Source organism: Pseudopipra pipra, chromosome 4 (genome assembly GCF_036250125.1).
Source record: "Pseudopipra pipra isolate bDixPip1 chromosome 4, bDixPip1.hap1, whole genome shotgun sequence".
NCBI classification, from domain to species: Eukaryota; Metazoa; Chordata; class Aves; order Passeriformes; family Pipridae; genus Pseudopipra; species Pseudopipra pipra.
The window spans coordinates 9640964-9785142 of record NC_087552.1 but is presented as its reverse complement, the minus strand read 5'-3'; the positions used below and the strand labels follow the sequence as shown (position 1 = coordinate 9785142).

Sequence of the window (144179 nt, the reverse complement as noted above, 5' to 3'; positions counted from 1 at the left end):
GATGTACAGTAAGCTGTATTTTGGTATAAATCCAAACTTTATAAGAGCCAGAACAACCGTACATTCAGATGCATGGTCATTCCTTAATGAATGAGCATGGAAATTCCATAGTGTCTAGACATAACTGCAAAATTTGCATTGCATTGAAGCAAAATGAACATCACATCAAATTAAGTTTCTGGATATATTTCTTGTACTGCATGTTCACAACACGGGCTTAACCTATAATCACTGGTTTAATGCATAATAATTTTGCTTGTCCTTTGCCCTCCTGAAAACATCTTTAAATACTCGCAAGACCATATATTTCCTGTCACATTTTGCTTTAATCATCACTAATAGTAATAAAAACATCATATTAATAGTTAAAAATAAGTTAAAGCTACAAAGACTGTTTCAGAGGAAAGGACAAGGAAGGGATAGATATGAAGATTTGGGGTCTTTGACAATAGGAAAGGATAATTAGAGATTATTAACATACTCCAATTTTCCTCCCCTCCAGTGAAATTCTTGTAGAAATAGGTCAACTGAGATTGATTTTTCAGTGGCTTTGAGCTGTTTTCACACCACATCCCCATCTTTTTGAAGGGCAGAAATACAATCTAAGTCCTAAAAAAGTATTTATAGAGGGCAGAGTAAAGTAGATTTTTCAGAGATACACACCTAAGCAAAGTAATCTATCAGCTCAACTCCAGCACTGCATCTGCAGCACCAGCTCAAGGAAGGTTGAAGTCTCATCATGAGTTGGGTGCAATATCCAATCTTCTAGAAAATATCTCTGCATATAAATAAATTTATTTCTACTACTTCATCCTCGGAAATTTTCTTAAAGACTTTCAGAAAATTTGCTTTAAGTCAGATGAATTATGAGATAAACTATGAGATGCAAGGACTAAAGGAGAGGTGCAGGTAGACAATTTAGGCCTAAAGAATTAGGCTATTTAGGTCAGAATAACCAACTGCACATATACAGGGTGAAAAACAAGAGTTTGGGACAATTTCTCTTCAGGAAATTACCTGTGGGCTATAATGGATTACATGTGAGACATGATACAGTGAAAAAGGCAAAATGTTTTCTGTAGCTCCATCTAAAGAGTCTTCAGAACATATGAAGTTATTTCTTTCTGCTTTTCTCAGCTCAATACTGCATTTGGTTTAGGACACTGCATTTAAAGACTGATACAAAGAAATTGGAAAGAGTCCAAGAAAAGCACTGGAAATAAGCACAAGTCTAGAAAATAAGATCTCTCTTATAGACTACATAAACTGGAGTTATTCATAACAAGAGGGAAGTGCAATAGGGAAGATACTGATACTCAAAAATATAAAAAGATCACAAAGGGAAGGACTATATTACGTTTTCAGTGACTATAGTGAATGGTTCAAGAACTGAGAAAGTTAAGAAGATTCAAATTAGACAATGAATTAGAAAAAAAAAACTAAACAAATTCTAATTTTAAAAAGAGGTTTCAGTCGTCTAAGAATAGAAGAGATTTAATTGGAAGTTAAATTAAAAATTTCAAGAGTGTTGGATTATGATCTATAACGTGTTGCATGTGTGCTACTAACATTGCTTTGGGTTCAGAATCAAGATTAGGTTGCCTTTTGAGGTCAATGTGCAGTTCCACTTCCTTGTGTTTCAAGAGCTTAATAAAAACAAGGTAACATCCCATGGGAGATAAATTCCACTCCCACTTCAAAACAATCTATTCCTAAGTAAGATAAACTACGTGCAACTGATTTTATTTTCTCTGTAACTGCCTTGAAGAGAGCAAATAAAACATATTCCCAATTTCTAAGCAAAGAGGATAAAATAACTTCTTTGTGTGAGTTTCAACACTCTGAATATTTTTAATCAGAACATGAGATGTATTACAATTTATAACAAGACAGCTCTGCCTGAAATTATGACTACCACTTAAATGCTTGCCACAGTAATTTGCCACACTAAAATTGATACAGCAAAAAGGAAAAGGCAAACAAGCAGAAGATAGAATAAATGTTTTAAAAACCTTCAGACATGGTAGAAAAAAGGATAGGAGGATTACAGAGAGGGTTTGGAAACTATCCTCTGGGAGCACTGCAGTTACAATTTTCTTTCACATAGTTACTGTCATATGCTAGTGCTTGAAGGGCGCAGCCAAACCAAAGACAATGAACCTTTCACCTGATTAAGGACAAAAGATCAAAGTAGTAATAATTAAAATCAGGGCCCTAATACTTATACAATTCATCTCATTTGGACTAATCAAAGTGGCAGAATTAAACACTTGTTTCTGCAGTATCAATGATTAGGTGCATATATAAAGTAATTCTCAAAGTTCTAGTATAAATGTAGACTACTGACAGAGTAACAAAGATGAGATAAACAAATAGGCTTGAAAGATCCATGTAATGCTTGAGCTTGGAAAGATATATACTTCAAGACTACTTTAAATAGTAATGATTGATTTGTTCATTACAACTTTATATGACTGGCTGTAAATTTATTAACAGAATGTTAATAAAAATTACATGTCAAAATCTTTTTGACTTGCATTTCCAAATGTTGTTGTATGCAAATATCTCCATTGCAACATAGTTTGTTGTTGACTATTTTTTGTTGTATTTGTTGAAAATTTAAGTACTAATAACTAACATTTCTTTCCAGTACCAATGGTAGACTACTTAAGAATTCCGTGCATTATTCATGCATTCCATTTTGTTCTAAATTATATTTTGGTTAGAAAGTTATTCTTAGCTCATTTTTTCTTTCATTAATATAAAGGCAGATATGATATGAAGTAACTTGCAGTATTTCTGCTAGAACATCTTGTTCATGTGCTTTAATCTTTTGTGCTTAATAGCCTCATCAGACTGAAGTACTCAAACCACTGTTCTAAATATTGTGTTCTCAGCAGTAGCTGTCAAACTTGGATTTAGTTGCACTAGAGTTAGGTAGAGTTTTGCGCTGGTACCTGCAGTTTACCTTCCCATAATTTTTGGTGCCAAAAATATACTCTCAGATTTCAGATGAAAGCGAGATTGATGTTTCTTGATGAAACCAAAAAGCTCAAACATTACTTTTCCCAGTAGCTGGCTTTAAAATCATCACAAAATCAGAGGGGGGGATAAAAACCTGCAGAGTGAATAATTTTACACAGTGTTACACAAAGCATTTTGGTTTTCAACACTAAAGTCAAGCTTGAAGAGGAGAGTCTAGAGGCAGATAGATATTTCAGGAGCTTTGGTTGGGAATATTTAAATGCCACCTTGTTTGTAGAAAATACTGTGAGTGAGCACCTTAGGACACTGGCTGTGCTTCCCCATAGTAAGCACCATGAGTAAGCACTATCTCTTGGCAAGAGATGTAAATTTTAAGAATCATAAGCCAGTCTGCCTTGAAGCAGGGAAGGGAAGGGAGAAAGGTGGCACTATTGGTTTTGATATATTTGGTTTATAAAAACCTTTGCTTCCCTTGAGTCCTAAATTGAGGAAACTTCTGAGAGCACTGGAAATTCTACCTGCTCATGTGAGAGCCTGAGTTTTTGATTGAAACCCTTCTACAGTGTAAATCACAAACAGGCCACAATGAAAAACTATCACCTACTCCAAACCATAGAAAAACACTATTTTATTTTTTTTACCACAGTTATGCACTGCTCATTTTACTTTAAAAACTATCTTTGTTTTTTCAAACTCTATTTCTAATTTAAACACTATAATGATAATGGTTCTTGTCAAAGAATATTTATTCTACAACTTGGAATCTTCTCTACATGATCTGACTTCAGAGCACTTTATTATCTTTAAAAGGCATCAGAAAATGTCTATGAATTAACTTTTATTCCACTTCTTTTACTAGATGAACTTTCCTTGAAGGAGACTTACAGAACAGGGACTTTCCCAGTCCAGAGCAAGGATAAGTAGAAGTAAGTTGGGGATGACGAAGTGTTATTTGATAGGTTTGTACTTCATCATCTCTATCTCTCTGATTGTTTAAACTTACTCAGCAATGCCATTTGCAGTGAACCACAACCAATATGCTTTGCCCTAATTAATTCTGTCATAATCTTACACACTAGTAGATGGCATTTTGTAACTTCCAGTATTTTGACGTAGTGTATTGTAATGAATATAACTTTTAATATGTGATTTCCAGGGTAATGAACACTATTGACTTCAGTGCCTCTTCTGGTTGAACTTGTCAGTAAGAAGATGTAAACTATGAGAATACAACTCATCCTACGAAATGTTAAACTAACCAGGTCCACTGTCTATAAAGGACTGACTTAACACAAGATGCACATTAAAATACACTCTCAGCATGTAGGTTGTAAAGTACAATCCATAGATGATTTATAGCTGGTTTATTTAGTGTTAGACTAGAAAATACTGTGTATTCTAACAGAAACATTGAGATGTTTGAACTTGGTGTCATTTTGTAAATCATCTCAAACGTCTCTGAGAACAGAATGATGCTGTTGTTTCATCCTCTGTTGAAGCATAGCCAAGAAGGAATTTGTCATCTGCAAATCAGCAGACAGCAAAAATATAATTTAGACATGGAGGTGAAAAAACTATTGCCTCTGTTTGAATAAGCAAGGTAAAAAAGATAGGAAAATAATACTTAAACCAAAATTCGCTGAAGAAAAGAGTTAACTTTCAGCACTTTCTGAAAAGAACTATGAGGTTTCAACATATCATTTCTCATCTGTGTGTGAGTTCCTGATTGATTCTAAATAATTCTGTCACTGCTTCCCAAAATTACACATTCTACTTCACAGCACAAGAAATTAATGTAGCCTCTGAAAATATAGAAATAATTCAATTTTAATCTTGTAGTGATGCTTCCAAACCATAAGGATTTCTTTTCTCTTTAAACTCAATAGAACAAATTTCTTTCTCTGTTCCTTAGAAAGAAAACCAGGTTGGAGTCTTGTGTATATATCTAATAGCACAGGCCTACTGTGGTTTCTTGAAGGCATACAATAGATTTTGGGAAATACGGATGAAATACAAGAATAACAGTAAGAAAATAGTGCTTGAATGCAGATTCCCCAAAGGAATGTCATATAACATTAAAACTGATGTGCTCCTGTGTGATAGCTAAGGGAAAAAAAGATTAAGGAAAGTAGTACATGGTATGATTCTGATTAATTCATATTGGCTTTCTGGGAGATTCAAAGGCACACAAAAATGCTAAATATGATGACATTAAAGACTTTAATGAATTCAGGTGGAAAAAAAAAAACCTCAAAGGTTTTTTAAAAGTCCTACCAAATAGAAGTATATTCCCAGCAAAGAATTTGGAAATCTGCCATGGTAGATACGGGTTAGTAAGTCCGAAATTTATTCAGGACGCAAAGCTAAGCACCTTGCAAGTCAATATGTTAATCCTGAATTCAGTCTTCCCTTTAACAGTCACCTGGGGTGAAGTTCCTGTAAAACTGATATGATAGGAATTGAACAGTTAGACTGAATAATACTGGGTTTTACCTACTGCAAGTCTGGAGGTATAGAGACTGACATACATTGGGGGCCACTAATCTTGTGGTATAGATATTATTCTCTATGGGGGGCAAGAAAAAAAGGAAAGTATGATCTCTCTTGCACTTAATGACTCAGAGTTTGCTGCCAAGTCAACAAATTACTAAAAAAAAGTTCTCTAAAAGATGGTAAATTACAAACAGCTTGACACACAGGTAGCTAGAAATGAATTTAAAAAGTAACAGTAGCAGTAATGGTGAAATTAAGTTCTTTTCATGTGCATATTTGTCTTGTCAATAAGAATAATAATTATATTTTTTTCACATAGAAGCTATTTTTCACCAATTACCAGAGTACTCTTTCAAGCACACAAAACTGCTTAACCCTGCCTTTGGCTTGGTCAATAAGAGTAACTTTGAATTATATGTATCCCATGAAGCCTCAAAATAATTTCCTTTTACAGACAGCCATAAAGACCATAATTGCATGAGTTGAGTATCATGTTTGGAAAACACTCACAGGATGATTTATTTCACAATGAATTGGTTTTGAATTTCTTTTCCTTCTCACCTAAGGATTCCCTTGGGAATCTCAGACTGAGCTTTGGACATGCAAATACTTAAAATTTTTGAGGCAGGAGACATTGCTTTACAGATGCTGCTAGCTGTGGTACTGCCCAGGCTGTCCAGGTTATTTCAGTTCTTTCTGTGCACACTAAGATTTGATTTTTTATGCAACTCATAGAAGGTATTAGCAATATCACCAATGTAGCAATAGCCAGAGTTCAAAAAATAATGGATTCAAACACTTTACAGAAAAAATCTCAGAAATGAAAAGAATTATATAGTCGAGGCTGTCAGAACACACAAAGTTTGAAGACTGACAGAAGTTACCAAAACCCATTTTCACGAAAAGTCTGTAACATAATGATATATTACATAGTAGCAGAAGAGATGCGAGACAGAGAATGCTGGTACCCCAATGTGAGACCAAACTGAAATAATTACATGTTTCCCCAATAAGAGTTATAGGGCAAAGCAATGCATTACAAAGCAATACACAGCCCTGGGAAAACACTGGCCAGGAAATAAATCTAAAAAAATCTAATTACTTGTTCTAAGCCTGTAGCACATCCCGCTAAGTAGTGACAAACATCATAAGGGCACTATCAAATTGAAAGTCCTATAATATACAATTTATCTTCATTAACACATATCTATTATTTTGTAACACATATCTAGTCTTTTGTTCACTATGTATCCCTTTCACATTTCCCAGTGTTTCAGCAGCGTTGGGGTTTTCAATGTTATACTGGAGTATTTAATTTACTGGATTTTTAATGCTATGCATGACAGAAGTAAATTGTTACAGAAGCCAATTTTAAAACAATTCAGTGATGACCCACTCTACTATGGTGAACTGTGTAAATCTTATTCTTGAGCTTAATTTCTTTCTGTTTATATTATAGTAACACTTTTTCTAGCTGAGGTTTTAACAGTTAGATTTTTTAAAAATTAATAATTACTTCTGGTGACTCATCAACAGCCTGGTTTTGTGCCCTCTCTTTCTAGTGCTCCTTCTCACAGCTGAAGAAGCTCTAAAAGTATATTGTTTTTTCCTTTATTCTCTTCTCATGAAACAAGCACAATCAAAGATTTACACAGAAAGTATTAGTTCTTATGCACGGGTTGTATTTCATGGAGTTGCACGTTAGCATGGTCAGAAATATTTCATTTGTACTTCATGGGGCTACTGCATCTCCCTAGGAGCTGTGTGCTTCCCAAACAGAACGTGATGAAGTATTATTATGTTTCCTCATCTGGAAACTGACAACTTTTCCTACCACTGAAATGTTCTCTGTGCATTACAAATCCCTCCAAGAACCACAGGAAGGAAAGAACAAGTGTACAGGTCAAAAAGGCATGCTTTAGGAAACTTGGAAAGAATGAGTAATGTCATAAACAAAATAGGTTTACAACTGCCTCTGAGAACTACTTCATCAAATCGTCCTCCTCAGGGAAATAACAAAATTAACTACTGTTCTGGACTCAAAAAAATCACCAAAGTCCCTTTAAGAAATAGTTTTCCCAAACGTTTGTGGGGTTTTTTTTTCCTGCGAAAGTTCCAGAGTGTCAAGAAAATACACATTTCCATTCATCAAAGGAACAATAAAATATTTTTGCAAAAACGTGCTCTTTCCTCCCGTTAAATGTTAACATCTATTGAGAGGCTTCAATTGAGATGCAAATTTTAATAGATTTTTATATTAATTCGGGTCCAAAAACTACAAAATGAACATCCTGGGGAACTCCTATAGCATGTAAACCAGATTACATACAGTAAAATACACATTCTTATTCTTTTGACAGGCAATTTTCTTCATGGCATGACTTCTGCAGACCCTTGCGAATAGCTGCTTGCTTTGGGGGATGAAAATATGCCTCCAGCAGGTTGCAATAGTTAATCTAGTTACAAGAACAAGCTGAGGTTCATTTTGCTCTAACTTTTGTATTGTTTTGTTCTTTTAACAAAACTCATGCTCTGGAATTTCATTATGTTGTACAGGAGAGAGCTGAAGTATTACCTGGATTAAAATCATAAATACAGATGTTCTGGCTTCACCACAGTAGTGCCTTGTGCACATATTAAACAATTTCTATCTCAAATACATTTTCTAAGGTCTTACAAATTAACTCCCGGCCCTGTAAGACCTTCTTGATTGGTCAGTTAAGAAGATCAGTATATCTTCAAAAGGTGTAGGGATATATTTGGCTGATATAAATAAGTAGCAGGATGGAGTCTGACTGGGCAAAACAAATGACATAAATGCTTTTTGCACACTTTGCAGATGGGAAGCCACGGACCCTAAACATTAAGATAATATTAACAAATATTAACCTTTTTTTTTCTTTGAACTGTGATGAACTGTTTGACCTCATCTCTGCTCAAGACAATTCTCTCACACTGATCGTTAAAGAGGTCCAGTTAAACTTCACGAGGAAGACTGTGAGTAAAATTAAGCACTGTTCCCCTGGGATAAGCACAGTTTGCTCAAGGTCATATGAAATTATTAACAAAGGTGGCATTTTGAGACTTCTAGTTAAGATCTAGTGCTCTAAGCATGAGCTCTTCTTTTATTTAAATAGCATTTTCATCCACAGATACTCGTGACTACACCAATGGGTCTGAAATGTACTACAGATGCTGAAATTCCTTATTGTTAATATGGAATCCTGTCATGCAAATGAGAAAGAGCAAGAAATCACCAAGAGTGTGTAAGGCACAGATACCTTTTCATAATTGCTATGGCTGGGACAGGAAGCTACCTGTCTTGAATTCTCATGAATCTATAAAGATTCCTTATCCTAGACAGAATTATCAAGATTATGAGGGCAAGGATTAGGATACAACAGTTAGACAGTCAGCCAAAAAGAAAACTCCTCTGTGCTCATCCCTATTGGATTTCCTGAAAAGGACCTACAGTGCTTCATGTAATCTTTGCAGGTTTTTATTTCAAGAGCTTTATTGGAAGTTTGATGATAGCTGAACTTATAACCCTCATTACTAGGAAAAAATATTACAAATTCTGGGAGGAGTGAAACTATTTACTGGAGTTGCAATTGTCAGAATGTTCATAAAACACCATCATCCAGCTATTCCATGAAAATGAATTCTTGTTCTTCAGGATATTCTTTTAATACTTTTACCCTTCAGGACTGTTCTTCTGTTAAATTTGAACACAGTACACGGGAATAATGCCCTGTGAAATCAAAATCCAAATGAGAAAGAGAAGCTTGTTAGCTGACCTGATACAGTGGATGCAGTCACAACTTAACAAATGGGATCTACAATGTGTGGTAAACAAGGAATACTTCTGAACAAGTTCTTTCTAATACTTTCTTAGTGTTAGGAGAATGAGGAAGGACTCTCAGAATATTTTATTTTTTGTCATATCCAAGGTAACCTAAGATTATGAATCAAATAGAAACTGTTAAAGTCTAGAACTAAAGCTCTTCTTTGTGCTACACCCTCCAATAACTGGGCAGAACTGGCAATTTCTGCAGCTCCATTTTGGGGTAATTTTTAATATCTAAATTCAAGACCGCAGTGTGTGCAGATGTTTCATGGAACGTAAGATCTGTCAAGTTAATATTCTGATTGTGTTCTGAAGATGAGATTTTCTTTGTGAAGCTACGTATTTTGTCTTGTTTTGCATTCAGCATATCCATAACTGAACCAAATAAAGTCATAATACTACTATTTCCTAATACTAAACATCTCACAAACTCGAGTTTTCCTTATCAGGAAAATAATGGCCTCAACACTTGAAACTCCATAAGCCAAAATCACAAGATAAAAAGTTAATATTGTATTTTGCTAATTATGACCCAGGTCCTCAGTTTCATGATGACTCATGTATTGGACTAAGCTGTGAATCAATGTTATCAAATTCAAAAGCACCTTTAAAAGCACACACGTGGGTGTGACAGATGGTGAATAAAGCTTTATTTTCTTGGCACTCTCCTGGCATTAAAGCAGATGGAGACATTTGCAAATAGTGGATGGTAAATCCTTGGAAGGTCAGGCATTCTCACCACTTCTATGTTGCTCAGAATCTGCAGGTGTACCAGTATTTCAAACACATATTTGGGGGTTAGCTTTCAACTTGCAACACTGTATCTAAATTTCCATATATAATCTTTACCTATTTCCTTTCTTTTCCAATACAGACCACTGGTGTCAGGCAAACTTTCCAGCTCTGTTTTGCAGTGTGGTTACTACAGGACAGAGAAGCAGAGCTGATTGCCTGGGGTCTTTGAAAGACCAATGTAACACAGCTAAACTATCTATCAAATGCATTTTTTCTGCTTATATTTCCATACTTTATCAGAACTTAGTCAGCTCAAAGTCAGGTTTCTGAATTGATATTGCCATAAAAAAAAAGAGTATTTTCATTGCATACAGATTTTATTAGGCCCAGACCTGAAGTGCTTTTCTTCTTAATTCTCTCACAACTTCTCTTTCTTCCTATCTTTCAGGATCTTTTAACACAACAGCAAGAAAAACAGTGCCTTTCAGTGTGGGAAGAACAGATAGCTGACATTCCATTGTAATTTTAGCCCAAGATCAGTTTGGTAAAACTTTTGTTTTAAGGAGCTTTATCTAGCCTTTCTTGCCACACTTAGTTCCAGATGAGTCAGACTCTTCTCTATATCCCATTTCTTAAAGTTGACTAAGACACTTCCAAGAACAGAAATAAGTATTCTCTGTTGGCTCATTTGGCCTAATTACTGCCTTCTTGATCAAATCCACAGATAAGAGCAGTTTAAGCTGTCCACACCAATTATAAACGACATAAAGCCTAACTTGAGCAGTCTCATCTAGTGGAAGGTGTTCCTGCCCAGCACAGGGGGTTTGGAATTAGATGATCTTTAAGGTCCCTTCCAACCCAAACCATTCTATGATTCACAAATAAAAAAATACATAATCATAAATTAAATTAAGCAACCCCAATGGATGATAATCCTCACTGGTTTTGGATTCCCCACACAGAATTTCATGTATCTCTTTAAATTTTCTCTTTAGTAGTTTAGACTCAATTTCTCTGCTAGCAAAACTCAATCTCTTGAATGTACAGTAGAGTTGTATTTGTAGAGTAGAGTTCCTGTTCTTTTGCCTAATGCTGGGAATGTACAGAAAGGAAAGGAGATAATTCTCTCCTCCTGCTTGGGAAGAAACTATTCCATACCACCACCTACCAGCTGAACGAGTCTGGGTGAAAATGTCAAAGCATTTACGGAATGCAACTTTCATTGATGAATTTTTTCCTGCTGTTCAGCAGAATCCTGGGAATATATGTGCTAGGCTATTTGTAAAATAGATTACTTTCAGACCTGTATGAATAGGAACATTGTGAGACCTTCAGATGTTTTGCTGCAATATTGTAGTTGATACAGAGTATATATACTTAAAGCAAAAATTGGATGAGCTTATGATTTCCAGAATTGATTTCTTGATGGGTTTTCAGCTAGGGTGGAAACTTTCCTGGAGAATATAGTTAACGATATCTTATACATCTAACAGTCCACTCATCAAAACTATTTATCTCCAATTTAGAGAGAAGGATGTTGTTGGGCACCATGTCAAAGTCTGTACAGATGTCCAGATAAATGACATCTGTTACCCTTCTCCTGTCCACTAGTGTAGTCACCCCATCACAGAAGGCTACTGGGTTGGTCAGGCAGGACTTGTGAATTTTTGCTGGCTGTTCCAAATCACCTCCCTGTCTTCCATCTGCCTTAGCAGAGCTTCTAGGTGGATCTGCTCCATGATCTTCCAGGCACAGAGGTGAGGCTGGCAGGTAATTTCCAGGGTCCTCCTTTTGACCCTTTTTAAAGATGGGTACAGTGTTTCGCCTTTTCCAAACACCTGGGACTTCTCCTGATAGCCATGAATTTTCAAACATCTTGGAGAGTGTTCTTGGCAACTACAATAGGACTCAGGGATGCACCTCATCAGGTCCCATAGACTCCGTTTCCTCAGGTGGCCACAAACCTATCTCCTCTAACAGTGTGAGGGACTTTGCTCCCCCAGTCCCCATCCTGCTGTCCATCCACTCAGGAACTGTGGGAAGAGAGGTTGCCGTTGAAGACTGAGGTACCTCAGCCTTCTCCTCACCCATTTTTACCTGTTTTCCAATGCTGTTTATCACAGGACTGGATACACCTTCTTTGACCTTCTTTTTCTGGTTAACATACCTGTAGAAGCTGATGCATGATCTACCTTAGCATTCATGGAATTAAAATACCTCCTTAGGTCATTATTACTACACTTAAAGTGGCTTGTTCATATACTTCCTTCTGCATTTCAGGACGTTTGTGGGTTTTTTCCATTTTGAAAAATTAAGATTAAATAATAAGGGAATTTTTGCTTTTAATTTCAACATTCCCCATGATATTTATCTGAAGAGTTTTTATCACGCATCCAGATGTATATACAGTGAGTTTAAAATTAGAGTCAAGACTTTTAGAAAATAAATACCTAAAATCAGCTTCCTAAATTCTATTTCAGCATTGAAGTAAATGGTCTTGTTATCAAACTCCTATCTCTTGGCTTGACAGATCCTACTAAAAAAACTCAATCCTTTGCAATACAGTCTTGTGTTTTTTAGTGGAATTTATGAATCTCCAGAAGATAAAATCTGAGAATGAACCATTTATCTTTGCACATTTTGGTCTCAATTAGTTTTGAAAATGTTTTAAGTCTGACCTAGCTATAACCTAAAAGCATATTCCAGCAGTATTAGATTATGTTTTAAACATATCCATATGCCACATGTAACACAAAAGCAGAATCTGACAACTTATTCTTTTCAAGGAATGTTTTATTTTCTCTTCATCTGTATGAACAGTCTGAAGGAAAGAGATAAAACATGTGAGAAAATAATCACAGAATGAGAAAAAAATCCATTCCAACCAGAAATTAAACATTACTTTTTACAGTCACATTTTTTAAGAAGAGAAGAATATCTTCTTTAAATAAAAGACTTCCCTACAAAAAACAAAACAACAAAAAAAAAAAAACCACAACCAACCAACCAACAAAAAAACCCCAAACCAAACCAAACAACCCTTCAATTTACATATATTTTCAGTAAAAAATAACCATTTTTACATTATTTTACATATTTTTGGTACTGTAAACATTTTTCTTCATACCTTTTAGAAAATGCAACTGAAAAATGCTTTGGAGAAAAATCACTTTTTTTTTTCTACCAAAAGTATGAGTTCCAGTTCTTTTCTAGTCTAGACAGTGGAAGCAATAATTTTTTATGTTAAATTGATACTTATTTCTTCACTGAGCAACTCTCATTAGATAATGTAATGTTACTCCATTTTTCTAAAATACTCTTTCTTCATTGAAACTTGGCATTGACATTTCAAAACATATATTGATGTCACTTTCCATTCACTAACATTTCAGATATCATCTTAAGCTGGTTTGCAGATAAAATGACTGATATATTTTTGTCTCAGAGAAAACAAACCTCCTGTTTAATACTAATAAAAATGAAATTATATAAACTTAAAAGGAAAAATATATATATATATAGGGTATTTTCCCAAAAGTGCAGTCTAGTTTCACTGACATTGTCTTTTTTTTTCCTTTACAAATTGTATGTTTAAAACAGCTTAAAGGCATAGCACTCCTCAGAATATAATTTTATTACTAGATAATATTGGTTATACCCAGACTTTGTGTTCTTATAGATTCACAAAATGTAAACATATTTTTTTATGTTTTGACTTCTTTTTACCTCCATGTTGATATTTACTTGACCATAGCAAATTGTACTGTTCTCATCATTTGAGCAAGCATTGTAAGTAGCTTTGAGGAACTGATGTGACTGTCCACACATTGAGTGCCTTGAATTTCCTGCAAACCTCGTGGGTCAGAGACCTCCCTAATACCCACAAGACTGTTTGGCACGTGCAGGGCAGGAGCTGCATCTGTGGATATAGTTTTATATGGCTGATCTGTGAACTCCTGTAACAATCATGCACTGACAGAAATAGCTACAAGTTTGCAGGTCAGTGAATGACACTGTGGATTTCATGCTTTTTAGTATAGAGCAACACAGACAAATTCAGCTACTCACTCAAAATTCTTGCAAAAACATAATTTCTGAAATAAAAATCAGCTTAAAACACAGATGGTACAGTAGGATACGTGCATAATAAGCTGACGGAACTTTGTAAAATACCATCCTTTCAATGCAATCTGCAACTGCTGAACAAAGTAATTCCTTAACTTGGGAAAGCTGTTCATTATCAAAAAAGGTTCAGGTCAAAGGATGTAAAAACAAGGAGGATTAATCCAATGTAAAATCCATTAATGATATTTGTGGGGAGCAAACAAATAGTATCAGCATTAGACATTAATAACCATTGTTTCAAAATAAAACAAAGCAATGCTTCTAACTCTAAAACAGATCTTGGATTCACCAGGTTCTCAGCTGGTATTGTTGTTGTAACTAAAGATTGAAAAAAATGAGGAAAACAAGAGTTAAGAGATTGGTTTATTAACCATTATATGACTTGAATATCTTATTTTTAATTTTGGAAGAGTCAGAAGTAGATGTCAAGTCTTTAGTAAAAGATAAGAGTTAGATCTGAGATTAGTGTTCAGGTTTAGAAAGACTGGAATTGTGCATCTTGAACCATTTTAAATCCTATCAGGTTTGTGAGCAAAGCTGACAGCTGACATCAGGAGATAAAAGTGCCTTAGTTTTAATTTTTAGTTTAGTTCTTACTCCACCACCACAATGAAGGCTGGGTTTGGAATTGGAATCTGAGAAAGCAAAGGATGAAATTAGTGCTGTAGTTAGCAAAAACTATAGAAAAGAACTGCAAGCTGGTATAAGCAGTTCTGAGTACCCAATTTTTCATTTCCAGACTTCAACAGGTTCCTAATCTTGGGAAAAGTTTACCAATCAAATTGCAATGAGTTTGTAAGGCAATATACCTGAAGAAAATGTTATAGATTAATTTTTCCAGGACTGCAATGATAAACAGATTGCTACCATCAGGAGGCTCAGAAATCCGAATTTAGGAGCATCAGTCTCATTTCAAGCACAGGATAATGGTTTCTCTTCAAAATTAAGTTAAGGATACTTCATGAAGGCAAGGATGCTAAAACTTCAATTTGACAAGCCAACAGAAGTCAACTCCTGACAGGAGTGAAGAAATTTTAGGGCACTGGGGAACATGTGCTCATCTTGGCAACATGGGGCAGCTGTACAAAGGCACAGATAGAACTACTTTCACTGGCTTTCATATTTCTGCCCAGTCTTCTCAACCCACGATTGTTAAATGGCCCGAAAGGACTGTACATACTGGTTGTGCAGCTTGGGAAGATTTAGTTCCATCACTACTGCTGTTCTGATTATATCTGTGGTGATTTGGGGACAATTTCAGTTAATCTTAAGCAGGACTGTTCTCATCATTGAGAAGCAACTGGTCAAAATCTCAAACTGCTGGAAGATGCCTTTGGGTAGGATCCTTTATTGCCTCTTTTTATTGCTTGCAATTCCAAGCATCAGAGTGGACTAAGTTTGAGGCTGGATTTACAACAAGAGATTTCTCTGTGAGTGCCATTTGCCCTCTTACCTCCTTAAGCACCTATTTTGTTTGCTTCCTCAGTAATTCTTCCCTACAACACTGAAGGGGTCAGTAAAATAGAGGGAGTGAGGAGACTGAAAGGGTATACTACATTTGTTTTGACTTTCTAGGCCACAACGATAAATACAGAACCATTTATTTTTGTGGGTACAGGAGTTCCATTTTCCCTCAGTAGATCTAAGATTTTATAAACCCGAAAGGCTACAACAAAAGTCACAGTGGAATAGACTCCTACTCATTCACTGCATTAAAAAACAAAAACAAAAAAAACCCAGAACAAACAAGCAAAAAACCCAAACAAAAAACAACCAACCAACCAACAAAAAAAACCACCAAAAAAACCCCCACAAAACCCATGGTTTTTTAACCATAAAGAAATAAAGTGTTAACCCAGAATACACCTTGTTTCGTGAGTTTGTTATTAACAGCATTATTAAGAATTATTATTGCTTTTTACCAATCTGAAAAAGTAATACAATCTTAACTGTGAACTGTTGGAATACCATACTGAATACAACAACAGCCAGATAGGTAAGCTGTGATATCACACAGAAAGGTGTGATAAATCCATTAGCAGCTGTTAAGCACAATGATCTGGAATGCAATTCCTCAGGAAATTGTTAATACCATTGATTGCACTTGGGAGGAAAGGATCATTCTACTCTGCTCCACTTCTTCAATATTTGTCTGTCAGACGCTGTTGAAGAGGCTAAGATATTAGGAGACATGAGCCTACATTCTAAAACAGTATGTTTGCTTTGGTCTTAAAGCTCAAGATTTGAGCCTGAGATGCCTCATAACCAGTAAACTTTCTGGAACATGTAGGATACTGATAAAAAATGGAGATGATGGTGAGAAAATGTGGAAATACAATAAGTGTTTGACTCTTCAAGCCATGCTAAAGAAAAGAATGATACTGGAAACCCTTAGACTCAAACAAGGATGAGAAAAATAATTGGATATGCTGACACCTACATGATTCTGCCCCTCTACTCCCCTCTGGTGAGACCCCACCTGCAGTGCTGCATCCAGCAATGGGGTCCCTAGCACAGGAAGGACATGGACATGGTGGAGCAAGTCCAGAGGAAGCCACCAAGTTGATTAGAGGGATAGAGCACCTCTCCTACAAGGAAAAGCTGAGAGAATTAGGTTTTTTCATCCTGGAAAAGAGAAGGCTTCAAGGTGACCTAATTGAGGCCTTTCAGTGCCTGAAAAGCCTACAAGAAAGAAAAAGAGACACCTTTTACAAGAGTATGTAGAGACATGACAAGCAGGAATGGCTTCAAACTGAGAGTAGGTTTAGATTAGATAGTAGGAAAAAATTCTTTACTGTGAAGATGGTGAAACACTGGAACAGGTTGCTTAGAGAAGCTGTGGATCCCCCATCCCTGGAAGGATTTAAGGCCAGATTGGATGGAGCTCTGAGAAACCTGATCTAATGGAAGATGTCTCTGTCCATGGCAGGGGGTTGGAACTAGATCTTTAAGGTGCCTTCCAACCCAGGCCACTCTATGATTCTGTGATGATTCTATCAGCACTATACAGTATTGCCAAAGCTTAGACTAATTTGAATTTAGAACAGATTAGCAGATATATGCCCAAAGCAGCTTTGAAGCAAAAGTCATTAGTCAAATATAAATGTAAGTATGATTCCTTGGAAGTTAAATTTAGGGGTTATGTTATGCAACATATCAATCATTAAGAAATTTAAAAATTATGGATTATGCGCTCAAAAATGGTAGCATGGTAAATGATGTTGAAAACAGGCATTATAAAGAATGATCTCAAGACGTTCAGAGAGAGGTAAAAAATGTATTTCACTGCTTCTTGTAAAAATGTTCAGAGATGTCAGTCTGCTCAGTTCATCAAAGAAAATTTGAAAGGGGACTTGACAGCAGTAGATGAGCACTTCCAAAGAGAGAAAATATGGGCTTCTACAGGTCTCTAGCACAAAGAGGCTTAATATAATTCCATAGCTGGAACCCAAAACCAGAAAAATTCAAACAATGTATTAGGAAAAACCTACCAAGAAAAGTAATTTATTTTCTACATCTTGATATCTTCAAATGAAAACTAGACAGTTATCTAAAAAATACACTTTGATCAAATACAAGCTATTCTATGAAATGCCTGAATACACTAGTGAAAGAACTGTTTTCAATATACAAAAGATCAAAATATACATTCACAGGTCAAGCTTAGTCTTATATTTTATACACCTAGTTTCAGCAACTATGTATATGTAACACTAAACACTGTTCTTTTATTTCATTTTCTTTGTCATGAAATGTTTTCCTAGTCACGCTAATTCTTGTTCTTGGAAACATTTACAAAGAGAGACCCCCTATAGTGATATTTATGTTCTTTCTAGTGTTCTGATATACCATTTCTTACTGTTAATAAGCCTGAAAACTATATATAACTGTTTTACACTTCAACTTACTCAATTTACCTGAGACTCTCTTTTTTTCTTCTGCCAAATATGTATTCTGCAACTTTGTTATTTGTGTTCAAGAATATAACTTGAATGTTTCTTTTACAGTTTTCTGTGTAAGAAATTCAGTTTTTGTTGTTCAGTTTGGTACTTCTATTCCTTTCCACCCTCACAAAGAGTTACAGCATGTTCAAATCATTATAATTCTTTTTCCATGACTTACATTTCACCCTATAATTCTGTTTCAAATTATATGATGTGTAAAATACATACTCAACAAAATGTGTGAATATTCTCAGCTCTATTACAAACCAATCTAACTTCTTTGGTATTTCTTTCTCAATACCAAATGTATTATGCTCAAAAATTCCTTGGGATTTTTACAATACTATGACTCTGAGCAAGGCAACAATTTTCCCCTCTTACCCACACTTCTTTTTTCAAAGGTGAATGCATAAAGTTCTACACAGTTCTGGAGCTGTGGACCATCTGACTTTCACATTTACTATGAAAAAGCCTGATCTGTGTCTATGAAAGCTTGACAATTTTAGGTTGGTGAACTCCAATTACTTTCTTTTTATTTCTTTTAATCTTAAAGAATACCTTTATATTTCATGCTGACACCACGGAATAGCAACAATAAAAGCTCACTCACATTTCTGGTCAGTCAACCATCTTTCTTCAACTGCTTTCTGGGCAGTGCCACTACTGACTGCCAGTTCAGCAGTAGGCATGTACCATACCTGGGAACTACTGGTGAAAAGAGTTGAAGTCTCTGTCAATACAACAGAAAATTGTGATTTAACAGAACTACATCATAGTCCAAAATAGCATTATTGAACTGTTCTTTGTTCACCCTGCCTTGGATATTAATAGAGGCATCCAGGTAGGTTAGAAGCCTTAGAGAGCTGTGGTAGACTTTTTGAGTATTACTCTGCATCAGTACATAAATTAAGCAACTTAACCATAAACTTTGACTTGCTTGCTTTTGTGCTATCCAGATGTTTCCACTTATCCAGGATGGAGATAATCTATTTGGAGAAGCACGGTGCAATGTTTATTGAACAAATGCTGTATAAACTTGACTTCATCAAATACTTGATTTTAGAGTTGATACTTACAAAGAACAAAAATTATCAACCGTAATCACAGATTCTTGTGACCCTGCACTCATGAAATGCAGCTCATTATGAGTGGTCCCTTGAAGTCAACAAGACTATTGGTGGAGCAAATTGACAGCAAATCACAGTAAAAGTACCAGGCTTAGGAACCATAGAATATGCTGAGTTGGAAGGGACCCATCAAGATCATCAAGTCCAGCTCCTGGCCCTGCACAGGACATATTTGACAACCGACAAGTGTTCTGTATGCTAATAGAGGAATTCTGTATGTGCTGTGTAACAGGGAGCTTCAGAAAAAAGATGCCAGAGACAGCTGAGCCTGTGAGGTTTTACTCTGTTTCACTGCAGTCTGAACTATGCCTCTGCAGGTGATTTGGGAGACTTTTGTTCCTCAGTGTCTCCATCCATATAGTCTCCACATTGTCTACATAATGCTTAACCACTTGCTTCTCAGACATGTATGCCTAAATATTTAATACTTCTGTTAATACCGGTGTTGCTATAATATAACTTCTGTAATGACTGAAATGTGCTGAATAAAACAAGCAAATAAATTTTAACTTATGATTTGATGAAACTCCTACTTTTTGTTCTTCATATTCATATTAATAGTGACATATTTTTCCTATATTTAAGATTAATTTTATGAAATTTATTTACTCTGTGCCTTCTGATTCAAAATATGAAATTTTCCATTTTTTCTGTGCTTCAGTCACAGAGGTCAAAATTGTACTATCAATTTTGTAGAAAACAAACTCTAAGGTAGTAGTATTCATGTAAGACACATTAATATCATCAAAGCTTAGAATATCCTGAGCTGGAAGGGAACCACAAGGACTATCAAAGTCCAACTCCTGGACTTCCACAGAATACCCTGATAATCATATCATGTGCCTGAGAGCATTGTCCAAACTCTTCTTAAACTCTGTCAGGCTCAGTGCTGTGAGCACTTCCCTGGGGAGCTGTTCCAGTGCCCAACCACCCTCTAGGTGAAGAACCTTTTTCTAATCTCCAACCTAAACCTCCCCTGACACAATTTCAGGCCATTCCTTCGGGTCCTATCCCTGGTCACCACAGAGCAGAGATCAGTGCCTGCCCCTCCTCTTCCCCTCACAAGGAAGTTGTACCTGCAGTGAGGTCTCCCCTCAGTCTCCTCTCCCCCAGGCTGAACAGACCAAGTGCCCTCAGCCGCTCCTCACACGACTTTCCCTCAAGGTTCTTCGTCATCCTCCTTTGGACACTGTCTATGAGCTTAATGTCTTTTTTATATTGTGGTGCCCAAAACTGCCACAATGTTCAAGGTGAGGCTGCCCCAGTGCAGAGCAGAGTGGGACAATCCCCTCCCTCGACCGGCTGGTGATGCTTTGCCTGATGCCCCCCAGGACACGGTTGGCCCTCCTGGCTGCCAGGGCACTGCTGACTCGTATTCAACCTGCCAATGACCAGGACCCCCAGGTCCCCTTCTGCAGTGCTGCTCTTCAACCTCTCTCTCCCCAGTCTATACACACAGCCAGGGTTGCCCCATCCAAGACAGAGAATCCAGCACTTCCCCTTGTTAAACTTCACACATTTGGTGATTGCCCATCTTTCTAATTTGTCAAGGTCTGTCTGTGGCGCCTCTCTGCCCTCGAAGGGACTCAACAACTTCTCCCACTTTTGGACTTTCTTCAAGTCCTGTGTCCAAGCCATTTATAAAGATGTTAAGAGAACTGGGCCAAGGATGAAGTCCTGCGGCACCTCACTAGTGACCAGTAAGACTTACTTCTACATCTGAATGGCTGAAATCAAACTGCATAAATACCAGTGAAGAACAGGTAAAAGCAGTAGGATAAAGAAATTTGAATATCAAGATAAGTTTAAAATTAAATTAAAACCTGTGAAATTCAGGTAGTCCTTATTTAGCTGACACATATGTATAAAGATTAACACATCTACTCCAGTACATATATACTATATACAGTAGGAAAAAGTCAATCTTTACCAGGATTAGAGCCAACATTACCCAAATTACAACCATATTTTTCTCTTACAGCACAGTAAAAATTTTAGATTTATCCTAACTTAGACTATTATGTGGATTGTGCTGCCATTTAACAAATGAAGGTCCACATGTAAATATTAAATTAGTTAAAAACCAGCTACAGAAAACTCACTAATCACCAGAGCTGAGCAGCCAAAAATTCTTCAAACTTGAAGCTATTTTTTACATTTATGGTGGAGATACAAGAAGCATGTTATATATTGGACAAGGACATTGTTTTAATTCTGTTTTCTATGTATAGTATGGTAAAACCAAGCCACTGCATTAAAAGGTTACTGTGCAGTGAACAGCTTCTTCTTCATCAATTGTAAATATCTAATTTACTATCCTAAGATTAGAAAGTAGATTTTCCTAACTCATATTACTAAATCTGATGTTCACAAAACCATTATAAAGATCACTATGTTACCTTAATATCCTACAGTGGTCACAATTTTAGGGAAAGAAAGAAGATTAAAGAAGGATTTTGTGCCCATTCTCTATATAGCCAAATCCCTAAACTAATGATTAGTCATAAAAGCTGGAGTCCATTAGCTAAACATCATAATAAGGGACTACCATCTTGATTATATAATAGAACTTTAGCATTTTAGATTGATGAACGCTCACTCTTTGCTAACTTTTGGTGCTCTTCCAACAGCATTAATTTTAAAACTGTAAAATAACATGAGTTTCTGGAACCTCTTTCTAATTCTAAAGTCAGTATTGGAACTTGCTATGGTGTTTCTGCTGAAATAGCAACAGATTTTTAAAAAACAAATACATTTAAGAGTTTCCAGACTATTATTAAAGTACTGTCACAATTGGAAGACAGAAATAAAGTTCATTTGAAAATCTCTTTGTGTATTATTAACATTACCTTTAAACAGAAGGAAAATGTTGTGAGACAGTGGAAGGGTTGCTGCCCATTGGTACATAAATTTGTGCCTCCACTCCACAGAGATCTAAAGTGATTGCTGCTTTTCCCTGTTTTCTAAGAGGAACTACAACAACACGTGGACATATCTGAAGTCCTTATTCATTCATTGTTTAGCTGAAACAATTTCCAAACTTCATTCATATGTGCAAAAGCATCATGCGATTCATTTCTTCGGATCCATCAGGATAAGCTACTTGCAAGACTAACCAGGCATGTGGCAGTATTACCAAAAGGTGAAGGAGCTCAAGGTTTAGCGTGCCACTACCATCAAACCACTGAGATAATTCTAGTAAATGGTGTTTATTTGATTACTTACTGTGGCAGGCTGGTAATTTTACAAAATACCTTTGCATCCATATTCCTTTCACTCAGTTCCTTAGAATCACCAGGATCATTTTTACAAAGAAAACACACACAAACAAGGTCTGTTTCTTTCTTGCTTATTAGTTCTTGTCATTATTCTTCCTTTAAGGTGGTGAATTTGATTTTACATAAATAGGAAAACCATTACCAGAAGTAATTAGAACCGTAGGATGGTATAATAAGCAACAAATGATTTCAAGCAAAATACAACAGACAGATGGGTAAACAAGTGATGTATTTCCCTAGATACTTTCCCAAATTAAAAAAAATAAATAAAAAAAATCATTAGCAAATGTTTTTGCAAGTATTTTTCAAGCTTTCCTAATTTTTCCACAGGCAAATTTAATACAAATGTAATACGAGATTTCAGCTATTCACACTGAAGTTACATGACACGGTAATTTAAAGACAGCTAAATCAAACTGTTGTCTTTGTTCTCTTTTGTGTGGATTGAGCTCTGGGTTAGGCCAGCAATCAGAAGTTGGTGGCAGAGCAATACACTGAGTGCTAAAATCTTTGTGAACCCAGTCAGGATAATTTTTTTAAAAGCAGTACACTCTGTCACCAGGTGATGGAAAGTCTTTCCTCATCTATGCAAACACTGATGATAAGAGGATGAAGAGGAAAGATTTAGGGCATGAAAAATAAATCTCTTTGCTTCCTCTTGCAGAAATTAATAACAATAACACCCCCTCCAAATTACAAATCAAATTTGAAATAATATATGCAGGATTTTCTATGGCATCAGTTCTGTCTCACAGAACATCTTAAAAAGCTCTTCATTTTCAATCTAATGTAGTAGATAGGAATGCAGATACATTTTATTGTTTTTAATTAAAATACAAAACATATTGCACAACATGTGCTCATAATTTATTCACTTAAGAAGTAATATCTTTCAAATATGTGACTGAAATCTGTACAAGCAAAGAAAATGAGTCATATGGAAGAGTCACATGTAACTAAGAATTGGTAACCAAGAACAGGTACCAAAGCTTTCTCTTGTTTACTACTTGAAAGATCCAAACAACAGTTTCTGACAGTTTTAGCACATCATTTGCACCAGCAGCATCAAATCTCTGCCTCATTTTAATTTAACACAATATTAAACAAAACTGAACAGTAGAAAGTACAATTTTGGTTGAAAAGTATATCTACAAGAATTTTCAAAACTTTTACAAGAATGTAGCAAAAACTTTGGTAATCAAACTGTTACAGAATGGGACTTCTTCTTAATTTTAATATTCTTTTTTTTTTTAATTGCTTTGTATTTCCCATGGAAAAACCCAGATTGTTGAATTCTCTTTGCTGTGCTCTGTCAGACTACATTTCTTGTCTTCAAACAATGAGATCCTAAAGGATTTTGCATGAATAGAGGTTAGAATTATAGGTTACTATTTTGTCTGAGGGATGCAGAGAAAGCGATAATGGGCGGTGAATAATGGTGACTAAAGGAAAGCATACAACCTGGGTAGAACCTAAATCACAAGTGTTATTTGTGATTTTAAATACTGAGCCCATAATTAAAAGGACCATAAAAATCAGCAAACATTGTGGATGTATGCAAACACAGCTGAGACTGAAGTTTCTAACACTAGGATGGTACTGGCAGTGTAAAATTCTGGAACATCCAATGAACTTAAAAGAGTGTAAATTTAGAAGAAGCAACAAAAAACCCTATAGTGATAATCAGAAATGTTATTTGGAGAAAAAATATAGAAATTACTTTTTTTTTTTTTAAGCTATTTAAAATTAGCAATGAGCTGGAGAATATGTTAAAGAGAAAACCGTGTGCTGAGAAGTAATTGAGGAAGGATACATTGACAGGGTGACAGATCAGTTTGTTTCTAATATCTGTGATTTCTAAAGCACAGTCAATATCCTGCAGGAATATACCACTAATGTTTTGCAGAATATATATTGTTAGAAGACAATACATACATTGCACTATGTGTACTTCATCTTTTTTCTTTTTTCAATGACCAACTGAACTTTATGAATGGCTGATGAAGTCTGCAGTCAATTCCAAAGCTGGCTTCTACTGTGCCCTACAATTTTTCAGTTCTTGAATGGATTTTACTAATATCTATTTTGGAAGCTTTGCAACTCCACTTCTCCTAACCAATAAAAACATTTCAAGGACTGTTATGAGTCTTGTAACATTTTAAAACAAGCCAGAAACATGCATATTTACATTGCCTAATGAATAAATTTCTGATATTTTACATCTTTCTGGGTCAAGGCAGGGCACCACAAAGGTTAAAAAAACACAAGCCCTGACCCTAATTAATGTTGCTGTGGGCAGTAAGAATAGAACACATAGTTGCAGATCATTTTTTCACTACTTCAGAACATACAGAAATGGGTAGAGACTCATGATGATTTGCTAGATCAGCATCAGAATCATTTAGCTGTAAAATCTCTCATTGGACTTATACACAACTCTGAACACAAAAAGTCTCCCTTAATTTAAAACCATATTGGAAGAATTTTGGAGAAGAATAGCCCCTGTGCCATGGAGACAATATTCCATGCTTCCATGGGTAAAAGGAGAGGCTTCAGTCCTAAAAATCAGTTTCAACTCCAGCAAAGATGAACAGAAGGGGCGTAATCAACACAGGAATTCACAGTAAGCACAAGGTGAGCATAGCAGCCATCTGCTTCTCCTGTCACACCACTGATATTATCACAAACAACAAAGCCAAAACCATCATAGTGGGATGGTTTTTGGCTGCCTGTAAAGTATGATTAGGAAATATGATGATTGCCTTGAGCAGATTACAAAGACGCTGTCATTCTTGCCCACTCATCTGGTTTGGGTTAGCCCCTTGAACGCAGATATCATGATAGGTTTCTTAATGATTGGGTTCATATGGAATTATTGATCACAAATTGACAAACCTCTATTGCATCATTTCAACAGACTTGTTCATGAGCTTTACAAATACAAAAATACAAGGCATTTTTTTGCTGAATTCTTGTGTGTCCTCATATACTGCATGTACAAGTCTCTCCTGGAAAGCCAAAGCTTTGATACTGAATAGGCAGTACTCTATAATAACAAGGCAGCAAAAAGGACATCTTGACAACATATAGCACTAAGGTGATACCCCATATCAAAAACAGGATCAATTCTCTACTAACAAAGGCTAATGAAAAAAACTACTTTATGAGATAAATAAAATTGTAAGTTTACACTGTATCTAACATCCTATTTTAGAAATATATGCTGAAAACCACCTGTCAACATTAGCGGTTTAGTGAAGTGTACATACGTACAGAGGAAAAACATTTCATCCATCTTTTGGTCCTATGGCACAACAAATCTAAATAACAGCTTGAACAACAACAGTTTCAGTTAAATATTGAAATATACTTTTGGTATTAATATTCACTTTCATGCCAAAATCACTTTCAGCCTTTTCATATAAATTAATGATCTAAATTGTGAAATCTATTTAGTAATACAGTAAACATTTATCTAGAAATATTCCTTTATAAATTAAGCATACAGTCACAGGCACTGCAACTTTATCACAAGCCTCACACTATTCAACTTTTTTCTTTCTCAATAATTCATGATACTGGAGTTCTGAATGTACATGAAAAATTCAAGTTTCAGTTAAAAGCAAAGAAATGAGTTTCATAAGCAAGGAGAAAAGTACTAAATCCAACATTAAAAAGCAAATACCATATTTTCCTACGTGCTGATCAAATCTCATGCTCCCTTACTGACAAGGCAACAATCATTTATGAGTTTAACATCAATGGAGAGAATGTGGTAGCATATCCACAGAAACAGAGCAGCACCTTATCACAATTAAAAAAGAATTTAAAAAAATTAAAAAACCTAAACAAAAAAACCAACACACACAACAGTTTTTTGATGGAGATACATCACTTGAACACTTAATTTTCAAGAGTGTAATTTCCTGAATTTTAGAAATTTACTACTGTAGGCATTGATGTAAGATGTAGCCAAACAGAGATTCTAATCAGATTTGAAACTTCCTGAATTTTACTCATACTATTATCTCCATTTGGTTTCCTACAGCTGCTCTGAAGAGGAGTAAAGAGCTGCTTAGATTGGAGACTGAAACATTTTCAGCAGGTGGAAGTAGAGAGCAGAAAAAAACCCAGGCTTGCTTGTACACAAAGCAGACAATTTTGAGGGTGATGTCTTTTTGAAAGTCTATGTCAGGTTTTGTAAAACCATTAACAAAAGCTGAAGAATGATTTACCACGGTTTTATTATAAAAAGTCTGTGAAAGATCTGAGAACTACGCTTTTCATGAAAACTGCTCTCTCCAGTAGGACAGCCCCTAATTAGATGTCCATCTCATGTTTTCTTGCTTGTCTCTGAAAAAGCACTACTTACAGTGCAAATTATTACCCACCAATACCAGTATTTCACATTGTGGTAAGCCCCCCTACATGGCTTTAGTAATGAGTATTTTAGCTAAATTCTGACTCAGTCCTGTGGCAATTGGGAGCCAGTGCCTTAGAGCACTACAGAAAGTCACCTTGCTGGAGGAGGACAAACCGCCTCAAGACTGATGACATATAAAGCACATGATACAGTGCTTTATTAAATATATGTGTTACATATGCCTTCTGCTTCTTCTTTACGTTGTCACTAAAGTGGCATTATATTTCCTATATATCTTTCTGTACTGTCTCTCTTGGCTGACCTGCTACTTGAATTAATTGTTTTGCTGGCAGTAAATGTCATTTCTTAGTCATTCTTCAAAGCCAAGTCAGATAAAATTTTTGAAGTTAATCAAACCACTTTTGAATATTAATAATTCCCTTTATTCCAACAGAGACTTGTTTCTTTTTTAGCATCCAAGGAAAAATACTGAAAAATATTTGCATCTGCAAATGCAAATATATATAATAGGTTGAAATCAATCCTACAATGTGTATGCATGGAGCATTGCACAAAGCACAATTCACCCTACTTTTAACTGCTTTCTTTTGTTAATAGACCTAGGTATTTATAACAATTCTATGAGCTCAGCAAAGAGAGGATACAAAAGATTCGGTAATTCCAATATTAAAGCTATTGATTAATTTCAAACTACAGGACTCAGTCCTGTACTGTCTTGATTAAAAATATTAGGTACAGATTCCAAGTTAAAAAGATACACTCAACCCAAACATTCTGATCCAGATTAGTGTTACTTTGCAATTTCATTAAAACTTCATTGAAATAATGCAAATGGAACAGCCAAAACAATACAATAAATAAACCCATTTTTTTAAATCTAGTCTCTATCTCCATTGACTGAGTCAATTTAGAATATTAAAACTAAAAAAAAAAATTAAAATTAAAAATTAAATAAATATGTCTATGCTTCATTTCTTTAGTTCAGAAAAGCAAACTAGCAGTTAATCAGATAATCTAATCACTTCTGTCCACAAAAATGGGATGCCAATAGAAGCAAACTGGAACCACAGGGTTTTTGCACCCTTATAGTACAGATGTGTAGAGAGGTAAGGAAAGCTAATTCACTCCTCTACCTTAAAAGCAGCAGAGTAATGCCCTCACAAGCTTTTTCTTGTGAAATACAGACCATGTAATAAAGACAAAGTAATTCTCCTCAGCCTCAGAAGTCTTCATACATCTCCAACGTCCAGCATGGCCCCAAAGGTTACAAAAAGAAAAGAAGTCCAGGGTGAGGCCCTCTTTCATACAGTGAGAAATAAATATTCCTTTTTTATACATAAAAAAATATACATAATTCAAACTTGTAATTTTTTCCAGTCAAGTTATATATATATATATCAAAACAAAGTTCACATTGTGCAAGACAGGCTGAGCCTACAATCATGTGTTGTGCCCTGATAAGCAAAAGGCAGAAAATACCTTGGAGATGGGGTAGGGGAAACATATATCTTTTTCTCTCCAGACTTTTTGAAAAGCTCAGTTGGTTACAGCACAGTGCTAATAATGCCAAGGTTGTGGGTTTGATCCCTGTGGGGGCCATTCACTTATGAGTTGGACTCAATGATCCTTGTGGGTCCCTTCCAACTCTGAATATTCTGAGATTCTGTGAAAATTTGAAGCATGTGTGTAGAGGCATGTCTGCACAGCTCAACAACAGAATCCTGAATGTGTTCCTTTGCTGAATATTTCCTGCTGTACTAGTGGAAAATCCCTCCTGTGGAAGCAGTTTCCATTGCAAGGCTGTTTGGCAGGGCAGCCATGCAGCGCAGCCTCCAGGAGCTGCTGTCAAGTTGGAAGTGACACTGTGTGCCTCTACCCTCAGGGCAAGTCAAAGTAGCAGCAACTTTCATCTCTGCTAGCATACAATTCTGCCTCCAGGGCAGGCTTCTATCTTTATAGCAGATATTTTTTTCACATGAGCCCCACAGCTCGGCATCCAAAGCCCAGCAAGATCTACAGCCTGGTGTGACACAGCTCTGGATCCAGCAACAAACCCAGACCATGCTGTGCCTCCAGGTAGGAGCTCCGACCACCCTTTTATTTGTTGCAACGATTTGACTTCTGTTTCCATCACAGAGCTTTGTCTGAAATGGAAGACCTAATTCCACACTGATGAGCTGCCCTGGCAGACACGATGTGCTTGCTGCAGCAGGCTGAGGCACCAGGGTGGGTGTGGGAGGCCCCACTGGTGGCCTGGAGGTCCTGTAAGCCCCAGAGCAGAACTGTCAGCACTGCCATCTTCTGGGACACTATCCTCTGGCTGTTTTGTCAGTGTCAGCAGCTCCTTCCTTGCAGAAGCTGCACAAAACCAGCAGCTGCAATTCCAGTTTGGAAGCACACTGGCAAATGACACTTGGTGTACCTGCGGGGCAGATACTGCTCTGGAAGCAGATGTATTTTGCATCACAGGAATGACCCAACTCCCTTATTTTGGCAGCATATCAAAGTCCCACCCTGGGTCACTAGCATTGCGATTTCTGCTTTTCAAGGTAAAACTCTCACTGCTAGGCAATTGGCACTGCAGGTACACTACAACACTGGGAGGGAAATTTGGAGGCAGTGTTGCAGTGCTTCCCTAGAAAGAGAGAGTGAGACTCCTTTGGTGAGATGGTTAGTGAAACTAATCCATAAAAATCTATAAGACTGGTCATATGAACTTAACCTCACTGGAGGGAAGGACTTCAATGAGCACCACAACTTATTTCTGCTAGAAATGTCTCTTAAAAAGAGCCTCACAAACAAGAAACAGAGCTGCTTCTGTGGAACGTGTGGAACCCTTCCCAGATCTCATGTTGCATTACTTAAAACATTATATTTTCCATGCATGGCTTAAATTAAATATAATCCTTTCTTTGCCAAAATATGATCTTTTTCTTTTTTAAACCTCCGATAGATTCTTCCATCTTTATTCAAAATAAGCAAATTTTTTCATCATATTAATTAAACCACACCATCTGAGTCAACTACATATGTAGAGACATCTATTTGCCTATAAAAATTATTTTTATAAATACATTTATTTATATACTTACATTTAAAGTAGAAACTTGTAGCACCCCCACAGATAAGACACTACTCAAAATAGTTGAAACTATGGTTACTCATGACCGGTTTTAGTGCATTACAAGTGTTAGAGCTGTTAACGTTTCACTGGATGATCTGCTGTTTCAAAACCACAAGGAGATGATCTAACTCAATTATAACCCACAGCTGACCTGTGAAGCTGTATTAGCTGAACTTACAAGAGAACCACAGGTACCACAAAATAACTCGGTACACACGAGTCTGATTTTCATGGTTCATATCTCATGTTTCACTGGTCATGGAGAGAACTCTAAAAAGAGATTCTGACAGGCTAAGTACAGTCAGTATGTAAGATTAATAGAGCAAACAAAAACAAAATAATGCTTTTCTGCTTGCAAGTACAACAGAGAAGTTTATTCTTTTAGAAAATCTTTTTACCACATCACAGCATATCCTTTTTGATGGAAACAAACACTTTTCCTCCAAGATGTACTGCTCTTCTCAAACCACCTAAGGTGCTATATATATTACTGTCATATAGTTTGCAAAGCTTTCATCAGACAGTCTATGTCAGTTTGTAATTTATAGAGAAATTGAAATGACTTTTAAGTACTGTGTGTAAACAAGAAAAAAAAACTACCAAATGCCCAAGAAAATCCTTCGATTTGTTTTTCACCCATCCTATTCCTCATACAGTCCTGGAAAGCAGTGAAAGATGGAGAAAGAAGGAACTAGATCACATGTAATTCTGAATATTTTACAGTGGTGTTAATTAAAGGTGTTACATTGTGTAGTTCTCAGCAATCCAATGCTGCAATCACACGACCGTATATACACACAGAAGCAAACATCTGGTGTAAACTATCACTGAAAAGTTGTAATAATATTAGAAACAAAAGCTAATGAGCAGTGGACCTTTTGAAGGCATTCCAAGACAACACAAAATGGAATGTTACCCTACTGGCTAGTGATTTCAGCAGCAGCTACTCTACATCTAGCTTGAAATTACTGACTGCCAGGTCTTTGCTATATATTTATAGTACATTTATATGTGTATGAACATTTCTATATTATACAAACATTTGTAATTTTTACCCATCATTGCTATACTTTCCCCTATGAATCTGCTAAGAGGAGATTTTATTTATGTAGTGACAAAAGTGCTCCATGAGATGTGGGGGCAAAATCTACCACCACAATACAAACGTGTGTATTATCGCTGTGAATGCTCGGGTGGGCTTCTGCTCCACAAAGACTGTGCACTTTGTTTGAGCACGTGTAAAATTGTGCTCAAATGCCCTCAAACATTCACATTAACCTGAGGGGGTTTAGCCTATAGGCTTTTAAGATAAAAACTCAAATCCCACAACCTTATCTAGGTGTAATAACACTGCACTACAACTTTTTGGCTGGCATCTGTAAAAGTGCTATTTTACACAGTGCTTATGGATTTCAGTGAGAGCAATGCCTGTTCAGTGCTTGTGAACATGAGACCACATGAATTTATCACTGCATGACAAGAATTCAACCCACCTTAATCTGGTGCAAAAAGACCAATAAAATAGGCTTAATTTAATCAAGTGCTACAAGACTATTCCTCTGCAGTTTCCTGAGAACAGTCTTTTCATCACTGACACCAGAAATACTTTTCAGCAGGAAAAACTCTTGAATTATTTTTATTCTTTTCATTGTGATTTAGCAAGAATCTGAATTTTTAATAGCAAGTTACCCAAATCCTACATTTAAGGGAACATTTTATTCATCATTTCATATATGTGAAAGAACAGCTCCTGAACAGAAGAGAAAAAACTAGATTTTTAGATATCTTCATAGAATTATTGCTGATGGGACAAGATTATTATTAAGAGAAGACTTACTTTAAAAGCAGATAGAGTGTATTTTAAAAATTGGCGTACTGGAAGGCTTGAATCTCACACAAAACAACATGGTGCTTACAGATGTCATCCCTGTGCAGTTACCATTGTAAAACTAGAAACTAAATATTCAAAGCAGAAAAAATATGTTCCTCTCTACTCAAAGCTCTTAGTAGGGTCATAAATATTTTGAAAGTGATTATACATTTGCTAAGATAGTCTGTTTATTTAAAGCCATTCAGGAAGAGAATAGCTGCCCATGGATATTAAGATTTATCTCACCTGGTTTTAGACTGTTGTACTAAAGACATTCATTTTTCAGCTAATCACCCTGAGTGCTCTCTAAAATTGCTGAGGATAAACAGACATTTTTTGTGATGTATGTGGTCTGCTTCATAAATCTACCTCATGATGAGATAAGCTATATGTTAATAGTGCTTATTTTTCTCCCTTTGTTGAAAAAATTATTATAACAAGCTACTAGTCTAATTCAAAGAAAAGAAATGTCTACAGTTTGGTGGGATGTAACCTGTGAAAAATGTAAACTCAACTTAAATTCAGTAATATTGTCAATATCCTACAGTAGGCCTTCCTCATATATCTGACCTTGGTGCCACAGCCTAATTATGATAAAGAGGACAGAAGAAATAATCTGGTTAAAATTTAAATGGGGGTTTAGACTTGAGGTTTGATGAAGCAAAAAAATAAGCAAAATTCTAAATAATTTTAAATAAATGCTAAAAATGTAATTTTATTCTAGGAATTTGGCTTAGCACTTTGGGAATTCAAATACTTGCTAGGCTAGATCAATTTTCAAATGAAACCCGCTGTTTTAAAAGGAGAAGTCAAATGTATTTCTTTGCTTATACTGAACTGAAATGATCACCGTTTCTCATACAAACCATTTATTTAAATGCACTTAAAATGCTTTCCTTTTATGGGATAAAAAAGTTGCCAGATATTTGAATTTGCAAAAATTAAAAATTCTTGTTCTGTTCAATGTTTACTTGTACTTCACAGATATGCTTCACATAGATTCATAGTATTTGCTTAAAAATCAAGAAATATTGCCAGAAAGCCTTACATTATCTATGAAAGGAAAAACCTGTGGATAGTTCAAAGTGTACTTTCCTTGGTCCAAGTAGTTTCCTAAAAAAATCTAGAATAAAAGGCTATATTCTCATACTGATTAAAAATAAATTGCCATTTTTAAAGACAAGTTTATCCTGATTAAAATAATATAGGTTACGTGCAATCAAAATTTACATTTAAATGCAGTTAATCAATGAAATATGAGACAATTCAAGTTCAATAATACTGAGAATGAAATATTCTAACTCAATAGTTTAATTAAAGTCACACTTGCATTGACTGTGCTTTAATCTTTGTTCTTTTACATTTACTGAAATGTCAGCAAAAGGATAATGGAAGACTCAAAAAATTAAAAATACAGTAAAATAAAAGAAAAATAAATTGATGTACTAACCCAAAATTAATATATATGCAGAGGTTCTGTGTTTTACTTCCTGAAATGAGAAGATGACTAGATTTCCATTGTTCCATTGTCTCAAACAGCCTCCCATATGAAAAACTGTGGTACAAGCATGATGATATGAACCACTGAGTACACTCTGAAGCACCTATAGAGTCCTGAGCTTCTAATAAGGCTAGAGAACTGGAAAAAGAAGGTTTTTTGTAAAGTAATTCTAGTACTTGAATAAACTTACAACTTTGCAGACAATTCCAATCAACTCTTTAAGACTTTTGCCACATTTTTCATGCAGACTCTTCAACGGCTTTTACCAACATAAAATTGAAGCTAGCTTTGTATCAAGGGAAATACAATAAATGATAGTATTCATCTACAAGACCACAGAAGGCAGCAATGAAAAAAATATTGTTAACCTGAGGAAAAAATCTAGAATTAATCAGGGAATGATTAATATGGGAGGTCTAGAAATACGTATTCAGACTTCATCAAACTGAAAAACCTGTGCTGAACTGACAAGGTAGACTTAGAAAAATAGGAATTTTAACCGAAGACCAGAGTTGTCATCACAGATTAGAGGGAAACACAAGCATCTCAAAGAGCAGTGGAAAGGACTGGTTTACACATTGTGGGTGGGTGGATGAGCAGATCAACAATTAAAGGTGCTTAGGTATCTCAGTAATACTCAGCATTGCTGTACAATGCACTGAGAAATAGCATAGTGAGTAGCAATCACTAAAAGAAAAAAATAATTTAAAATTTACTATAAACTTAAAGTAACCTATCATTACTGAAACCTTAATCTTTATAAAGGAGAGCTCCATGAACCATAACAAATGTAAGCCATTATTAAATGCCTTGAAATTAAGTGTGATTGTTCCTTCCTGAGGGCTAACCAAATTCTTTTCAGATTCCTGTTGTATCTGCATCACTGGGGAAAGGGAAAAGTGATTTAGAACAAATTCCAAGTCAGTTTCCCTTTCATTTTAGTGCTTTGAGTTTAATAGGAAGATTATGCAAGTCTCACTGCCTTTTCCTTCCATCTCATGTCAGTCGGAGTGGAAGAGTTTGCATTATTCAAGGTCAATTAAGCCATGCAAATGCATTCTAAATGATTTTACAGTAGTAATAATAACTCCTCAGAAGAACGTGATGAATTTGTTAAAAAAAATTAACTTATGGTAAAAAATACCAGAGGTGTTTGAGAATTATATTCTCTGCTCAAAATAACCAAATAGATGTATGAGTATAATAACCTTGAACTGTTAGTGGTACAGGTTTTAGGTACAAATTCCCCAGAAACTTGAGCCATAACACTAGCCTTGGAGCTACAGTGATGCAAGTCATAAAAAAATGTCTCACATTCTGCTCCTTGCATTTCAGAAAAAATTGTGTGTTTATTTAGTTAGCAAATTATAGCAATTTTTTAACTTGAAATCAAGTTTTCAAAAACATGCCTTGACAACATTCAGGCCTGAATGTAAATTATGGAAAAACTGAGATAAATAATTTATTAGTTTTTAAACTCCTAAAATTATGTATTTTGATAAGCATTGCTAGTAATATAAACTACACTTGAAAATCCTTATCTCCATGAAGATGTCTTTGCTAATACAAATGTACCTTTACATCATGAGAAAACGTTCCAAGTCAACACAATTTTTTAAACCCAACAAAATGACACTTCCTGTACAGCTTAGTCCAAGCCTCTCTCCAAAGACAGACAAGTACATTGGTCAAAGTTCACTTCTGCAGCAAACAGTCTCTGAATAGCATGACCCAGCACAGTAAGGGCCATGTCTGCAGCACTGAAATCAAGCTCCTGAATATAAACTCAGTTGTGCTGTGTCCATATCTAATGAACAAGCACAGCAGTTACTTAGCAGTTACACTTGCAGTCACACTGACATGGATTCTCATCCCAAGGATCACAATTGTTGGAAAAGGCAAGGAAACAATCTCAATCTGCTTTTTTGCTGTATCTGACAATATGAACATACCTAGTCCCTTTCAGAACAAAAAGGTTGTAGAGTTAGGCTTAAAACCACTAAAGATGGTTTAAATAATGGGTTTGATCTTCCCTTGACCTGGCCAAATTATAACACGTGGAATTGCCAGTCTGAGACCAGTTGATCATATACTTCTGCCTGTTCCATTCCAGTGCACACCAGGAGTAAATAAAGCAACACAGGACAGACTGAAGAGAAGGGACCATGCAAAATACATTATTCTCATCCAGAAGAGAAACACCTTCCAGGTGAAAAAACAGCCAATTGCATGACCAGCTGGCTCTACTCCATATCAGCACAAAACCGCATTTGAGAAAGAGCAGTGGAAGCAGTCAGGGTCTTCTTTCAGGTGGGAGGCAGCAAGTAGTAACCTTATCTCAACCATGCCTACCAGAGCATGGAGGGGATAGCAATGCAATGGGAACCACTCCTGAAAAATACAAGTGTTTACATTAACATTTTTTTTTAATAAAGTTTATAAACAGTGACTATTTCTCTTCACCAAACACATTGCATTGTAGAACTGAAACCTGAAAAACTATTTAAGCAAGAATCGTATTCAGCTCAATCCTTTTAATAAAAACACAACTTTGAAAGCCATTTCTTGGGAAACGAGGGTTAGGAATTTGGAGGTGAGGGGTAGGGAGTTTTTTTAGTGGAATTTATTGCACTTTTCTTTGAAAAATATAGTAGAAAGATAAAATGAAAGCCAATCATTTTATATTGCTGAGATTTAAATGGAACCTTCCATGCTAATTTGATATTTTACAAATAACACTTGGAAATTACACTTCTTCTCAACACTCATTGTATTTAGCCCATGTCCCCTTTAATAGAGAGCTAACAATATTTACCACATATTTATGTTAAAATCACAGATTTGAGGATTCATTCACAATTCTCTCTTTTATGTAATTATGATTGTGAAAAACGCAGATGCCTCATTGAATGTGCACACTTAAAATGCTGCAATTGTATTCACATCTGGACAATATTTAAAGCCATATAATACATATAAATAGAGTCCTCAAGCCACTCTGAAATGCCTAACACCTGGCAAATGAGATAGCAACTCATAGTAGTTTAAACACTGTATTTTAATTCACTTTTCTGAGACAGTCAGGCTATGTAATTACTAACTCATAAAGTTGAAAATATGACTGAATAAAACATTCCCCTTCAGATATATCTGACAGAGTGCACAGGTAATGTTTAAACACTTGTACTTGATGTCTTATGTCTTAACATATGCTTCCTTCATCTTCTTGATTACTCTTTTCAGTTTCTTTTTCATGCCCTTTCTCATTTTGATGCCATTTGCCTGGCCAATTACCTGGCATCCCCTCATTCTTTTTGATTACTCTTCCACTCCCCATTATGTTTTCCTCACTTTGCTTCATTTTGTTCTGACAATTTCATCCTGTACTTTCCACATTCCTTTGAGCATGCTTGATGGAAAATGAGTGCTTTTATTCTGTATTACCACCTGAGTCTGAATTGTGGTTGCATCTAATGAAAGAAGCCAGGCCTCCTTGTCATTTGGAGTGTCATTGACTGTGTCAGATAATCCCATGCTGTGACCACAAGAAACAGATAAAGAGGAAGTTTTGTGCATCTCTTCCAGACTGAAGTAAGAGGAATAGGAATGAGAACTCGTTCTTGCTGTTTTTTCACAGTCTCGGTGGCACCTCTATATAGTTCCTCCTGCTACTTACAATTTTTCATGTAACTAAGCAAAATATAAGATACAAATATCACTAAAGGCAGCAGGGCTGCGTAGAGGAGGGAAATCTAAAGAAAAATATTGTCTGCAGCTTGATATATAGAATCTTTAATGGGTGTTTACGTTGTAAGAGGAGTAAAAATGGATGATGTTTTAAACAATGTTTCAAATGTGATTCCAATTTAGCTCATTAAAGGTGAATGAATAACCAAATTAATAATTTATACGAGGAAAGATATAAAATATTCATCACATTATGGTATTTCTACATTATTGTGTGCCACATACAACACAATCAGAGTGCTGGTGAGAATGCTACATTCCAGGAGCCCTATGGAGCCACTGTTCATTCCTCACAGTGCTGTAAGACAGGTACTGCAGAGTCCACACTTCCAAACTAGTCACTGAATGATTTTTTTTTTTCCTAAGGGGAAAGCTTTAACAAAACTGTGGCTGTAGGAAAAATGCCAGGTGTTCAAAAATGAAACATTTCAGTCAAAGTCAACTTTGGCACAACATCCACCGGGAAAGAAGACAAATTGTATTAATAATTTAGGAACTTGACTTGAGACATCAAAACAGGTACTTGGTTATCACACATTGGTGTGTCTGAGGATTTTTTTAATGCTTGTCTCATCTTATTTCTCTTCTATATCTCTCTTCTCTACCAATGAAAACCAACAACTATGCATACTCTCACGCACACACTTATTAAGCCTTTTTTCTTAGTCCTTAAGAAAGATGGGAGAAGAACTTCAAAAGTTGGAAAGTTCCACTGTATAGAAGACTGTTTTCCACATAGCTTCTCACACTGCTGTAGTTAAAGAGGTCCTATTGTTGCTTAGGGCTGAGGCCTGTCTTGGCAGTAGAGAAATAATGCTGTAATTCCTAGAATAAACAAACTGCACAGCACTGTAGTATTTGTCCAGCATATGGAAAACCTTCCAGAATTCTTTCACTTTTAGAATGTTGCCCCAGTGGCTATCCACTGCTAAAAGCTGGACTGGCTTAACAAGAAAACTGCACAATCTAAGTCTATATGCATGAAATTGTTCCATCATTCCTGCAGGTAAAAAGGGTTGCTTCTAACCATGAAGTATTGAAATCACATAGGGTACTGGGACAATGCTTCTGGCAGCAGTCTTTCAAACAAAGGATTCTACCTCTAGCATTCTCTTGCTTGGGTCAGGGATAATATCTGCTACACATATAATTCTTTCTCTGCATATGTTTTACAATAAGCAGTTGCTAGGTGTCTGTCAGTTCAGGTGAAATACATGTATATGTATGTTAAGTAGTAGCTATTCTGTTTGTTTCTCTCACTATTCTAAGTGGCATATTCTAATAAAGTGGTTTGTAAAAGCTTTACCCTAAAAGATCAGTGTTATTCCACAATGTGGATTATCGCCCATTAAAATAATGAAATCAATCACCAAAACTACAGTGGAGTTTCTGTCTGTATTTGTATGTGTGCATGATAGTTATACAAGAAAGCACCCATTTATAAAAATGGGCCATTTGGGTGATTAAGCAGATGTGCTCTTTACCCTATATCAGGACAAATTTCTGAAATGAACAGTCATCTGCTTCTGCAGATGGAGAGCTCTGAGGGAGGATTAGCGCTTTCCCATTGCTCTTTGTAAACAACCCCAGCCCCAGAGAAGCACAGAATTATCTCCAGTGACTAACTTACTATAAAATGAATGTGTCTGAGCACACAGTATGGTATGTGCAGCCTGTATGGTATGTGCAGGCACAGAGAAAGAATTTCAATGAATTTTACACACACACACAATAGAAACTTTCCATTATTGTACTTAGCAAGAAGCAACAAATGCAGTTTAATGGTCTTAAAGTAAACTAATTGTCATTTATTTTCCCACCTGTAAAAAGAAGAAAACCCCATACAATTACTCTAATGAGTTCTGTGATACTGAGAAATAATTTAGTTCTTTAAATGATGGCTACTGAGCCGGGGAAAGTCACCAAGGTAGGAGGAAATACAGTACAAATAAGAAAAGATTAGTAGTCTGCCAGTTTACTGTTTGACCACTAGGCACAACTGACACTAGTTTGTATTACAAATAACCACAGAGCCACAAGTGGTAAGATATCAATTATAATAAGTTTGACCAAAACCAGAAAGTAATTTTTAAATCTCATACAATAAATATAATGATGCTCTCATTTGAAGAATGAAGATAGTATGTAAAGAACAAGCTGCCAAAACAACTGAATAAAACCATTATACCACTTTTTGGGACGAATTTATGTGAATTTGCCTAATGAAATCAGTATTGCATACTTCAGAGTAAAAGATAAGGATTAAGGAAGACTACATTTAATCCTCAAGGAGTATAGAACATTCTTACTGCAAATTGTAGTGCTGGCTTCATTCCTCTCACCGTGGATGCTCTGCAACCAGCTGGTTTGAAAATTGAAAACACTCAAAACTAGTGTTGGAGACCCTGTGCTAGGATACACATGCAGAAGTCTAGGGCTAATGGCTTTCTGGAAGCCCTGGGGAATATGTTAGCATTTCTACAGCTGACAAAACAACTGCAGAGCAACAATTGTAAAAATCAAAATAACTGCCAAAGATTTTATCAAACTAACTTGCCAAATTTATTGCAAAGCTGCTAATTAGTACACAATGAGAGGATGGTACAATATATTTTGTATCTTAATATTGAGAAATTAATGAAGCAACCAGAACAAATACTACAAAAGAGCTAAACAAATCAAACCAGGCACCAGAATCTTATCTCTATTATTTAAATTCAATACTTAAAAACCTTTTGCTTGAGCAAACTTTCCTTGTTTACAAGTTTTTCCCTGAAGAGGTTTATTTCTTCAAAATAATAAAATAAACACAACCAAATGGTAACTAATATTATTAAAATAGAGTCAAGCATAAATTTGGAAAGCCTTCTAAAAAGTCTAATAAAAAGAATATGACCCACTACAGTTAATGTTTATTCAGCAGCATCAGATTTATGACTACTAACACTGTACATTAAAGCAAATACAACAGGTAAATTTTACAAACTAGACATTTAAAGTGATAGAGTAAATTAAAATTAATTAATTTAGACAAGATTCAGAACTACATACATAAACAAAAATTTTCACAAGCTTGTACAATGCAGCTGAGTGCCACAAAACTGTCAGCCGGGAAAACACTCTGAGCAAGAAGTTCCAGCATTTTGAACCTACTTGATTTATAAACCAGCTGTTGCTCTCTTTAGGAAAGGCATTGTAAATAGAGTGTTCTTGTTTTGAAGGAAAAAGCCCGAACTGACAAAACTAATGAGAAAATGCATTTTTCCTGTACAAAAAGCAGGGAGAAAAATCAATACAAATAATCCTTCCCCAGAATCCTTTAACCAGTGGGAGGACTTGCAGGTCCATTTGGGTGCCAAATGTGAGGCAAAAGGGGAAAGGTGCTATCAGAAGCTACAGACATACAAACAGATGTCTGACAGGTCTGAAGGCAGACTCCTGAGTCTTGCTGCTAAGTACACTCTTATTTTTTTCTGCCAACACAAAGAGAGGTACTGGGGACATTGTGAAGTGTAACATTTTCTGAGATCGTATACAAAACTAGTGAGAAGATGCTGTAAGCAACTACTGAGCAATTTTACTTGTAGTTTGAATCGCTTTTAATCAAAAACTTCACAGCAGAACAATTCTTTGACAGAACACAGTCAGAAATATACATGCAGGTGTTCTGTTTTAAATGCTTTCTGTATTTAAAAATACGCTTTCTTAATATGCTACCTTGCGCTTTGTGTTATGTTTACTTAGAAATCTGTGATAAAAATCATGGTGCTTTCACTCAAACTATGAATTAAGTAACCACTACATGTTCTGAAAATGCTATCATAACAGCAAGGTCTGTAACAAAACCCACAAGACCACATTTACTATGCAGTAGTGGGAACAGCATCTCCACAGATGTATATCTCTGCTCTCCTCCCTTACCTGTCCCTGGATGTCTATTCTGATCTGTATATGCAAATCAATTACCTTTTATCTAAATTTTCTCTTACTTTTTGGGGCAGCCTTTAGGTAGGCCTTGTATAAACCCAGAACTAACTAGGGAGAAATAAAGCTTCAGTACAGATTAGATGCATGCAAATAAATCTGATTTTTAAGATTATCTATTCCTCCCAGCAGAGTAAGGTCTAGAGATCTCTGTCACATTCCAGATCCACACCACTACACCTTTCCACCAACAGACCTGGTCACCTAGGATGAGACGAGGGAGATCCTCCACCATGTATTTTATTGAACAGAAAGGAAACATGGACCTACTCAGCACTTGGTTGGGGAAAAAAGTTAGTAAGTAATTTTTACCTAGTCACTAGTTTTTGATAGCCTTTTTGCAAACCGACATGAAACTGCCACATGTTCAAAAGAGCTCTCTTAATATTTTTTTTCCCCATCAATAATTGTCTGGTTTCATCCTCTGATGGTTCCAGTCACTTCAAGTAGAATTTACACAAGGGTTAAATTTGGCCTCATGTATCCTGTGGCTTGCAGTGAGAATGACCCACCTTTTCTGGCATTTGCTGTATTGTACAGAGAAGCAAGACTTTCTGCTCTTTTGGGAGTCCTTTGAACTTGTATAAAGTAGCTATTCCCAAGTGATTACTTCCTTTCTCAATTGATGTAACAAAAGCTCATCACACAAAAAAAGAGTCCCACAGTCATTTTTCTTTTGAACACAGAGGCAATGCTGAAAACATAAATTCACATGTGCAAAAGCTCTCATCTCTGGCTCCTTTCTGATACCTATTAGCTCCACAGGAAAGTAAGGGAAAGAAGCAAATTAAAGCTTCCTGCATCATCAGGTTGAATCACTCTTTTCCCTTTTAGTCTTGCAAGGATGCCACTGATAGCTAGAGAAAAGGAAGATCTTACCTGTAGTTCTTCAAATTATTACAGTTTAATGTTAAGTATAGAAGGAAGTCTAAAAGGGGAAAAAATTCCCCTTACTAGTAAGTGCAAGTCACTGCTTTTTTCTGCCTTTCTGTACCACCTCAGATAGGAAAGCAAATGTCTTTCAGCCTTCTTGTCCTTTCTTTTTCCATATAGGAATCACTTTTGTTCTCTGATGGTGATGATTTCTGTAAATTCATGTCCAGCAATATAAGCAGAATACCTACCAAAAATATAGTTGAGTAGGTAGAGGTTTCTTTAATAAAAACTGTATCTAAGTATGACCTATATTGAATAGGGAAGTCTACCATCTGCCAGTGTCTCCATTTCTATGCATGCTACTCAGTGGAAAACTTTAGAATACATCAGATATTTAAAACAAAACAAAACAAAACGAAAAAACCCAGCCTCTTTCTACAGTAAAAGTAACTGTAAGGGAACCCCAAAATTAATCCAGAAAGCTTCACAGGCCTTTATTATTATTAGTATGTCATCAGTCTGGCTTCTGGTTGGATTAGAGCCACCTCCTGCCTTCAGGTCCTCACTACTAGTGCTACTTGAGCATTTTAGGTATTCCTTTATCCGTCAAATTCACAAGTAATCCCTGAAATTATGACTGCCTTCAATGAGCTCATGCTGACAGATCCAGCTTCCTCTGGTTTATTCTTAGTCCTCAAACCCCAGTTTACATCTCTTTCTACTTAGTGGCCCATTATGAGAAGATGGAGAATGGTCCAAATTGTAGCCCCACAGGCTGTGCAGGTAGGACACTTCCACAGCTAATGGACGTGGTGGATCCCTTCTCCCTCACAGTTGGGAAATTCTATAAACTGACTTTCCACTTCTTGAGCAAGTTTTCTAATCAACAGGCTGTTTTGTAAGAGTTAGGAAAACCTCCCTATTGCCTTATTACATTTCAGGTCGAACTCAGTGCTATTTGTCAGTGTTCTTTTCAGCTTGAGGATCACAAGGCCTAATGGATTTGCTCTTTCAGAAGATTTAAAGAGGTTTAAACTTTAGAAATTACAGTTTAAGTGCCTGTTGCACTGATGACCTTATGCATCTATCAGCTAGAGCTCTAAATTTTTGGAGCTTGTGGGGCAATACAGCTTTATTTACCAACTATATAGATAGTTCCAGAGGAGAACACCTTCGACTGCAGTAGGATGAAAGAAAGCAAGTCATCTCAAACTCAACTAATTCTTGATTATTTATCACAGAGGCCATCAGAAGAAATACTCCTGCATCTACTCATAAGAATGTACTTTCTTAAGAATGTACTTACATCTACTTTCCATGATAACAGAAGAATACATTAGATTATTTCCTTCTTGAAATGTAAACATCTCTATGTTTGAAAATTTGGGATGGATAAATATTAAAAAAAAATCTCAGACACAATTTTACCTATAATTTATCCATAATTTTATCAATTAATTAATTTGGCAAAATGCTAACATATACATCATGGATGTGACTTAACAGCTTGTTTTCCACCTTGGCAGGAAAAGATGGATTTGTACTATCCAGATGAACTGAAAAAGTTAAAGCAGTATCCAGCAGATATCCTTCAGTTTAATACAATTATCCAGGTGTTAAAGGAAGCTGCAGATTTGTGATTCAAGACGAGACTGTCAACAGGAAATAATAATAGGAAAAAAAAAAGGCATTTGCAGTGCTAATAAATACAGGGATACATTCCAAGCATTCTGGACATTTTAACCATATCCTGATAGGCATGGTAAAATAAGGCAAGATACAAAATCGAATTATCAAAAGTGCTGTCAACTCTATTTTTCTCATCAGTACAGGAAAAGCTAAGATGCTAAAAGCATTCTTCTAACAGTCAGCTACACACCTGCCTTTGAGATGTCAGCTTAGTATTGGTAATTTTATCAATTGTCATCCTCTGTCTAAACTGCCTGTAGGGAAGAAGGTGACTGAGAAGTTTATGTTAAACAGCTGTTATGCCATCTGGCATCTCTGACTTCCACGACCCTTTTCAATCTGGCTTCCAGCCTAGGTAAGGTACAAAGTCTACACTGGCTTAATTGGTCTATGATCTACTCTTGGCAAAAACAGAGGTCAAGTTTCCACGCTGATTATTGTAGATTTGTCAGCAACCTGTTAACGTGAATCGTTAAGTTTTGTTGACTCATCTGTGGACACTGGCAAGGATGGCCAGAAATCAGTGCAATGACCTCTCCTCTCCGGGAGGTCTCAGAGGGTGATGTCCGACAATTGCTCCTCTGCCCAGAGGGTTCTCATAAACAGGTTGGTTTTTCATCATTCCACTCTGTTGCCTTTCTTCTTCAATGTTTACATGAAGCTGCTCAGGGACAGAGCAAGACCATTTGGGCCTGTCATTTCATCAGTACACACACAACATTTACCTTTGCTAATTGTGCTTTTCCATCTGATGCAGATGGTCAGGCTGACTCATCGACTAGTTTGGAGACAGGGGCAGGCAGACTGGCTAAATTCTGTTTTCACTACCTATTTATTTTTAAGAAAGCTTTTAAAGACTGGGAAAAAGCAGAAGGTAAGGCTTGGCTTGGAATATGCTAAGTCACAGCTGTAGGTTTAAAATTTAAAAGAATTATTTGACTCAGTTACATAGAAAGGCCACTCTCAAAAGAGCAAGAGAGCCACTAACTACACTGTTTGAAATGAGGAGAAAATAAAAAAATTTCTTAGTCCACAAGGAATACTTCAATCCCGAAAATGTTAATTTAGCTATTTATCCTAGACTTTTTCCTACAATTCTAAAATACATACACTGTATTAGGGTCAAAGCAGTAGTATATCTTCTTCTATTTGTTAATATCTTTAGTTTGCAAACCAAGAGTTTCATACTGGAGGCTGCTTATGAGGTATTAAATAAAGCAGTAGACAGTGCTGGAAAAGCATAACTGCTAGTGATTACTTGCTAATAAAAAGAATACTAATTATTTATGAGAAGTTCAGGCAATTATTCAATTATTCAATTATTTCAAGTTAAATTATCAATAGTTCATTACTGAATCAAAAAATATACCTATTTTTTTCACTAACCTCTTTGCTGAAATAAAGCTTTTACTGCATCAATCTATTAGACTTCCTTCACAGATCTTGGAAATTACTTTGCAGCACCTCATAAAGCATATGGAGTAAACCAGCAATCTCTGAGCTGTATTATGTTTGTCAGTCACGGCTTTCCAATGAAATTTGCCACTTGTTTTGGAGAACTGTTCCACACATACCACCTTAGGAGCTAAGCAATATTTAAACTTAACAGCCTTAACATTAATAGAAATTTCATATTGAAATTGGGCACCCAGAGGCAGAGCTTTACCCAGAAGCAGAGCTTTACATAAATACAATCTACAGAGCAAAAACTATTTTAAAAATAATAAGCAAGCACACTGCAGATCAGCAGATAGCATGCCCCAAAACAACTATCACCATAAAAAGAATACATTTCATAGAAATAGATTTTTAGACTGTGCCCAAGACCAAACATTTGCCTGTTTGGTATTTTACCCACACACTAAATCACATGCATTAATTTATACATTATTCTATTTGATCCAGTGTTCTCATTTCTTCTCCAAAGCCCTTCCTGCCCTGCCCCTCATTGCAGAAGGCCTAAATTATCAGTGGTTATGAAGTGCCAAAGGATACTGAAGAAGAAAAGGGCAGAGACCTCAGGATGATGTGAGAGAAGGTAAAACACAGAGTGTTTCCTGGCCCTCATAACTGCAGAATAGACTGGAAACTGCCCAACCTCTCCTCTCTAGCTGTCCATCCTCATCGTGAGCTCCTGCTTGAGGTTTTAATACTAATTCAAGTATTTCTAGCAGCAACTAAAACCAAAAAAAAATATCTTCCTTCTGTGAGATGTGGAGAACAAAAGTCAAGAAAACAGTTGAGGACTCAAAACTTTTCCCTGATCAGACAAGAGACAGAAGAGTGTGCTTCCCTGCTCTGCCCCAACCAACCCGTTTTATGGGAGGGAAACTGAAAGGGAAAGCATAAGAAGCTTCTAATAAGAAAGCTCACAGTCTATAGGAGGAAAACATTTTTAATTAACGTGAACATCAACATTGTTCTTGCTCCTTGAACAATACTGGCCAGAGGAATACCATTTGGCTACTCCTGTTTCTTGGGAAATGAAACATTAATGTCACCTGAGCAACATCATATCCTTCAGAATCCCTGAACCACTTGAGTATCAACATTTTTTTCATACATTTGACCTCATAAATGATCAGTAGAGGTATTCAAATTTGAAAGCATGACTGCAAGCATGAAGTAAGATTTGGGTAAAGCAAGATCATTATCAACATATAAAATATATTCCATTCTCTTGCAAAAAATTCTGTATGTGGGTATCTAGCAGAGGTAAGATGTATCTGAGGGTATATCTGTGTGTTGCACATAATACAAAAGTATTTCTAAACTTAAGATTTCATTAAAATTATCAATAATTCAAAAGGTAAGCTATTAAAAGAATATGAAAAAAATGGGTAAAACAAAGCAGTACATGAATATGAAAAATCATATTAATTTAAGATTAATGTAAAAGATTTCCAAACATGGAAGAACAGACATGAGAGGCATCAGCTTTCTCCTGTTACTGATTCTATGCATTAATCATGAAGACATGATAAAAGCCTTTTAGTGACCAAGATACCACCTTAGAGAAAAGTGATTCTAGAAGATAAAGATTTCCTTTTTCCTCCTGGTGTCACTACAGGGCTGAGTTAAGGTTGAGTGTCTCGAGTCTCTGCTTCTGTAATTTAAATCCACTTAAAATCTTCTTTCTGAAATACATTGCAAATGTAAAAAAAATAATAAATTGTATCCTTGCCTATAAATTTTTAATAAATACCGTTGCATAAGATTGTGTTTTTGAAAGGTGTTATTTTAGATTTTTTATGGTGAGGGACAACAAATACACCTTCCCCTCTCTTCTACCCCAAATTCCATATTTTCCACTTTGCTGGTATGTCTTTACATGAAAGAAGAATAATTTACTCACTTGAAAGCCCATTAGTTAGTACATGAGTTTATTGCTCCTTTAGAGAACTCCATTGCCCTAGGTATGCACAGAAAGCTTCAGTTTTCTATAGCACTTTTAACAGAAGAAATCTCCACTTACATATTTTGCTTCTAAATTGACAAAGTGGTGTAAAATGTCCTGTAGAAGTCATGAGGAGAAAATGTATCAACTCCAGTTTTGAAAGCAGATAAGTGCTTGGATGGAACTTCAGTTCAACATCTTTATAATGAAAAAAACTTATACTCCCACCTATTTATTTGACAGTAGGCAGTTTTTAACATTTACAGTTACCTTAAGCAACTCACTAATGGAACTTCAAAGCCTTCAGAAAGAAATTAAAGTAGGTTTCTAAGTCTCTGGCTATACAACAAATATGAGAAATACAGCAAATTACAGTGATAGTTTGAATAATATTAGTATTTAGTTAAACATGTACTGCATAAATTAATTATTTCAGAGTTCTAATTAAAAACTATTAAAAATTTAAAAACCTTTATTTTTCTCTGGAAAATTTAACATTTCCATCCTACTATGAATATTCAAGCTTTTATCAGTCCCTACCAAGAGAGGTGAATATTGCAGTGTGGAAATCCACTGTTCACCAGAATAAATAGTCAGCTCTCCCACTGCTGCAAAGCTGAGTTTCAGAAGTCTCATCTACAACACAAAATCATAAAATATCTATATTTCCAAAAGATTTTCAACACCTAGCAACACAAAGTTAACTCAATTACAATAGTTATTACAGAAGTTGATGTCATTTGTTTTTTTTAAAGTACTGACATTTACTGCCAAATACCATCCTTTACTGAAGATAGACATAAGGCCACACATTAGTCTCCTCTTTGCACACAGAAGCAAATGTTGCTGCTACCTGAGTAACAAAACTAATGGATTAGTATGTAAACAGAATACAAGAAAAAGTATTTCCCAAGGAAAAAACAGTCGGAAAGGAGGCCTTCAACGGTGATTCTATTGATTCTATTACATTGAACATTTTTTATATATATGTTTATATTGATAGTATTTAATTCTTAATTAACTGTACTGATAAAAATAGTTGTCTGTATTTTAATTAAGACTTAGTTTTTTTTAACTGTGGTTTTAACTTTTTTTTAGTTATGATTTTCTCCCAGAAATTTGTCTCCATGATTCATTATTTTAATAGAAATAATTGCTCAGACAGAACTCACTGCTGGTTTAAATTTTGTTTTTCTCATCTGAATTATAGGAAACTCAGACAAAGTATAGAAGGGCAAAAAAATTTTGGCCTGATGATGTTGTTTTCTACAGCATGGATAAACAGAATAAGCAGTAATGTAGCAGTTCTGAGTATCAAGAAACTGAAAAAAGGTTACTATTTTCTATCCAAAAACTTTTATTTCTGAAAGTCTTTAATGTATAAGCAACAACAACAAAGAAGTATGATAATTTATTTTCACTTATTTTCAAAGAGGGTTTTTTTTTTTGTTCTTGTTGTTATTTTTTTCCTTCTGATTAGTGCATAGAGGGCTAAGCATTACTGGTCAGTGAGTTAATATGTCTAAGATTATATGAATTAGAGACTTTTGTTAGTGAAATATTTTTCAGTTTTAAAAACTGTTATTGCCCAAATGCCCCAGGTCTCTCTATCATACTCCATCACTCACATAAAAATCATACTGGCAATCATATTGTAGGTTACATTTATATGGAAAATACTTCTAAGTACATACTTTGAACACATTAGCATTTCAAGTGATCAAAGAACAGCAAGAGTTTCAACTTTTAAGCCTGAGAGTGTTAGCAATAACACTCTTTATCATTTAGGAAACTGATATTTTAAAGTGGTTTTAAAATTAAATTATTGCAGTAAATGTAATGCCATATCAGTCAGGAAATCAGTCAGAACCTCAGCCCTTGTACTACCATAAAATGACTAGCTATCAACCCTAGCATCATAAAGACAGCCAGCAATGGTGTGCTTGTCTTAATCCCATTTATATGGCTCTGTTGGGCATGACTGGCAATGTCCATCTCTATATAAAACAGAATTGTCAGAAAGACACAGAACTGTTTTACTCTTGTATTGGACATGGTCCAGGCCTATAAAAAAAAATAACATTTTGTGTCATACTGACTTCACAACACATTTTTGTCTTGCATAGTGTTGACCTACTTGGATGGGTGACAACTGCATCTACCAATGCCCAGTGGATATTAATGCTTCTACTGCTAAAGTGCAAAGAATGGTTGAAACTAATTTCTCGTAATATTAAAGACTAAAGCATTGTTTAAAGAAAAGAGAGGAAGAAAATCCCCTTAAATGAAAATTATGCAAAGTATACATTAAACAGCATGGATTCCCCAAACTGCAACTCCTTTCCATGAGAGAGACCTGACATCACAAGGTTAAAAAAAATAAAAAAATCAAGTCCTCGGCTTACAAAGCATCTGTAAAACGTCTCTCAAATATATGCACAGAAAGTGAGAACTAAAAACAGAGCTAATCTAAATATTTATTTAAATACAGTTTGGGTTTTCATTGTCCTCTAGCTATACCTATATAAAGTTTTTCAACTCTGTTTAGTCTGCAACATTGTGAGGGGAAAAAAAAGGAAAGAGACTTTTAGTTATTTTATGTTAATCAATACTGAGTCAAAGCAAACATCTAACTTCATCACAGTCTGTTTCTGAACTCAGTGGCTCATGAAGCCAAGTTCAGAAGTGACTTACACGGGCATCAGAACCTCTGTACACTGAGTACACAGTACACACAAAGAACAATAGAAAATGCTGATAGTGTGGCACTATGTTTGGCTTTAAGGGTTAGTTTGGGAAGTGAAATATGCTCCAGTGACCAGAAATGCCACTGCAACCTCAGGGAGTTCTGATTCCTGATCCTGAATGAGTAGTGTATTTATAAACATATAAAAATCCCTGTGAGGATTTAAACTTTGGAGTAATAAAGCACTGCTGTAAAACATGTTGTTGTGTCAAAACATCACTACTTGCTCTTCAGAAAAAACATTTTTACATTCTTTGGAAGTTCTTTAAGAGCCACTCTGAACAGTTCAGTAACTTAGATGTTTGAGAAAATATCTGTTTGCCTCTTCAAGTAATCCAAAGACCTGCAAGCTCCTATAGATGAGACTGTCTTATCATTTGATGGTAACAAAACATGAGTTGCTCAGTATAAGCAGAAATTCTAACATCCACCTTCCATAAAAATGATAAAAACCTAACTAGAACATTAAAGGCAAAATGGTTATAATGATTAATTCTGGAATCTTTTAAAAGATGGTAGCCTAAATATTTTTAATAGTCGATACCAAAAATCCAGTTGCCTGGGAACAGAGTTATCCTAAGTGATCTCAGTATTCCATTTTATGAGAGTTATCATGTTGTTCAAACACAAGCATAAAAACAATGCGCTCCCATAAACACAGAAGAAACACAGACTTAATATTTCCTTTACTATATGCTGCTTTACAAACATTACCCTAAAATTCAAGTCCTCTTCTGAAAACTGGGGGTTTTTCCTGATCCACCATAATATTAATACTGCTCTTAATCCATATATTGTTCATCAACATGAGGTATTTCCACTTACAAAAAGTAACCTATTCTACATCAGGACTTAATATTACAGAACAAGTAAGAGTTCACATCAAATATTTGAGCTGGAAAGTTGGCTTAAGTTTTGCTTCTCCAGTGCAGAATTATTTTAAAGTTGTGGGCTTATGTGACAAAAAATTAAGACCAAAAAAAAAAAGGAAGTAAAACCTGTATGACACCTTTTTTCTTTTAATATGGAGTGTTTTTCTATTCCTCAAACTATCCTTCACTGCTCATATATAAAATTTGGACTAGCCGTCATTAAGATTCCAATTTCCAGACTATAAATTTAAAAATCTCTTTGAGAGATATGGAGCCCTTGTTTAATTCAAGATTTTTTGTTAAGAGATGGTGAGTTCATGCAATTTTCAGGGGTGACCCTAAAGTGTTTGTCCAGTAACATCTCTGACAACTGATTTAACAAAGCTCTACTGTAAGAAAATAATTCCTTCTCAGACTTGGCAGAGAAGGCATAAAAATGGATTACACAGGGAAAGAACACTGGGCTATTTTTCCTATATTAAAATAACCCTTTGCTTGTCACCAGTAATATTTCTTATTTTAAGCACAGTCAGTGCAGCAGGCATTTTTCAAGTCACCCCAGTCCTCATACCTGTAAGATATCATGAGTGGAGGGGTAGGAGGAAGGGCAATTTCTCTGGCTTCCAAGTTAGCCAAGAAATAAAAAAGCCAATGAGTAACTGTCTTTTCTAATTATGAAATAGCCAGATAATTCATTGTGGGAATGCAATGCAACAGAAATACTTTATGGTGTACATTTTCATATTTTATGAGTAATATACATATGAGGAACATTAAGATCAGAAGCATAACGATATTGCCCTCTATGCTATTTTTTTCCATACAGCTGTCATCCTCTCCTGGGACACTAGTAGCAGTTAAAAAGGAGTGAGAAGCTGCCTTTAAAACAATTTTTGTGTCTGCACTGAGTTCATCAGTGGCAAAAGCTGGAGAATGTTGAATGTAAAAGCTCACCTACCTGTTAAGGTCTGCAGTTTATGTGAGTAATAAATAGAATCATAGAATCATTAAGGTTGGAAAAGAACTCCAAGTTCATCTAGTCCAACTGCTAACCCAACACTCCTGTGTTCACCACTAAAGCATGTCCCCAGGTGTTAAATCTACCCCGTTTTTTAACACTTCCAGAGATGGTGATTCCACCACTTCCCTGGGCAGCCTGTTCCAGTGAGTTATTCTTTTCTTCCTTGAAAGTATCTGAAATAGTGGTAAGAGGAAAAAAAAAATCTTAAAAAATGTTTGTATCTTTAAAGCAGTCAAAAGACTTTCACTAGCTGTGAATTAGAAAGGGGGGAATAGTATCTAAATCAACAGTGAGTAGATTTAATAGTGCTAAATAAACTAGTAGTGGTCATGTAGTAGCACTTTTAGATGCACATCCAGTGTCATTGGCTTTGCTCTTGTCTATTGTACAAAATCACGAATTAGCTAGCCAGAACCAAGATAATCTAAGATTGAAATATCTAGAGGGTTCCTAAATATCTCACAGGTCTGCAGTATCCCATAAAACAGATTTCTCCATCAGATACTATTTCTGGCAATGTGTCATAAAGCTATTATTTTTAATACATTATTACACCTATCAGGGTACTCCAGATCCCACAACAGATCAATAGGTCATACAAGTGTAAATTACTGTAATCAGATAACAACAGTACAATCACACAAAAATATTCTTCAGATTCCCTAACAGTGGACAATTTTTAAGACTGATTGGGCATTAAAAAAGCTGATATTGTATAAAAGTATAACTTGCTACAGTTCAGGAAAACTTGGGAGTTACCAGGGGCAATTATTTTGGCAGAAGAAGAAAAGACAACCTGGAGTTGCAAATGGAAAAAAATAGATATTATTCCAATGGAAAAATTATAAAAGTTACCCAAGACTCAGAAAACTTAAGCAGAAAAAAATATTACAAAATTAGCAAGCCGTTTATCAATATTTTCCAGTTATTATGTAAATTAATCCATAACACCCCAGTGAAAATATTTTTTCAATGCACAACTTGCCAGAACAAATTAAAATTTCATTAATGCTTTGGGATTTTGCCATGGAAATATTAACTAAACAGCTTTACATTTGTGGCACAAGCATGAGATATTTAGGCCAATGAGCTATAGAATGACAGGGCAATAAACACTATTTTATCAGTTATTTGTGTTCTACATATTTGTTAAAAGAGACATGGATAAAGAAACGTTATTTTTGAGGAACATTTCCCTGTGTTTTACCTGCTCACTGCACAGGTACCTTCCTCCTCCACATCTCTTCTATGCTACCTCTCCATCTTAACTGCACTGACAAGACTTCCCCAGCTCCACTTTACTTTTTAAGCACCCTCCTAAGTTCTCTTTAAAATGTCAAAATTTCCTTTTCTCTCTTATTTTCTTCTTTTCTGCTTTTGTCATAACTTTTCATCTTTGCAGTGTTTAAAGGGATTCTATCCTATGATCTAATGGGATACACACGTTTTTATGCTTGAACTTCTTGCCCTTGTGTTACTTCACTTGGTTATGACTGTGACAAGTCCCATAGAAAGGGGGAACAGGTAAGACACACTTTTTTGGTTTTGAATATACTGCTTTAGCCTTTGTGGTTTAAAGAGCTAATATTTTTTTTTTCTTTTAAGCTCACACAAATGACATCAGATTTTGTTTCAAACAGCTGAATGTGATTCTCAAGCACAACCAACTTATTACCATGAAAACCAGGCATTTATGTGCTACACTTCTGTGTACACTCTATTTATCAATCACATGTCTTCACATGGTTTCAGGTCTCAGATTTGACTTCGACTTCTGGCTGTAGACTTGCAAAATTATTTCATATATCAACTTTCAACTAGTAAACTGAAATTATGTGAATTCTCTGGAGTTTCTTCCACCACTTTTAAAACAGAGCTGCAGGATTAATGCTTGTCACGGTTCTAAAGCCAGTTTCCCAAAACTTTTTTGGAATTGCATTCTGTACTTATTTTCCTTAGCAAGCTATGATTTATTGGCCAATTTCAACCCAGTTTGAGAGAAGAATAGAAATATCTAAAAGATAAAGTTTCTACATGCCCTCTGAAAAATCAGTAGAAGCCTGAAAAACTGATATAGGGAAAATACACACACGTTAAGTGTTTCCAACATGGAAAGGCAAGTGTGACTTCAACACTTAGATGTGTCTTCTAAGTGGCCAACACCAACACAGATACTTGCCAACCAGGCAAATTACATACCCATAATAAGGACACAAGGACACAAGGACAAGCCAAAACTACTGGCTAAAAAAGGAATAGTTAGGCAACTGGAAGTATCGTGGAGTTTTGGACTTCAAAGGGAATAAAGGAAAAGCTGGAGCAAGGGGTTAAGGAAAATAGGCTTTCATTTATGCACTTCACATTCTCTACCACTTAATGCAATGTCTCATGTTGACTATTAAACCTAATGCTAGTGAGTGGCAACTTCCGCAAACCTCGCATTTTAAAGCTCCAGAGCAGTAATATAGGAGGCAGGATATTTCTGGCATCAGCAGTGTTCTAAGGCTACAAAAGCTTATAATATGATGATCATTTCAAATACTCGCTGGGCTACTGAGGTGTGACCTAAACTATCCTATGATTCTAAGACAATTGTACAGTGAAAGCAAAAATGGTTTTACCACAAATCTCAGGCTTCAGTCAGGGCTCAGATTTTCTACCTACTGAAATTTAAATATGGATCACATACAGTCAAGTTCAAACTAGAATAGAAGGAGGGAAATAAAAGTCTTCTTTCTTTTTAGTTGCATGTAATCCTACCATTCTTTGTGTTTTGTAGTGGTCCCCATCTGAGAAAACCAAATAAAATGTATTAAAGCAGATTTCTCTATTGCCCTACATTACAGATAAAGCAACATGAAAGAAAAAATTTATGTCTGTGTCAAAAGCACTATAGAAAACCCGTGTATTCTTATATTAGAAGGAAATTCCCCAGTTGTGGATGAAAATGGCAAGATCTCCAAGGGTAAACATTATTTTCACTTACAGAAGGTCACAAATTTTGTTTTAAGAAATGTGGTGGTAAAAATATTACTGTTTAAGACTAAGAGGTCTAGCTAGGAAGTTACCTTTGCTAAAAGAACTTTCCTTTTGAAAGGAAAGCTAAGAGCTTGTGATTGTAACTCCCCACTTCTGAGCTAAGATAACACTGGGTGTGCTACCTTTGAGACATCTGTTGAACCTGTCCTAAACCATTCACTGAGGCTTTTAAAGTGCTTTGTAAGTTACTTCAAAGTTTTCCTTGTTATTAATGTTTTCCTAACTTGTTCTGAATTTTAGGCCTTCCTTCTAAATGTGCTAGGTGACTTCCATTCATGTAGAGTCCTATGGACCATGATCATTTTCAAATACTATGAATTGAGATATTTTTTTAAGGTAACTCTACAGCCAGTCTACAACAAATATCATCACATTATCCCGATTTAGATTTAGTTTATTTAAATATTCCAGACCTATATTTCCATTGCCCTAATAGCTAACAGAAATTGCTCTGTGATAATGCTGGTGACCACATGATCACCAATAATTTAAAAACTAGAAAACAAAATTATTAAGCATTTCAGCCTCATTTATTTCACTCACTCTTCCCTTATTCATGTGGTTAGGCACTGGAATCATACTTCCCTTTAGCTTCCCCCATTTTCAAATGTGATTTTACAGTATTCCCAGAAACTTTAATAGTCCTTATCTTGTCCAAACATTCTTATGTTATTATTTTATATCCATTCCTAACAATACCTACTTCCATGTTCCTCTACAATTCTGTTTTGATTTTCAGCTCACTGTAAGGCCCTGGTAAATACATGTTTGGTACCTTGCTCTTCTTTTCAACACCAAAGAGGCCATTACTGTGCATTTAGGTTGCTCCCTTTCCAAAACTGTCATCTGACCCTGGGTTCTTTTACTCCAAGTGAGATGTTTTCTTCAGGGAATTCCTCATATACAGACTAATAGATACTAACTTCAATTAATAATACTAACTTCATAGAGGGTTTTTCTAATCCAAATTTTTAAGGTTCTAAAGGTTTTATTTCTCTAGATATGCTTCATTGGCTCTCACAATCACTTTCACCCTAACTACTAAGATGTTCGATTGCAACTAGTTCCTCAGAAGTAGGTTTTAAAAGTGCTTCATCCCCAGTTTTACTTCCAAAAGAAGAAATGCTCACTTTCTTCATGGGAAAGTTACTTAACTCTGTGATACTGAAGTCCTGTTTGTGTATTCAAAGAGCTTGCTACAGCAACAAAGTGTACCCAAGGAAAAGTCACACCATTGAACACACTGCAAAACTCTTCACATACATTTATCAATCAGTACCTGTTGACTGGTGAAGTCCCTTTTCTAAAAACCAGAGCTATTCAAATCAAAATCCAAGATGTGATAAGAAAACAAAGACCAAAAGTACTTGAAGTAATAAGATGATTATTTCTCACAACATAAGGTGAGAAAAGAAAACAGAAATTACAGCACTGACATAAGACAGCATCTGCACTTTTCTTAGCACAGTCTGTCCCTAAGCAGTTCTTTAGCAATGTGGAACTATAACAGGGTCTGGGTGAACAAAAAAAAGGGTGATAATTAAGTAATTAAGCAGCATCTTGCTCTTCAGCCTGCAATCTGCTTGATGTATTCAGTGAGACTAACACATTACCTCCTGTGACATACAGGATCTCACTACAACTTCCAGTAGCGTTGACAGTGGAGCGCTCAGGTAGCTCCATATGCAGAAAGTGAAGCAATATTAATTGTAAAGCATGACTGGGACATAACTGCAGAACCAACTACCTGTACCTGATGCAAACAAAGCAACAATAAAGAACTTATTTAATTCTTTCCTTGTAATCTCCTTTAGGCAGTTCAAATAAAACCCCTAATTTTCAAATTTTTCCCCACATACTGTGGAAAAAACTACAAACACTGTTTTCAACACAAGCAGGACACTGACACTCAAATTATGAATTAAGAGTTTACTACTTCGATGACCTCATTCTCAGGTTTTCTGCATGCAATCCACTCCTGAGAGAATGTTCTGGGCCTGACTGTGTAATTTACACCCAGGCAAAGTGTAAATGATAAACCTCTAGTACTGTTTCACACAGAGATAATTACAATCTAACACTGTTTTGCATCCACTGTGAATAGGTGTAAATAACTCAAGAAGATATGATCTTATGGGAAACACAGTGAATAACTTCTTTTTTCCACAACTGTTTAGTTCTTTCAGTATTGAGAGGTTAAACAGACTGCATAACATCACGCTAAAAAAAATCATATTTATCATCAAGATCAACTGTAAAAATGCTAAAGGAAGCTTTTATCTATAGTTATCAATGTCTTTGTATATTTACCTATAGGGATTTTATTTGTTTCATTAATAATACTCTAAGAAGAATGACGATAGTAACACCTCCCAATCAAACACTGTCACTTTTTTTCAAATTTTTTGCCTAGTGATTAATTCATTCTATACACAAAAAGAAATCATAGAATGGTTTGGGTTGGAAGCAATCTCAAAGATCATCTACTTCCAATCCCCTGCCATGGGCAGGGACACCTTAAAATTCTCTTGCTCATTTCTTTGCTTGGTCAACGTGAAGAAAGTTGTGTTTGTTTTTAACAGGGATAGTGAAGCTTTTTTTAGCACTCTCCATCCTGCTGCAGACCTCCCTTTCTTTGAAGAGCTTTGAAGATGCAGCCAGTTGTCCTTCTGGCAGTGAGGTGCCCCCAGGAGGGCTGTACCTCCTGCTTTGTGTTGCTGGTCCTCTCCCCTCACACTTCCACACACAACTGTTCATCACCTCACCCCAGCTGAGCAATTAAGGGGTTCATTACATGAGTACAGCACCACTTGATGGCAGTACCCTCCTAATCCAGACAAGGTCTTTGAATACAACTCCCTGTAAAACAGGAGTTCTGCCCATGCAGAACTGGGCCTAAACAGATGGGTTTGTCTGCTGAAGCATTTTATTTGCATTTTGACCATGTGTCAGGGTTTCACCCCAGCCCCACACAGCCGCTCACTCAGTCACTCCCCCACCAGCAACAACAGCAAGAGTATCAGAAGGACAAAAGGTAGAAAACCTGTGGGTTAAACAGGTTTAAAAGGTAAAGTAGCACACAGAAGCAAAGCAAAACAAGGAATTCTTTCACTACTTCCCATGGGCAGGTAGGTGTTCAGTCATCCCCAGGAGAGAAGGGCCCCATCACACACAACGGTGACTTGGGAAGACAAACGCCATCACTCCAAATTTCCTTCCCTTCCTCCTTCTTCCTCACATTTTGTATATTGAACGTGATGTCATATGGTCAGGAATTATCCTTTTGGTCAATTTAATTCTGTTGGGAAATATGACACAGAATAAGTTTTTTGAGATGTTTGTTCTCAAATTATTGCCCATGAGAGAATATTCTTCCAGTTTGCCAACAAAACCACAAGAACAAAGAACACTCCAAAAGTCAATGAAGTACTTTGATGATGACAACCTCCTGAAGGGACACTGCAAAGAAATTCTGGATTTGTAAAAGCAGCTGGAGGAAGTATGTAATAAACTTACTAAAACTAATCTATCCTTAGTACTGATAGCTTTGTGGAAACCTGTTTTAAACCAAAACTAGTTTGATTTATTCCCCCCACTTTATATACTGAGCATGATGTCACCTCATATGAAATACAACATACCATATTCTTACCGTTTGCCAGTAAAACCACAAGAATGAAGAACACTTTGAAAATCAATGAAGTTCTTGATGATGATGACCCCCTTTGGTCAGCTAGAGTCACCTGTCACAGCTCTGTTCCCTCCCAACTTCCCGTGCATCTCCAGTCTCCTCACCAACATGGTTATACAAAAGACCCTGGTTCTGTGTAAGCCCTGTTCAGCAATAACAAAAACATCTCTCTATTATAAATCTTGTGCTTAGCTCAAACCCAAAATGCTGCCCCATACCAGCCACCAGTCAAAACCAGCACAACTGGTTTTTGAGAAGGATACATTTGCAGATCTTAACTTCCAAATAGCTGAGTTACCACCAGAAGGCACCATGATCACTGTGCATTTGTGGGAGCTTCAGATTGCCAGGTCTATGCACCCCATTTCTAGCACAGGCAGGATCAAGAGTCCTGAGATACCATCAGCTCCAGGGTGCAGTCAAGATCCTGCCTTGGGCAATTAAATTAGAAGAATAAAAAAGGAAGGATTACTCCTCTCAGCAAGCAGCAACAGGATAAAAATTAAGTACATAAAATACTAAGAAAACTAATGTGCTATTCAACAACTGGAAACAAAAGATTGATAATCACTGTGGCTCAAACAAGCAGCTTCCACAAAGACAAACCCAGCTCAACTCTTTTTCCAAATCCCACCAGCAGCACAGCTGAGCAGGGGTATTTATTTCTGAGTTAATGGGACAGCAGCTGAGGAAAAAGGCAGATTCAGAAGAATGAAGTAAATTCACCAATACAATTTTGCTTTATGGGGGTGGGAACCTGGTCATGACAAATGCAGAGATTAATCTAGTTTGGAAAGGACTTCTGGATGTCCCTTGGTTCAGCCCTCTGCTCAAAGCACCATCACTTCAAGCTGAGTGAGCATTAGGCTGGGATACCAGGGGAATACCAATCGCAGGACCACGCTGTGACTTTTCTCCAGGCTCTGAGTGAAATTCTGGCACCATCCACCATCTCTGAAGAAGCAGGTGAAGGAACTGTCCACCCTTTCTTCTCACTTCATGTTGTCCAAGTGTGTGGTAGCAGTTTTAGCTCACATACTTGAGTAATACTTGTCAAATCATCTAAACTAGTATCCAATGATCTCTAATTAGGACTGGACACACACTGTGTGATCTGTAGTATGACTGGTGCAAGAATCCTTTTATAATGGTATTTCTTGAGCAATTAAAACTGTGTTTTGGGACTGATAACTTCAAAAACAGTGACTGAAAAGTCTTAGAGAAAGCAGCTTTCTTTGCACATAGTTTTCACATTAAACCATTCACTAAAACAGCTGGGGTAAGCAGGGGGAAAGTATAAGCACAGGCAAGGGCAATTTAGCATATTGTTTTACTCACTGTAAACACATGAGGGTTTTTTTGAGATATTTACTTAGATGTAATTATTCTAATCTTGTATTGAGAAAGCATGTGGAGGAAGTGTTTTTTCCATCAAATGATCAAGAAAGATAATCCAAAGTGCTCTACATCCAGTGTCGCAATTAATTCGCTTAAGCTCTAGCTTTATTCATGTTAAAAGCACTGTGTAATTCTGTGAACTATACCTCATGCTGCTGTAGGTATTATTTTGTATATCACTGCTGGAGCATAATAAAGCATTGGTTCAGTTAAGTGCAATTCTGAGAACGATACTAACACAGTTAATGCTTTCTTTTCATTTAGATAAATTGTATTGACCACAATGCTGTCTTTCAAAAGGCAGCGCACCTACAAAAGTCTGTTGTGATTACTAAGTTATGAAATAAAGAATGATGCAACACGACAGAGCAGCATTTGGAACATGCTTTTAAAAACATATGCAGTAAAAGTCAAAACATGCCTAGAGCAAAATTTTACCACAATGTTTATTAATTAGAAAAGTGAGGTCTGATATGTGATTTGGGTATACATGCCATGTGTCTTTCAATATGTCACAGCAGACAGAACATTTTATAACCAATGCACTCACCCCTGTGTACATTACTAGAGAATGATAAATGTGTTTAATCAAACTGATCAACCTTTACAACACTAGTAACATCATGAGATGTGCATGTAAATGGATACATACACAGATATGTTCCTTTAGGAGGTCAGTTTGTGTTTTCAGATGCTGCACATATAGCTGAACATTAAACTCCTTTTCAAACATTAAATTTCATTTGGAACAAGTGCGCCACTCTGTTTTAAATTGTTGACCTTAAATAGCCGATCATTAAAGTGTCAGCCATTTGTCTGAAAATACTAAAATGGATGCTGGATGGCTTCCAGAATCTCAAAGAATTATGTGTCGATGTAAAATGGATTATATATTTTTTTCAATTATGAGTCCAGTCTGCCAGTTTCATTATTTCTCTTCTTGCTGTGCACCCAAGACATACATTATGCTTTGGAAACCTAAAGGTCAGCTTTAGGTGGTGCCAATTACACAGATAACTCACAGTGCTGTGTCTGCCCATTTGTTCTGTTATTTCTGCTGGCAATGTTGAAAATGAGTAACACTTACTGCTCTGTCCAGCGTTGAGTTTCTGATTCACTCTGACAGGATACCATTAGCAGTTATTCAGACTTTGGCTGGATACTAAATTTCATTATATTATCTTTTAAGGTAATACTGAATAATGCTGAACAATTTTGTTCAATATTACATGCAACTCAATTTCCTCTGATATGAATGCAAGTCAACAGTGTGCAAGAAGCCTCAACAAGACATACAGTTCTGTTCTGCAGTAAGGATACTTATACAGGAAAAAAATCCATTTCAAAATAGTAATTAACAGTTGACTGTGTTATTTAATCAACTAAGAGAATCAACACTATTAGAGATATCTATAAAGATTTTCCTTTGTTGATTGGGGGAGGGGGGAGGGTTCAAGCTCCTTAAGCACTATATCCAATTGAAAACATTCAATAAACAGAAAAAAATTTGGTCATATAATCAAAGCAAAAACATCCTAACATATACAGAACTTATATGCACTGCAAGTGAAAACAATTGTTACAATATCCAATATCCTAAATATCCTATTGCATCAAAAAGCAACTGTTTCACAACGTAACATTACAAAGCAAGAACCTTAATCTCTGCACTGTCAGGAGGCTTTGCAGTTACAGAAGAAAAAGGGTGGAGGGCTTTAAGGAGAAAAAAAGAAAAGAATGGTCTTTGTAACTTTTGGCATCCTCCTAAGGTTAGCTTGTAACAATAGGAACCGACTGTAAACATGTACATACATATTTAAATACAACGAATTTCAAAAGGCCCAATCTGCCTCTGAGTACTGACATATTTTTTAAAGAATTTAAAAGACTGTAGTTTAGAAGTAAGATGCAGGATCAAAAAAAAAGCCAGGAAAGTACTTTAGGCACTGAGGTACACAGTATAATAACAAGGCTTGGAAATTGGTGTCAATTTCAACCCCCTAAAACCCCAAATAATTTTCTTGCTAGCTTGTTGATAATTTTGGGAAAAAAAATAAAAAGAAAAAAAGGATGCTTCTCTGTTACCTGTAGTAGCATTTACTTATCAGTCATCAAAAATATCCCGGGTTCACATAAATTAACATAAATTAGATAGATTTCTGGAGTACTCCTGACTTTCAGATCATGTAAAAGACAATTTTTGAAGAGTAACTAAACCTGTTCATATAAACAACAACTAATAATATCATGCCTATCTAAAGTTGTGAATGCATTGCCTCAAAACAATTACTTTCTTTTAAGCAAGGAACACAAACGTCTCTTAATAAGAAACAGGTTTAATGAAAGAACTGGTACAGCACACAAATCTTTTTAGTCTCTGTCCATATGCACTGCCTTTGCAACACATTAAATTGGGGGCATTTGTACTAATTTATATGCATGCATAAGTGTTTCCATCCTCCCAAATGTACAGAGACTGTTGATCAGCTGTTAACACCAATAATAAGACTCCAGCAACGCACTATCAGGTTATTCGCTATTAAAGTTTGTAAGAATCAAAAAGCCCATGCAACTACCTGACTATTTTTCAGCTCTTTTAATTCTAATAAATCCAAAAAGACAGGTTTACAGTCAACTACACTTTTAATCTCCCAACTTCTGTCCCAATGGCTAAACACCAACATAATTCTGACATCCAAATAAGAGTAATTTCCAAGTGGAGTTAACAACAGTCAAGTGTATCTGAAGCTTCACAACAAATGCACTTTCATCAGGATGTTTACTTCACTACAGGTTATCAGGAATGATTTGTGAACAACAGTTGGCAGGAAATTCTGTAAACAAGAGTTAACTTTACAGACTTGTGATTAGGGGAGATGTGTGAACAAGGTGCAGAAAAGCCAGCTAGAGGCCCCAGAGCTTGCAGTCATATGATGAAATTAAGCAATTTTACAAGGAGTGCTTATTTATACTGACACTTGGCAAGAAAAGTCTGGATTGGTGACATGCAGTGAGAGAGCACGTGTTTCATTATGGTGTGTGTGTGCACCTTACTGCCCCACACACGAGGAGGGCTTTTCAGCATATCAGAGGTTTTTTCCATGAATCACAACTCGGCTTGTAAAAAGTACATGAGATGCTAATAACTCAGAAGGAAGTATGCAACCACCACACAAGCTTTTATATTTTAAGTAATAACTGCATTACACAAAGCCACAGCAAAACATTAGTTCACTGACACCAGTTTCTCCACACTCCTTCAGTCAAATCCAGGCTCACTCTGAACCTGCTATATATCATTATGAAATTGTAAAGGTAAGATGTGGTTTCTACAAAGGTGACAGAAAAACAATGTTATGTAAAACTGTGCCAGACCGTCATTGATTTTCATCAGTTTTGTCTGGATCCCTTTCCCCACCCACAACGTGGGGGAGCCCAGTTGTGGTTCCTTCTCCATCTGAAGAACCATTCCGACGTCTTGGTGGACGGGGAAAGGGGACTCCAGCGACAGGGTTTTTCAGGCCCCGAGCCTGGAGGGGAGAGGTGCTCCCCCCTCCCCCCAGCACCCACGTGGCTCCATGGCAGGCACAGAGACAGCACACTGGGTGTGGAGAGGAGGCAAGAGAGAGTTTATTGTTGGGGATGTCACATTTACAGGGTTAGGGAGAATCACAGGTTAACCAATTAGAAGTCTCAAGGGGTTTACAGGAACACCCAATCACAGGAAGGGGTTAACAAGGACCAATGGGACACCTCAGGACACCTTGTATGGGAGACAATAGCTTCACAGGGGGGGTGTTGGGAAGAAGAAGCACGTGTTTACAAAGAGACCACAAAGAGCCATCCTAAGACATGTTCAAACAAGTTTCTCATCAGACTTAGTGCTACAGTTTTGCATTGCTGGAAGCAAGGTAGTGAAACAGTGGGGGTATCCAATCAGTAGGGAAAGAAATCTCTGTCATTCTTTAACAGAATAGTTCCCTGGATGCTTGGGGAAGCAAATGGAGTCAAAATAAAACTGTAGGAGGTGGAGGGCAAGAAAAAAATTGAATTAATTGAGATGTGCATTAAAAAACATGGCTTAGAAATTTTGATGGAAGAGTCTATACTGTTGACCCTAGTTCTGAGAAGATAAAGGCAATCAACACATCAAGAAAACCTTGTTAGAAGTAAACTGGGATTCCTGGATGAGACCGTGCTGACTTCCAGGATCCAACAAGATTTGGAAGAAAGTGTTTACCTCTTGCAGTAACAAAAGGCAAGCTTGCCTAGGTTTTTAATTCAATAGAATAAGATTTTATCTGAATCCTAATGGAAGCATAATAAAACTGTTCTTCTCCCAGACCAACTTCTTTGGCTAGGAAAAAAGTAATGTAAAAGTTTTCCTTAATTGAGAAAAATATATCTTATTACATGGTATGAAGATTTCTGCCTCAAGACTATTTTAAGAATTGGTTTAATTTCTAGCTTGCTACTTAATCAGGATAATTCTTGAGTATGAAAATACAAAATTAATATAAGACAAGCACCAGTGACATCTGTACCCCCCTTATCCGATCCCCCCTTCAGGAGATCATATTTCCTCAACATTTCTGTAATCAAGTGCATGCATGTGTACTGATCTTTCTTATATTTAAATCTTTTTCTCCTTAACTATATATTTGCTACTTCAAAGCCTTTTAAGTTGCAGAAAAGGAAGCGAGGGGAGGAGGGGTGTAAGACCTTTCCTGGAGGACCCACAAGCAGTCTACACCATAAGAAAGATTATTTTAGTTACACTGATCAAATTAGAAATAGACATGGATTTCTCCAAAGATAATTTGACATGTTAAGCCTTGTCCAGAAAACAGGTATGAGAGACTTCATACATTTCATCATTTCTCTGATCTTTTAATCCATATTCATGCCAACAGTCCCAATACAGAAAATGAGATCAGAGTGCTTAGGTGGGTAAAAAAATATTAAAAAATTGTTTACTTGCTTGTATTAGGATTACTTACTCAAGAAATGAGTTCCATGATTATAATCATAGCTAGTAATGTTTCCTGTGTGCTTGAGAATTTCTACGATCCAGCCTTGGACAACTGGATGAGCTAGGGATTTCCATAATCTTGTCATAAAAATCTATGTATAAAAGATTAGGAGGTGGCTCATCTTTGATCAGTGAGAAGCTGTAGTCCACCACCTCTGTCCCAGCATCATTCTAGAGAACAAAAAAATCATAATACCATAAGACAGCTTTATCTCCTTCTCTTGTCAGATTGGCATTAAGAGGGCTATCTTCATAATGCTGTGGAATAATTTTGGAATTAAAGATTAACTTTCTCTTTTCCTTTACAGAATCTTACTTTTCCAACTCATCAGGAGGCTGGCACCACAAGCTACAACTCTACCTTTTAAAGTAATATCAGCAACAAGAAGAACAATTTGATATTCCTAAATATTAAGATAGGTTCCCTTTGTTCAGCTTTCTCCATTTATTCCCAGAAGTTGTTTAGCTTCTTTGTTTAGCAAATATTTCTAAAAATGTTTATCAGATATTTGTGTCCTCCTCCTCCTCCCCGCTCCATGAAAAAAAAAAAAGTATCACGTGTTGCTACCCTGAAATCAGGAGATCCATTTGGGTAAGCTCCATTTCTGTGTTCATATATAATTTTTTACCTGTAACTAACAAAATGGTACCAATGTGAAGTTAGCTAGTGGTAGGCACATTTTCTTTTTTCTTCTTGATGGTACCACTCTTCACGAGAAGTTTTGCATTATTTCTGCATTTTGACATTATAAACTAGTGTCTAAAAGCTTCCTCCTTTAGCAACTATCAAACTGAGTGCTACATGGATCAATAAATATATAAAAAATATTAAACCTTGAGCACTCATCTTCAAAATTATTTGTAAAATATTTAATTCTTAAAATTTCCTTTCCTCAGATGAAGATTTATAATATAAAAAAATGAATTGTGGACAGCATAAAACTTATTATAAGTATGCTACAGAAGAAGGACATATGATAAAACTTCTCTCTATATTCTGGCCTGTGCTGTTTGTCACCTCCTTAAGTTTCCTCCACATTGGTTCCTGCTGTCAAATGTCCCTGTTTTCCTTCTATGCCATTCTTAATGACCTGCTTATGCATTAGTGATTTTCTGGGATCATTAAAACTGTCAGTCACTCTGGAAACTACAAAGGAAATTAGACAGCAAGAATATGTTTTCAAATAATCTGATCTTGGATGCCATTCTAGGATATGCAAAGAATTGGCTGGCACCAACTCGGAGCTGTTGGCAGTGCTTTGGGAGCATACAGAACATGCATGAGCTATCAAATGACTGGGCAAGGTCAAAGACAGTGCTTACCTCTAAAAAGTGAAATGAAATATCTCTACTGACCAAAATACTGATCAGAAGGTAAAAAGGGGTCTAAAAATCCCCAGAAGATTATTGATTGCTCAAAATGGATCAATCTAAAGTACTTAGTGTAGTTTGTTAAGGGCTGTTTTGTCTGTTGAGATCCTTCAATAATTCTAGACACTTGTTTTTAAAAGCAGAGAACTGTAAATACTTTATTGTATGTAATAGGTTAAAACATGTTAGAGATATTATTGAGAACTAGAGATCTCTCACATTCTGCAGGAACAGTTCAACTTCCCAGCTATCGTACTAGATCAGGGTAAATCTGTCAGTCTTGCTAATATTAATAATATGTCACACAAAGTAGAAAAGACTTAAGTCAAAGAGTGAGAATACCACACTACCTTGATGTGAACAGTAAAACAGGTAAAACAGGATATGAAAGCATTGAAGAAGTTATTACTGCTGAGAAAAGTGTGTCTCAAAAAACCTTACAGATCTATAAGAGTACTAAAAAATAAAAAAATCTAGGTTGTTATATGGTAAAGCATCAACTCCTCCAGCAGGTAGTGTGATTATAAAGTATGGAGAATCATTAAGATTTCCTCTTGCAATACCACATGTATTTCTGATCTGCCAGGGTCAATCCCTTTAAAATATCACTAACATCAGTATGGGGTGTGGGAGGGAAGTAGAAATTTGTTGGCTTTATAAGATTTAGTGACTTTTGATGACATCTCAAATTTGGATTCCCTAGAGTCAGGAAATATCTGCAAGATTTTAGATTATAATGTAAATCATAGCTTGAATATTTTTCTTTGGTCTGTACGCTTTCATAACCTACAGAGTCCAACAGATATGTCTCTATTTGAAACTCAGTTATTTTTTTTTTCATAGTTTATTTGCAAAGATCCCAAGGAACAAAAGCAGATTTTGTGCAGTAGCCTAGAGGAAGTTAAAAAAAAATAAAATAAAGCCTGAAGAGATGAGAAAGTCCTGAAGGGCCCCTTAAGCTGATTTCGTAACAGCAAACCAAATTATCGTTAACTTCTACAGTCTAGCACAAAAAAAAAAAAAAGGCAGGTAAGAAAAGAGACTGATAAACATTAAAGCATTATGTGTGTACAGAGGTACTTTTTCACAGTGAATTTTTTTTTTTTTTTTTAGTTTATAAATTTACTCCTTACTTTGGAAGCTTTCAGGGAGATAATTTGTAAACAAGTCAAAGCTGGATCACATAAATGCTGATGCTTTATTTCAATCACCTGCTCTTCATGAATAACACCTCACCTGATATCACAGGAGTTAGCAAAGCACTGCTTTTATAAGTATTTTATGGGGCTGTTTTTAAATATAAGTCGTACTCAAGTTCTGCCATGACAATATTCTCAGTAGATCTCATTTTTCTTAACATTGGGAGAGCTGGAAGTTTAGAAGTACTAGGTTCAGCAGTGGCCTTGCTCATTACAAGGACAACAGAGAAACCAGAGAAGCTGGGCCAATGAAGTTAAAAATCCGTGTGCACTCAAAAGGGAGGACCCAGCATTGGCATGCAGCTTCTACCGGGATATGGTGGCCTTTTGTCTCTCCTCCCACCGAGGAGCACAAGGAAGGACAGAGGGACAGCCCTGTGGCTCCAGGAAAGGGAAGAGGAGCAGGCAGCCACGCAGGAACTCCTCATACCTCAGTGGAGCCCAGCTGAGGGAAGCAGGAGGACACGCAGCCCTTTACAATAGCTGAGGGAACAGGGATGTGCCATTCCCACAGCAGCCACCTCACGTTTGTCACCCTTTACTAAATTAAAGGGTGGGCCCTGCCCCAGCCCTTCAGTCACCACAGCAAAAGCTGTGGGGCCACACTGCAAAAAAGACATCAAGGTGTTCTGTACTTTTGTATTTGAAAAAAGAACTTTCAAATGTGGAGTCAACGAGATGTCAGGTTTCTCATCCCTGGGAACACATTCCCTTTTTATCTTATGGGTGGCTTGTGCATCCAGGCCTGTCACAGCCTGATCCCTGCTGGGGACGCACAGCTGCTCATGTCCGAGGAGATGCTGTGTGTCTTTCCACCAGAGATGGGGTGAGAAAGAAAGAACAGATCGGTAACATCAGACAGAGGTTAATGATGCAAAAATGTCAGCCCTTAGACACGATTTTGGGTATTTTCTATTCCTGTAAGAGATGCAATTTCTGTGCATCATCTCACATGACAGTTATGGGAATTTATTAATCGCAAGCCAAATAACCCATTTCATTTTCCTTCCTTTGGTTACCAAATCCACAGCCAGACAAGAGACAGCAGTTTCTCTGGCCAGGTTTACTTGTGATCAATCTCTGCTGTTTTTGTAGCCTGCTTGGTTGTAATGCTCAGCAGGGAGCATGTGTTCCTACATGCTTTCTGAAATATTAATACACAAAATTGTACTGAGGTTTCTGATAGCAGCAGATTGGCTTCTCTGAGGTTTCCTGATTAGAGGTGTATTGGTGATTCCGAGAAGCCAGTGGCGCCGAAATGGGTTAAACCTAATAAGGTTTTGAAAGCTGATAGCGTAATTTAAGAGGGCTCAGAGTCACAAAGCTGCAGACCTGGCTGACCCCAGCAAATTACAGTGTTTGTTAATGTTCTCTTACAGATATCTTCTAGTCAACCAAAAGCAGATATATTAAGTGAAAAATTGACTTGTGGTTCACAAAGATAGGCTACCCTTTCTTCCTTATTTTTGATGATTGGTCAACTAAGATGTAAAGGAGGGGCTTCATGGCTTCTGTTTTTATCAGGGCTCTGGGGAATGCAGTCTTCAAAAACATTAACTTCAGCTTCCAACTAAAGAAACGTAATTGCCTTAAAATCTTTATCATCATAATCTTACACAATATGTGCCCCCTGGGAAATCTAAAAACAATTTAAGGAATAGAAGGCATGGGAGAAATCCTTTTACTGTGAGCATGATGATTATAATCATATAAGCTTTAGAATCAGTGCAACTGGAATGTAGAGTGATTAAAAAAAGCACTAAAATTTATATTGTGCTTTCAGAATCAGTGTTAATTAAATGAGGTGGTGGCCAACTCACAGTGTTTTAAACTGAATCTTCTTACTAAATGTTTAATGACAATAAGTTGGCTTAGGAACATTTCTTGCAGTCTTTCAAGAAGGGTTTTATTGAAATTCTGTTTCAAACCAGGACAAACTGACAGCTTTAAGAAGCCAGTAACTGAATAGAGAAAAGGGATTTTCATTGTTACTAAGTCTAAATTAATGCAAACAATTAACAGGGGTAACAGTCTCATGACTCCTCTTATAATCTTGTTATGTTCTGAAGAAGGTGTCTGCATTCCCAGGCCTCCCTTATTCAGTAATGAAAATGCTCTCCTAGGCACAGGCCAACACAAACAGCAGTCAACAGACACAAAGACTGGACAAAACAGGAATAAAGGTGCAAGATGTCAATGGTGCCGACCTCAGGTTATGAGTTAGCTGACATTCTTGAGAGAGAAACTATAAGGCTTCTAATCAAAGACTCTTGCATCAGCTTCACCATTTATTCACTGAGACTAGTTGCTGAAGTTCAATTTATAACTTTTATTACAAAACAATAGTCTGAGTTCAGGCAAGGCCAAACACGCCATTTTGGTAGCTTTTTCATGCTCAGACCCTTGCAATCCTGATAGGACTGCCTGAGGAAGCTAATCCCTCACAGCAGAAGCAATATTAGCAGGGAGAAAAGTGGGTACTGGCCAAAGTCACTTGCATTCTCCAAGTGTGCGGCCGCTGCTCTCCCTCTCTACTGCTACACAGAGTGACTGGATAGTCCGAGTGTCAGAGAGAAACCGGAGTTCACAGAGAAGCAGGGATGTTCAACACTGTCTTGGGAAATGTGGCGAGCCAGGGGTCACCAGGCACTGCCTCGGCCACTCATGAGTTTGAAACGTGCACTGCTGCTTTGCGAGATGATAATCTCTCAATATGTATTCCCTCAATATGTTGCTCCGGAGGCAATTGATTCAGATGTAAAATTATCTTCATTAAATAACATTCTGACATTCCCCTTTAAGGAAATGAGAATTTAAGTACAATAAGCAATGTGAGTCACCTGTGATGATCACAGGCAGAATTTACATGTAAACTAGGATTAAAATCTCTGAGTTTCTGACTGTCAGTGCTGTCTGTGCATAGAGCTCACCTGCTTTAAGAAAATGAAGAATAGTCTGTTGGTTCTGTATTCTACAAAAATAGCATACTTGGTGAGATTTTTATACCCATTTGCTTTAAATTTGAGCATTCACCTGAATTCACTGCATTCATCTTCCATGCCAGTGACTACAGTATCACTGCTGTCAGTGCTGCCTGAAGGCCCAATTCTTGCAATGATCAAATTGTTTTTTGCTCACAATGCATCTGGGGATATCACAAAGGTGCCACAATTTGCCTCAGTAGGGAAGCTTATGGCTTAGCTCTTAATGTGGCCTCTGATTCTTATTTCAAGGTAAATTTTAGGGGAAGGGCCCTTGACCCACTGAACTCACTATAAACACTCTCATAGACTTCAAAGAGAGACCCAGGTAGTCAATTATGTTTAATTTTGTTACTGCTCTACACAAAAGTTAAAAAAGAAAGAAAACTTTCTAAATAATCCATAATTTATCTCATCACTATATAGGAAGGGATCTGCCTCTGTGTTATCTGTGTTTAGAGAACTCTCTAATTCCTAAAACTAAGACATGTGATGACAACACATTTTGAGAAAAAAACCTGCACAAAAAAATAAACAAAAAGCCCCTAACCAACCAAAACAAGCATCAAAAACATGCTAAAAGTGAAGTCTGAGCACTTCCAATTTGCATAAGAATGTACAGAAAACAAATAACCAGTTACACAATTCCACTTTGAATCAAACTGCTGTTATTAAATCATTCTAATTTTCATATAATGGTAAGTTTCAGTAGCAGGTCCACTCCTGAGATTGTAAAAACAGCAAGATAATGCCACAATAAAAGATGAGATACATGTGTTGACACACTATTCAAGGACTGACTTCTCACTCCTCCAGGTTGCAAAGTGTTGACTGAACAGTGAGAGTAAAAAATTAATTGTCTTCTTGAAGACTTATCTCCACAAAGTAGTCTTTCTCCATTTTTTAAATGTTTTTCCCTCTTCTCATACTACAGATGGATAAATTAAGACTGCCATGTTGGTGATGGCAACTCAGAATTTAGTACCACTTTGGGACAATGCAATACATTTCAGTGACTATCAAGTGAAATATAAAACCTTAAATCAAGTTAAAGAGAAGTTGTGTGGTTAAAGCTGTAAAAGCTTATTTTGTGTGAAATATATTTAGAGGTTTATATATAAACCAGTTGGGTTTTTTCTATTCCTGTCTAAAAATATGCTCTGTCACTGTGTGACTATAGATTTTTACTCCCAATTCATAACCACAAGGGACTTTCTAGTACTGTGAGCTAGAATAATAGCAATTCCAGTGATGAAAAAAGAAACACTACTAACAACAACAAAAAGGAGCTAGTCTGTTTCCCAAGATCTTGGAGTATGTAAAACAAGTCCCACACTGTTCCTCCTAAGGCTTAGTATATGATTACTAAGATTTTTCTTCTTTTTATCTTTATATAAAATCACAGGCCTAACAGGGAAATCATGAATCAATGATCCCTAGAAAGATAACTAAGTGAATTAATACTTTAAGAAGAGGATAATCTGGTGCTGTATTCCTGAATTCCAGAATGCCTCAAGGCCACCTGTGTAATCTGCATGACTTAGACAGTGCCTCTTTCAGATGTAACTCTTGCCTCATGAGAAATTTTTGATTTGAGAGAAACCTAAATTTAATAACTTAATGTATTTTTACACGAAACAGGCATAATGTGACTAGATAAGGACTGGGTACCAAGACAGATCTTGCTGGTTACACAGCCAAGCTAATGCTGGTAGTCTTTGCCTGAAAAGTCTTGAATCCTTTTAAGTAAAATGGAATAATTTCAACAAAATAAAGGCAGGATGCTTCCCTCTGTGCTATAGCTTGCCATAATTAGGGTTCTCTGGACAGTTAGGATAAACGGTATTAAGAGGTCTCAGGCATCAGACATCAGAACATCTTTGCATTTGTGCTTGGCAATGGTTTCAGCATCAAGGTGCTACATGAAAAGCACCTCCACTCAGTGATGAGTTAAGAGAAGGAGTGATGTTATAGTTATGGTCTGAGAACCTGTGGTAAACTGAGATTTTCAGAACATCACCTAATTTATTTCTGCTAAAAAATACAATCCTGCAAAGTCTGTCAGTGATGCTGAAGGACTTACCAGAAGCAGAATCTCGCAGCTGTCTGCACAGATCCCCACAATAGCTAACTTCATATCTTTTAAAATACCAGTTTAAAGCACTTTCTCATAACTTTTGAAGGTGCCTATCTGCTGCAGAATAAAAAGGAAAAATTAGATTAGGAACTGAAAATTTCCTTAGGTATTTTTCTAAAAGAATAGACACATCTTATTTCAGGTGAACAGATAATGTTTTTTATTTTCATGGGGGAAAGAAGAGAAAGAAAATAGATTTGTTAAGTTTACCATTTTCTTCACAAACATAAAGACAGGAATGAATATATTGACATTTCTTTGGTTTTCAAGAACTGTGAAGTTTTCATAAAGCATAGAAATTACTAGAAAATATTTACCAAAACCTTTTTTTACTATTCCTTTTCCCTTCATTTTTCTATGTCTGAACTCTACAAAGAGCATGGCTGTTCTTCTACTGCAATAAGAGCTCCTATCACCAAATTATTAGTTTAGCCAAAGAAATAAAAAAGGAAGGGAAACGCATATAGTTCAATAAAAAGCATAAAGACTTGTATTGCAAATGACATATGGATCAAAATAATGGGATCTCTACTGTTCCCAGAAAGAGCTGCAATGAACTGATTGGAATTTCACCTTGAGGTTGCCTCTGGTCTCAGTTGTCTTCCTTAGTATGTGTATTATTCAATAACCACTGTGATGCTGGTGACAATATCCCACCAGTATTGCAAAACTCCCAGTGCAATCTTTGCTTTATGTCTAAAAATATGTGTGTGCATCCACTGACAGGGAAAAATATTTTAAAGCATACTAGATTTATATGACACCCTTTAACCTAAAGGATTTCAATAAGTTTCAGAAACTGCATGCCTTTAGCATGCCTTTAGCAGACTTAAAATATAAATCGCTGCTGGGATGGTTTGCAAAACACTTGCCAACAGGTTGCCAGTATATGGGAATGGTAGTAATGGTTTATTTAGATAAAGTACTTTTTACAAAGTTTTTACCATTTTACTGCAGTACTACAAAAAATGAAGTAAAAGTTTTCCTGTCCTTGCTAAAGAAATAAGTCTATTATTTCTTCCCGTAAGAACTCCAATTTGTTTATATGATATTCAATTGATTCACCTTTAAAGGACGAAAGTGCCAGTCAAGTTTGTCCGGAGTTCCAGAAAGTCTGGAGATAAGACGTAGTATTCAGTTGTATAAATGCAATTCTACTCTATTAAATTAACTTCTCTCAGTATTCATACTAATGTAAGAACAATGTCAGTATTATGCTTACAATCTTATCCATCCCAGTTCTTTTAAGCTGTCTAGTTCTCTGATGACTCTTGTTTCTGCTCTTTTTATTGTCAGCTACAAAGATGTCACCATCTTCAGTTCTGTGGAGTAGTACCAAAACTGTAAATGACCGGGTTAAGGATACTATATCCTAATTAAAGAAGCAGCTGTACATATAGAGTTGCCCAATATATATCAGCTTTTAAGTTAGCATAAATTACTGACATTATTACTACAGATAATAAGGGAATGCTAAGTGGTGAGATCTTCAGTGAAAAGTTGTGAAATTTGAAGTTAACATGAGAACAGCACTTTTAAATAGACATCAAGTACCAAAAAAAAAAAAAAAAGAAAAGAAAACTAGTACTCTGGATCAAAGGAATAAGTTTAAGTACCCTTTAGATATTACTATGAATTAAATTAATCACTAGAATTAAGGTCACACTTAACTGTTTTACTACATTAGACTCTTTTTTTTGGTGTTTAAATGTGTCTTCGGCTGTCCCTCAGCTAAAGCCAGAAAATAACCCTATATCTTTATAAAGGGCATTTCAAGTAACTGTTGTCCTAGCATTTAGGCACAATAATACACAGCTTTAAAAGACAGAATTAAACTGCTTTAGTGGAATTACCTAGTTAGCAATGACTTCAATGTTAGGGGTTTTTTTAACCCTCCACCACAGAATTACAGATTACGAGTGAAAAATTGAAAATGTTTGGGGGCATAAAGATCAGTCATCCTCTACTGACCTGCAAAATGTATGGTTTGAAACATTTAAACTTCCCTTTTACTGCAAACCAAAGCCAGTGTTATAACCAGACATGGTTCAATGAATTACATTTAATGCTGTTATTCAAGTTTGCTGAGTCCAGATTACCAAAATAGAGACAATAAAATTTGTATATAGACTTGATAAGAAGTCTCCATGGATTGGCCCTAAACATTTAACTCATAGAAACTGCAGACGATAAATACTTCTTATTAGTGGCAGGAGGTAAAATCAGAGATTCATAGAAGAATTTAAGTTGGAAAAGACCTTTAAGATTATTAAGTCCAACTGTAAAATGAGGGACAATTGCAACAGACAGTGAACATTTAGGCTGGATATCAGTAAAACCTTCTTTACTAGGAGAGTGATACAATTTCTACCCTAAAAAGCTGAGGAGACCACATTGTCTCAAACATTGTGGGCATCTTACACCCGGAGTTTTCCAAGACTGAGCTAGGCGAAGCTACAGCTATTCCTTCCTACACCTCTATCCTTCTCTCAAATCTACATAGGACTGAACATCCAGAGATTTCTGCTTTAGTGGACCACATCCTTTCTGTGATCCTAGCATGTGTCCCTGCTTATCAAATGGCCAACCCTTTTTTTAATGATACAGGGCTGGAGAAGGAACTCATGTCCCCAAGCAGTGACTGGTTCCATTAGAGGACAGAGCAGGAAAAGAAGCAATTCAAGATTGCTGTGGCGAGTGGAGTCTAAAAGATACAAAATTCACTTCCCTGTGCCTCCTTGTCAAGTGTTGTTTTTACAGAGCTGGATCAAAGCAACCAGCCAACCTGCTTTGTCCTCTGGATGACAACAGGATGGTATCAAGCAGTACTGAGAGATCTAGTCACTTTCAAAATGAGACTTTACTGATTTCCCAGCAAATCCACTGCATCCTCCTGAGGAATATTTACACTTGTATGGTATAGAAGTTTTCACAAATCTGAAGAAGAGCAAAATTAACTCTTGTTCAAGTTCAGATAAACAAAAGCATTATTGGCAAGCACCATTACTAATATGTAATGGTGACAGCACAGCACAGTGGCTCCTGAGATAATTAATCCACTAAGTTTTCTTGTCTGCATGATGGTCTTTGAAAGCAAATGAGTGTGAGTGATAAGTTTAGTATTTTTAATGGATTTTGTTGTTAGAGATGACTGAGAGTCACTGCAGGTGAGGTTATGAAGTTATGGAGCAGTTGTGTGCTAATATATATGGCACCAAAAAATAGCTAAATCACCAGCTTCAAAATGAGCCAAGGACTCTGAAGTGAGGGTCAGACTCTAAATACATAGAATAAGCATAGTAAGAAAGAATAATAATAAAACAGAAATAATAAAATAAACTGTGTCTCTGCATGGTTGCTTAGCATTGGGGCTCTAGGCCTCTTCTTATAGGAGATGAATTTTAAACAAAACAAGTTCCTCTTGTTGCCGAGAAAACAACGTAATTTTGCAAAATCAGTAAGGTTGGATTAAGGAAATAAAAAGGGTTAGAATCGATTTGTTCACTACTTATCAGAATGAAAAACGTTTCTCTCACCCAGTTTACGTTAAGTTGGTAATAGCCTGGCAAAACTTTCAGATTAAACTCATAAATTGGGATATACAAAATTATGATATACGTTATAAATGTGCCCATATTAATAATTTTGTTGCCTGCCATTCACATCTCTACCTTTTACATCTTTCAATTTCTGTCAATCTACAGAAAAACTGTTTTAAAAAAGGCTGGACTGCAAACTCTATTTAAATAGTATTGTAGATTTAGCCTCAGTAGTTTAGATAGATGAAAAGTCTGACTCTCACAGTCAAAACAAAGCCCTTTACAGAAAGCACTAAACCATTTTTCTAAAATCAATACTAGAGAATACAGTACCAAGTTTTTGGTTTTATATCCCTTCCATCCCCCATTCTCTTGAGAGTACTATACTGAATAGTTTACCATCTTGCTGGAGTACAATACTGTAATAGCAAGTAATATGTCAAAGTGATGTTTTTGAGCACAGTAATGCTGGGATTTTATAACAGACCACAGGTTTCAGAATAATCAATGTATATTTATAATGACTTAATTACAGTGATTAGATATGTCTCTGCTGCCCTAAGGAAAACTGAAAGGAAGGATACAGTTTCAATTATATATAGCATAACCCAGCTGAGTTCAGTTTTGCAAAGTTTGCTATTAGCAAAACCCATTTTACCCCAGTGAAAATAGCTTTTTCAATGAAAGACTCTGGAGACACACAATGCATTACAACAGGCTTAGGAACCGAACTTGTTGAAGGAATCATCTCACCTGAAGCAGTGATCACGAACTGCCATGTGGCTGAAACAATCACTTGGAGTATCAGAAAAACCTAGTTCAAATATTTCTGATACAATGCTACAACCTGAACCCCATGGTTTGCTTTTAAGTCATGGCAAAGGTCTGGCAAAGGTCTAGTCTTAGTCTTCAATATCGATACCCCTTCTGAAATTCTTTATGGATGCTTTCTGAAGTAGAAAAACAAAGCCACACTTGAAAAATAGCCTTGTTCGTTTCTTAATTAATTAACAACACACAGTTCAATTTACTGTCATTTGCTCAGGTGACTGTAACTTTGAGGTCCACAAATTTTACCGGTGACGACCTGAAATTAGGTAGTAAAGAAAGTATTCACAGAAGATGTTTTGTATGAATGCAATTGTCCCTATCACTTAGCTGCATTAATCTACTTAGAAGTGAGGGGAATGGATGAGGAAAAAAAAAAGGGTGTATTTTAATCTTCTTGATGGTAATCCTGTAAGAAAGGATAAATTCAAAGATTTCTCACTGTTCCAATCTGTGACTTCTGGTTGCTTTCCAGTTCAATGTTCCAAAGTTTAGCTTGTACACGAGGAGAATTAAAGGACTGTAGAAATAATCCTTTAAGACAGAAAATAAAAAAGAAAGGATAATGATGCTTTTCATGGCACCTGAGCAGTTAGTCTGTGGTTAGTCTGTGTAACACAGGCAGCAGTTCTGGCCAGGGAGCTGCCTCCTGCACAAGGCTGTCAGCCATTCATTCTCCCCATAGGTACCATTTTCCTTGGGCAGACAGAAAAAAGTAGTACTCAAATAACAGTGTCTAGAACACTTCCTGCAGTGTGGGCGTGTTGGGGTTGTGTGGCAAGGTTTCAGCAGTAGGGGGGCCACAGGGGTGGCTTCTGTGAGAAGCTGCCAGAAGCTTTCCCTGTATCCAGTGGGGCCAATGCCAGCAGCTCCAAGACTGGCCAAGGCCAAACCCATCAACGGTGGTAGCACCTCCTGGATAATATATTAAGGGGAAACAAAACCTTTGTGGAGGGTTGTCTCCCATGGGAGGGACCCCAGGCTGGAGTAGGGTGAGGAGTCTTCTGCCTGTGGAGTAAGGAGTGGCAGAGATAACTGACCACAGCCCCCATTCCCTGTCCCTCTGCACAGCTGGGGGGGAAGGAGGTACAGAAACCAGGAGTAAAGTCAAGCCCAGGAAGAAGGGAGGGGTGGGGGGAAGGTGTTTTAAAATTTGAGTTTGTTTCTCATTATCCTGCTCTGGTTTGATTGGTAATAAACTACACTACCTGTTTTGCCCATGGCAGTAATTGGTGAGTGATCTCTCCCTGTCCTTATCTCGACTCATGAGCTTTTTGTTGTGTTTTCTCTCCCCTGTCCAGCTGAAGAAAGGAGTGATAGAGCAGCTTTGGTGAGCACCCAGCATCCAGCCAGGGTCAACCCAGCACAGTGGGAGATACCATTTCAAAGCAATCCTCCTGTCTGATGTGCAGCAGGGACTTGAACATCATTTTCTTCTATCTCTATGGAGTGCTCTGCAGTACAGTGGTTGTCCTGGAGGGGTTCTCTGTAATTTTTAAAATCAAGTTTGATTAATTGATTATAAAGACAGACAAAGCTATGTTGACCATAGCTTTGAGACTGACTTCCTATATCATACTCTTTTGGGAAGTTCCCAAAATAGATAGATAATTTCAGCAGAAGACAGTAAAGCAAATTTCATTCTGATGTAAATAATTATATAGTCATTGAGTGACTATGTGGAGAGGGCCATCCCAGTCAGTAGGGCAGCTTAGCAACAGAGTCAAATATCTTTTATTTTTATATTTTATATTTTTTATCTTTTATACTTTATTTTTTAAAGACAACATTTTTGTTTTCTGATAATACAAGGTGTTTTTTAATTATTTTGCCAGAAACAGTGAATATAAATATCCTAGAAAACTATCCTACTCACATATTGCTTCACTTCTATCTTCTAAAGGATAGACTCTTACATAGATTTACATTAACATAATGTTAAGGATTTCACTAAAACATGAACATCAATAAAATGTAGTAGTGAACTAAATGTGTAAAGTAAACATTTTACCTTGATGTGCAAATGTGACTGTCATATTAAAAAATGTGACTGTCAAAGATCTGAGAATGAAGGAGGCCCAAAACTAGACTGCCTCTGAAATTGGTCTGTAAACTTCTGTAACATAATGATTTGTCTATTTTTTTTAATTTCTTTTTCTCTGCCACTTATGTTACAGCCCTCCTAGAGTCTGAAAAAGAACTTTGTACTTTATCCACCCTATTTTTCTTGATTCCAGCTTACCAATCTTTCATTATTTCAATAAGACCACTCATGCTAAAAGGAAGGACCCAAATACTCCTACTGAACTAAAGAAATAAAACTGGCCTGTTAGAGGGTGTGGGTGTGTTAGATGGCTTTTTCAAGTAGTATCTAAATATGCTTTAAAGCACATGTTGCCTTTTTCTTCCTCTGTTCCCTTTCCACTTATAAAATTGTTGAAAAAAATTTTTATAAGATTGATAGAGTTTTCAACCTTATTTTTAAGAAGCAGTCTTCTTGGACAGAGTGAAATAAGTTCAGTCATCCTCTTTAAGCAGAGATGAATAAAACAGAGAATTAATAAAAACATTATGTGATATTGTTTCTCCTTTTTCTTTCTGCTGTTCCTACCTGAATATCACCTACATTGAACCCTGATCAACCTTGGTTTAAAAATATGAACTTTTCATGCTTTAATGTTTCTATTTACTGTGCAGCGAAATAATCAAGCAACAGTCCCACTTCTTTTCATATTTTCAGTACCTTCTTGAAAAGAAGATGAATATACAGTCCAATAGCTGTAAATCTAGTCTGAAGTTCTGAAAACTTGGGCAGCTCTCTAGTTTACTGGAGACTTACTTTGTTTTTCTTTATTTTTTTTTTTTTTCATTTGGAAGGGAAAAAAAAAAGACTAGCACCTGAATCTAAGCTTGTCTGGTAGTTGATACACTTAAAGTCTCAGAAATGTAGTGGGAAAAAATGTATGGTTGGTATAATATTATATGCAGATTTTAAAATGTGTGATTTAGGATTAATTTTCTTTCCTCTAAGGATTTGTGTCACTTCTCTATTTAGGATACAGTATGTTCTTGAAAAGAAGACAAATATTTGGTCCAGTAGTTATAGTACTAGCCTGAAGCTTCAAAATCTCAGATAATTCCATGCTTTGCTGTATAACCTTGGAGAAGTCATTTTGTCTGTCTATTGCAATCCTGTGTCTGTAAAATGAAAATAATAGTAGTACTTCTCTATCAGTGGGGTGTTGTAAGGGATGCAGTTTCCACAGGGATGAAAACTACATCAGTGTCCTAAGCACCTTCAGAATGATAGATAAATTTTAACTAGCAAAGGCATTTTGGATATATAATGAAAAGAATGGATGATTTTATCCTGAATTTGTCAACCTTGAATGGAGGCAGCATAGGCCAGTTAATGTTGTGGCACCTGAAAAATGAAAGGTGCAATGAGATCCATGGAAGCCTCAGGACGATGCAGGCATATTGACATGTAATGCAAATCAGGAAGGCAGTAAATACTGATGTCACACAGAGAGCTTTGGAACAAACAAATGAAGCTTCAGTATTTTGGAACCTTATCACAACACTCTTTTCTCATGTTAATGCATTTCTCATGCAGCCAAAATGATGCTTCTGAGAAGAGCCACTTTTCCATGTTCTCTAAAGATTATTCCTTTACTCATTGTTGAATCCTGCATATCCCTTCCTGAAACCATTTTAATCTTCCCTTTCAAGCTCAGCTGTGTTGAAATGTATATTCTGCATGAATGGTGCTTTGGTACAGCAATTACTCCATTTTGATTAGAGATGTGCTCGTGAGATCTCCACAAACTAAAGTCTATTTTAAATAGAATTCACTTTTGATATAGACCTGTCTCTTCCTGTGAGAGAAATGTCTCCTGAGATTTCTGACATATTTTGCCTCTAGTGAGCTAGATAGAGAGAACAGCTCTTTAGATTCTAGATTAAGACAGAAGGGGGAGAAGAAAGACTAAAAAAAAGAATGTCCCAAGACTTTATCATGAGCTGAAAAATAAAGGTCAGAGAGCAAAGACTTAGTCTGGGACTATTTCTCCTAATGAACATGGTCAGGAATGATGAATATGAATTATGTGCTGTGAGAAATATGAAGTAAAGGCACTATACAAGCATTTAAAGACTCCATTGAACAAAATATCCTGCAATAAATGAGAAAAATAAGTGGTTCAAGCAACATGTAGAAATAGCAGGAAGTATCTCCTCCCTAACAAAATTTTCCAGGTGATCAAGTTAATTTTCCTGGCACTGCAGCAAGGTTCCTTTTGTGTATAATCACCTACGGAGTATAGAATAACTTAATTTTGTTCAGCCTTTCTTTTCATATTTTTTTGGTTGAAAATGACAAGCACAAGATTTAGAATATAAAATCAAATGTGAGGGATTTTTGCTCCTTAGAAACAGAGCCAAGAGGAGACAGGGAGTGAATAGTATGCAAGTTATAAAAAGATAACATGAAGATTTTTACTCCTTATGTGCTTCTTGAAATGTTCTCTGTTGGAAAAAATAAAGGGAAATACAGTCTACATTCCATCAGAAAGCAACGATATAAAGAAGAAACAGGTGTGCTACTTTGTTTTTACATATCTACTAATTTCTCCCTCTTGCTGGTACTGTCAGGTAGTGTCTGGCAAGCTGACAAATCTGAAAGAAACTGATAAAACAAAGAGATCACTGAATTAGGATTACATATGTTATATGTTCTTGTAAGGAAAATGTGTTTTTACTGTATTACTTGATGTGACCAGTGACCTTTCTCTAATGTCCAGTCATAAAGCATTTGATAGACAGGTGTCATCTGCAGAAATATTTTTACAGGAGCAGAGCTGAGCATACTTGCTCAAAAAGCTTTCTGAATGGTTTATACTGCAGATCTGTCTGTCATCATTTACATTTTTCACAATGCAGATTCTCAGAAAATGCCTTAATAAATGCTAAGTAGAAAATAACCTCTTGTTTAGAATGAAAATAGTAAGATGAGTTATCTAAAAAATACTACAAAGCCCTTACAGGGATAAACAAGTTTCCCACATGATTAACATTTCTCCAGACTAATAGTATCTCAAACAAAACAACTGCAAACAAATGCACGCGAAAAATCAAAACCAATTCACAAATAATTTGCGAGCAGTCAAAAAGATTAAATTCATGGCATAAACTGATCACTAGTAATAGCCTATCTCTAATTTGGAATGATACCAGCTGTTGGCAATTTGCTGAAAATTCAGATTTTGGCATGGAAACTCTTTTCACTCCATCCGTCACAGTCTGACTTAAGAGGGTTGGAAGATAAAGGGGCAAAAAGTATATAAATTCTGCTTGTTGCCTAAGGCAAAATTTAGTTTGTTACTCAGCTTGTTGCAGTATACATCACTTTTAATGAACTTCCTAATGAAATCCACTTACTTTCTTGTGTTTTTTAATTTGTGAAAGAACAAAAACATGTTTATACGCCTCCAAGTTCAAGAAGTCCCAATATGCATGGAATGTGAAGAATGAGCCTGCCATGTATGTTGAGATCTTGCAATATTTTGTTAATTCAGGGGTTAAGATGGCTTTTGACATGTACGTTTGATCTTCATCAAGACCAAATGAAGGAATGGTAAGTATTCAATTGATTATCGATGAATGAAACCAAAGACAATGTTGTCCAAAGAGAGAAGAGAAGAGAAGAGAAGAGAAGAGAAGAGAAGAGAAGAGAAGAGAAGAGAAGAGAAGAGAAGAGAAGAGAAGAGAAGAGAAGAGAAGAGAAGAGAAGAGAAGAGAAGAGAAGAGAAGAGAAGAGAAGAGAAGAGAAGAGAAGAGAAGAGAAGAGAAGAGAAGAGAAGAGAAGAGAAAAGAAAAGAAAAGAAAAGAAAAGAAAAGAAAAGAAAAGAAAAGAAAAGAAAAGAAAAGAAAAGAAAAGAAAAGAAAAGAATAAAAGAAAAAAGAAAAGAACTAGGATTTAGTTGCTATTGTGTGGAAGAGCCAAAAAACAACACAGGCCATAAGCAGAAAAATGTGAAACCTCAAAAACCCACATGATTTCAGAGAAATCTCAATCTCCTGTAATTAACTTGCTCAATCAGCTTTGTCTGACTGCCCAGGTAAAATTAGATAAAAGAATTTTGAAGAATGTTTTCTCAAGTAAACCTTGAAGTTGGGAAAGGAAGGAGTAACTAATCATCATAAAAAACTGCATCCCTTTGGCAGTTGCCCTGATGGTGGCACTCTTCACTCCTGGATCCATTCGCTCACACCTGACACATAAAGAACAACTAACAGGACTGATTTAACGTTCAGAAATAGGTAATTTAAAGAACAGCTTTCCCCATTTTTGAGCCTGGCTCAAAAAAAATTACTGTATAAGTGTGCTATTTAAAAAAAAAGAATATTAATTATGAGAGAGCAAAATCATGTCATTCTAATCTCAAACATTCTCTAGTCTAAAAGGACCTCTCTTCACTTTCACTGTATTTTTCTTCTCCCCACTGTGAATGGCTTACAGAACTGTTTCTCCTATTCAGTGCTTTTATTTGATTTTTTTCACTCTCCTATTTATCAAGCTAAAATGTTTCTGCAGTATTCATGAATTCAGCAGCAGCCCAGGAGTGGGTGTCAGGTGTTGTTTTGCTACTGTTTCTCCTGCTGAGTCCCCTGCTCAGCTAGAGAGTATAATCACATTTTAGAATTTATCAGACTTTAAGTTGAGGAGGGTTGTTGTTTGAGGTGTTTTTTTTGTGGGTGGAACATGCTGGTTGTTGTGGTGGTGTACTTTATATATGCCTGAAGGAAGAAATGTTCTGAACATGATAGGGTTTTACTGATTCTTGCATTGCTACATTAAACCCTTCCCATATTAGGTTAAAACTACATCTGATAAATATATATATGGGTCTGGAAGTTAGTGTCAAAAATTTGTGAACAGGTTGAAGGATAGCCCCAGATTGCTGTCAGAAGTTTGGAAAACTGCATGTTTCTATGCACATGTTTCTATTTACATGGTGGAAACGAGAATGTTGATATTTACATATATATTGGAATTTCTCAGAGAAATTAATCCCATTCTCGGACAGCAGTTCAGTTTATTCCTCTACAAACCCCTGTGCACATCAGCCAAACAATTTGTCTTGTCAAATGATTCAGATTAAACAGATACAACCAGCCCAAGTATGACTAGACATGCGTTTCAGATGATATAAAAATGATAGGTTCTTCCCATTCTCTAACCTTCCCTTTTCCTCTATCATAACATTAAATTAAGGGAAAAAGTAGAGTAGTTCTCAGCCTAATTGACAGCAGAGATCTAGTGAAAAGATGTTGCCTTTATCTGACATGAGTATTCCACATCCTCCCTCAGGTTTAGAGAATGGCTGTACTGTACAAACCAGGAAAGGCAAAGCAGACCTTGGTCTCCAGCAGGCTTATGGTCTTAAAAGGTGCAGTAGATGGACAGGTAAGAAATATAGCTCCAATGTTGAAGTAAATAAAGGAAAGAACTGATATAACTATTAATTATATGTTGTTGGGATTTTTTTTTTCACTTAAAGAGAGGGCAATGGAGAGTTTAATTAGAAAAGAGAAATAAGGAAGGCAATTACTGTTCCAGCCCATCACTTCCCTCAACATGATTAACAGCTAGAATTGTGTAGGCCTTAGGGCAGAGTTGAGTCTTGAGTATTTGAAAGAGATATCATTTTTATAGATCACATCGGGAAAGAAAATTCACACTTTTAAGTCATATCCTGCACAGATAATACAGTCAAAGAAAAATGACAATATTAGAGATATTTATCAGTTGGAACAGTATTACATCTGTGAATTCTGTTGCCAGTAAATCTGGTATCTGCAACCTTAGGGAATATAGGATATTTATGATAAAAACTAGTGAAAGTTAAAGGCAGCTGAATTTTAACAAGTGCAAGTAAAGATTATGTTACAACATTTCCTAAGATGAATGAATAGCATGGGAACAAAGAAAGCCAATCAAGTAAGATGGTTTGAAAAAAATAGTTTACATAATTAAAAATTAACAGAGAAGTTAATTTTAAATATACTCAACGAGGAGAGAACATACATCTGTATCAGAAAGCAGCCACTGGAGTGAGAATGGTAAAATTCATTTAAGGGAAAGGAAAGCATGAAGGACATGTTCAAGACAAGGTGAAGTAGAAGTCACAGCTGAGAAAAAGGAGTAAAGAGACTGAATGGCCATCTGAGTTTTCTTTGGCATCAGAGAAGGTTCTTAAATCTCAGGTTAGGGACAGTTAGGGACCAGTGAAGTCTGAACAGAAGCATGAAAACATCAGGTTTAAAGCTGAAGAAAGGCTATGAAACAGTAAAGCATGATAATCACTGCAAAGTGGTGTGCTTTCCCTGTGTGGTAGGGTGCTCCAGAACAGGTGAAAATCCAGCAAGAATTACTCAAACTGTGTAAGTGTGTGAAAGTTATAGGAGTCTGTTTGCTTACTTTATTTCATTTTTCCCTTCAGATGTCCTTTCTTTTTTTTTTTTTTTTTTTGACTGAGGGAGATTATTCACTATGTGTTCTGATGCCGTTAAGGTACCTTTGCAGAAGGCATTCAGTGTGGTTCCTGGGTTATTGAAAATAAGTTATCCTGCTTTTAGAGACTCAAAATGAGCTGCTAGACACACAATGGGTCTTGTATAGCTCTCTAATGAGAGGTAGGGTTCCTTCTTTCCCTCAATAGCAGAAGCCAAAAGGAAGAAGGTAAACTGTATCCCAGTTGTTACAGGCTTGGTTTAATGTGTCAAATGTATTTTTTAAAGTTTTCTTTGCAGCCATGCTCATTCCTTTAAATGTGCTGAAATAATGTCTATTAATAACAGTATGCATTATTAATAGTTCCTCATCTAGACGTTATTTGAACAAATTATTATTATTTCATCTGTCCTTGATGTGCCTAAGAACAACACAATGACCTTCTTTAAAGTAATTCCTATGCAGTATTCTAAATACAGTTTTAAATAGATGTACAGAGAACAGCCATTTCCTCATATCCAGAAACTAATAACACTGCTGCCATCCTCTGCTTTTCATTTATGTACACTCATCTTACACTCCTGCACATCTCTCCCTGCATCTGCCCGGGCATGGTTTTAAGAACAAAAATGGAGAAGTCTGTAATCAGCATGAAATATTATTTAATTGCCTAGAAGCAGGTAACGATGTGTGTATGTGTGGCCAGTTGCAGAAATGATGAAATTGTCTAGGAGGTTGATAACATGTTAGGCAGCTGGAGATAGCTTTCCTGTTCCCTTGATGGTATCCAGATGTATTATTTGCAAAACTCCCATCGTGTTTGCATTTGTGGGGTGTGGGTGTGGGTGTGCACAGCTGCTTAGCAAAGAATGCAGGCTGTTAGGTGTGTAAAAAAAAAAAGAGTAATCTGATCTCCCTTCAGAAGATGTTTCTTCACCCTGCTAAAGAATACAATTCACCAGTCCTAGCACAGCTGTTTCAAGATATCCTAGAAAGGTACAACAGAATTGTAAGAAAACAGAGCTGGTGTGTGGAGTGCAGAAGGATATAGAATAACATACACAGTACCTGCCTCTGCTGGATTTTCTGGCTCCCTTATTTGCCTGAGAACTGTAATTGTACACACACAGACACACAGACACTCTCGCTCTCCTCCCTCTGTTTATCTCGGAAGCAGAAAGAGAACTACTGATGTGCAATACCTTATCAAAAAAAATGATAAAAATATCTCACTTTTGGCTGAAATATATCCTGATGGAAACTATCCAGCCTTAGCTCAACCTGATCTCTGAAAAAGATTAGCAATGAGAGATTTCTAGTGTCAGTATGACTTAAAGTGCACACAAAGATGCAATTTTTGTGGCAGAAACGTAAGATTCTTTTTTTAATTATTTTTACTCTGGCTTCAGAAGCAGATAGAAGCAGTGATTGCTGATACATAGTTACTCACCTTTCCAGTAGATGGTAGTACAGATGTGCTTAAAAGACTATTACATTTGGGACTGAAACAAACTGTACGTAGACATTTTCAAATACTGAATTAAGAAGAATTTTTAGCTGTATTAGTTCTTAAAACTAAGTCATGTGAAGTTCCCATTGTGAAAAAATGAACATCAGGACGTTTTTTATTTTAGGCACCGATCTGTAGCAAGCTACTGAAAGCTTTATTTTGATAGAAAACTTGGTCAAAATGCAAATACACATAATTGAAAGGCAGGGATCTCAATAAATAAATTTCTGTATTGTCTGTAATGCATAATAGTCCCACTGACTGCCAAAGCCTATGGCTGTATTTGTCTGTGTTATAAGTTGCACGTATTCATTTTTTAACTAGACTTGACTTAGCTATTTGGTAGAGACAGAGATATCAATCCTTTGTGTGAACAAGCTTTACAGATTTTTCCTCACAGATTTGTTATTCCTGTATGTGCTGATTTTATCAGAAATAGCTAAACATACATACGATAAAAAATGCAGCTCATTCATGTTCTAAATGTAGTTAAAAAAATAAGGTGTATAAGTTGGAGATGCTTCTTAGAATTACAATATAACTTGTAAGTTCTCTAAATTTTGGGTTTTTTTCACACAATGTTATAGCTCTTTAACAAAATGTAACAGAAGAATGACTGAAGGAAAGGAAGAGGATCAGCGTACAATTTATCTGATAACCAAAAGTCAAAATTTATTGAAGCCATTTTAATTATGGCATAAATGTAAAAAACCCAGATGTTAAACTATTGCCAGTTATTTAGTGCATACATTTCTATTTTTTTTCCTGATAGTGAATATGAACATATGATCTGCTAATATCTACAGAATATGTCCATAAACTACATCTATACATGTTCCATGGGATGTATTTTTACCATTATGGTTTCTACTAGTTCCTTTCAGAGTTTCATACTTGCTACTAGATACAGTAAAACTTGCTTAGAATAAATCTGCATGAATTTTCTGAACACTGATTATCAGCAACAGCTGATATTAATCAATATTGCTGTCAGATTACCTCTGAGGCCCTAAAACACTAACAAAAAACCCTAATTAAGGAGATTATATATATTCAAATATATATATATAAATATATAAGCTTGCAAGAGAGATAGGAAGGAGTACAAAAACATTATCTGTTTTATTAGTGTTGTCTGATATGTTGTAATGATTGCCACTGATGGAAAAGCTGGTGGTTCATTTTAAACGACACACTCAAAAAATCAAGGTAGGCAGCAAGGCAGAAGGCGAGTAATTACGTGGCAGACCATGGATCCTGCTCCCATAATCTGTTTCCAGCAAAAATAGTAGAGATATGGCAATAAGAACCACTACCTCCTGGATGATGTCAAAAGAGAAATTGTCTTGACAAATGAGGGAGATTTTAAATGGGAGTTTTCTCTGACCTGCAGTACAAGGAAAGGTTATGCTAATATGTTAAAGCACAGGCCTTTGCTAATGGCTGAGCTGTAGATGAGGCAGTATAGCTCATGACAAGAGTCAGGTCTTTCTACTTCTTTCTCCCTGAGTGACTGAGAAACACTCATTATCCTGTCCTAGGTTATCCTATTATAAATGCTCTTAGCTTATTATAAATATTCTCTGATATAAACGTTGCAAACAGTGATCTTGGAGAAGAAAGTGTGAAGTTAAGATCTGGCACAACGAGGACAAACTACTTCTGTTTTAAAATTAAGAACAGCAGTTGTTTGAGCTACATTCTTGTTTCATGAAAGGTCATCTATCAATCTATACAATCAGCTATAAATATTTCTATTTTTCCCCAAAATACATTTTTCTGATTAAAGCCAAATTTGGCCCTGAATTATTCTATATTCACTTTTTCCTATGAACAGTGAATTGAAAAAATATTAATCTTTTTTAAGCACCTGAAAGCCCATTTCCCTTTTCAGCTAATGAACTGAGCTTCAGTTGCCTTGGGGAAGCTTGTCAAAACCATCACAAGGAGCCTTTATAAAGCCTAAAGGACACGTATCACAGTGTATAAAATTTGTCATAGCATATCATTATTACCTTTTGGGACCCTTGTTACAACAATTATAGGTGATTAAGCCATATTAAGAAAAATATTAAGAAAGTTTTGTGACCAATAGAACAAAGGTCACTAAGTTTACCATGTTTTGGGGTGGTTTTTTGGTTGTCTGGTCTAGTGTGATGGAAAATGAAATCTTCATTAAAGACTTTCCTGACCCAAAGGTGTTTATAGGAGACGTCTTAGGGAGGATTCTTTGGTGTCCAATACTGCATTCATGCAGAACTGTGTACAGTTTCCCTCTGAAGACTGTTTGTGGGTACAAAACTCGAATCCATGTAATTATTTCTGAGACCTCCACCTTCCACAAATCTGATTGCAATGAACCATGCAGAAATTATCCAAACTTATTGGGGAATGTGGGAGGGACACAGATGCATTTAGGAAGGTACATAATTGCAGTATGATGATAACTGGGGAACGAGACTGAAAAAGCTACTGACATTGAGCCTTCCTAATTTTCTTACCGTCCTGTCTGTCTCCTCTCTCACTTATTTTCATTTCAGACTGAAAAACAGTGTAAGAATGATTATATAGAGAAATACATGCAACTCTCACCTGGTAGAAGGATGTAAAGGGCAGATTGGCCCAAGGGAGAAAGCCATACTCACCACATGACTGCAATGTCAAATACAGGTGTGCCCTTTTCTCTGGTCTCCACAAACCTTGCACAGTAAGTAGCCCCAGAGTCAACAGGAACAGGTAGACTTGCCTTGGGCAGACTCTGGAAAAATGAGATTTGAAATCTTTGTCATGAGGAGGGAACAGCATTCTGGTCCTTAACTGCTCAGCTAATGTGTACAAAGCGTATTAGTTTTGTATCCTGCAGCCAACCTTGCTCAGTGTGCTGGCTGTTTTGAATCTCAAACAGAAATGCTTAACTGTCCCTCTGCACTGTAGGCGTCCTTTTGTGGTTTTTTGTTGTTATTGTTTTTTAATTGTAGCTAAGCCTAAGATAAATTTGATGTCTGTCTACAGCGTGTTTTGGAGCACCAGGCAGCAATCTCTAAACCCATTGTGACCAAAGCAATGGCAATAAAACTCATCAGCACAGCCATAATAAGCTGAGACAAAGTACTGCACTAATAGAACACTGATGCTCTCAAGACAAACCAGTAGCTGTTGCACAGGAATGCTCTGCACTGCACCATGTGGAAGATATTCACACTAGTTTGCATAACCTTGTATTTCTAGGAGGATTTCACAGATTTACATTGCTTGGCACTATCAGGGACAAGTTTGGTAACAAGGGTATCACTCCCACTAGCAGAGGAAGCTCTAAGCACCACCACTGCTCATGGAGACCTTTGTGTCAGCTTGCAGATTCTTGTGCAGCTCTTTAGCTAACCATCCAACCTGGGACAGACTGCAATTCGCATTTTAATTACTTGGATTTTTTTTCTTTTTAATGAAACAGAATAAATCAAGAGGCTTGCTGAAATTCTGATTACTGTTGGTAACATGGTAGTGTACATAAATTTGGCTAGATATGCCTTCAGAGTGAAACTTTGAAGAAGGTTAGGTTGTCTAGAACTTATCGGTGTAAATTAGTTCTATCTAATAGACACTGCAATTATCTTCTGATATAATTAGAGGCCCCCTTTTTAACTCTGCCAATTTTCTTGATCTTAAGGAATAACCACACCAGCTAGCAATCACTAACACAATGGAATAGCAAGTATACAAGCCATTTATCATAAAGAAAATATTTTTAAAGTGTTTATGCAAAACAAATCACTGCTCTGCTCCATCTTTTCTACCTTTTTGTAATGCAAACCACTGCCTAAAGTTATTTTCTTAAATCACGTCTTTTATTATCCATGTTTTATGCCAAATTTCCTTTTTTTGTGATAGCTACTTATCATAGCAAAAGCAAAACAGAAACATACTTCAATGTGGGCGTTTTACAGTAGGAGGCTTTGGTGGAGATGGGATTGATACATCAAAGTCTTATCCCAGGATAACAGATGTATTTAAATATTTACCTTCATTTTTGTCCCTACAGTTAATACAATATTTCCCTAGCATAAGCTGCTAAATGTATTTTCCCCTTCTTTATTCTTATTAAAATTGTGATTTGAAGATATATTCGTAAAGCTGTGAATAGTTATTACCATTCCTTTAAAGGCTTCAATATTTGAATGGCCAAATTCCAGCTTGAGTAATTTGATTCTGCCTACTTAAATTCCTCTCACAGTTTCAATTAGATAAGTTATTCTTCTACTCTTTATGTCCTAAAACGGTTCTGCAGCATTGCTGCCACTATTAAACAGCTGCTGAATTTTGCTCCAGAGGTGACTTAACTGATCTCTATATACAAAACACAATACATAAAACAAACTTTTGTTTTTTCTGGATGAAAGTTGGTAAATATAAGTTTTATGATGGGTAAGCGTTGGTTTCGAATGCCCATGTTTATGCTTATTTTAAGGGTAATGATAAAGAAACCTTTCCCACAGTGTCCTATTAAGAGTGTTCTAGAAAGAACAGGAAAATTCATCTTCCATATATATTCACAGTCTTTCCAGGGACTATCACGTGAAATATCGCCTTTAAATTGTAGGTGTCTTGCCATATGGGTGTAAGAATGACCCCACCAAAGAGACAAAAGAAGTGTAGGCTAAATTTTGTAGATACTGAGATATTTAAAGCCTCAGAAAGGCAGCCGATATCTGTGTCAGGCATATTGTGGAGGACTCTTCCTCTCATGCTTTTGGAAATCCTGTCAGGCCTTTAAAGGAAATGCAAACCCAAATATTTTTAAGACTTTCCCCGTATATCACAGCCTCAGCCTGAAACTATCCAATTGTACATAATTTTACTTTACCAAGCAAGTCCCATTCTTTCTACGCTAGTTAAACATGTGAGATTCTCTTCCTTGACAAAATCAGTGGGAAAGGATCAGATGTAGCAGAGAGCATTACCTGCATCATTTAAGAACAGTTTTAGTGGGGCCCCAGACTGGCAGTGTGCAGTGCATTAAAGGTTTTTTTTCCTATCTAGACCTATATTTCTGCTCTTTACAAGGGACCTGTTCAGATTACAGTGGTTACTGTAACTTCAAGGTAATCTGATGCTGCTGGGAGGTTGCGTGGGAAATCCCTGTGTAACTGCACATCAATAATTAAGCCAAACTTCAGAATAGGCTTTTGGATTTAGGCCTTTGTAAATGAAATCCTCCCTCCTTTCTTCATAAAAGGTTTCTATAGATAAATCTTCAAATAGGCCTAGGACAGGTAGGCCCCAGGCTTGTAAGAACTATATATAAATTAAATTATTTCTGGGATCAATTAAAATGCATGTTTAAATATAGGACCAGTGAAAATTGAAGAAATGCTTAAACATTTACAAATCTGAATGTTGAACACGGCCTCTTCTTTTTTCCCTTCCTCATGAATAGATGGGGTAGATGACATATACTTGGTGAGTACCTTAGAACTGGCATTCCTCTGTTTTTCTTTTCTGCTATTCTGCCTTGCAGAAGACAACCTGCACTCTAGGAGAAAGATAAATACTCTTCTGCAGTATTTCATTTTCTTGGGGGCATATAAGACTTTTTTCTTGGTGATCTGATGAGGTTTAGAGCATTACCTAAAAGACTTTCTGCACTTTGAGATATCTGTTCTTCTTTTTTTTTGCCTATTTCTTCCAAATTCTGCTCTTTTTTCCCCCCTAAAGTTTAATCTTCATCCGCATATTTTCCATATCTGTGAATCCTCTCTCTATGCAGTCCAATCTTTTTCTATATATTCTATTTCAGATAGTGAATCTCTTCTCTTCCTTTTCCATCCCCATTTTGTGTCCCTCTCAGTTCTTTCTCAGCCCCAGGCTTTTCCTTGCCTCAGCATTAGGGGGAAAATGCTGCCTACCAATCTCTCTGATTATATTGAGCTGCACTTCAGGATACAGACCTGAGCTTTAACATTACTTGCTGCCTTTTGCTTGTGCTGAAGAACTGAGACAAATGAGACAATAGTACTCAACTCTGGATGTTGAGAATGGCATTGCAGAAAATGTCAGGGCTACAGAATCTTAGTGCAATGTAAGAACCCAGAGCAAATCAAACCAGGTAAGGACAGGGCAGTTTATGAAGCATCACAACATCCAACTAGTACTACAAATCCACAACAAAACTAGTAGTTTACTAGAGTTACGTCAACTGTCAAGGATCAATGTTTTAAATAAAACTCTAACCAAAGCACACCAGAATTCTTAAAAATCAAGGTTGCCACAATGCTTCTGTAATCTCTATCTCTACTAATAAAACTACTTGTGGCTTCTTATCATTTGTACTCCCCAGAGGAAGAGCAAAGACAGTGCTAAACGTGCCGTGGTGTTGCTGCTGCAAAGACTGACAGCATCAGTCTTGTGTGCCTCGCGTCCTGTGTTCCAAAAAAAGCCCTGCCACGGATATGGGCTTTACTTAGAACACCATCTCTTTTCAACGTTTGTTAACTTAATTTTTTAGTTTCAAAGAAAACATGCTCCAATTTTACAACTTTCCCTTATTTCCACAGTTCAGCCACTGTTTTTAGACAAAGAACTTTGTCCATAAGGAAGAGAACATGCTTAGTAAATGGCAGTGCTAAAGAACTCTCATTGGTCTTGAGAACTGTCTCGTTTTATATCCTATTTCTTAAAACATTACCAAAGTAACACTGTACAGTTAACGCAGCTGATAAATTAATGCTGTCATAAAACATCTAATTTTTTATTGACAGACTTCCTTAGAGATCATATCTGCTGGAGATGAATTTGGAATGGAAATTTTCACAAAGCAGGGCATGGAAACTATTAGCCTTTTTTCTTAGTCTCCACATTTTCATTGCACTTGACTTCAGTTAGTTACATATAAACAGTTTCACTGTACTATCTAATTAGTATAATTAGCGCCATAATTTTGATGCCAAGATTTCAAAGAAAACTAGACTCAAACTGAAAAACCTGGTTTTTTTCATGTATTAAGATAGACACTCAAATGCATTAGTTATTATTGAACACTGAATAATTATATTTGCATTACATATTCAATTTGATTTTTAAAAATGGGAATACGTCAGCACATTTACCATATTGTACTTAAGAAACCATTATCTACAGTTTGAAATAATAGAGAGGACTCTGGATCTCTGTATATAATTTGCCAATGTATTCTGCATTTTTCTAAAAGCTTACAAAAAGAAAGCTTTCAAAATTAGAGGTTTAAAGGAGAATGGCATTTTACTCACAAATGCAGGAAAAAGAAAGGAATTTTTAATTTTTAAAGAAAGCACTTCGGAATCTGATATAGTTTATTTATTTACTTATATTTTAATTGTATGTTTCTCCAAATGAGCTGGATATATAAGGATATGTGCATTGTTATATTCATATCTATCTACTATATATCCATTAATAACAGCAGTACAGTATTGCACACAAACACATTACTGAATGTTAAAAGTAAACACAAATACTGGTCAGTATTCCTAGTTTTGGCCACGGTATTTAAGGTTACACTGACTCAATGCTCGTCAACGTATTTTCTACATTTAAAACACAAATTGATTTTTTAGCTCAAATTTTTTTCTATGCAGACAAGTGTTATCACATTGATAATGAGAAATATGGAACTATTGCTCAAAATATATCTAATTTGCAATTTTAAGACTGATCATGGTTAAAACGATCTTACATATTTCTTGAAGAGAGTCCTACCAGTGTTATTTAGGGTGAGGTTCAAATTGTAATCAGTGCTGTTCACTGCTGTGTTCCTGTGGTTTTCTACTGGGGCATATTCTTTCTATCAAGCAATATTTGGTTTTTGACAGATCACTGTAACTGATTAAGAACATAGGATAGATTTAACCTTATTGCCTAGTGACACATAAACTCCTTGCACTGTGACATGCAAGAGGGAAGCACATACAGTGGAACATAATAATGGACAAAATTAAAGGCTTCCTTTACTTAGACATTTTAATTACCATTTTCTAATTAAGATTTATATGCTGGTGTATATATACATGTACTCACACATATATATGCCACCAGTTCTCCCTCAAAAGCAGGTCTTGGATTAAATGAAATACAAGAACCTAAGTCTGAAATACTTCAAATTTTGAACAGACTTCAGACTTTGATCTTGGTTGTGACTGTTACTGTCAGTGCAGAATAAGTGATGGTGAATTCATCACTTGCTGTTTGCACCTTCGCAAGAACCCTTGCTTGCTTATTCTAGTCCCACTCCCCAAACAAAAGGCACCTGCTTATGTGCCATAAAGGTAAATACTGACCTGCATGCTTAGTTACCTATTTCTGCATTCATATTATTAACTGAGAATATTAATAAATAGTAATAGTAATAAAGGTTTCTGGCCTACAATAAGCCGTTATTTAGATGGCCAGTATGTATCATGATGACAAGTTTAGTTTCACTGTTTTGTCATGATCCTCTACTTTGTAGACACAGTTCTAGAGAATCTCTTCTGAATTTACTCCCTTAGTCCGATGGGGCCCTCAGATCCATATGGGAAGACTTGAAAGTGATATGATAAACAGGAAAATGTCAAGCCTAAGCTATAAATTGGAGTGCTAAGCTTTGTTGAAGTATGGGCTTTGTGGCTGGCAGTTCCCCAGCACTGGACAGTTATGGCCATGTTTAGCATTTTGCTTACATTCATCTTGTAATTAAGTTATATCAATGCCATCTCATGCAAATTGTCTATATAAGAAAGAAGCCATTCAAATGCATTGTATATCCATATATGAATTTCAAAATTGGTTAACATAATCATGTCACATTAAATAGCATAAAGGGACAGAAGGTTCAAGTGGGAGGCTTTGGCAGTTTGAGCAGACATCCTTAAATCAACAGCATAAATTTTAATATAGTAATTGTATTACACCAAATGTATGTGTTAACAGGATGCTGCTTCCAGACTATTTACAGAGAATGCAAGAGAGAAGTAAAATAATATTAATACATTCATATTTTTTTTAACATCTTTGTTTTTTAAATCTTCTGCAAACAATCCAGTCCAAACAAATCTTTGTTTTTATAATCTACTTCATTTCTAAAACCCCTACTGGGTTAGACTTTCCAATTAAAATATGATTCTTTATGCTTGTTTTATAGAAAATATTTACTCAGACATTGTGCAGTGTTTTCTTCAATATATGACTTTAGCATTGCAGGAAATTAAAATTTCTAGAGTCTTGTTTAAGCTTATTTCTATTAACAATTCATAGACAATTATCTGTTACTTTATCATATGATAGAGAGGGGCACCAACACATTTTGTAACATTCTTTGGGGATGTTGGGGATGTAAGCAGACTAAAAATTGTTCAGATTTTACCAGGTTCCTTTCTTTTTATAGGACCACTACAAGATGAAGGGAATTTGGAAATTTCCTAATTTTTACATAGCAATGCAAGAAATCCCAAGACCACATGTTCAGCTAGTCTTGGTGCTGTTACCATTCCACTAGCCAAAAGCAATAGCTACCAGGGCAAATTCTACAGTACACTGGAAGCACACAAGTAAAACAAAACAGTTGGGGCCACGAATTCACTATTGGTCCCATATGTGCTTTGCAGGGGCTACTTCACACTCACCCTGGGCACTGAGCATCTTTTGATGGTTGAAGTGCAGCAGGCAACCTCTTGGAGTGTGCATCTTCCAGTTTTGTTTTGTCCAAAGGAAGGTCCTTCTCAACCTCTGAGGCTGCTCCACAACTGAACAAACTTATTCTTGGGTAGAAATGGGTCAGGAGATTACTTTTGTGTAGATGCATTCCAAACCCACTGCCCAATGGCTGCATGGCATGCCAGTGTTTTCTGTAGTCCACCGGAGTTCTCAACACCTTGGAATAGCATTAGAGTTTGATATAGATGAGAATCTGGAAAAATGTAGTATGGAATACATGAGAATAACTTGTTCCAAGCAGAGTTATTGAACAACCAGTGAGAACTGCTCAGTGCACACTGATTGTCAAACACCTTCTGATCACACCCCGCTCCCTCTCCCTTTCCCTCCTCTACTCTTTGTCTCTCTCTCCCCCAAGTCAGTAAAATCATATATATGAGAGATTATGGTGTCTAAGTAACCATCTCAAAGTTATAAAAACAGAGTTATATAAAAACTGTTTTAATCTTAATAAGCAGGTAAAGAGATTTCTTATTATGCTAAACCCTCAGATTGGGTGCCTACTACTACAGTATAAACAAACACCAGTAGATGTTCAAAATTAGTTGTTTACCTTACTATTAAACTAGATAATACAAAAGAAAGTTAATTGCTATTTCATTCTAGCATCTTTGCAAGTCTCCATTTAAACTATTGTCTCAGGTTGCTCAGCTTTATACATAGTTTTCTAAGTACATATATACTGAGTTAGTATAGAGTGAGACTAATCGAGATCACTATGGAAATTAACATTACATATTGATAAATGCCAGGATGATATTGTGCTTCAATAACCCTCATCAGTGCAGCCATGAAAATTGATGCTATTTCTGGATTGCAGTGTTTTCTCTAACAGTTTAAATGGAAAACATCTGATATAGAATTGTTTGCAGTGGATAAAAGCAGCCCACATGGTAAAGGATCTGACATATTTGTAAACCAGCAATTACAGCATATACCCAGCAATTTGAAATATTTCTGAATTGTTCAGCACATCCCCAAATTGTTCATGTAATGAAAGCACACAAAAATCTTATTATCATTGTTTCTAGTTGTCTTTCATTTCCCATTGGAAACTTTTTTGTCAACTTAATACATTTTTGTTTGTTTCCAGCTCTAGCTTTATTTGGTTTCGGTCCTGGAATGAAAATGAGCTAATGACACCTCTTCTCAGTCTGCAGAGGCTTCCTCTGTCTAGCAAAAACAGATTAGTTGCTCAGTGCATGATCTCAGACTGAGATTGGAGGTTGCTGCCTTATTTGTTTATTTATATTTATTTTAGAGGAGGGAGATCCACAGTGTATCTGTACAGGACATGTCATCTACACTGACTGAACACTTTTAATGGGCACTTCACATCTTAAAAATAAACGTAATGGACTCTTCACTGACGGGTTATTTTTATTTTTTTTTCTAAATTAAAAGAAGAAATGTAATAGAAATCCAAAGAAACTCTTGCCAAATGCCCAATATTCCTACCTATAGTGTTTTTAAGAGTTGAGAGCAGAAGCGACTCCGGGATTAGGAGTGATAGTTGTATCATTTTATCTTTGGATTTTCAGTCTGAAGTTAGTCAGATTGGTGACAAATATTAACAGAAGCATGACTTAACAACTTGGAATAGGTCACAATCCCCCCTACCCAATGCCCTAAATGTTATTTTAGAGATGGTTTGTGCCATGATGGAAGCAGAGAGCAGCTGTAGCCCACTAAAATTGCTCTCAGATGACTTTCCTGCCTAATACTTAAGTAGTGTAGAGTTTTATTCTCTGCAGCACGGCCACCACAGGCAGGGACAAGTGGAGATGGCTACAGTGTCTCCATCATCAGCTGCTGCCAAAACAGTGCCTTGGGAAGACAGACAGTCTCTCAGAAAATGGAATGGTTCTCAGGATGCAGTGATCCACAGGGGACCAGGCTGGCACATAGTCCAAAGAACTGGTGAATAGGGGAGGTTTACCTCAAATGCAAATCATCTAGCACAAAGAATTTTGATGATAGTGCCCAAATGAAAGCTCAGAAAGAATTAAAATATGACAACTGTCATAACAACAGAAAGCATTGTTATAATACGAGATCGTCTCGCCAATTTGTCATGGCTTCCCTGAGGATAAGCAGGCATTTTGGTTCTTCGTTTTTCATTTTGTTCCACTGATATCAACCCGAACATCTAGACAGCAGTGCTTTAAAACACGAACCTTGTAGAAGAATATCAAGCTGTGTGCAAACATACTGGAGATAGATTTGCCAGTGCAACATATTGTCTCTGGTACAATCACTCAATTACCAATAAAACCTCTGCAAACAAATGTGTCTTCAGTTTAAACAAGAATATAATAATACATGTACTTTGAAACTGCAGAGTCTACATAAGCTGAATAAATCATCAGGCCACAGCAAAGAAAAAGATTATGCTACCTCCAAACTTAATGATAAAAGCAGTTTTTAAAGATAGCCTAATCAAAGGACAGAAGAAAGTGTGGACAAAATCAGATTATTTGGATCACCAATAATTTATTCTGGGTTTGTACACCCTTCATAGCCCAAAGAGACCTCATCCATGACTGAGCCTCCTGAGCATTATTGTAATACAAGCAACTAAAGAAAATACAAAGTTATTAAAAGCCATCTGAACAATTCATATCCATAGTTGATACACAGGGAAAAGCAGGTATATTTAAAGTGAAAATAAATTCTTAAGTACAACAGAAAGATATGTGCCTTTCTCACATAAATTCACAGACATACTGCTGGTATTGATAAATGTTTTGAGGAAGGGGAAGAGGTTGTCTTCACTTTCCATTTCTCAATTAAAGACCACTGTCAAAGGAACTATATTTCAAGTTCAAGGGCTATAAGTCCATGTAATATCAACTTCAAACTCTTTAAAAATATTGCAGAGATGCTATAAAAAGAAACTGAGTAATAAAAATTAAACTTGGTAAACACTTCTAGCTGTCACTTAGAATTTTTACTATTTAGATTTTAATTTCTCCATTGTATCAGGCCCATTCTATTAGTGCACTTACATGTTAAACAGACAATGGCTATGTAAATTTCCTTATTTTCCTGGAACAAGAATCTCTTGACATTTGCATTTTTCCATTTAATAACCTGAAACTTCAGCAACTGAAAAGTTTACAACATACAAAGGTGAATATTCTGTGCATAATCTATTTTTACAGTAACTAGTTCTTGGCATGTTCATAGTTTTGAAAAACAAAATTATTTGGTTTTGCTTCACAGCTCCAGATGAGAAGAAACTGCTTTCATATATTTCCCAGTTTTACAGGAATAAGAGTTACTAATATTGAATACAGAAGTTAACCATGCAAAGTGTATAGAAAAACTGAAAACACATCTAGAAAAAAAAAAACAGTTCAGACTTGTATTTGGGCTTACTTATTGTGCTTAACATTTTCTTTTTTCTATAACTCTCTTCTCCCTCAGTTTTCTTCTGGATCTCAGTATTTTCTTGGTATTATCACTAAGAGTTTCTTCTTTCTTCTTCTTTTTGTCCAAGATTCTTTTGCTCAGTAAAAACTATTTGTGGTACTCTATCAGTCTTGAAACAGTTTGAGTCTTTTCTATTTACTTCTTTTTAACTATTTGTCCTTTTATTTCATGTCATAACAGTTAAAATAAATTGAAAGTGAAAAAAAATTCATAATTCTGCAGTTGAAGCTAAAGGGAAAAGAGGGAGAGTATTGCAGATGTCAATTGTGAAAATTACCTTGTCTCTGTGATCAGACAGACCTTGGATTTATTGAACTACAGGGCACGCTACAAGGTCTATTTAGTTTCTCACATTTGTTTCACAGCACTGAACAGAGGGAACTGAATGATTTGAGCATGGTTATTGATTAATATTGTTTATTGCATATATTGTTCCAGGCACTTCAGGAAAAATATAGGTATGTTTAAAAGAAAATAAGTACATAAATAAGATGCCACACTGGACTCCCCCTCTCTTTCTCTCCCACAGCATCTGTATGCATTAGCCCAGCTCTGAAAAGCCTCCTGGACAATTCATAATGATAGCAGGCACTTAGGAAAAAGTATAGGTATATTTAAAACTAAAACATATACATAAATAAGATAGTGAGGCAGGCTACATTCATATGTCAGCAGAGATATGAAAGCTGTCTGAAGAATTCTGTCAGCAGCAAATGTGCCACAGGGTAACTGCAGGAACACACGAATGAGATGGACCAAAATAATTCCTTCCCTGAGAAGTACCCTGCAAGAGCATGACTTAGTGATACAAAGGACATGCACAGGACAACAGGGAATGTGAAAGCTCTGCCTGGAGGAGCATTTGCTGCTATATTAATACGATTTGGGGGGGGGGGGGGGGGTTGAGTATTAAATCATATGTGAAATGTTAAGGAAATCTCAAAATTCAGTATTTCAGACTCACCCTTAAGAGTTCTGTGCTTGAAAGTACAGAATTCTGTCATGTTTTCATGTTTTTTTCAGTTTCATTCATGGTATAAGAAAAATTTTCTCCTTAAACACTATTTTCTGAAGTGACCTGGGTCATTAATGTATCTAGGCCTTAGTTTGCCTGTTATTACTTACTAAAAACAAATGGTTTTGGCTAAATCACAGAGAGGCTGTAAGCATCTACCATGGCTCTCCAAATAGAGGGTGAGTCTGCAACAGCTACTGTTTCTCTATTCACCCACTTCCCAGTTTCTCACTAGCGCCTTCGTGTAGACAAACCCTTCCTAGTGACTGAAACAGATTTTCTGCATCAAAAATGTCTCTTATTTGTGTTGTAATGAAGAGACTTCATCCTTCAGTGTCAAACTGTGTCACTACAAGACAAACTGAAAACACTTTAATCTCAAACTATGTCTACACAATGTACTGAAGGTGTGATGACAGTACAGACACCCATTCTAGTTTGAATTTAGTTAGCATGGGTAACGTTAGGAGCCTGCATTTCTAAGCATAAACTTGTAGAAACTGAGTGGATCATACTGTTTGGCTGCTAAGAAACAAAAAGGAGTAAATATTTGGGGCTAACAGATTTGGGGCTCATATATTCTCATTTTATAGTCTGCAGGTCAAAGGGCTGATAAGTAATGTCAGTACAGGACAACAGATTTACATTTCACATTATATACATTTTTATTGATAATATATTGAGTTTTAATATTAACATCTTTCAGGCAGAAGGCTTGCACTAGCAAATTCTGTTATGCTGGCAAAGTCATATGTTTCCATAAACTATGGAGATTCCCTTGTTTCTCATTTACTCACCCTTTTTCTGGCACTAGTACACAGTGCTAGTGTGTATCTCTTCCTTGACCTTATCTCTTCCTTGACCTTACAATGAATAACCCAGTCTTTTCCCAGTTTATACCTTCATCCAGATTTTTTATCTGCTTATAATTACTTGGTACTTTTTGTTTCTAACAGGCAGCAGTTACGAGTGTTGAGGCCATGTTGCTGAGAACACAGGACTCCCTGAAACAACATCTCAGCCTTGGCCATATTGATCAACATCACTGGTTCTACTCTGGCCTCCAATCAAGAGGCCTGGAGACACACCATCTATAACGCTGCTGATGCTTTTGAGAACGCACGCAGGATCACCCTTGAGGAGAAAAGACAACACAGAAAGAATCGTGTCTTGCAGAATATATCACCTAAGGAGTCTTTCTGCTGTGCCTTTTGCAACCGACCTTGTCTATCTCATATTGGCCTCTTTAGCCACCAGCGCGCTTGTAGCAAATGTAGATAGAGCCCTTCCCAAATCTTCATTCACAAAGCCTAGCCACGATGATGACTTTTTGTTTCTAAGTCTGTGAAGGCTTGATGCTAAAAAAGCTTTCTGATTTATTCCAGCATGCCTTTTTTTTGGTCAAAACCCCCTGTCTTTGAATTAGAAAATATAAAATATTCCTTTCAACAAGTAGCAAACATTCAGTGACAGATTTTGAAAAAAAAGAATGTGTTAGAACTCTTGAGATGTTACTTCATGTCAGAGTTTCAGAAGTCTATAACAGCTGTACGTTTGCATATGGCCCCTTCTTCTGTGACATAATAAAATACTAAAAAAAAAAAAAGTCTAAATATTATAAATACAGCTTGAAGAAAATGTTGAAATTCTTAAACAAAATCTGAACCTTTGTAAAAAATTTTCAAGTAAGATGCTACACTGATTTGAAGGAAACTGTTTCCTGATTGTAGAGAGGGTGAGATTTATGAATCAGAATAGAAACATCTTGAAATACCATCATTTCTGGTAAAATGGAAAATCAAATTTTTAAGCACAGCTATTAATCCTTGTGCTAAGTGTGGCCTGTATGACATGAAAAAGAGTCAGGTTCAGCTGCCACAGGAGCTGGAAGCTCCACTTGTTTGATAATGAAGAAACAAGGAGATGTTCTCTTTTGTTACAGTTCTAATTCACTGACTGTTCAATCTAACAGAATACTAATTACCTTAAGTGGATTTCACAGTTGACAGAGACCTTTGTAGGGAAGACAAGCTTGACAAAGGCAATTGAAACTTAGCTAATGAAGAATACTAGATCCACCTTTGAGGAATGTTAAGTGCGTGCTTTGCTTTTTATGAAAGGTACCTCTTTTATATGTAAAGTAACCATAGAAATGTCAACATTTCATTTTTAGACACTGTGCTAAATTCTACAGAGGGTTATCAAATTACCTTTAGGTTTTCCTTTCCCGTAATTATATTTATTCATAGAGCATTTCCTTGCAGTGGAGCTCTGTGAACCAATCCTGAAAAAGGCACACTTAATGTTTGCTTAGCACAGCTTAATCAAACCAGTCTTCATATTGACAATCACAGGATGGCAGAAATTTTTCTTTGCAGATGAGGGCTATGCAGGTGTGTGTCTAATTATTACACAGTTCCTTGAAACACACCAAAGTGCAGGTGAGAGGCAGTACTGTAAAAATGTTCTTTTGGGATCACACTACCTCAGATAGCTCCAAATATGCAAATAACTAGTGCCTTTGGTGCTACTCAAGGGCTAATCCAGCTCAGCATTAGTATGAATTTGGAATGCTTTAAAAGCTACCGAGGAAGATGGGCAAAGCCTTCTTGTGTGGTTGGCTGGGGTTCTGTTTGTTTAGTCAGGATCAAAAACACACAATGCAAAGGCTTTAAGGTTAATCCTCTCCTTTTCATAGTCAAAGTTGCTTCCTCAGTTCAGAAGATCTGATGATACTCCAGCATTCTTACATACTACAGGGTACACTGATATGATCCTGTATTTTATGGAAGTATTTTATGGCTCACTTGGATTTTTCAGAGAATTAAGTGTTTGGGTTTCAGCACTAGTAAGATGTTTTTTATGCAAATAAATTAGAGTTGTTCAGGTAGTACAGAGTTTCAAAGGCTTTTTAAAGCCAGAAAACAGTTTATTTTCTAGTTATTCCAGATTTTACTGAAGAAGCCAGTCAGAGAAAAATTCCTTTGAAAATGATCTAGCTTAGAGTCTTTGCTCTCTCTTTTCTGAACCATGTCCTACATGATAGTTTCAATTATTTATTACAAGGCAATGGTAAAAAAGTGTTAATTAGCAAAGATGAAAAAGACCGACTCAATGGGAGCTCCTGTAAAGGAACTCTTATTTCTAATGCCTGAGGTGACCACTAATTTACAGCTTTTGATAGCTTGCATGCATGGTTCACAGAATAAATCAGTCTTGGGGAAAAAATACTGTACACCTCATTCACTGTGGTTAATGAAGAAGATCTAGCTTTTGCTGTTGTTTTGTTTTTATTTTTTTAGTGCAAGCAATTTAGTTTTGGTTTAATTTGAGAATGTTAGAAATTAAAATATGCAAAGAGAGAAAATATGACACTGGCACTGCAAGACTTTATTCATTCAGCTGAAATGTCCATACCCAGCCCAAGTGGCCAGATCTAAATATAATCGTGCTTTTTTTTTCCTTTCTGTGGCAATGTTGGCTAGTCTTTTGCATCTTCTGAAAATCTCTTCTAAAAATCTTAAAAATACTAATATCCCAAGATCTTTACGCTTTTTATGTCTTAGTGAAAATAAGAGGAAAATAACATACAAGACTAGATTACTATGCTCGAAATGGGAATCGTACAGAAGACTGAAACTAAACTCATAAACCCTAATCATAATGCATCAGAATTACCTTCATATTATGTGTTATGTTTTAATATTTACTCATAGCTAGACCTACACAACAGTGTGAAACACATTCCTTAGTAAAATTAAGCATTTTAATTATTTAGAATACCCAATGAAGGCAAATAAAGCAGTGGTCAGAGGTCTGGTTCAACCTTTTTCTCACCTGTAATCTCCAATGAAGATATCAGTTTGTTTCTTGAAAGCTACTACACAGGAATTCATATTTATCACTGCCTGTTGTAACTAGATTTTATGTAGATGTAACTGACACGTGACTTGCATGTGAAGGATTCTGTCTCTCCCTTCCTGCCCTTCCTTTTTTCCCAACTGTCCTAGTAATTGCAAAAAAACCCCAAAAAAAACCCAAAGAAAACAAAACAAAGAAAAAAAACACCTCAATTAATCTTCTAATTTTGTTCATCCATTTTGGCATTTAACATAGCTTGGTCAAGAGAAAAATGTAAAATTTTTAGAGTGACCACTATGGGAGACCAGGGGTTCCAAGGACCCAAGATGTGCTGCACCTCACTCACAGCGAACCCTTTGAGGAAAGCAGGAGTCTTGAATGCTGAGTATTTTTTTATTTTAGGTCATTGGCTTGGTGTTCAGATGGTAGAAATTACTGGAATATTTTTTCCCAATGATATCTGAAACTAAAAATGTTTTGACCAAGTAAGTGCCTGTTCCATCAGTGCTAATCCAGAATCCAGACTGTCCCATTTACTCTTTCCCACTTCTGCTGTTTTTGCTTACCCTATTCTTCATGTTGTTTCCCAACATCATAGCCATGCAGGACCAATTCCTCAAACTTCCAAGCAGATGAATTCACACAAAAAACTCACTCTTTTCTTAATTCTTTATGTTTAGATCTTTCAAGCCTTTCAGATCTTCCTCAATTAACACCTCTCCACTTAGCCTATTTTCCTTGTTTATTTGTTCATTTTGTTGTTGTTTTCTTTATTAATGAAATATTGATTGACAGTCTGTGATGTTTCTCATGCTTGAAGATTTTTTTCATCTCCTGACGAGCCTTGCTGAACATAAAATGAGAACAATGAACAAAGTCATTGTGAGAGTTAAACTAAAAAGAACTATAAAATGGTAAAGTCCAGAATCAACAGCAACAGATAAAAGATTAACATGATGCTGCTGTTGTGAGGAGTTCATTATCACCATGTTCCTAGTCAGAAAAAAGGTGTGAAAGGAGAGGAAGTTTTAACAAATTTAGAGTGTGATATGAAAATAAATGAGATAATCACAGTCTATCTTAAATTGCTATGGGCTTCAGTACATTTAAAATCCAGGAACAACTAAACATCAAAAACTTCAAAACTAACTGAAAAAATTCTACTGTATAGATAGAAAGGTAAATTTACTAGTCTGACTATCTGAGGTGCATCTCCTCACCTGGAGAGGAGTTTTTGAAGCTCAGGTCTTTGAAAAGATGTGGTATTACTTGATATCACTGTTTTAATGACAGAACGTAATCAATAATCTATCTAAAAATGCATAGATTTTTAACATTCCACAAAATATTTTGGATATTTAGCGTCACTGACAGTAGAAAGAGTTTTACAAAGGGTGATTCTCCTCATTATCTTATAGAGACTTCCAGACTTAATTTATCATCCTTTATTACCTGTGCATTGATTGGAGGGCCTAGAAGATCCGGTAAGAGTAGATGTCCAGTTCTTATTTAGCTGAGGTTAAATTCACATCTCCTTAAATTCACATCTTCTGTTTAAAACCAAAAAAGGATATGGTTTTTTTGCATGTTTGCGTGCCTTCCATGCAAAGTCTTTGTTTTACCAAACAGGGAAAGAACCAGCAAGTGATTTTCAAAGGCTGTGCTCTAATATTTCTATCAGCCAGGGCCAGTGCCAACAGCAAGCAGTAAAAAGTAACTTGAAAGTACAAACAGAGAGCAAAGGGTATCATCTGCTGGTGTTGAGGAGGGAGCATTTTTTTATACTGATTCTTTTCTCTTTGACTTTCTGATGGTATATAAAACGTGGTCATTCAGTTTTAGATATTGGTTCTGGGAGTAGGTTTAACCAATCAGGAAATTAGAGTTCCTATCATGCAGCTTCTCTAGTGAATCACAGAAGGGAGTGAAACAAAGCAAAAGGGGATTTATTAAAGATAAAATTTAATTAAAAGCATGGAATATGAAATATAATAAATATTAAAATAAAGAAATGTCTTCTGGGGCAGGTAGTGACATGAACATGGGATTAGTATTAATAAGGTGAGTAACCCTTCAGTTATATGAGTACTGAGGTCAGAGTCTAGCCTAATCATTTGAATATTTTCCTGGGTTCAGATTATTCTTTTCTTAGATATAAAACAGTCAGCTTTTTTTCTCTTCTAGCTGCACATCATTTTGAAAATTGTTTGGTTAACAAAAAAGAAACAAGAATTGAAAGCTACAAGTTTGTGTTTCATAAAGATGGGGAGAAAAGCCTCTTTGGTTTTAATTAAGTTCTTCAAGTTTTAGTTGAAATACCAGAAATACCATTGGTGTACCAGAAGACACAAAAAATTAGTTAACTCAGATTCATATACAAAATTGGATGGCAAGTAAAACTAAAATGCAAGCCATATTATGCAGATTTTTTTGTGACTGGCAGTTAAAGATTTACATAAAATTAAAATAACCTTTGAAATTAGGACAACCGGGTCACTCTGCTGTGATCTGAATTACTGACCTAATGATATTCTTATCCTTCCATGTCTTCCCAGCACTGCCACTGAAAATCTAAACCTGTGCTAGAAAACTTAAGTTGGAAGAGCTACCCTGAGAAAACTACTCCATACTTCTCCATTGGTGGTACATCTAAAGACAAAATACAGTTCTTAAGTAGATACTCAAAGCCAGAAATGTCTAGAGCCAAAAATAAACAAAACAGCCATTATTTCATATGACTCTTCCTTCCGTATTTCAGAAAAGTGGGGGGATGGGGGGAGGTTTATGCAGACAGGGATTTGATTTTGGTGCATATTCTTAACATACTATAAAGAACAAGACTGCAAAGTCATCAGCTAAACAGCTGTAATGAAATTAGCAAATAATACTTAATTGATTTTCTGAAAAGTATAGTCAGGATCCAGACTCATAAAAGGTACTTTTATACTGTACTACTGGTGAAAACAAACCCAAAACTGGATTAAATGGCCAGCTGGGGATACTGGCCCCATAATTGAAGACCTGAGTGGTAAACAATATTTTAATTATCTCAGTGAAAAGAGTGTCCGGGGGGAGAGGGGAGGAGTGACCAGAGTACATGGCATTCTGGCGGTCTTCTAAAGATCCAATCGTTGCTTGAGACTATAAATTAAAGCAATCCTAAAGAATATATAACCTTTAGGACTTTATATTCTCATGTTTTCCATTTCAGACCTTCACATGGATGGCAGAATCCAGACTGCTAGTTGTAAATAACCAGGTATGCAGACTTCCTTACTTTCAGGACGAGGATTTTAACTCTGTGTTGTGAGTGTATCTCTTTGTCCTTTGTGAATCCCATGTGTGGGAGGCTGTTATCACAGCCTTTTAATGATAAAAAATAGTGACACATTTTTTGTAAAATTTCTATATGGTTGTTGAATGTGGTTTGTTTAAGTTTATCATTAAGGAAATTACATATAGTTATCTAGTAGCTTCTCCTGCTATTAGAAAATGCTCACAACCATATATGCATAGATCTGCTTGCAACATGTATGCATCTATGGGTGTATTTTTGTTAAGTAGAGTCAAACACTTTAAGCACAGGGCAGTGTTTGTAGTGGAGTGATGGCTATGGGATACATGCTTCTTAATATTTTGTGCAATGATTTGGAAGTAAGCACAAAATCACCGCTGATAAAATTTATGGCTGATGCAAAGATTTGTTGAGTGGTAAATAATTATAATCAGGCCTGGCATTCATCTAGAATGACCTGAATTACAATAGTTATATTTATTTGACTTGTGCTGGGTTTGTCTGTGCTCTGAGGCAGCCAGAAGCCTGCCAGCTCCAATTCCAAAGGCACACAGATGCAGGCAGCCTAAGCAGTGTGCTCAAACTCTCAGCAGTGTTCATTAGCTCACTGAGCTACTCGCCACTGCTCAGCTCCTGTTTTGCTGCTGTCTGCGTTTGGAGTATTAAGAGAAAGCATTTGTGTCTTCCTTAAAATCGCTTCACCCTTGATACTCTGGGCTTATTACAGCAAAATCAGTTTTAAAAGAAGAAAATGCAATTCTTTTCCTCTAATGAAAAGGAATTGGAGTCCTTACCTATAGCACAGGGGACTAACCTAAGGTTTCCAAGGACGGACATCTATTTGTGGGGATTAGATTGGGTAAACAAACTTAGGTATGGAAAAAATTTAATTAAAATAAAGCTATCTTACAGTCTTCTAAACTCAGAAATAATGGACAGGAGCAGTTGATGGTATTAATCCTTTTAGGTGGCACTGAAGATACCGATGCTCAAATGTTTTATCCTGGTCTCATGTCCTCATTAAAACAGAAAAACTGAATAATTATGAAAATGAGAATTCACAAATACTAGACAAAATTTTTATAGGAAAAAAAATTATCTCAGTCTCTTTTGTATTTTCAGAAAAAGCATGGGGCAAAACCTGATTACAGTATTATATGTGAAAGACAAGAAAACACTGAATTCTGAAAGTTTCTTTCTTATTTCTTGGAGAAAGGTCTATCAAACACCTGAGTACCACCCAAAAAAAGTATGATTGCCTCGTACAGGGCAACTAGCTGAGGTGATTTTAACCTAATGACTTCAGACTGGGTTGTTGGAGGCTGTAAGGATATACCTGTGTATGTATACGTTTGTAAGAAGTGAAGATTAACTATGAGACAAATGAATATAGAGACCTCTGTTTCTTTGGGCAGGAGATCTGGGACTAGATGAAATGGAATATCTTTGGTATTGAAGAGTTCAAACTAAATTATCTAATGCTCCCTCCTTCCTTTAATGTTCATGAATCTATATATATTCTTATGCTTCAAGACCATATTAACGCATCATTTACAACTAGAAGCATTTTTATGTTTTAGTAACACATTTGTCCTGAATATGTTGCATGACCATATGCATTTGTATGATATACTAGAAGTACTGCAGCAATATCATGTCTCCCAGATGTAATATTGCAACATGCATTTGCATAAGCACTTTAGCTATGGAACTCAGTACATTTCCTTCTCTTATCAGTACAGATTTGCAGAATTCACTTATATACAGATCTGTAGAGAATAAAAGAGTACTTCAGGTTCCATAAAAGTTACGCTTAATGACTATTTTGATTGCTGTGGTTTTCACGTTAAATTGTAGGTTTAAGTGCTCAATGTATTTCTTTCAAACCTATCACTGGAGAATTTTATCTAAAGTTATGCAATATGCAAGTAATCAAATTGGCAGGATTTTACTTTTCCTTTTTTTTCCTCCTGAATATAACTAGTTTATTATTAGCCTGTTAACACTGCTATTTTTTCATTTTTCATTATTTTTCATAATATTTTTCATTAACCGTTTGTTAATTGTTTTTTGTCTGGATTACTGGTAAATATTCCCATAGTCCCATATAAAAGAGAATCTAAAATTAAAACTAAAAGAACAGACTGTCTCATAGGTCTATGTAGAAATAGAAATATATTGATAAATAAATGTAATGGACTAAATAGAAAATTAAATTTTTAATTGAAAAAATTTGTCTTTGCTTTGCTTAGCCTAAGGAAAAATGTCAAAAGGTCTGATATATAGAAAAAACTGCCACTCACCCACTGAAAATCATCTCTCTTGCAGTTACTGCAATTCAGGCACTCTTAAACTCCGGTATCTAAAGAAAAAATTAGCTTCATCTTAAAATATTTTCTATTACATAAAAGTTCTTCTTATTAGGGTCTGATATGGACACACAATGTGATAAATATTAATAATCCCCTAGGAGAATAAATATCTAAAAAGCTAATAAATGCACAGTTACTGAGTGACTCAGCTATGATGTTTTTCCCCAGGTTTCCATTCTAGATCCTTGTTCCTCATTCCTTCTACCTCACTAGCACATTTTAACATTGACTATTCCGCAGTGATATTTGAATGGAGTTTTTGCCTAAGAACCATAAGTTCAGACACTATATATTCATTTTTAGCACAATCTGTGACCACAAAAGATGTACAAAAAACTGTTTTCATTTCAATTTTGACTGTGAAGTACAATTACCGAAGTGCAGTCACCTTGGAAGTTTCATATCTTCCATTTTCCCTATTTCCTGAATGTTTCTTACGATACCTTTCTCATAAAATATTCTATGAAGACGTTAAATGAAAGGTGAAAGATGGAATTATTTAAATCAGGAGAAAGACTGAAAAGCTGCAGGGTAAAGCTGCCACTCAAAGGGAGCTTGGCAAGCTGGAAAAACCTCATGAAGCTCAATAAAGGAAAACGCAGCGTCTTGCACTTGGGACACAGTTTTCCTATGCAGTCTGGCGGCTGATTAGGTAGAAAGCCATTGGGTTATCTAGAGAGGCTGGTATTCAACTCCAGAGTGGAATCAGGGTTGAAGCTGCTTTGAGTCAAGTGCCAGATTAGACATCTCCAAAAGTTCCTTCTAAAAAAAAAAAAAACAAACCAGTAAAATTCTATGTGTCTATCTCAGCACAATTTCTTTCAATGTTGTACCTGAAAAAGCTACAGTGGTGCTCAGAATTTGAAAGTGCGCAATGAAGTCACACTTTCTCCCTCTTATATTTCTCTCAAAAAATATATGGTAATTTAGGGTGCAAAAGGAAGTTGTTGTCTCCTCATTTTATTGGCTTCTCATCTCTTAAAAATACAACTGAAAAGAATGTCTTTCTTCTGTGATTAGATCTAAAATACCACGAGATACACAGTAGGTTGCTCTCTCTCAACCATAAATTTTATCGCTACTACTTCCTGAGTTCTCTACTAAAAATGGACAGCTTGTGAAATACTTCAACCTGTCTGGCTTCTGACAGGTCTTCCTACAAAACTCTGAGTTATCCAAGAACACTCTGTAGCTGTCATGACTATCACTCCACAAACCTGATTTCTAAAGAAAAATCCAGTGGGAATCAGAGAATAGCAGCAACATTAGTCAAAAAGTCCATCTTTTTGTGGAAGAGCACACAAGTACAATTTACTTTTGTGTCAGGATTCTGAATTTGGAAAGAATGCTGCTCCCAATTTTATATGAATGACCAGAACACTGCAACCACTAGAATACATACATAGATACATCCATACATTTTTTGAGGGAAAACACTGGTAAAGATCAGACACTGTTTAAAAAACTAAAACACAGCAGAACGTTACTGCTAAGTTAGTTACTTAATTGGTACTGATAATGGGATAAATTGAGCATATGGGATTTTTAATCTACTAGTAACAGTAATAATATTGATGATGATGATCAATACTGTTCTATCTAACATCGCACTAGATACGCTCAATGACTTGGACGTCTTCACTATGGAAAATCCAGGTTACACAAGGAAATATTGAATTTGTGTCAAGAAAACTGCTTACATAGTAATACACTTATTGACTTAATCAAAAAATGCAAAATTACTGTACTTTATAATGCTTGGGAGATCATTAGACTTAATATCTCTCTTGTGATGTATTAACCCTTCTACAACCATGGTAATAAATAAATGTTGGGGTTGGTTTTCTTTGGGTTTTTGTCTTTTAGTAAATATAAGGTAAACAACAAAACTTTGGGGTTAGAAAAGCAGTTATATTGGGATTGTTGGATATGATTTTCAGACTATGAAGTTTTAAATGTGTTCTAATATTTCTAAATTGCTGGAACCAGAGAAATTAAATGTACTTTTCTTCATGGCTTCCCTGCAGTTTTCTCCATCTGGTTTTCTCTAAGTGCTCCAACTTCCATTAGGCTAAAGATTTTAAAACGCAGACTGCTTTTCTGTAGTTTCTGATGTGAAGTTTCTCCAGAGTCACATTAACAAAGACATGTGTAATGTGCTTTCAAAATACATAAACCTGGCATTCCTTGAGAGGCTTTTCTTGCCAGTACATTAATTAGGAAAATGTTCCTTATTACTATCTATTTAAATTACTAGTGTTTAATTAGGTACTATTGATGAATTAAGGGTTGATTTTTCATATCAGTGTATATTGGTCCAGGCTCTCACCCATTGTAGCCAAGTTTTCTCAGAATAAAAGCAGAGTGAGAAGGTGACCTTGGATCATGGTGATGCTGGATGCCAGCTGATCCAATAGTTGAAGACCAGAGGAATACAAAAGTTATTCCTATTAATTTTAGTTGCCAAAAGTAGATTGAGACTGTCCAGGTAGACCTATCAGCTTTATGGAGAAAGGTTTTTCCTTTTCAAGAGTTATTATGAAAGTTCTATGCCCTCAAACTTCCTCCAGAAAGACTTTTGCTGCAGAGCTATTGTGCTGGAAATGCCTTTGTTGAGAGGGGAATTAAGCAAGTGCTGGTGTAATCCACTATTGTATCCACTGACTTCTTCACTAAAAGTGTGTTCCTTGCTTTGAAAAGTTACCTCTAAGTCTACTGAACTAACTACCCTTCTAACAAATGTTTGAACATGTACTTTTTGTTTATTTGGAATGAAAACTGGATGATCTATAGGCAAGATAATCCATATCTCTAAGGTGAATTAACAAAAATTGTACCACTAGTATTTCTGAAAATGATTTAAAAAGATGCAGTAAAGAAATAGAGATATCAGAAAGTTCAGCAATCTTCTGGTTCTTGTGTTCAAACCACAGTTTATGGGGGAAACTGGCTACAGTAAAGTAAGATCAAAATCTAGAGAACAAAGATAAAAGGTTTCAGCTTGTAAACCATGCTAAAGAACATACACTCAGATCACATTATTCTCTCGAGTTTCCAAATTCCCAGGGCTAGATTCTACTGTCTGTAACTTAAGCAATCATTGAAGGAATTCCTGCAATGCAACAGAACATAGGCCTAAACTCTCAATTCATAGTCACCCATTAAACATTTCTACCTTCATCAAATTTGTGCTTTAGACATGATTAAGAAATAAAGCTACAAAACCAACAGAAAATAGCCTGATATTGTAAAATTTATTGACAACAGGAAACCAAATACTGCAAAATAACAGTCAAAGAGAGTCAGATGTTTGAGTTTGCGCTTCGGACCTCTACAAATTTAGAAACTAAAGATGCTTCAGTTAAAAAATAAAATAAAAAATAAAATAATAATAATAACAAAGTTAGTTTGTGCATACTTACACAATGTGATTGATTTGCATGTAATGAATGCATCATGGAGCGATTTTTTACCCTAGCATCATCAGAAAAAAACCCAAGAACCTTTCATTTCCTGGTAAGAAGACAAAATTAGTTCCAACCAATAGTGACCTTTCACTAGTTTAACTTCCCCAGAACCCTTTGATATAATTATTTAAAGAGGTGATAAATAATGATAGTATCAAATACAATGATATCTGTAACGCATCATCTTCTATACCAACAAAACAATAATCATTATAAAGGACTTGACTGCAGTGCTCTGTATTCCCATGGTGGAATGTAATGACTGAATAAATTGAATATTGGGTCTAAGTTGCAGCTTCTTCAGAAAAAAAAGGGATGAGCATCTTGGAGAACTGAAAGAGCTGCATAATCAATGGCTCCTTTCATAAGTTGCACATGATGAATGAAAAACAATAAAACAATAGGTGTGTCTGATATTAGAATTCAGGATCCATCACTTCACAGGTTCACAGTCATTATTTGATCTCCATAATTATACTGAAAATTTGAATTAAACTGAGAATAATTAAATAAGAAAATGAGCTGAACCTCATTTCAAAAGAAGACTTGGCTACAGTTTGAAAACATTCTTGCACGTATACCTTAAATTTGTATGACAATGGAAATATGATTAAATAAAACAATAGGAATTAATATTCAGATCCATTATTTTTAGATGTTATATCAGAGAATACAAAAATAGTTAAAAAGTAGCAAGTGATCACCCTGACCAAAAAAAAAAAAAAAAAGGAAGAAAAATATTTTTTTTAATTTTTAAGGACTCAGTTTCCCTATCCAGTTCACTTCTGAGCAGCGGGAACAGTGGTACTACTACAGCAGCAGGAAGGCCAGGGAGAACTGGCTGGAGATAAGGACATTTAAGCCAGTATTGCCTTCAAAGAAATTCATGTGGCACCCTTCTCCAGGGGAGAATTCAGTCCCTGGGAAGAGTCCGTGCTCCTCATCTAAATGAGGCAGCTGCTAAAATCCTGCCGAGCGTGGGCTGCACCGTGACCCCAACGCCTGTGAAAGCACTCTGGCTGTGACCACTCTCACCCCTAATCTGATCCCTGAAAACCAAGCCTTAGAAGATGTATAAAGTACTTACTCACTTCTGAACATGCTTTAAAGCTATCCCTTGGAGCAGATGGAGTTTATTTTGTAATCTTTTTACAGCAGCTGAGTGACAAAAAATATGCTGCAATGCAGTCCAGAGTCAGTGTCTCCCTTCAAATAATTTGAAATATTATAAAAATTACTTTGTCTAATCGAGACACCCTTTCCTGTCCAAAGGGAAAGGTTAATTTATTGTCAATGACATCTGATCATATATTTGCTAACTTATTTTTCATTAATGGGTGAATTTGTTAGTCCCTGAATCTCAGTGATAGCCTGAAGAACTCAGCACTAGAAAACCTTTGATTATCCTTTTACAGATTTATAAATGTTTCAGTGATCTAATCAAAGTAAAGCAACAATGTAATATGATTTAGTTAAGTATTATAAAAAGAGTTAGTGAACATTTAGTCTATCTTTGCACAACCTATTTTTGAGCAATTTTGAATAAGAATTAATTTCATAGTATCAGTCTGTTTGGAAATAATTTATGAACAGAATTAGGACAGATATTCTTGAATATGTTAATTTTTCTAAAAGTTGTTTCCCCAGCTCTAATAAATCTTAAATCTGAAAATTTTTAGAATATATATCCCCATTTCAGCTTAAATTTCTCACAGAGAAAAATATGACACAATCTAGAAGCCCATTTTTTATTTTGTTTTTCCAGACAACTGAAAGTAAAGAGTGAGGGGGAAAGAGGGTCTATATTATTCTGTACTAAGAATATAGTATTTATATATTATAGACGTATTTGGCTATGTATTATAATAAGAGCTCTATAGTATCATTCTATAATGACTTTTTTTTTAATTTGACGTGCACTTGAAAAGATGAACAGAAGACTTGATGGTGTATTTGAGCTACCACATACTTGTTTCAACATAATATATGCTTTAGCTGATTTTACTTGCACTTTAGCTTTTTATGGTAATTGCCTACTTATCCTGTTCTCATCAACTAATCGGGAGTAATTATTAGATCTCTAATTGACCAATAATAACTACTGCATCTTGTTTTGTTAATTAAATGGGTTTTTTTAGGAGAATATTTAATTTGCTGTAGTAAACTTTTTTTGCTTGTAGTAACTTTTTATTTTCTTGGCAAGTAAGTCAATATATTTATTACATTATTATTTTTTATTTTTATTCTGCTTGTATGAGGCAGTGCATGCAAAGCTCCTAAGAAGATTATGCATAGCACCTTATATCTGCCATAAAAGGGCTCAGCTGAAGCTTATGTTATTGTTAAATGTCTTGTAAAAGGAATCTGTGACAAAGCTTCACTTACAATATGGAAAGCATTCCGGCACAGGAAAAACTCAAGGAAAATAAGATGATTTCCCCCAGAGATAATTTGCTAGGGATCTTATTTTGAGCTAACTCCTAGTTTACAGAGTCTTAATTGAGATCCCAAAGAAGATGTTGCATTGCAAGGGTTACAATTATCATCAGCAAGACCTGTCCTCAGGCCCCCAAAATTAGTGATTTCAGTCATCTGGGAAGCTGGATTGAAGCGCAGGAGGGAACAACGAGACTCCCCGTGGCCATTCTCCCACCACACAACCTCTGCCACAGAGCTGGTGCTGCCTCCGTGCAGAGAAGCAAGAGATGTACAGTAATCTCTGGGGAGAAGGTCTGAAGTTGCTCATAGAGGGGAGCCTTCACACCTACCTCAAAGCAGTGTCTGGAAAGTCAGATGGCAGCCTCAGGTGTACAACCAGCAAATGACATGATTTCACATCCAGTTCCTGTTACCACTTGCCACATCCAAAACACTGATTTGGTGGTCCTTAGTCCTCAGATGTAGCAAATCTGTGTGTAGGGATGAGCAAATTATTTTTAACCTCATCTTAGTATAATTTAGTTTCATGAGATCCACCATAACTCTTAAGTTAAAGACTTGTATAGAAAACAAGAAACTAGAATTCACATAGTGCTGACTCAAAAACTGAAGACTGCATAGTTTCTTTGTTCAAGTGTTAAAGGTCCACAGTTGCTTCTGTTATTTTAGAGTTCCTAAAAAAGCACACTCTCACGTCATTCCACAATGCAGTGCAATTTATGTAAGCTCATGAACCAATGCAACGTATGCACGCTCAGTCTGTTGACAAAACGAAGAGGTCAATAGGCATTTGGGATTCCACAAAGTATCATTTGTGAGCTACAGAATCACAAAATAAAGTTCTTCATTTTTCCCCCCAATTGATTATTATTAATAATGTAAAATAGTAGGAAATATTTGCCTTAGTCTTACAATTTCTGAAGGGGAAAAAATATTCTTTAATACACGGAAGGGCTTTTTTTCTTTTTTTCAGTGAAGATTATCTTTCTGTGAAAAAGACAAGGGCATTTTTTCTTACAGAAATTTCTGCAAATAAGTATTACAATAGAAAATACGGTCAGAGAAATATACTTGGCACAAGGCTGAAAGGATTTAAATTGTGTGATATGTGGCATAATAAATAAAATCTTTTTTTTTTTTTTCCCAGAAAAGAATGAACTGTTCTGCCTGACCTCGGTCAAATTAGTATGCTTTTCACTCATAATAAACTACTGGTATTGTCTCTGAGAGCCCACACCTTACATAAGCAGTGACCTTCATTTCCCTTTAGGCAGCCTGGGAAGCACAGGGGGCCTTTTGAAAGTACAAATGTTTTTTTTCTGCTATTGTGACTAAATAATTTGTACCTTATTTAAAGGAGAACACCACAGCACCATTTCATCTCATGTGTGATGCTCCTGTAGTTCAAGTTCTGGAATTCTTCAGAGGTTATTGGTATGTCAGTTTAGCTGCATAAGGGCAGCTGTTTATTTTAAGTAATACTTGGAATCTCTCCAAGCTGTAGTGGTTCTTCTGACCATGTGCTTACAGGCCAGGGGACTGTTGTATTGTGTTTTATGTGTGTCCTTGGTCTTGAACATTTGCTACCAGATCTGAACATCCTGGCCTGTTCTTATCTGTAAAGAAAAGCGTGAAGTCTGCTTCTGAAGGAAGACTTAAAAGGAAAATAAATCCAGGATCCTTCTAGCAGCTAGTATGGAATTAATTGGAATATTTAATAAACTCTGTGTTGCTAAATATCATATTCAGTTGGAAACAGCTGGTTTGAATATGCAGAAGCTTGAAAAAAATCATATGGGAAATTTTCCATGATTGGGAGAGCTTCAAAGTGATTTTTTAGTCTAACACACAATTATTTCATATTGATTTACATATAATAATAATTGTAACATACAATTATTTCATACTATTTCAAACTACAAATTATAAAAATGAAAGCTGGAGAATTAAATATGAACTAAAGGGGTAGCAAATCCTCATAAATAGAGTAAAGGTTCACAATGCAATGGTTTATCAGAACTAAGTAGATTCATTTCTCCCTATTTGGACTTTTTAAACTTCTTCGATGAAAACCAAAACTGTTGAGGATCTGCAGCTTAAACAGTCTCACTAGAACATCTAATGTGGCTGGTTCTGAAGTTTTCAATTGAGGGTGGAAAATGTCTCTAGCATCCCCAAGCTGATTTCAGGATATTGCAGAGTCCGCTTGTGAATTCAACACCAAATTAAAGGTGACTGTGTTGAATCTGTGTCACAGGCTTTATTCAGATTAATTGATTTTTTTTTTTAAATAAATAGACTGGGTTAACTGGGTTTGTTAATTGATAGTGACTCAAGCATCTGTAGTTTTTACATACTGCTACTTCTTAAATTTCATAAATGTGTAACTTGTGAGCTAAATCTACAAAATTGTCCCCTACTGCTCAGCTGATTAATATCTTATTCAATGTAAGATTTCATGCTAATAAATGTATGTTTAAGCAGGCAACATAGCTGAATGAAAGTAATACTAATAGTCATAATATGAATAAATAATAATATAATAACAATGTATTCTGAATAAACACTGATTTCCCCATTTGTTCATTTCAGAGTGGCTGACTGGAACACAAAGCTGGAAAAAAAATGGTGTGTCAATAGCTAACTTCAAAAGAGTATTCATGAAAATTTGGATTAAAAATATCCAGAAGAGGTTGTTTTCATGCTCAGGATATCAGTACATTTGAAGCTATACAACATGCAGAGGAAGAATTGAAAAGCTGAAGGGAAAAATTGCTGCGATAGGCGAAAAGCAGCTATTTCTCATTTTATATTGAAATTCAAATCATTTGGGACCTGAGTCCTTCGGCAATTTTCTACATAGGAATTCATTTAATGATGTTATTATTTTCGCCTCAAATTGATGAAATGGAAGACATTATACTTTTAAATACTCCTTTCATATGTGGAAAAGATCAGAGAACACTGAACTCCTCCAGATCTGATTTTCTGCTGGAGCAGAATAGGATTTCTGGCCAACTCACTGGTGTAGAAAGCATAACCATCCATTCACAGAGTATGATAGTAATGTTAACAGTCCCTCTTTGCTATAGACAGGTACAATGGTTAAGTATCATAGAATATACTGAGTTGGAAAGAACCCACTGAGTCAAACTCCCGGCCCTGCACAGGACACCCCAAGAGTCACACCATGTGCCTGAGAGCATTGTCCAAACAGTTCTTGAACTCAGACAAGCTTGGTGCTGTGACCACTGCCCTGGGTAGACTGTTCCAGTGCCCAACTACCCTCTGAGGGAAGAACCTTTTTCTAACATATAACATAAACCTCCCTGAAATAATATCATGTTGTTCCTTTGTATCCTGTCACTTATCATGAGAGTGAATGGATCAGTGCCTGCCTCTCCACTTCCCTTCACGAGGGAGTTGTAGACCACAATGGGTCTCCTTTCAATCTCCTCCAGGCTGAATAGACCAAGTGACCTCAGCCAGTCTTCATATAGCTCGTGGCCCTCCTTTGGATTCTTTCTAATATTTAAATATCTTTCTTATACTGTGGTGCCCAAAACTGCCTCAATATTGCAGGTGAAGCTGCCACAGTGCTGAGCAGAGCAGGACAATCCCCTCCATCAACTGGCTGGTGATGTTTTGCCTGATGTCCCCTAGGACATGGTTGGCCCTCCTGGCTGCCAGGGCACTGCTGACTCATGTTCAACTTGCCATCGACCAGGACCCCCAGGGTGCCTTCCACGGCACTGCTTTCCACCATCTCATTCCCCAGTCCATCTGTACATCCAGGGTTGCCCCATCCCAGGTGCAGAATCCGGCACTTCCCCTTGTTAAAATTCACACGGTGATTGCCCATCTCTCTAATTTGTTGAGGTCTCTCTTGTGGGTCTTCTTTGCCCTTAAGGGAGTCAACAGCTTCTCCCAATTTAGTGTCATCGTCAAACTCACTCAGTATTCCTTCAAGTCCTGCATCCAGGCCGTTAATGAAGATGTTGAAAAGAACTGAGCCAAGGATGGAGCCCTGTGGAACACCACTAGTGGCTGGACTCCATCCTGATGTTACCCCATTCCCTATAACTCTTTGTGCCCGACCTATGAGCCAGTTGCTCACCCACCGCATAACATGGTTATCCTGGACATTTTGTCCAGAAGGATACTGTGAGACAGCATCAAAAGCTTTACTGAAGTCCAAAAAGATTGCATCAGCTGGCTTTTCTGGATCAGCTAGGTGGGTTACCCTGTCACAGAAGGAAATCAGGACTTCGCCCTCGTGAAACCATGCTGGCTGTGACCAATGACTGCGTTGTCCTCCAAGTGTTTTTCAATGCTTCCCAGAATAATCTTTTAAGCATAATGCTAAAGAGACATTTCAAAAGCATTCATTGCCAAAACAAGCTAAGTGTACCCTTCTAGACTAGTTTATACCATATTTACTTCAGAGTTTCCCTAAACCAAGTGCAATGAAAATCAAAATACTGTTCATTTCTGAACCGTTTTCATACTGATATGAACAAAAAACAAGCACTGTGGCATGGTCTGTGAACCAGTGTAGTTTTGTCTGGTCAGTTATAAGATGTCCTTGGAGGCACATAGGAGTGCAGCTACTTTATTCTTTATATACTTTATTCCCACTCCTTTTGCCCCATTTTTCATGGTTGAATTTTTCCAATTACTTGCCCAAAATCTGTCCCAACTCCTTCTTATCCTGGTCACCTCTCTCTGTATCTTGCCATGTTTCACTCTTTTACTAGAGTATCACATTTTACTGTGGTGTTCTGAGAGTGTGGAGTGGGTCTGCACCCAGTGTGCCAACCGAGGTGACACAGCAGCTCTGTGTGTAATCCCTCACAATGCTCTCTGCTTTATTCTTTTTTCTAAAAATATTTGGGGGGGTTGACCACAGAAGAAAATTAAGCTGAATTTCATAAAATACTCAAGAATAAGATTCTCAGTGTAACAGTAAATTCACTACCTAAAGTGTATGTTAAATTGCAATTATTTTTCTTCCTACGTTTATCCTGCTACATATATCAACACCAATCTCAGTCTGCTATTTTACCACTCAGTCCCTGTGAGCACCTTCTGCATCTTTTTTGTCATTACCCTTGCCTTCATTATCCTGAATAACTTAGCAAACTGTGTCACTTCACTGCTCATTCTTTTTCAGATCACTGATGAATACGGCCCCAAGGGACTCCATGGTGATTTTCTTCAAGTACGAAAACTGACCATTAACTCCAACTCTCCATTCTATAAGCTGTTGCTGTGCGTGGCAAATGTGCAGAGTGGGAGGCTTCTTTATATACTTACACCTTTTAAAAAATTATTCTGTCTAACTTATAATTATGTCTAATACATAAATGATATTTTAATGATATAAATATATTCCTGGAAAGAGACTCAGCAATTATTCTTTTAAAATGAATATTTTTTTTTTCTTATTGGAAGTAATTTAGGTTTGCCCTCTGTCACACCTTGACATTTTTGCTCTGCTTCTATTTTTTGTGTATGTGAATCACTCGCTTTTCAATACCGACCTGTCAGAGACTTGTATATTTTGAAAAGAAGCCAAGTTTCAGTATCATTATACTTACACATTCACCCTGAGGCATAATTGTTCTAATACACAATTTTCATCCTGCAATTTAAAGGAGAGTTAGTGTGTCTTTTTGCCTTCCAGTAGCTGTCATAGGATTTCAGTATGCATTGGATAACACGAGCCCTTTCCTGTTCCCATGGAAATCAATAGTAACACTTCATACCCATTAAACTCTATCAGAGATAAAAAATGGGATCTAGGTAATTAGGACCCACTTTTGTTTGATCACTAGTTCATTTGAAATCAGGAGAACTGTTAGTCAGGAAAGCACAGGATGGGCTGCAATGAGCTAAAATTTTCAGGCTAGACAAATAAAGGTGAAATGCTCGGAGTTCCACCCAGTGAGACCAACAGTATTCCCACCCCCTCCCCAGACAGACATGTCACACTATGCCATGGCAATGCCAAGCTGGAGGAATGAGGACTCACCAGGGCTCAGATGCACCCTTGGGAGCAGCAATGCCTGAGGCACAGCCAGGAACAGTGGAAGACACCAAGCAAGCAAACCCCGTATTCGCAGTTGTGCTGAACGAGACCTTCGCTGAGTCCTGCAAGGGGAGACCTGGCCACAGATCCCATTTGGGTTTTCTAGTCTCATATTTAACCAGAGCACTGCTCAGCATCGTGACACCTAGTTCAAAGTGTGATGCTTCCATGTGTACCAAAGGACCAATCCAGAGTAAAAGTAATGGAAATTCACCATCCATGTACCTTTTCTTCAGGTTTCTGCAGCAGGGTGCAGCAGGGTGCTTCAGAGGTTCTTCTTTCAGGCAAGATTGAAGGCAGTTTCAACCCAATTCTCTGGGTTCACATACAGGAGAAGACATAGACTACTGCAGTTACAAGTTATTATTTAAAAAGGGAAGAAGAATTTGCCAGATTTATCAGTACCTGAAAGATACAGAAAATTCAGAATCCACCCAGTAGCAATACTGCACACTAGAAGGGCAGAAGGTAACACAGAAAGGCAGTGTGGTAAAATACAATTATTTACCTCTCACAGGAATGTAATACAAGTATTGATCACACACAGTGTATTTAGGAACTTAAGATCCAAACCTCACAGAAAGTGCCTTAGGAAAACTGCAAGGTTTCTCAATAGTGTAAGTTTTTTGACTCCAGAGAAGGTAGTTTAAAGCTTTGTATAAACACATAGCTACACTGCCTTCTTGCTGCAAGTCAAAGATGCAGCTCTAAGTAGTGAATTGTAACTACACCGCACAGAGCTACATGTGCTTAGAACACAGTCAGTTCTTGCTGTCTTCAACATGTTTTTTAGTTGCATTTAAATGAACTAGTGCAGTATCATTTTCTAAAACTATGAATATCCAGTTATTTCTTTAGCAGCACATTTCTTTATTTTGTATATTTTTCCAGAACTCATCAAGAACATAATCCAAAACATGCTATGTAAAAATAAAACACATGTTATGCACATGCTTTACTGAAGTAAAAATCAAATAAATTTCATTCACTCTATACCTAGTGTGGTTCATCTTTGGCTTAATGACTACCTATAAAGAACAGAAGCAAGCAGGAAGGCACTAACTTGCCACTCCATCTGACCCCAGACCTCAGTTTCAAACACCAGTCTCAATTTGTGCAGACCTCATTTATTCTTAACTCCAACTCCATATTCACTTTTAGTATTACTTGTGCTTACAGTGTTCTTAACAAAATGTAGGAAAAGTACAGTTTCCTTACAAATCTCTGAAGCAGAATAAAATAGCTTATGCTGAAAATTCCTAAAGATTGGTACATAAAATCAATTTTATTCTTGATAAAGCGCACTGTGACTTGCAGAATTTCAGATTTGTGGTTCTCCTTATGTTCCAGCTGTGCTTGGGATCCATAAAACTCTTAAATTTATAAGCTAGCATTTCTGGAGAAGATGTTCTGGGAAACTTTATCATGAATGTTGCCAAAAGACAGACAAAAGTATAAAATAATGACCTGGATATCCTGAAATCAGCATTGTATGGACATTGTAGATCCTATACAAATCATACAAAACCTACAAAGCTAATTAAAAATTCTGTTCAATAGAAAAAGCAGCATGACAGAAATAAGTAACTATGAACAAACACTTTATTTTTACACTGTGTTGATACTCTATGAACTAACATACACTTAGTAATTAAAATATTCCAAGAGCATGTTCCTACCTGACAATCTCATTTTTGCTTTCACCCATCTTGCTCTCCAATTTTTCATCCCTCTTAGTTTTCTTTATAGCAAGGCATTGATCCTGCAGTCTGCAACTTGTCTTTATTGAGCTTTAAAAAAAATAATTTGTATTTTACAAGTCTGATTTTGTACTGAACAGGCCTAAAATAGCAGTGCAAGTTATTAAAAAAGGCACAACTGTATAAACAAAATGTTCTGCCTGTTCTTTAGAACATAGTACACCTATCAAATGACTAGAGAAAAAGAAAAGAGCACATCCTTAGCACAAATCTTACCTTGCCTCGTTATCATAATATTTTTACAGTTGTAGGAAACAACCCCACTAACTAGTAAGAGGCAAAATAACTTAAATAGCAATTACTACCCCTGATACATTTCACAGATCTTTGCTATCCTCTCAGTTGTCAAGTACACAGACCTATTTTTGTTCTCTGAATTCAGTACTAGTTTTGATTTATTTTCAACAAAATAGCTATGAAAATTGACCTATTTAGAAAGCTTGCAATACCATATAGAAAGGCATTTTCAAAAACCTTACTTTTTTAAATAGAGGAACTAAAACATCAGAAAGGCTGCGTGTATTTGACTATAAGGAAAAGCAAATGAATTTTGATTGAGAAACTGAGATCGAATAAATTTTTAGAAATGTAACTTCATATGATATGTGCCCAGTAGGTCTGGTAGCCAGAGTACATTTTCATTCTTCTGAACCAATTACTATTCCTCAAACAAAACCTTTTGCAAGGATCAAACCTTAAGATACTCTTTTGAACTATAAGGTGTTTATAAGAGATAGGGCACGTTGCAGCAGGTTGAATGCAAACTTTACTATTAGATGCCTATGGAATAACCTTGGTGGATTTGAATAATGTTATGCAGAAATACAACAGAACGAGTTACAAGATGAAAGCATATTAAGCAAATCTGTGAGCAATATGCATCTATTCCCAATGCATTTGTAGTTATTCTGCTGAAGCTAACAAGGTAGAAGAGCAAGACAGTTTCTCATTCTCTGACTGTTGTCAACCTCTTTCCTATAATACCTATACTTCTGTAAAACAGGAGTAACAGTAGGCAAAATAAAAACAATGCAATGTAGAATTTTAAAGGATTTTTACATCAATAGAGCTTTGCCAATAATTTTGGTGGGACTGACTTCACCAAAATGCTACAACACCAAGTTGGAAGGCAATTCAAACATTTACATATGATTCCTGTTGTGTTTCAGAAGTAAAATAACTTCAGATCTTCAGAAAGTATGGTTCAAACTAAACCTATAGACTATCACACAAGAAGATTCCAATTGTCAAGAGCTTTATATTCAACAGATGAGACAGATGTCTTCTACTTGACTTTTCATTAGCATTTTAGACTAAGTGCAAAGAAGGAAATTCAGTTCCAGAGTGCTTCACAGGAAAGCTTTGTATTTTCTTTATCTTATTTTTATTTTAAGCTAAGGTAAAGCTTGTATGCATCTAACTTTGAAAAGACATGCGAAGTTTAGTACAGCAAACATAAAAGAAGTGTCTTTCAGTTTTGTTTTCTTTCTAGGTAAGGGTAGGTAAATGTCAAGAAAACTCTTTAATTTTATATTCTAAAAAAGAATGATTTATGGATAAAAGAAACCAAATTACTTACCTATAACAGGAGATTTTTGAAGGTAGTTCCTTGTTTCCCTAAAGGTAACACTGAAAGATCTGTGATGATTCACCAGTTTGTACTACAAAGTTAGGAGGCAGAAACTCCATTGTTACTCCACGCTACTAAGGAAAAAAAAAAAGAGCCAATGAAGAAAATTAATCATAGGAAACATGGAAATGAAAAGAAAAATATTCACCTTTTTCTCACCTGTCAAACCCCACCCCAAAATTTCAAATGAGAAAAAACATGTGAGCTGAGACTTCTGGCAGACACTGCTAAAATCAGGGAAGGAGAATTGTCATTGCTTTGTATTCTTGGTCTCCTTGGTTCCCAACAGAGCCAGTTAGGTTTTGTATCTTTTAGCTTTAAATACAGGTATAAATCTGACCATTTGCATAACTGAGCTTGAAGGACTACTGATACTTTCCAGGGGCTTAGTTTACTGAGCAGCCCAGTACTGCAGTACATGCTTTCAACACAAACAACAGCTTTAGCTCACATAATTTAGCAGCCTCCTGTCCACCTCAGTGGAGCAAAATTTATTTACTGAGTACTAACCCTTAGATATTACTGACCACCTCTGTATAGCAGAAATATGCTGTGGGCAAATAGCAAATGCTGTAGGATGGAAATGTGTGCACATGAGCCCAGAGGTAAGGATCATGAATCCATAATGCAAAAATGGAAATGCCTATTCAGAAGCACACAGCTGGGAAAGGTTAAAAGCAGAGGGGAGAGAAAAAATACACTGAAAGCAAAGTCTCACTATTTCTAATTTATTGAGCACTGAATTAGTATTTGAATATTAAAGAAAGGACTTTTAAACATTAACTAAGACAGTTTCAGTCAAATTTAAAACAAGGTTATTTTACAGAAAGTCTGATGATGTTCATACTGTGAAGGACCTGATCGAGTTCTTTAATTAGTGGACATGTATTGAAACTGAATTGAGGAAAAAAATCCATGTGATTTGGAGTCAAAAATTCTACAGGAAAGCTTTAAGGATCACTCATCAGCTAAAATGACTCAGTGTAATCCTGTCTCATATACATGCTCTTTCTTAACTTACGTTCTTCTATCTTTAATGCATCCAACACAATACATCTGCTTGAATGTTCCATGATTTTAATTGATTATCATAGATGGCTAAAAGGAAGGTGAAAGGACTGCACATCTCGAGAGAACATGATCTATATTTGTTTAGATCTGCAGAATTAACTTGTACGAAAGGGACTGTTGAAAACAGTCTAATAAAACCATAAACTCAGTTCCTCGAAGTGATGGCTACATCAATAACGTGTGCAACCTATTATTCTGATTGACATAAGCCTTGAGTAGTCTGTCAGCAGAAGGTTATGCTGTGAAACATAATTAAGGATAAAATTGATTACATATTTAGGTCTTGAAACTGGAAAGGTATTTCTGATTATTATTGAAATATTGAAGTGTTTTGCCTCTGTTTGCACCAAATCAGTACAAAAACCTCTTTTACAAATTTACTCCTAAATTTGCTTTTATTATAAGAATGTACTTTTCCACTTTAAGAAGGGGTTCTGAATAGATAACTGATATTCTTTAAAAATACCCATTTGAGATGTAATGAAATCAGATTAATACTTCCTAATACATTTCTGTGCTTATTTTTCTGTCTCTCTCTGAGAGTTACATGTAAACTAAAACTGTAGAATAAGAATAATTTCCATTTTAATTTAAGATAGTTTTCCTCCAAAGTTTATGGGACAACAAGAACAAGGTACGTATCTTGCTTTCATATAAGTCTCTCCAAATGATTTGGATTATAATGGGTCCCGAATAAGAGAGAATCCCAACAGTGTTACATCTGACAAAGCCTTTATATAGAGCTACATAAGATGCCATTGTGCAAAGCCTATTTACTTTTCTTTTTGTAGAAAAGAAAGTCATTTTATTGGTCTCTATGCAGACATCAGGGTAAGATGATCAGAGATCTGGTTTTAGATGTATGTCTGAAGATACTTTAAATAGGTCAGTTAACCATTGTACAGATCAGTTTGCCTTTTTGTGAATGGAGAGTAATACAGCAGATAAAAAACTAATAATGCTACATAATAATATTTATATTTTCAGCAGTGTTGCAAGGCTTCTTATATAATATGCCTCAGTTACCCTGAAGTTGTATGGCCACTGTTACAGAACTATGATTAATCTATGGCTATAATGAAAAGACTACTGCAACTCATTCTTTTTTTATACATTTTTTTATAATAGTGTAACTTCAAAGCTTTTGGTGCAAACACACAGTACTCCTGTGCCCTGACAGGAGAATAGAGCTCGCCGTATATCATTCTTGCCTTTCTCCATATGACTTTGTTGGGAGAAGTGTTAAAATGAGAATGCAATCATTATTCAGCCTTATAATCAAGAACCAGTAGGACAATTGTCTAATTTAATATTTTTTAAATCTATTTTAAACTGCTTTTTTTTCACTAAATGAAGAGAATGAGCCATTTCATTTCAACTGCATCAAAGTGGTTAATAGTACACATTGCTCAAGACTTAGGGAGGGAAGCAGAGGCAACAAATGGTTCTTAGATGGTTTGCCTTCACCCCTTTATACCACTCTGATAGCCAAAGGTTGGGGCTGAAGAATACAAGGCATCATGTACAAATTCTGCCTGTCAGGCAGTCAGACTACGAATTTTAGGACTGTCAAGACTGCATATTTCAATCAGTTTTGACATTTCTTGGCATTTCTCTTCAAATTCTGCTTTCTATAAAAAACTCCCTTACTTAGGTGTTATTTCTACTTCACTTCTGAGAATATAGAAAGGATGTGTCTCACATCTTACTATGGCTGCTCTTCATCTTCACTTTGGAAACCTATATCAACAAGAGTCAAAACTTATTTTGCATTAAAACAATCTAGTACATTTGAATGACAGAACATATATTGCATTTGCAATTAAATGTGGCATTCTCACTCTGAGATCTTGGAGAAATTACCAGCATTCTCTTTTCTTATTCTAGATAGTCTGAGTTTCCTGGGGATTTAAGAGTCATCAGCTATAAGCACATCAGTAACTATAAGCATATCAGTACATAAGCTTGCCATTGTTAGAGGTCTAATGAAGTCTTTGGATATACAAAAAAAAAAAGGAGAATTTAACATAGAATGTACACACAGTGCTGATAAGACTTGTAATAAACACCTACTATCTGTGTCTTGTTTTGAATAATACAAACAGTTCAAAATGTGTGTGGAAAATTAAAAGGAACCCAGAAAAGAAACAAAATAAGTAAATCTAGACCTCATTCTCATTGTAATGAAAGAGTTAGAACAGCTCACCTTTTTTGTCTTGCAGAAAAGGAAGTGATCATCCTGTGTTACACAACCATGGAAAAATATTTAAGACTAGAACAGGGACTATGTACAGAAAAAGCTTCAAAACTTTGTTGAGAAAAGTACAGAGAGCTCTGAATGTCAGAAACTGACTTCCTGGGAGCCTTGCAAAGAATCGACCACGTCTGGTTTAGCCGAGACGTGCCTCTAAGAGCTTCAAGACCTCAACTGATATATCCCCAATAGTTGTTTCAGTAATTAATTACATCTTATGTTATAAACATAACATTTTTCATCTGAAGCTGGATTCAATGTTCTGTCCCTAGAATTTCTTGTGAGTTCACATGCTAACTGAAAAATGATCAAAAATCTTCTTTAGTAGGTACTAGAAGAGTGTGCTTCCTACTATTTCTTATTATCTGCTGAAAAACAGACATTTTGAACTTCAATTCATTTCTTCAGTTCTTTCTTGAATTCATTTTAAAAATACAATGAAACCTGACTTAACAATTGATAATGCATTCATGAGTGTTGCTTACAGTAGAATAGTACATATCTACTTTTATTCTGTATTTTCCTAAGGTTCCTTCAGGACTCCTATCTTACAATTTTAAACAAGGAGCCTGGTTTAAACTGATGTTGCTCCAAGTCTCCTCAGTAAATGTGGTTAATATTCTTGTTCCAAGAGAAATATTGATCCATATACATGTAACAACACATTGGAAATACAGAAAATGTTATGACCTAGACTGTTCTCTAAAAAACACCTGTCTCATCATTTTACCTCTGTGAAATTCTTTAAAATTTAGTATACTTTGTTTTAATGCTGTGGCCCAGAGTAATCCTGTCAGGCCAGTGCAACCAAATGCTATTTTAATTTAGAGCAGCATCAATTTGGCCCGTGACTTCAGTTAATAGATATATTGGTATTGCCTATGAGTGGGCCAAGAACTGTAGAAACTGTTAGAAATTCTCCCAGCAGATGATTTCCTATGTACCATTACTTTTCAGATCTATCACTCTATATTGCAGATATCTTTTTATTTAGCATGGTCAGGAGGGAAAAAGAAATGAAGCTGTAAAACATATGTCCTTGCTGATCCACACCAATGGGGACTGTACAATTCCACTCAAGCTAGGTTGTTATTCAGAGCTGGGAAAAAAAATTCAAATGCATAATCTTTAACGTGAATCTAGAAGCTGTAGTCACCATGTTTATTTTCAACTATTATTCAACTATTGATCTCTTGTCTATTTATGGAGCTGGCACTAAGAGACTCTGCAGAAATAGTTCTCAAGGTGCCAGATCATTGTCAACAGAATTAGCAGGAAAAGATCTTTTCCCTATTGTAACAAAATGATGAAGAAAGTAAGATACCAAAAGCTTTTGGCCTTTCTTTTCAGCCCCCCCGCAGCTGAAATTCTTTTAGCCACTTCCATTTGGAAACCTTTTCTTCCTCATCAATTTACCTCTGTAGATTATTCACTGTTGGCAATTAGCAAGCAGGAGAAAACCTGCTGAGAGGAGCAACTTAAAAGGGGACTTAAGAATGACTGTGCCTGGGAAACAAGCAGACAATCTGGAGCAGCAGACTTCCAAATTTCAAATACACACATTACAGAGATGAACAGCCAGAGCAACCTCTCTTCTTAATTCCTTTTATCTGGGTCTCCAATCTGCTCACAACAGTATTTAGTCCAAAACTTAGTCCACTTCAATGGGCTTGGAAAGGAAATTACTAAGATTCCAGCATTCATTCTACCCCCAAAAAAGAACAATTTAGATAATGGCTCGCTATGTCTGGATAATAACCAAATGTCACTTTTCACATCCAAACCATTTCAGTCTGGCATCTTCCAGGAAGCCCTGATGTCTACAGATAAAAACAGGGGGAAGGCTTTTCCTGCTGCCCAGCTTTCATCTGCAACACGAAGAAACTGAAGACATTTTCAGTGATTTCAGTAAATCAGAGTAGTCAGTCTTATGTACCATGTTTATAAGGAGGAAAATAATCTTACTGCTGTGGAGCAGCTTGAGATCTTTTCTTAAGGTCATAAAAGCTGCATAAACACAAGACATTGGAGGAAAAATGTTCCCCAAGTGCAGCTCTATTATAGCTGCTGTTGCAGAAAATTCATTTTTGAACTTTCAACAATCTTCTTAGTGTCCCTATTCATGAAGCCTGCATGATATTTTAACAGAGAGAATAAGTGACAAAGACTTTAGGTAAATTATCTTAAAAACATTGCCAGAACACTATTAAATAAAAGATGGCTTTTCAAACAGAATGTAAAATGTCACATAATATATTATCATCAAATAACTGGTTTTTGAGGGAAAGCAAAGCCATAGATGCAGAAGTCTCTCTAGGAATATTCACTTCTCACAAACAAAATCTGAAAATACAGAAAACATTTCCAAACCCAATTAATTTCACAGCTTCCAGCATAAAACCCCCTGAACATACTTCTTCAAGTTGCCTGGTTCTTTTTGGTTTGGCTCTAAACTATCACAACATAACAAGCTCTATGAAGAATTATGCATACAGAAAAGCAAGATAAGAAGGTTTTTTACTAGTCTTTTTAAAATAAACTAAGCAAAAATGGTACAAATGACACAGGAATTCCCCTTGTACCTGCTCCAGCAGGCTGGTCTTTATCACTGCAGTTGTGTTCTTTCACTCATGTTCCCACCTGTTTTCCAGTTTCTTGCCTCCCACAGCACTGAAATCTTCTATCCCAACCAATTTAAGAGACAATCAGAGTGAGACCATTCAGTCATCGTGTTGAACACTCATGAAGTTTGGAATGATTTCTCAACATGAATTTTCTAGTAACTCAAAATTTCATAAATCACATAAAGATAGAACCAAATTAGAAACATTTAAGGTTGGACCTGAATTTTCATCATGTTTGGAGATAATTCCATCCAGACCTTTGATTTTGGAATATTCTTCACATTTTTTTTTTTGTAAGAATACATAACTGAGCAAGAAGATAGGTTTAGATTAGATATTAGTAAGAAATTCTTCATTGTGAGGGTGGTGAAGGTTGTTCAGAGAAGTTGTGGATGCCCTATCCCTGGAAGTGTTCAAGGTCAAGTTGGATAGGGCCCTGAACAACCTGGTCTAGTGGAAGGAGTTCCTGTTCATGGCAGGGGTGTGGAATGAGGTGATCTTTAAGGTCCCTTCCAAACCGAACCACCCTGTGATTCCATAATTTTCTGCCATTGCAAAAGATTTTCACAGATGGTTTGGATGGGTCAGGCACGAATGAAAAGTCTCCTTTTCAGTCTGACCATCTGAACCTCTGGTTCTAACTTCACTAGTCTTTGTGCAGTTCTGCATTTCAGGAGTGTCACCAGACAAACTGAAATTAACCCTCCCTGTTAAAAGTCAAATTCTTTCAGTGCATTTTTGGCTGAACATCTTCCTCACATTTCATTCTGAGCCACATCTTTTTATTTTTTTGCCACAGTTTCATACAATCTCTTCTGTTGTCTGGCCATGTTGATGAAAGGCAAGCACATAGCAGCAGCACACCCTCTGCCACAGGAAGGGTGGAACAGTTCACCTGCCTGCTTGCACAAAGCTCACCAGCTCTAGGAGGTATAGATGTGCCATTATGAAGCCAGTTTCAGCACAGAGAGGCAAATCCTGTAATAATTTAAATATGTGCTTCAGAGATAAGTATATGTGTAATACAGGGCATGCAGACTATATTCTAAGCAATCAATCTATTTTAGAGTTTCTACCTCTTGAATATCCAGAAAAGCGTGCCCATGTATAGTATAAACTGGACACTCTCCCCCCACATTACCTACTCCAATAATAGATCAGTGGGATTTGCAGCCTTTGCCACTTCAGTAATGAGCACAAAATTCTGACTGGAGGTGATGTAATTGTGGGACACCAGGTCAGCCAGGCTTCATATTAATCCTTTGCTCCTTATTTCAGTTAAGAGCAATGAAACTGAGAACACATATAAAAGATTGAGATCATTTGTTCCCAGACCACTTTCTTAACATTTTTTATGTCTTTATACAGCATTTTATCTGGGTTTCCACCATTCCTTTTGGGGATGATGGCAACTTGGCCATTTAGGAATAACATACATATGGAGACACATGCCCTTGACCACTGAATTTTAAGGTTCTAAATAACTAGTATGGTAAAGTTAATTTTGTAATTGAAGCATGGCTAAATGCTTAAATTTTAAAACAAACCACACTAATTTAAGTCTACAACAAGGAGACAAAGATGCTTTCATTCCCTTTCAAAGTAATGTTTTGCAGCGTCTTTCTTTGGTATCTAATTGCTTTGGAAAGTTCGAGTGGTCAGAAGCCTCTTTTCTTTAAAGACAGGAAATATTAACTACTTCAATTAAATAAAACCTTCTAAGCTCACACAACATTCTCTGTAATCATTTTCATGACATGTAGATTTTTTGCTGGTATTAGAGAGAATCTAATTTTGCACAATAACGGTTTCAAAGGAGTATTTGCTGCACATGGGGTAAATGACGTGCATTTTTTGATTTGTTTGTTCATCTGAAATTGCCAGAAAATACCACTGGAGGGGGAATTGTATGTTCAACATTAAGATAATTCTAGTTTTTATCATCTGTCCTGAAAGTGTTGGAGATAATAAGAAATAAGACTTGTATTTGCTTTTTGCTTTACACACACACCAAATGCAGAGAGGCTGAAGCAGTCATGGGATATGATATTAAAAGTCAAATTACAATAAAAAACTAGAATGATTCATTATAACAGCCAAAAATTAAAAGCAAATAACAAAAGCATCCCTTTGGGGTCTTTGATTCGGTAAGGTACTAAAATACATACGTAGATTTATGCAAAGTAATATATCCACTCAAATGGAAGATACAGTAAAATTAGACCTTAATAGTATTAGACTGAATTCTAGCTTAAAACATATAAATACATTTCCCCAGAAAGATCCATGTCCAACTTTAATTGTACATAAATATACAGGTACTGGTGTTACTGTAAAATTAAATATGCTGCTAGACACCAGTCCTAGTAAAATCCAAATTACTCTATCTTTATACATTACAGTGGGACAAGCAAAATATCTCATGTTTCCCTCTTGTCAACACTTCCCAAGGATTTTCCTTTCTATCAGCTACTCCTTCCTTACAGTGAGAAAGTTCCTTTGCATTAAAAGCAACTCATCACTGGAAATCTAAAATACAATCTTATTGTATTCCTTTAATTAAAGCTGTACCCCATTGCTGATTTTTTTTTTTGACAAAAATGTAGATTTATTTATTTAATAAGACATTGAGAGACAATGTTTCCTCTTTTCTTCCTCTGGGAAGTGTTTTAGTGTTTGCTTCCTTTCTCTTGCTTGCTTGCTGTGTAATTTAAGACTGATGCCTCCCTGTGGGAAACAAAACTTGATCAGAGAACAGCCTGCACTGTCACCTAAACAAATTATGTTTTAGTCACTGCTGATGTTGGCTCTGTCATAATGGAAATGTATAATTAATGCCTTTGCTTTTACTGCTTTGGAAAGAGAGCTCCTTGAAACTGGTTCAAGAGGGGGGATTTTAGGACTGTGCCCTTTTCCCTTTCTAACCATTAACACAACGGATCCCTACCGCTGCTTCTAAAAATGAATGATCAGGTCCCTGTTCTCTACAGTTATTTATTCAATCTACAGCCCAGGCAATTTATTATTATTAAATAATAAAAATCTGCTGTGCAGTAAGAATTTGGCAAGGAATAAGAGAGGAGGGAAAACTCAGGAACACAGGTTAAATCGCATATTTCTCCTTTTAGCAGAGCTTGAAAAGATTAAGCTATTTCCATTAGTTTCCTGCAGAGTTGCAAGCAGTGATAATAGACATGTGCTAATTTCACTATTGCACTGTGCTATGAAACAGCATTTTAGATCATCTTTCACCTGTGACATGGCTCCAAATATCTCCAATTAGCAGCTTGCTTTTTATTTTCAGTTTTTGTTATTGAATTTATAGCAATGACTAAACATCTGGTATTATGACTGCAAATAGTCTCCATCTTCTCACCTCTGGGATGCAGTGTAGCTTTAGACTATTTATACTTTGATCTAAAATTCTAAATGACCGAATTATTCATCTGTAATAGGTCCTAAGTGACATTAAATGAATGGTCTCAGCTTTTTCTTTCCAAAATGGACAGCTCTCTCACCTCTTTTAGCTACTGCACTGCATAAAAAGCTCAACACAATGAAATAACAGCAATACCATTTTCAGGACTGAAATAACCTTTTATTTCCACAAAGACACATAGAGGCCAAGAAATGGCAAAGGTAATGACTGCAACAACTGTGTTGCAGGCACATTCTCACGACATCAGAAACTCAGCATTTTTATTTACCATCAATGTCTCTGGAGCTATACAGAAACCACACTGAGGTGGCAAAGGTATCAATCCTCAAAGAGTCATGATCTAGACTGGTTGAAAATGTGGACAAAACAGTCTTGGCTGCTAAAATTATACTACTACTCTACGCCTTTTCCTAGTAAGCTATTTCTAGACATCATTTACATACACTTTCTTATTTCAATAGAAATATTTCCACATTCCGAAAATCTCTAATTACATTGTTTGGTGTCATTATTCAAGTAACATTTGTAATTATCATCATCATCACCCTATTTTACAAAACAGAAAAACAGGTCACAGGGGTTAAGTCATTTGCTGAACTTCTTACATAAGGGTTTTTTTTCTGTCTGAGTTGGAAATAGATGGGAAGAGATTGTAAAGCACAGGGTCTTGAGCTGATGTAAATTAGGTTACTTACTCTGAAGCCATAAATAGCTAAGATGAATTCAGACAAGTCTTGAATCTGTCCCCAAATCTTCTTTTAGTTTTATAACTGAACTGCTGAAGTGTTCTTAGTCTATTTCAAATTCAAAGAGGCAGATAGATACATCTCCTGAGTGTGACACCGTTCATTGATATGCCCAAAATTATGAAACTTGCATCAAAAAAAAAAGTTTGATACAAGTTCAAGCTAACCATAGTTCTCCCTAAGGAGAACTAAATCTAAAATGCCACCTACTTTTTAAATGCAAAAAAATAATTTCCAACCATTAGTTTAGAGAAAGTAAGTGATTTTTGAAAGAATCAAGACTCAGCCAAAACTTTTCTCCTATTTTGAATCTGAATTAACTTTTTCTTTCTCCTGTGAAAACTTTCCTTCAATTCCCTCTGGCTTTTTATTATTCTACTTCTTGTTTATGGACTAGAATCTCCTGAGAAAGCATCTGGGACAGAAGAACAGGGTAGAAAAAGAGACATCTTGTTACCAGCCTTATTCAGAGAAATGTAGATCATCTAAAGATTGCGGGCCAATAGCAAATTAACTTTCAGATTTTGAATTAGGTTGGATTCCAGATGTTCTGTGGGACACCATCTTCTGTTCAGGTATTCAGGTAATGAGACTGGGGACAGGCTTGGCTGCCTGCTCTGGCACAGCCACTGACATGCTTCGGGGAAGGGGAGGAGAGGGTGGAAATAAGACTTCCTCTGCAGACCACTGAAAACCCTTTTGTCCTGGTCCCTCCAGTTTTCTCCCTGTCAGTTGGTGGTAAGCCATATAAGTCTGTTTATATATTAGTTGTCCAAGATTGATTTTTAGGGTATACACATAGCTGCAAATGGATCAAACTTTTTGGGGGTGACATAAGCCCTTCAGAGTGCATGTTGTTTCTACAAACACCCCAGTGAAGGGCTCAGTGGGCAGGACAGCTGAGACCTGGATGGGTCCTGAAGACCTGCCTCAGCATCTGTCACACTGAGGGGGCTGATGTGGGCTGTTCGTGCCCAGCAAGGCAGCACAGCCCAGCCTAATCCCTCTTTTCTCTTCTGCAAGAGCAGCAGATTGGTGAAAATGAAGCCATTTATAGTCTGATGCGTTTGGAGACAACAAGACCACCAGGCATATTAAAGTACAGAGAAGGCCACTTGGCCCATGCTGCTTTCCTTATTAAAATTCACTCCCTGTTTCGACTCTTAGATCACATCAGTTGCCTCCTTCCTCTGAAATGAAGAGTGCCAATAGACAGATATCAGAACACCAGGAAAAGACCAAAGAGGATGCCCTGTCACAAGATGAGAGTTTTGAGTTGTTAATGATGATTTTCCTCACAGTAGAAACTTCATTGTCATTAGTTATTCAGCACAGCAGAGGGGCCTAAACATCAGAGCCTTCAGCATTAATAATATTTGGGACTTAAAGTTTCCAGACTACAGGAAGTTTCAACTGAACACTGAAACAAAATAACAGAGGAAGGAAACTAGAAGGAGCTTTGAGGTGAAATGATAATGGCTGAGAGTCACTTGTCACCATCAGTAAAATGGGTGTACATATGCACAGGCACCTATAAGAAGTGACTGACAGCTGTGTTAAAGGTCATAAAATCTCTCTCATGACATTGAACACAACATCACATAAGCAGAAAAACACAGAAAGCAAGCAAAACCAAGAGTTATATGCATATACACACAAGCAGAGAAGAAAAAGGCCAAAGTCTCTCTGAATGTTTGAGTAATTGGGAGGAACACAATACCCCTGGGGGCCCATCTTTTTCTGAAAATCTATTACTGGAAATCCTGTTTGCTAAACTTAACAGTCTGACATGGGATTCCTCACACAAATCACTGAAGTCAGGCTAATGTAGGAGTCCCTCTGAGGTCTTCATAATGCTGTCAACAGATATCCCAGTGTTAACCTCCCTCCTGCGCAGCTATTTTTGTTCTTCTCCTTAGTTTGCAGACACAAAGGGTATAATTTATTTTAATTATTTGTTTTCAAGTTGAATGGCTACAGACTCTGAACAAGAAATATCATTAGGCTTCAGCATATCAAACGGCATTTGTCAAGATGCTATTCATTTGTTAGGCACACTAGGACAATGATAGCATTTTCATTTAACACATTGATATGCTGAACATATTTATAAAGGTATCACACCAACTTATATTGCAATAAAATATAGTCAATGATCCTCTGGCAGAGATCTTGAGATAACAACATTATCAAGGGAGAAAAATACACTGAGAAAGGAAATATTATAGCACATTTATCATTTACATATCTTATGAGGGTAGGATTCTTATCTTTCTCACAGTTGTTTCACTGGAGTGGGATAAGGATAAATGTACTACAATACACCTTGGCTTCACAGCTATGCATTGTGCCATTCTTCACTCACTATGGGCAAAGGTAGAAACAGAAGTATGTTATGGTGACCTGTCTTTTATCCATGTTAGGTTCCATATTCCTCCTTGTATGTACTGCAGCACACATAAAAATAATTATTATATTTAAAAGTTTAAAAATAAAAAATAAAACCAAAATAAAATAAAAAAGCCTAATATATGTTTAGCTGAATTCGCATCTATACCTTATCCATACAGATGGTTCAGAAAGTCTCATTTCAGTGTAACTGGGGAGCAATATCACTGGAGAGAAAGAAATTAAGCTGAAATAAAAATATTGCAAGTTGAGAATTGGGACTAAAACCTCAAGATGATTACGCAGAACCACTGTGAGGTTCCTTTATTATTTTATAATTACAAGGAAAAGACAGACTTGAAAATGAAGACTGGAGGGGAGGAGGGGGAACCAGCTAAGAGACATAACAGGTGCCTCAAAATACCAATACCATTGAGAGTACCTTGTACCTTGTACTGTGCCTCTGCCTCCCAACGCTAGAAGTGACTACTGTGCCTTCTTTCCTTCCACAGGACTGGCTGTATTTTCCACAGCAGGCACTGGAGTGTTTGACTAACAGCCATCCAGCCAGGGAAGCCGGCAAGGGAGTTAGGGGAGTTTCCACTCTCCCAAGCTTACCCATGGGAGTCCCTGATATAGGCTACTGGAATGGTTTAGTAAGATACATGAGCCTTTATTTTCCTCCCTATTTATGTGTGGAACAGAGTTTTCTGTGTCATGGACTGGAAATTGTGTGTTCAGTGCCCATTACCACCAGAAAAGCCTCTGGGTTTATTTTTCCCTGTAACACCACTGTCTATCAATGTAACATTTTCCACCTGAATCCCTAATGATACTTTCAAAATTAAATGAACAAAAGTTTACAACATTCTTCTTAAATATTCACAACCCTAATTTTGCAAGCATGTTGCACAATTTAGTTGCATTCAGCTTGAGCCCTGCACCCTTTTTGTCTCCAAACACTGATCAAAAATTGTGATGGCCGCCTCTTGGGAAATGCCCCCTATTTTCATCTCTAATTTGTATCTAATGCCACCATAGTCTTGTTTTCATTCGCAGAAGCCAAAGTGCTTCATTTCACACTGAAAAAAAAAAAAAAGCCTCTCCAGTGGTTTTGCCTCTTGTCCTGCATTCTGTCAGTGAGTGGCATAGCTCTAAGGAATACATTATTACTGCTGCAGGCCACTCCAAATGATTCAGAGGCCCTTTATATCGTAGCCAAAAACGGATGAAGAAGAATTGGGTCCCCTGGGGCCCAGATATTATCCAGTTCAGCCAAAGCCATTCGCACTTGGTTTGTCTGAGAGTGATTTTGCATTTTAATTTTTAATAATTCTTTAATCCATCTGAAATGGGGGAGAGCAAACAAAGCAGAATCCCTCTGCAGCTTCCTTCCTTCCTGCCTTATTAATTTTCCCATTTTTTTCCTTAAATTCCATATTCCTCTAGTTTTTTAAGCTATTGGTTGAATGTATTGGTATTTCTTTGCTGTACTGTGAAGCAGTAGGAACTTGCTAGGAATTAGAATTTTTTTTCTATTATTCTTCTTATTTTACTGAAAAAATCTGTTAAGATACCCTTTTATATTCCATTGTAAGTTAGAAACATGTAGAAACACTCAAACTAGAATTAGGGTTGCACTGCATTCTTTACAGATTCTCTCCCTTTCTATTTCACCTCATCCTGTTTGTAATCTAACTTTTCCATGCTGTTTCTTCCTACCGTAAATTCTTTTATTTCAGCACATTTCTTTATCACACCTTGTCTTACCATGCTCTAGTTCCTGTATATTCCTTGTAAAGATGTGTGTATATTACTGAAACTCCCTCAAAACCTTGAAACATTTTCTTTATTTTAAATGTAATTTTATCTCAGTTTCATGAAGAAAATATTAATTTGAGCTCAAAGCATCTCTATCATAAAAAGTCCCAGTTCTAAATGCACAAACCACAGAGAATACACCCAAATCTCAGCAGGAAGCCATTTTTTACCAGCAACTTAAAACCAAAAGAAGCAATGAAATACAAATACAGAGGGGGAAGCTGAACAGTGAGTATAGGACAAATGTCATCTACTTCAATCTTCACAACTTCAGAGTCTGAAAAGTCTGTGCGGACTGAGCCTGCATCTTATACGCAATTACATGTAATCTGGAGAGCTGAAATGGAGAGGATTAGTTTGCTCCTAGTTCCAGTGAATGCTCAGGGCCTGACTGTATTTTCAGGGCACTGGTGGGCAGCAGCAGATGGTGGTCATTTCCCTGGCAGGCCATAGCAGGGATAATTACCAGACACTGTTCCAAGGTTTATGATATTATAAACCTCTCTTTCATTTCTCATTCACTGCATGTGGAAAGTATGGCCCTTTTAACTCCCTTCTTATTGATTTTATACTAGTTCAACACCTTTGCCTTCGGTAATTTTGAAATGATTCAGTGGTGAAGTAAACCCAGAAATAGACCTTTTAAGTCAATAAAAATACTAAAAAACCCCGACCTTAGTGTTGTTTTTATTTTTGCATTTGAAAATAAGGAATAGCTTTGTGTTTATTAATGAAATAAAATGCAATTATTACTAGCAGAATTTGCTGCTGTCTTTTAAAAATTGCTGATGCTTAAGACAGTTCTGAAATAAATTAGCCTGTGAATGAACTATGCTTACATTCCAAGTAATACTTAGAATGCACCAGCCAGAGTTCAGAACGCCTGTTTTTAACTGGACTAACAAACTTTTTTAGATTAATCTGTTCTGAATTGATTGCAGTACAGCAAATAAGGAAGATAAAACTCAGGCCTTTGGGAATATACAGAATGGGTATTAAGGCAAGTTAGAGAACATGGGTCGAGATAGGCACAGATCTATTTCAGCAGAACATTCTTCTTCACACTATTTTTTTAGCAAGGGGAAAGAAATTAACTGCTTGTTGTGTCTCTAATAACAATAAAGACACTTACTCTTCTGATAAATTTAATTCAATGTGGTTAAATAGGCTAAGTCTGAACTTTAACACGTTTCAGAGATTCAATCTCCAAGCAGAGAGATTTACCCAGTCAGTCCAGAAGGAGCTTGAAAAGCTTCAGAATCGGACCGACAAGTTCTGCATCTAGGGCAGAATAACCTTGTGTGTCAGTACAGGCTGGAAGCCAGCCTGCAGAGCAGAGCTACACTGGAAACGATCCGGCAGCCACTGTGGATGCCTAGTTGGAAATGAGCTACAAAGTGTGCTCTCATAGCAACAAGACAAACTACACATGCATGTTGGGAGAACAGCCAGCAAATCAGTCATCATAACCTAACTCAGTACTTGTTGAAGCTCACCTGAAACACCAGCTTTTGGACTCTCCAGTTTGAGAGAGATGTTGAGAATTAGGAGTAAATCCAGCAGATTAGACAACAGTAACAGCCCAGCAATATTGGACTTGCAAGGAGAGACTGAAGCAGATGGGCTTGTTTAGCTCAGAGAGGAGGTGACCATAGATCCTGCAGTTACTCTGCTACTGACATAATACAGCCCAGCTCTTCTCAGTATTGATGGATACTGTAATGTGCTGGAGGAAAGAGTTGGTCATCATGATGGGAGGGCAGGGCTTGAAGGGGTTACCCTTAGAGACAGTGCAAACTCCATCCTTGGAAACTCTCCAGACTCCAAGCAAACAAAGCCCTGGCTGGCCTGATCTAGGGTTGGTGACAGTGAGGGTTTGAAAGGAACGCTCCTCAGGCTGACCTTCTTTTCAACCAACATTTCTGTCATTCTCTTATAAGTTTTCTTTCATTTTTTTGTGTATTACTTTGATGATGAACCCGTCTTGTAAGAAAGTGCTCTCTGCCCTTTCCTTGAAGTGGAAATGTAATAGGTGACACATTTCGCTATGGATTTTTTTTTAAAGCAACACTGGCAACAGTGTTACAAAACAAAGAATATGAAAAGCACAGAGCGACAGTTGTAAATTACTATGCATCATGAGTTCATTTATTCTCTCTGTTTCTAAACAGATATTAACAGTCAAGGGCCAACCAGGACAGCACAGAAGTCACTGAAACACAGCCCAAGGGGAAACAGATGTTCTCAAGGCTCCCATCTTCTACACCTCTAAGGTATTTGGTGCTTCACAAGAGAGTTGTCTCATACAGAAGCTGAGAACTGCAAATTCTCCTATAGTTGAAGGCAAAAAAGTAATACAAGATGGGATGAAAACTAATTATGCCAACTTAACAAAGGAGGAAAGATATAGAGAGGATGCAGAAAAGGGAATTATCAAAAAAGAAAAAAAGAAAAGGAGTAACAACACAAAATTAGCTCATTACAGAAGTTCAGGAATTGTGTTAGACAAACAAATAAAGGGCTAACGTACTTCTTGACCAAAATACTGCCATGGAGATAATCTATGCTGTGTACCCATTACTGTTTTGTCCCTAATTTTGTTTCCAGTATGGAAAAATTACACCACCTTGCACAAGTACATGGGTTATTATTGGGGGGGGGTGGGGGGGGTGGAGAAGAGTCGGTTGTTTTGTAGGACCTGTTAGAGAAAGTTAAAAATACCCCCCTATCAGAGGCCCTCTGAGACCTTCTTAGGGAGTCCTGTCACAGTGACCTCTTGTGACAATTCCCTTCAGATCTCACCAGAATTGATCCTTGGCAAGCTCAAAATCAAGGAGAAAATGAGAACTGACAGAAGATACTCTTCCTAGAAGTAAACATATTGCCTCAGTGAAGCTCTTATCCTTTACTGTCCCTGAGTAATAAGCGACTTGTCCTGAAGTTGGCTTGTGAAATGCTGTAACAAAATGAAACTGTGGCCTGTGAGATACCACTAATATTTCTTGAAAGGAGGGGGGATCATTCCTGTCCTCTGATTAATGCCTCATGCACTGCTCTAGTCCATCAGGGATATAAAGGTGCCTTTAACAGGCCTCTGAGCAAAATGCTCCATGCAACGTATTCCCTGCCCTTGACACAGAGACAGAGAGTATCTTAAGCAGTGTCTCCAGCTAACACAAAGTATTCCAAAACAGAGGAATGCCCCCAGGGAGTTCTTTCTGCCAAGAGAAATTAGAGCAGCTCGTGGTTATTCTGACTTACAGGGGAAGCCGAGCCGTGCCCTGGGCTGTGGGGTTGGGAAGGTGCCGACTGTGACTGGCACTTGCCCGCTGCTCAGTGGCTGTGTGGGGAAACACACAGCCACGAAGGTGGCAAAGCTTCAGAAAATTATTTCGTGCAATTCACATTTCATTGTGTAACACTATTAAAAGTAATGAGAAATGCTGATTATTTCACATGAAAACAGGAGGGCTGTCCTGTGAAACAGAGATTACTTACTAGCACAACTTAGATCATCCTAAACCATTTAGCAAGGGGTTGAATATTTCAAATACATTTCCATTTCTGAGTCAAACTGATTCAGGTAGCAGCATGCACTGATTAATGGCATTGCCAGACAACTGCTCAACAGTAAACTGCAATGTATTTACAATTCAAACATGGGTGGTACAAACACCCTTGTGGGCCCTTCTTGATAACATTTTAAAGTGCATGTGTGTGCACTGTAAGGCCTGATCTCATATGATCTTCTCTGTCATTTCAT

At 36.4% G+C, this 144179-nt stretch overlaps 1 long non-coding RNA gene across 2 annotated transcripts; it reads right to left on the bottom strand.

The window, feature by feature from the left end:
* Positions 1–34737: 34737 nt before the first annotated feature.
* Positions 34738–126143, bottom strand: LOC135412731 (uncharacterized). 2 transcript variants are annotated; one of them, XR_010429924.1, is made up of 12 exons: positions 126023–126143; positions 124363–124473; positions 122909–122998; positions 122193–122236; positions 116922–117062; positions 111075–111448; positions 110618–110676; positions 106472–106569; positions 96618–96901; positions 89631–89743; positions 47647–47742; positions 46571–46846 (listed from the first exon to the last, which is right to left on the bottom strand). It is a non-coding gene; the product is annotated as an uncharacterized LOC135412731 (long non-coding RNA). The 2 variants fall into 2 exon arrangements; XR_010429923.1 differs by lacking the exons at positions 46571–46846; positions 47647–47742 and adding an exon at positions 34738–35804 and having other exon boundaries at positions 110618–111448.
* Positions 126144–144179: the final 18036 nt, after the last annotated feature.